General features: G+C 41.1%; 4 protein-coding genes across 5 annotated transcripts; 1 reads left to right on the forward strand and 3 right to left on the reverse strand.

Moving 5' to 3' along the window:
- Nucleotides 1-8,766: 8,766 nt before the first annotated feature.
- SLC1A7 (solute carrier family 1 member 7) lies at nucleotides 8,767-68,504 on the reverse strand. Of its 2 annotated transcripts, none has more exons than XM_086462089.1 (11): nucleotides 68,364-68,504; nucleotides 67,223-67,302; nucleotides 48,075-48,290; nucleotides 34,725-34,767; nucleotides 33,533-33,752; nucleotides 29,564-29,663; nucleotides 27,624-27,857; nucleotides 18,065-18,259; nucleotides 14,807-14,941; nucleotides 11,112-11,211; nucleotides 8,767-8,961 (listed from the first exon to the last, which is right to left on the reverse strand). In XM_086462089.1, exons 1-11 carry the CDS (start codon nucleotides 68,502-68,504, stop codon nucleotides 8,767-8,769), a joined length of 1,659 nt encoding a protein of 552 aa, XP_086318215.1. The 2 variants fall into 2 exon arrangements, with proteins under 2 accessions (XP_086318215.1, XP_086318213.1); XM_086462087.1 differs by having other exon boundaries at nucleotides 8,767-9,003.
- A 1,737-nt stretch (nucleotides 68,505-70,241) lies between these two features.
- CPT2 (carnitine palmitoyltransferase 2) lies at nucleotides 70,242-76,498 on the forward strand. Its single transcript, XM_086463018.1, has 5 exons — nucleotides 70,242-70,378; nucleotides 71,290-71,370; nucleotides 71,484-71,590; nucleotides 73,784-75,088; nucleotides 76,040-76,498. The coding sequence occupies exons 1-5, from the start codon at nucleotides 70,242-70,244 to the stop codon at nucleotides 76,369-76,371; spliced, it is 1,962 nt and encodes a 653-aa protein (XP_086319144.1). The 3' UTR covers nucleotides 76,372-76,498.
- A 2,368-nt stretch (nucleotides 76,499-78,866) lies between these two features.
- Nucleotides 78,867-85,883, reverse strand: CZIB (CXXC motif containing zinc binding protein). The gene is made up of 8 exons (XM_086463019.1): nucleotides 85,878-85,883; nucleotides 85,708-85,791; nucleotides 85,023-85,079; nucleotides 84,169-84,250; nucleotides 83,637-83,668; nucleotides 83,130-83,207; nucleotides 79,945-80,010; nucleotides 78,867-79,109 (listed from the first exon to the last, which is right to left on the reverse strand). Exons 1-8 carry the CDS (start codon nucleotides 85,881-85,883, stop codon nucleotides 79,032-79,034), a joined length of 483 nt encoding a protein of 160 aa, XP_086319145.1. The 3' UTR covers nucleotides 78,867-79,031.
- Nucleotides 85,884-87,057: 1,174 nt separating this feature from the next.
- Nucleotides 87,058-88,881, reverse strand: MAGOH (mago homolog, exon junction complex subunit). The gene is made up of 5 exons (XM_086462481.1): nucleotides 88,784-88,881; nucleotides 88,586-88,644; nucleotides 88,290-88,400; nucleotides 87,910-87,992; nucleotides 87,058-87,335 (listed from the first exon to the last, which is right to left on the reverse strand). Exons 1-5 carry the CDS (start codon nucleotides 88,869-88,871, stop codon nucleotides 87,236-87,238), a joined length of 441 nt encoding a protein of 146 aa, XP_086318607.1. The 5' UTR covers nucleotides 88,872-88,881; the 3' UTR covers nucleotides 87,058-87,235.
- Between the last annotated feature and the right edge of the window lie 15,379 nt (nucleotides 88,882-104,260).

The following is a 104,260-nucleotide window of genomic DNA, read 5'->3' on the forward strand; positions in this document are numbered from 1 at the left end:
TGCAACATCTCTGTGGGGCTGCTTCCCCTGAGAGCTGCCAGCCACCCTCCTCGCAGCCGACTCTGGGTCAGGCAGCCATGCTGGCATGAAGATCTGCTGGACCTTCTGAAGAAAAGAATAGCTACTTTGAGGACTTGGAGATTATTTTCCTTAGCTCCTTTCCATAAATAGTACAGGATTTTCCGTTAAAAGGGCAGCTGGGGAAAGGATCCTCCAACTCCTGCAGGTGCTGAGGAGTTGGGCTGGCAGGCCTACTCCTAAGACATCTGTGGTACAACCCGCTCCTCTTCTGCTGCTGCTTTGCAGTAGGGATAGAGGGGACTTTTTCCTGAAAAGGCTGAGGATCTGGAGTAGCAGAAGCTAGGTTTGTGCAGGAGTGAGGCTATGGACCTGCACTGACAAAGTGGATGAGAATGGGAAGTGTCCTTCTCCCTGGGACTCAGCTGCCATTTCTTCTGCTCCTCAGTGGTCCACATGGAGGAGGCAGGAGGGGTCTGATGGAAACTTCACGGTTGTTCTCTTTTGACAGTGGTTCCTGATGGTCAATAAGAGTTTACTTTATGATGCTGTTTTTCACCATGTTGATGGAGCCCACTAACATTTTTACAAATTTTGCTTACAAAAATGTCATGAGAATAAAGATGTTTTACAAATAATATTTTTGATGGGAAGCAATCTCTTTGAAAGCTTCTATGATACAGTCCAATAACCTGTTAGTTGATTTTACTCTATCCTGTAATATTGGTGAGTCTTTCTTCCTGGGTTTGGGGATAGTTGTCTTAAAAACTTAAACATATATAGAGTTTTTTATAATATGAATTTAGCTTGTTTTTTCAAGATATTTCCTTCTCTAATGCAATTAATTTATGGAGGTCATTGTAATTGCTTAATTATGTTGCTAATATAAGAAAAGTGAGTAAATTCCCTAAAGAACTCCATTTCCTTTAGTGAGGAAAATATTGGTGTGCCCTGTAGCTCTGATTCATGCTGCTATTGTAAAGTCAGCCAGCTGTGAGATATATGTGGAGGCAGTGGATGATAAATGTGTTCTAATAATCCAGTATACAAAGTGTTTCCATATGAATTCTTCAGTAGTATCCAAGGACATTAAACAGTCCATCAATAAAGTCCTTCTTTAAACGGTTTTGAACCAGGCAAAGGCTGTTTTAATGCACAGTTGAACAGGCAGGCTATCTCAAGTTTTCCCCATGGTAGTTCCAGAATCTGTTTTTAGCGTATGATTATGATACTGCTGAGAACGTTGCTGCTGATAAAAATTTAAATTGATTTGCAGTATTCTCAGCTCCAGTTGCAGACAAGAAATGAATGAGTCTCATGCTTTGTATTTCTTAGGTTATAATTGTGTGTATGTTGACGGTCATCAAAGAAATTAGCTTTAAAAAATCTTTACTTAGGATATATCTTTTATACAGGATTAAAATTAACTTTGATTACTTATACAGCATTCTAGATCTCTCCCCTTCTTTGTGGTGGACCTCTGTTTTGGGTATGTTTAATTCAGATGCAGCACTGGGGTAAAACTTAAAGCACTTTACCGATGTGCTGAAGACAGTAGAGCTCCTGCACCATGAGGCACACTCATCATCCACAGCTTAAAAGATTTGGCAATGGGAGACTCATTTTGGTTGTTCGTACTCTCTCTATAAAGCAGGTAGGAAGAACCAAAGTGAATCTCCCAATGCCAAACCAGGCAGGAACAACCAAATTGAGTCTCCCGGGTTGTTCCCACCAGCTTTCAGAGAGGGGATGAGCAAAACATCTGCGATGCAGATAATCTCTAATACCTTTTGTGAAATTTGCTCTGGAGAGCTGCAGATTACTTGTGCAGAAAGTACAGTATGGAGCTGTACCTTAGTCCTGTGAACAGCACCAGTGAGAAAACAACTGAGAATGAGCAGTCACAGTGGAAATTCTCTCAGTCAGAAAGCTTTGAGAATTCCTTTATGAACTTTCTGCTAGAGCTAGCTCCAACCACAGTGCTGGACTCCTGTCCATCCTGATTCCTCACTCCCCAGATAGTGGTTAGGAAGAATTTCGTGTCAAAGAAATGCTGCCTTCTATTAAAAAAACAGAGAAGATTGGATGATTTATTCTAGAACAAAGACCATCCATTTACTGATTAAATTATCAATAAAACATAGACTATCCAAATCTCTGTACTTTGAGTTCATTTTTCAAGAAAACTCATGAAATATAAAAGAACTATTTGAAGTATTTAAATGGAAAAGAAGATGGAAGATTAGGGTTGAAAATACTCAGTTTGACTTGGTCCTGTGTAATTTCCACATGTTTTTAATAGCCTAGCAGTAAAACCCAATAAAACCACTAGAAGCAGTGAAATCATGATGAAACATCTCAAGGTCAGTCTTGTTTTTCTTTTGGTTTTGCCATTTAGCCCATACAGTTTTTGTAGGAGATGTAATGTGAGATATCTGTGAACATAAAACACTTCTTGTTTTGCTTCCTCTGCTTTTTCCATCTTATTAAAATACCCTTCTCGGGGGGGTGTAGAGATATTATATCCTTATTAGGAAAGTTCAAAAGCAACAATTAACTACAGTAAGTTTCATGTGGTGGGTCAAATCCTGGCTTTCACTTGGTGTTGTGTGCAGGCACATACAAGCCTACGTTTCATTCCTAAATGAAATGCAGATACCTTTTTGTGATGAAAGATGACTGCTCTTAAAGCAACAGATGCAGAACTCTGTAACTTACAGTAGAAAAAGTCCTATGATGGAACCTGAAAAGCAGAACTGTGACCTACTCTGAGCACATCTGTAATTCCCAGTGGCAGGGTAAGTCTAGGGTTTTGTAATGACTTAACTGAAATTTGTTAAAATTTCCTGAAAGTGAAAACACTTCAGGAACAGTATTTGCTTGTTCTTGTCCTGGACTGAATGCTCTCTACTAGTTGGGGAGGAAGGACAGCATACCCTACTACTGAAAGTCTTTGTGGGAGCACAAATAAGTTTTCATCATATCACAAACAGAAGGAAAAGAGTTGTTCCATTTACTGCATAGTTGGTTCCGACAGTTTTCAGTGAGTGAGAGGTAGCCAAGAATTAGCTGTGAAGGAGTGACAAGTGAGTCACAGATGCTTGTGGATACCTGCAGACCTGTGTTTAGTGGCTGTCCACAAGCAGAAGCTTTGTGAGGAGAAGGGTGGCTTGCTCCATCCCTACATCTCCAGCTGTTGGTACCTTCTCATCTTGGAGCCAGCAAGAAAAGGAGGTTTGATTCTATTGCAGGAGAAGTGATTAAACACTCTTCCTCTACTAGCAATACTCATCATCTTGTCTTCCTGAAGCCTTCTTTATTTGTTCCCCAAAATACCACTCTCTCAGTAACAGACTGCTATGATTTTACTCTGACAGCCTGTGAAATATCTAAAATAACCTGTCACACATATCTGCCAAAACTCTCAGCTATGCCAAATCCATTCCCATATATCATTGTCTAGGCTATGGAGACGCAACCGTTGCTTCTTTATAAATGATGGAATCTGAGGTTTTGTCACTTGAAACAGGAGCCTGGCAATTCCTGTGAATACTGTGAGTAGTGATCCTGTGCTTCCAGACAGAAGTGGCTAATCCAAGGCAATCATATGAGTCCCCTTTAATGTGTTATATAACTGTCTGAGTCTTCAGCTGATTTATCCTTACCATGCAACACCCTGTTGAATAAGAAAAATACTTTTTTTTCTCTGTTTATAGATGGGAAGTAAACCCTGCGTTCCTGTGGTCACTTGACCATAAGGTCACACGAGAAGTCTGAGATAGTGAATAATGAACTGAACTTAGGCAGTGACCACCCTTCCTGCTCTATTGATCTCATCCATTTGGGGTTTTGTGGGAAAAACCCTCTTATAAATTTGAGAAGTATCACTCGATATGCTCAAAAGTAGTTAGTGGGGAATGTAATTTTGAGCATATATTGCCTCCTTGGTTGTATGTGAAATCATAGGCTAAAGTGAGAAATTAATAAATATATTTGATTTGCAGCTCAACCCTTAGTGAATGGATGCATTACATTTGTCTATTCTTTTCCAAATGCAGCAAACTCAGGTATTTTCCAGCCATATTATTGCAAAAATATGTGCTCCCCCACTGCAAGATAGGCAGCAGTAGCATCCCTGTGGAAAAACCTACATTGATTTCTCTCCTCATTGTTTTTAGTCCTCAGCTGGAGGGCTGTGATCTTAGCCAGCTTAATGCCTGGAGGGGAAACCCAGCAATTCCTCATGACTGCTGTGACTAATGAAAGATAGCTGTCTTGGTTTAAAAACACACCTGGTCGTTCAGTGGAGACACAGGCACAGGAGTACTCAGCACTGGGCAAGATAAAAGGCAGCCGGAGTTTTCCAAATTCAATTAATTTCCTAGGTTACACATTTTGCTTTCACACATCAACCACCTTTAGCTAGTAGTTACCTCATTTTTATGGAAAGCACAGAAAGGACTGAGGTAATTTCTAATACTATCCATCTGGCTTGAAGATGAAGCTTTTTGTCTGCTTTGAAAGTATTACAGATCAGTTCGCTGTTGCTGAAATGGGACTAAAATGAATGTTTGTTGTAGAATTGAAAGTGAGAGCTCATCAAATAGGGATGTTACAGAGTTACTGTATTCTCTAAGTGCTTTAGAATTGCTAGTATAGCATGGAGGGAGTCTAAAATTTAATGTTTTGGCTAATTATTTAGATCATCTTATTTGTCTGTTGGGATGCATATTCAGGTGGCACAAATAAGCCTAGCTGCCATGAAGTAATTTAACTGGCATCAATTAAGACTAGCTGAGCCTATGAGTAACTGTCAGTCCCATAAACTTTCTGTATTTGGGTTGGAAGCCAAAAGCTCTTGGGAGTTAGTGGGATGTGTAAGTGCCCTGGTTGTGTTTGTTTCTCCCAGTTTTAGTTCTTGCACAAGGATTTAGTACAGTAATTCAACACTTCAAAACTTCCTTGGCATTGGCAAAATCCTCAAGAACCTGGTTTAAGAGGTCTTTAATGATGCCACAACAATCTGCAAGGGCTTCTTTCCTCTCAGTAGTACCTCTAGAAAAATGCAGTTGCAAATTAACCAGCATAAAACAACTGTCTCTGATAAGTAGGTGTTAATTTGTGTTCTTCCCAAATTATTTCTTCCATAGCTTTATACAATGTACCACCCTTAATTATCTTCTCTCCCTCCTCAACACTCTCCCCTAGTGTGCCTTGAGTATACTTTAATTGGATAAATTCCCTTTCTTTTTAGCAGGGGGAGGCAGCTTCAAAATAAGGTTGAATGTTGCCAGTTAAGAAATAGATTCTTTCCACATATACTTGAAAGTATTCCATGCAAACTGTTGTAACTAGTGATTGATTGATGATTGATTGATTGATTTTTTTTTTTGTAATATAAAAGTTTTCAGATTATAAAGGTCACATGTTTGTTTTTATGCTCTGGAAGTAGAAGAAACATATTTACCAACACAAACCTTGCACTCTAACTTGATAATCAACAGCTTCATTATTTTTGCTGGAACGAAGTGTGATTATAGCTAGAAAATGCGAACAGATCCATGCATGCAAATATGATATGGAACGTACTGTGAGCCTAATTGCACTGTGTGTCAAGCTGCTTGACAACACCATAAGACACAGAAAATAGCTAGCAGGGAAGAAAACTTACTGTAAAAAAGATTTTAACTTCGCTGTTCGTCTCTCCCCAGTTAACAGTGGTGTCTTGTGTTCAGCACAGAATGACAGTCAGATGCTCCAGTCAAGGCCACACTACACTAAGCAATGTATATTTACTGGAACAAAGAACTAAAGTGCTGTAGGCCCATAGTTAGCAGTATTTGATACCACAAATGATAAAGGTCAGGTGAGAAACTGGGCCACTGCCTTCCTCCCAGCTGAATGGGAGGCACGTATTTGTATAACCTCCAAGTTTTAAAGATATGAACAATATAATGTAAAAAAAAAGACAAGCATTTCAAATTTGCAAAGCAAAACTGGAAACTCTTTGAATAAGGTTTGAATGCAAAAGGCTGATATTAGACCAGCCTGTTGATTCCATAAAAATATGCCTTCATACATGAGACTTCCGCATTCCCTACTTGCCAGAATGTAAATGGCAAAATTGTGATTTTCTTTGTTGTGTAGGGGTTGTGCAGCACAACTGGCTGCTGCTTCTGGTCTTTGAAGCTTTATCTCATTTAAAGTTACTCTTGTAGAGGTTGCAGCTTCTTAGCCCTGAAGTTGGCTTAGACCTCTTGAGACATGACTAAGCTGAAGGGTGTCAGACTAAGTAACTTGTCTCAGGCAAGCAGCCAAAAGGATTTGCACTTTGTAGTTAGCCAAAGGCTGTAGGTGGCTGGAGAAGAAGGTGGTGGTAAGGCCAGCAGCACTTTCAGCTTGACAGCCCATGGCACCTTGGCATGGTGTGTGGGCAGGCTCATCCAAAACCACTTAGTTTGAAACTAATCATTCCAAATCTTGGATCTAGTTGGCCTCTTTTTTCGTCATTTTTATCTGTGCAAAGTGATTGTAAAGCGATGGATGACTGGCAGGATTTTACTATCACTTTTACATAGCTGTAATTGACTATGTGAAGTTCAAACTTTATGTTACGGGTTCTTTGCTGGCAAAGTCAGCATGCGGAGATCCTGCCCTCTCCACATGTGCTGCTTCATCCCTGGCTGCTTGTTCTTGTCCCTGTGTCACCCCTTCACTTGTGTTGACACAACTCTCTGTTAGGACTGTGCTAAAAACATATGTGAACTGGTTTGAATTAAAAATACTTCTCATTTGATTCTTCATCTGGCCTCATAAATAATTGGGCCTGTACAGCTGGGAGAGGAGGGGAGGCAGTGCGGGGAGCAATGGACAGCTGGGGAAGGATGAAGGGGACCTTCTGGAGCTGCCAGTGCTACTGAGGTGAAAGTATCAGATGCCGCGTTTGTCAGCTAGTGCTTCTGCCCATTCAGAGAGGCACAGACAAGCCTCAGCTCTCCCAAACCACACATTTCAATGGCACTCTGCAGAGCAGGTCCATTACAGGACTTGTTCAGGAGTAAATTGTTCTGAATAATTTCAGTTCTTCCCTATTCTCTGCGTTCCGCGTTTGTTGTTTTCACGCTAGGATCAAATCAGGAAAATAGTTACCAACCATATGTATTTTCAAGTTAATACATAATTTCTGAGGAATTATAGGCAAGTAAGATATATGTTTGTTCTTTCTGGCTTTACTATTTGATATTTAAACTACCTATACTACAGCTCTCTGAGGCAGCTGATCAGTGCATGACATAAAAGAAATAGTCTGAACAGGAGCCCTCAAAGAAAAGGACAATATGCACATCCCAAGAAAACCATTAATCGTGTGCATGAAGCACTTCTGCTTCTGGTGAGTGCAGAAATTGTCCTTTTTGACTGGGTTATTTTTCTCTACAGATGAGAGGAGCATATTGTAATACCAGACACATGTTATCCGAAACTGATATGCCACAAGTAGCTAAATATAATATGTTAAGTGTATTGGTATGAACTAGTATGTAATCTCTGGATCAAATCCCAACTTTTCAAAAGGTCTCCTTACTTCCACTCTCCATTTTGGCAGAGAAATAAGAAGACACTAATAGTAGAAGTGCACAGACAGCCTGTTTTTAAATGGCAGATTTATTAAAAATGTTCTCTATCACAAACATTGGAAACATACTCGGCAGATTTTATTGTAACTGAAAGATTCAGTAGACAGTGGAAAGGGAGTAACTGTCAATGTAGATCAACCACTGAATTATGAGAAATAACGGGCCGGTTTCCACAGCAAACTCCTCACAGAGCCCCAAAATTACTCAGCATCATTGGGTTCCAGTTTATGTTCAGTCTGCCCTGAGGATGAAGCGTATGGGTTTATACATATTTACAGTAGAACAGCCTACAGATTACAGGAGAGGACATATTAGCACCAGTGCTTATGGATTAGGGTTTACGTTGCCTCTGCCACTGCATGTGCATGGTACTGACTTGACTGAAGAGTTAGGTTAAAAAAAGGTTAATAAATCTGGCACTTGGAAGGCAAACTGCTCTGCAGTGACCTAGGAATTCTTTGTGTTATGTATCACACTTGAATGCCTGTCTCTGAAGGCTGCCCATCAGAATTACCTTAATGTGCTTTCTTGCAAAATTGCATGCTTTGCTTCACATCTGCTTGCAGTGTTATTCAGTAATATATGTAACCCCTTGAGATCAGGAAATCAGTGTGATTTTCTTACAGCTGTTCTAAAACTAAGCACAAACTCTATTATTTAGCGAATATTAGACAAAATTAGTATCTTTAGCAGTTTTGGTGAAACATTTTCACATAGCAAAAAATCTACATAAATACAGTGTTCATAATTACTGAGATTCACAAAAAAAAGGCTTTGGTTAGAAAATCAAAAAGGGTCAAATAAAAAAAACTTTACAAAAAAAAGAAGCCAAAGGAGTGTCAAATGCTATATTGGAGTCAAATGAGTGCAGAATAAAACGGCAGTTGTCCATTAGTTAATTTCTCAGTATTAAAATCTTCCATCTAAAGATGCCCATGTCTCTTGCAAGCTGTGTGCCTTTCCTGACGTTCACAGCTGGTCTCCTAGTTCCAGTACAAGCAGGGTGGTGATAATTCCACATTTTCCTGTTCAAGGCAAAGAGTCCTTCTTCCAGCTGTGAGGTAGAGATTGGGTATCAGGTCACTGCGGTATGAGATACCACTGAGTGTAGCAGTCACACATTTGTTTCTAGTTCATTTATTTCAATAGTGCAGTGGTCTTTACTGTTGGATTTCTTAGTGTGATTCTCCACTGGACTTTCTTCTTGCTCCAGTTGTACAGGTATGTGGTGCTGAAACCCTTTCACTGTTTCTGGTCCACGAGATTCATTCATGGTCTTCACACAGCCATTTCTCTGGTAAGCCACAATCTGATGGACGTTAATAGGCTTAGTTTCACAGATCAATGGCACCTATGTGAAAAGCATTAAGATCTGGAATACTGCCACTGTCTGCTGTATACAACAGGAAAGGAATTTTTACTTTGAAAGCCTGTGGTCTGCTTTACATTCACCAGGAGTAACTAGGGCCTCCACAATGTCCAGGATCTGCTTCTCATATACACTAAAGCATCTTTGTACCATCTGGATAAAGTGAAGGTGTCTCTAAGCATGTAAAATGCCAATTCTGTCACAACTCAAATTAAACTTACACCCACAATAATAACTGTTTGCATCAGTAAAGTGATATAAGTAGGGTAAATAAAGACTAGAATTTCAGGGCTGAGTTCAAAAGATATGGACTCTCAATGACCAGTATGCTGAGTTTTCAGCAGTGCTTGCTCTTGAGTGCAATTACATAGACCAGTAAGTCATTTGTTGTTGCCTTCTAACCCAATGAACTAACACCTGTCTTTTCAGTTTGCACTGTTTCAAAAGAAATAAAGAGCGTTTTATTGACTGATTCATAAGTTAAATATTGAAGTGTCCTTTAAACCAAACCAGAAGTTCTGACGGGGAAAATAAGACATAAATACTGGCAGAGAAAAGGCATGGGCTTGCAGCTGAGAAAATTTGGCCTTTGGGTATGCATTACTAATTCCACAAATTATGCAGCCAAAATGTATGGCAGACTAATGCTATATTTTAATACAATTACTGAGCACGATGCAAAGAAAAATCTCATCACAGATGACTAAATAATCCCTTAGGAGGGATTTTATATTCTTGAAACATTTCTTCTTGAGTTGTGACTGAGTTCTAAATACAGCAATGAAATGTCAGGAGGCCTGTGTTACACAGGAACTCAGACTACGCTTCTGGCTTTGTAACAGATGACATTCCTTACCATTAGGTTGTATGTTTAGTTTTTTTGCAGCTAGCTATATATGCAGCTCATATATTCAGGCCTAATCCTGTCACCAGTAATTACTGCAGGTGCTAAGTACCTCAGAGGACAAGGTCTGTCTTTCACTATAAAACTTGAAAGAGCAGGAATTTCAAAAGCATTTTGCAGGAAGGCATGAGAGTAGGATTTACCAGAAAGGCTGTCCGTAAAATGGGAGAAACAATAATAGAAATAAAACTCAGCTATTAATGCTCCTCTTCTTTGCAGAATACTACAAATGATGCACAGAAATGAAACATGCCTTGTGAAAATCAGTCCTGATGAAGAAACTTTTCTGCATAAACTAGTCTGTCTTTGTGGAAGAAAGGTAGTGAGAGTCTGCCATGAGCTGAAATGGTTGGAGATTAGCACCTCCAAGCATGATGGGCTCGTGGAATTAGGAATCTCCTTTGTCAAGGATTTGAAGGAAGAGCATGAGAAGGAGTTCCTGGTATAAGGAAAGACTGAATGATGCATGCCAAGGAGGAAGGAAAAAGAGCATAGGAGGGGAGGGAGGCAGGGGCAGAATACAGAGGTATGTGTGGAATAAGATATAGAGAAGGAAAAACAAAGATGTAAGGAGGGACTGCTATTAAATGTAGAAGGCATGAAGATGCCTGAGAATGAAGTCTAGAATGGAGCAATATGCTTGTGCTAGTCCAGGAAGGAAATTACTGCAATGGTGGCTTCAGATTATGCTAACACAGAAGCCTGAAACACCCAGGGTAGTTGCTTTTGTTCCGAGCTTATTGATTATGCATGTACACATTCATAGATACCTTTACCTCCCCTTACACACAAATACTCAAGGATGTTTGTCACCCTGCTCTGTTGCTGGTCACATTTTTAGAAGAAGGACAACTTACTGGCCAGTCAGGACTTGGGTACCGAGTGTGGGACTCGCAGTTCCAGCACCTGGACATTTGCAGGACAGTGCAGCTGCTTCTTGTGCTCCTAGCCCCAGTGTGCCAGACACCGCTGGCTGGCAAGCTTTGAACTTGAGTGGCTTTTTGCATGACCTCATGGAAGAGGACCCCTCCACCTCATCTGGCTAAGCAGCACATTGCCCAATTCTGTCCTCTCTCTGAAATACCTTTTATAAACTAGATGAAACAAATGTGGGAGGCTGAGCGTTCGCTGGTTCTTTGCCATAACATGGCACATGCTGGCACACCCTGGCTCATGGCATTTTTACCTCGTCTCCGTCCTTGACAAACTCCTTCCGGCAGATGTGGGCCATGATCCCAGCAGCCAGCGCATCTCCTAGGACGTTGATCATTGTTCTAAACCTGTCTCTGGAAAATGAAACAGTAATGGTAAGCTGTTGGCTCTTTGGGTACATTCCTATGCCTTCATCACTGCGGTAACTATAGCTAAAGGCCAGTTTCGCTGTTTTTATGAGCTAACAAGTTTAGAAATGGTAGTAAAGAGTTTGGCACGGGGCAGCCACTAGTTACTGAGCTGCTCAGTTGGGTTTTCCAGCCTTTTCTGAGCTCAGTGCGCTGTGCTGTCACATCCTTTAGTTTGCAACTGAGCTAACTAGAGCACCTACACCTCCCTGTGCGTGCAAGCTGATTCAGCACTAAAAAGGTTTAACGCAGCAGATCAAGACTGCATTTATGTCTGAGTTTCTACGTTAAAGTCCAGTATTATGGCCTCATTTGGAGGCTGGTGCTGCAAGCATCATAATTCAATAAAACCAGAGGGCAGCCAGTACAACCAGTACCTTATATTAATTATCAAGGTCCCAATCTCAGCAACCAAAGTGCTAGTTAAGAAGATTATTGTATTGGTAGAATGTGTGGAATATGATCAAAATTATTCAGGAGATCGCTAAATAACTACACCCACAAACTAAGCAGGCACTGACCATATTTAAATCGTGTTCATTTCTGAAAAAGCTATGGTTGCTATGGCTACCAGTGGCTCTTAAAGATTCTTGCTTTTCAGTTATCATCTTTTCCATTTGTATGCTTGACAGTACTTTGTATATATACAGTTTCACTATTTTTCATTTATTCATTTATGGGATCATTTCTTCCCTGTTTACATGTTCTACCTCCTATCTAAAAAATAAATCTATTCAAAACCAGACTGTAAATACACAAAAGTAAGTGGTGGTTGTAGACAAGTGGCACACTTGAAACAGCATGGAATCTATTAGTTAAAATTGATGAGATTTCAAATAGATGATATAGCTTTTAAGTGTGAAATATATCACATCTTTTCCAAGAAAAACATGCACATCAGAAAAATGTGTTGTATTAGTAACTTAATTTATAAACGTGGGTTATAAAATGGAGGTTCAGAAAGCTCCAGATGTTTGGCTTATTAAAGTCAGTGACAGTCCAATATCAACACTGCCTGGATTTCTGATCCTGCATCTTAATATAGAAAAGAATTGAAACTCTGTGCTTGTTTTTTTTTCAGATATTTTAGACATGTACTCTGTGCATGCAAGTGTTTATGCAGTTGCTTGCCTAATTAGCATGAAAGTTCCTGCATGAAAGATTATTGCCTACACCAAGATGTGGTTGTTGACTCCAGGGCCCAGTCCTACATGTTTGCTGAATCCATTTTTCTAATTCCTGCTGGTCTGATTTTGGGTTCTGCCTTGAGGAAAATTCCCATAAGAATACATTAAGCAGAGAAAAATACTGTTCCAGCACATATTGATAGATGTTCCTGTTACATGCAGATTTTTTTTTTTCCTTGGTTGGTCGTCAAATTTGGATTCTTGGAAAGATATTCTGAGTTGTTAATTTTGGATTGTGCAAAGAGTCAGCTGTGGTAGAGAAGAAGCTCTATGAGCAGAGCTCAAGAATTTGCCCTCTCTTTTGGGCTCTGATTAGCATCTCTTCTGAAGACAGGATTTTTCTGAGGAAACAGTGCACCACACTGAACCTCTTAAGAAAATGGGTTGCCTGGCATGTTGTTTGACCAGTTCTATTCCATGTTTCTGTGTGTATGGAGTAGTCTGCACTACACATGAGTAGAACCACACCACACACCACTGACATTTCTCCACTAAGAGGCCAACCTGCTGCTGGTGGCATTTCTTTCAGTGCAAACACGTGAGTCAGGTGTTGCAGCGGTATTTTAGCTTTAGCTGATATTATTAAAGATGCAAAACTTCTACCTTGTGTTTAATAAACTGTATTTTATTAGCTGAGAAACATTTTGGTTTTCTTCTTTATGTCTCTAGGCACTAGCTAAAGGTATGAAGTTCACATACATGTTATGGCTACTTAAATGAGTTCTAACCTGTAGTGCATTGTAATGGGCATTTCAGTCTTGTGAGATCATCTAACCAGCCTTCTTTAAGAATTCTTCATACTTCAGTACTTCCAAAACTAATACTGAAAATATTCATCATGTCAACCATGTTGACACTTTGCATCTGCAGGCTCTTGAAACCACCAAGTGCCGAAATATTGAAATATACTTTTTGTATGAAAGGTCATCTGCAAAAGACAGAAAATTTGGTCTGTTCCTTGCTCACTTTTTAATCTCATCTGGAACTATAGCCTGAAAATATTTTTTGTCTGTTGTTTCGAAAAGTTTTGTAAGACAAAACGAAGCATAATTCCCATATATGCTGGAAGACCTACTGGAAAAACAGTGAAATGTAGATGTTGCAAGAGCTGGGTGAAAACTGAGCAATATGGAGGGAAAAGGTTTTTGTAATACAGCTTAAAATACTTTGATTTTGTTGTGCTTCATTAACTACTGAGCTTCAGTGAGCAGCATCAGAAATGTTGCTTTATTAAAATATGAACTGCCATTCCCAAATTTAGATGCCCACAGCAGGTATTATTTATCCTTCACAGAAGAATATTCCTGATATTCCTAAAATAAAATATGTCTTAAAATATGCATACAACATAACACTCATGACTACTATTAATAACAATGATATTCTATTACACCGAGCAGGAAAGCAAATAATTTCTCCTCACAATTCTTCATACAAAAAAATTAGTGGCTTAAAGTTGAATAAAATAGGTTATATAACAGAATGGACTTGTGACACATTTTACCCAAAACCTTGATGTAATGAAACTCCACTGTATTAATGGAGATATATTTTATATAGATTAAATAAAAAATATTTTGGACCGCTTCCTTGTGGATGCATATGCTAGTTATGTAGTTAATTGAAATGCTAATGAGCTAGAGACCAGTATTTCATGATTCACCTTCCTAGACTATTTAAAATTGTTTGATTGATTTATGGACATTTACAAAAAAGTTGAGTTCAAATAAACCATTCCTCATGAATTTTTATGGGTGACATGAATCTCTTTTATTCTGAGTGTGTTAAGTTTTAGCCTCTGCCTCTGCTGTTAAATCCTCAGTGACTAGGGATGCAGCAAAGTAACCTCTCTACAGAATGGCTGCGCTTGCAGAACATGGAGCCACTTCCATTGCCTGACTATCCTTCTAGACAAAAATAATTCTTAAATTTTCCCATGATCTGACTCTAGGTAGTTACTTTGGTCTACTTCTTCATCCTCCCTCACTGTGAATGTGAAGAACGATTGATCACTGTCCTCTTCAGGACAATCTTACCTATATCAGAAACTGCTGTGATGGCCTCTTTCAGCTTGCTCTGGTTTTAGACTAAATGAACTCTGCTTCTTCAGCCTTTCGATGTAGGTCACATTGTCCAAGTCTCAGCTAGACTCTCTCTCATTTGCCTATGTCTTTTTTCAATATAACCCCCACTGCAGTAAAGTATTTAATCTGAGACCACATTAGCACCATTTCAAGCAAAATAATTACTTGCCATGCCTTTTACGTGTGTCTGTAACACTATACCCTTGAAGACCATTTGCCTTTTTAGCAATGTTGCCACACCGGAAACTTCAAAAACTTAATGTTACTTACAGTGCCCAGTCAACAGCAATAATCAACGTGATGTCATCTGTTGGGAGCCCAACCGAGGTCAGAACAATGACCATTGTCACCAGGCCAGCTTGCGGGATACCTGCAGCACCTATGCTGGCAGCTGTTGCTGTGATACTTTAACAAAGAAAGAAAGGAACAAGCTTTACCAGTGATGGGCTGCTCTGCAAGAAACCACACTGTGTTTCTACAGGAGCTTTCCTGAACCATAATCCTTTTTACACGAGCCACTGCACACAAGTGCCAGTGTTTTGTGGACAGAAGCCAGGTCAGAGAGCAAGAACAGGCTGAACTGTCTGCCCACTGCTAAATTCTTACCCTCTACCTTTGCAGCCTTGGCACTGGTGTGGCAGTTCTATCTCTTAATATCACAAGGGCAGAGAAAGGAGGGCAGCCAGGCTGTAGGCTTCTCTGAGTTACGTCAGCTTCCCGTGGGTCATGGCACCACGCAGTGCTGTGTGCCATGAATCTGCCAGCACTCCTTCTTGCTGCTTCACCCTTGGCAGCAGAGCTCCCAGCAGACATCTCTGAGTCATCATCGGCAGTTCCTGTGCCAGGCAAATCCATGGCTGGCTGCAGCTTGGGCCTTTAATGTCAATCCATCACAAAGAGGCTAGGCCAAGGGTAAAGAGGCTGCGCCAAGGGTGCAGTCCTTGCATAGTACATGGCTTTGCATACTTGGATCTAAATATGAAGCACGTGTGAATGAAACTGTACCTCTTGAGTTTCTGGAAAGTATTTTTACTTGACCTTCACACAATTTTTTCAGCCAGGCAAGCAGAAATGAATGGGAGACCAGGGCAAGAGTGGGCCTGGCAGGCTTAACATTTTTTTCATAACACTATTTTTAGAGGAGGGATTCCAGGAGCAAAAGTGACTGGATATATTCATTTCCGCCCATCTGGCCATTTCCAAGAGCAAGGCCATCCAGCAGAAAGACAAAACACTAAAGTTGACAACTGTAAAAGGATGACATAAAGCATATACACTGATAATCCACTGCATTCACCAATCCAGAATTTCAGAGCTTTTGGCAAGCAGTTAATCAATCTCCTATGATGGAAATTGAGGGTAACAGTATTCACCCATATGGAAATTGAGACACAGAGATATCCAGTATCTTGCTCACAGCTGTACAGTGTACCAGTAGAGCAGCACCAGTATTAGAACTAGAGCCCTTTCCTGCAATAAAGAAAATAATTTGCATGTGGGTGTGATGGTGAATGAGCAAGACTTAAAACTACATTTTGAAAAACTTAGCTTGTATAGCATCCTAGTAGCATTGTAATAGGCAGAGTATAGAGAGAAAGGAAGGGACAGAAGCTCAGTAGTTGAGTAAGAGATAAATATAATGAACATTAAAGGTTCTTTAGTTAGTGCTATAAACTGGTTATCTGATTAGGACTGCTTCTGCCTCCTAAGTCAGTTTAGGCCACAAAGTCTCACAGCTTAACTGGGAGTAAAAACAGGAATGTTTGACAAAGATTGTACGGGCAAGCTCATCTGCTGTTCCATTCAATTTTGACCTTAATATAGATGTTTCTTTCTATAATATGCTCTGTTGATGGGAATAGGATCTTTACTGTCTTTTTCTGCTACATCTAGGTTTGCATAATTACATTGATAGAAACTCTCAACCTGGATTTTACAAACTATGAGCAAAGTAGACCAATTACTTTTCTAACATTCTTTTCCCCCTCTGGCAAAAACCCTGGCACTCAAGAATATTTGAATTTTAAATCTCCAGATCCGAAAGTATCAAGACCTGGGGCAGGTTTGGCCCATAGAATACAGTTAGAATTTGGCTTCAGATATTCAAGGTACTGAATCCACGGTGATTTCCTATTTACCCCCTTCTTTTGTAAATGAGTCTTTTTATTTCTTTTCCTTTCTTGGATTTTTCCAATATTCATTTGTATTTTCCTTCTACTGTCTTTAGTTCTCTCTGGTCCCTATGTACTAGCACTTAATAAAGAGATAAAACAGGGTTCTGCTAAGAGAAAGCTAGAACCTACCTTCTTTCCTTTTACTATCACTCTCCTGCTCCTGCTTTTTTCAAATCACTATTCTCTACTTCAATGTGTATATGACATCTGCCCATGCTCTGGGCCATACTTTGGGACCACATGCTAAAAACATCGCCAAATTCAAAATCACCAAAGACTAAATTTTAGCACAGGGTCACTCCAATAATTTTCAGAGAGAGAGAGTGAGCCTGAAGCAAGAGCTCATATGGGCACAATTTATTTCTTCTGCTTCTAGTTTAACCAGATCTTGCCAGAAGCCCATTAGCAAACCTCAGCTGTCATCTGGGGTTAGTTTCAGGACCCTCCTCTTCTTGTCATGAAGGTCTTCAAGTCCAGAAGAAGATGGGCACGGCCCAGCAGTGTAAATGGGGCAGTGATGAGGTCACTGGGTGGGTAGGTAAGCAGATCTCAAATATGTTGCACAAGGCTCTGACTATGAGGAATGTTTTTCTAATCATTTGTTCCCTGCTGGAAACCTGCAGGTTTCAGTCCCTGAGGCATTCTTTGGCAGCCACTGGAGTTATTCTGGCAGTAATCGTTCAGCTGGATCTTCTAGTCTTTTGGATCTATTACAGACCCTTCAAGGACAAAGTATGCAGCTATAGCACTCTGCCCACTGACAGCATGGTTGTTTATGAAGTTTTCTGCTTAAACAAGCAGCAGAGAAGACATTAAAAAAATACCTGTGTGATACAACATCTTCATGAAAACCTGCCCCGATAGTAGCATCTGTCCTCCTTCCCTGTTCCCCTACTCCTCCAAGGCTTGACAACGAGCTTCCTAACACACACCCCGTTACCTAATATAGAACTTCTAGTTTTGCAGTGTTTTAACATAAAGATGCAAACTAGACTTGAAGTTGAAAACAGTCCTGACATTTAAAATTGTGTTTTAAACACCAATAATAATAGTAAAAAGTTCCAAACCTAGTAAATGATCAATGGGTTGACTAAAAGTGAAAATTAAACAGTTATCCTCAAACAGAAACATGTTTCCTGGTGTCCGCATGCTTCTATTGAACAGTACCAGTACCATTTCCTATGTACAGTCCCTGATCTTTGCATTACTTAAAAATAACCATCCTACGAGGAAAGTATCCTTTGATACCAGCAAAGATGAGTTTTGTTCTGAATATTGCTACGTACAAGAATTGTGACAGTGTCAGACTTCACAAGACAAGCAAATCACAGCATGTGGAATTTTAGGTTTATACCTTATAGTAATAATCTGCCCAAAGTCCAGCTCATAGTTGTTTACTTGTGCAATAAAGATGGCCGCCACCGCCTCATAGAGCGCCGTCCCATCCATGTTGATGGTGGCTCCCACAGGCAGCACAAACCTTGCAATCCTCCTGTCCACATGGTTATTCTCCAACAAGCACTTGAAAGTGATAGGCAGTGTGGCTGAGCTGCAAGAGAGCAGAGAAGCACACATGGAATAATTTTTATTTCTGCAGAATAGAACGAATTGAAGCAAACCTTCTCCATGCTAATTTTACACTAACCATCTGAGCACTGCTTCTCATTCCTTGGTCTGCACGTGTGCTCACTTGCCATGTAACTTCCTATTTTGCTTGAGTGAGTTACATGTATAAATGCTAGAATTAGTGCAAATTTTGCTTCCCCAAAATTAAAAATGTCGTCCTCTCTTTCCCTCTTTCTGAAGAAAAGGCAGTGTTATACACTCAAATGCAAGACAGGGGAAACACCCTCTGCAGCTTATTAGTAAAAATCTCTGAAAACTGTTGTGCACTCATGGTCTCTTAAAAAGTTTCCTTCCAGGGCTTCTGAAATAAAAAGCCATTTTGAAACAGCAACAGTAACCACAAACCAAGGAAAGGTAGAAAGCAAGAAAGGCTCTTAACTCACTCTGAGGAAATACTATATAAGTGCACTTAGGGATTGTTCCAGTTCTCACTGTGTATTGACAGTAATCAGATGACCAGTTTAGGCAATGAATTATAATGTCAGTGAGAGCTTACTAGAGATTGGAATGCTGCTTGGGTTAAACCCTAAAACAATCCAGTGGGCAACAGCCCTGACAGAGAAACTACTCCTTCTTTTGCCACAGAATGCATTAATGCGGTAACATCCTACCTCATATATAAGCAATTTCTTACTTCTGCAAGGGGTTAGGCGAAGATCTTAGCAGCAGCATGCCTGAAAATAAAAGCTACAGACCAAGTTCCTGTATTCAGGAATATATAATCCCATTTCCTCTCTGGGACAGATCTGCCCATGTCCCTCATGTGATCATATAACAATTACATAATTGCAGGTCACATAATAACCTGTACATATGTAAATGTGATATAAATATGTATGTCTGTGGAATGGTATGGAATGGAGTGGAATGGTGTACCACTGTTTGACAGGTGTTCATCTTAAAATTAGCTTGGCCCCTTCCAAACTTTAACCCTCAATTTCATACTCTAAAATAAAACCAACTGATTTTTGTTTTCATTAACTGAGACAATTAATTAAATACTATCTGGTCATAAATTTCCTCATTTTCAATAACATGCATGCATTTTTAAATAGTAACACACCCGAGCATGTTTATCTTTATACTTTATCAGCTGTTTTGTAACATTCTGGACTTTACCATATGGCGCCATATTCACTAATATGTCACGAATAATTAAGCTGCATTCAAGTCAGTGAGTGGATATTTTTTATGGCACATCAGTTTGCATGGAAAATAAGTAATACTATTGAAGAAAATATACAAATGGCAAAATATTTTCCTTGTTATGATACTCATTTTAATATACTGCTCAGTATCCAAGACTATTTAAATACATGTAAAATAGCAAACTCCTTCAAAATTATTCCAAAGTTACGTCTTCAAAGGCATAAGTAGTTACAGGAGAAATATTGGTATCATGATACTAAGTCTTCAATGTTCTGTTCTCTTGTGATCTACATGCCCCAAGTGACGAAATATAGGTGCCTTTCCACTAGTTCGGGCAATTCCAATTGCTCAGTTGCTGCGTGTTTTGAGCCTCACATCAGCAATGTGGCTCTGATATCTAAATCTTATAATGACCATTATCAGTTCTTAGTTGAAGATAACACATTTGATCCACAAATTCTCTCTCAGTCATTACAAATGACCTACAAAAGCACAAATGAGATCCGAAAACTCTGAAATCACGGCCCCAAGTTTGCAGGAATCCATTAGCAAAATGTTTCCATGAGTAGGAGTTGTCGTTTTGTATTTGTGCAAGCTGTTGTTTGAGGAAAGTAACAGTGTTTGGAAAGGAAAAGTAGCTTCCTGCAACAGAGACACAAAAGAAAAAAGACAAGTCTGTGCTTTCATCAGGATACCTCTGTTTTCTATAACCTTATAAAGTCTGACTGGTGAGTAATTTGCTACAGACCAGCAGTCACTGCCATGAAAATCTGGACAAAAGTAATTCTCTAAGTATGCAAATAAACTGGAAGGGCATGGAAGCAATAGAAATCTGATTACCTCTGGTAAATGGGGCATACTAAACTTTTTCATTCCTGCAGTCCTAATATTTAATCAATATTTACTTTGAAAAACAAACACAGCAAAGCATAACCCCCCAAACTACACATTAGATGACATTTCTCTCTTGGGCATGCCTACCATTTTTCACACATTCATTTGTGAATGACTGAAATTCTCTGTGTCATGTTTACCATAAAAGGTTCATTCATAAAATAAAAGGGTGAGGCTGGGGCTCACAGATAATGTAGAACTGAAACCCCTGGTGTAGCTGCAACTAGGAGCAGACTGTCACAGCAGCACTTCTAGGTGTTCTTAACTAGAATATCTAACTTCTAGATGTTCTTAACATAGGCACGGCCAGGAAGCAACTACTAAATGTTATTCATTGCCTCCCTTCCCTGCAGCTACTTGTTTTTAAAGACCGTCTTTCCTTGGCCATTTGGCTTTTCTGTAACAAAACTCTGTCTAATTTCTTCATGGGAAAAAGAGGAGAAAATCTAATCTTACAAGTCCTTCCCCCCTTGCCCACACTTTGATGTATCAGAATTTTAAACCTTAATGTCTTCCTGTTCTGAGGGCAGAGAGCTAAGCTATGAAACGTGCAAATTTTCACTGACATCTTCTGATTCGGTTGAGTTGTGACAAAGACTGTGCAAAACAATCCCATAATACCAATGGCACAACCAGCAAAACCTGTATGTATTTCCACTGTTGTAAATGGAATGTACAACACTGGTTTTGCCAGAATTCAACTTTTAAACTTGTGCATTATCTCAGAGTCAGATGTTTCTTTAATTTTAATTTTGTGCTGTTAGAAGTAAGATTTCTAGGGCACATAACTAGGCGTTGGTTTTGCAGTTTATTAAATACTATAATAAAAAAGAAAATGGGCAGAATGTGAGTGCAACAATGATGAAGAACATTGCACAATATATTGAAAGGAAGCAAATTTCCAGGTCACAAATTCTTGTACCTTCCTAGCCCAGGCAGCTGCTACATACAGTCTCACTCAAATTTATGACACCACATCTTAGAGCTAGTAGACTGACTGTCCTAACTATTCCCATTGAAAGGCTTTCCATAACTCACTGCTCAGATAGGAAATTTAATTTATGATCTAGATGTACTCTTTTCAGTTTACACTAAATTTGCTTTTACGTGCTTTATGCATCTCTCTTCGCACAAATCAGTCCAACTGCTACAACATGTATTGTTAGAAATCAGTTTTGTCCCCTCTCAGCCTGGATTGACCCAAACAGACTTTTATCTTACAAGATTGCTACATTACATCCCTGATTACCCTTTCAGCACCAGTTTCAATCTGAATGAACTTCTCCTGAATACAGGTGACAAAAGTTATGTAGACTATCCTAGGAGAGGTTGTCTTGTTCAACGACGGTTCATTTTTACTCATAACGTATCATCTGGCACATAGCAGAAAATAAGTGTCTTATATAAGGCTTTGGCGGTCGGTGACTTACAGATGGCAATTAAAAAAAAATTCCTACTGTTATTTTTGAGTTATATTAATATATAATTTCAATGGCTGAAGAAAACCCATTTTCAAATAAATACTTCATTTTGTCTTTCCAGTTAAATTAAGTGAAGTTTGTTTTCTTGAAAGCTACTTTAGTGTTAAACGGTGGAGCAGTAACATGAAAGCCTGACATGTAACATTTATTAGGAGGAAAAAATACTCTAAAGTAGTGATCTTAATCTGTTAAGTCTTTTAAAAACAGTCCTAAAGCTATCAGCTAAGAGGAGAGATATCTTCTGCCAGCACTAACTCTAACAATTAAAAATACATTTTTAAATTCTTATCTCAATTTTGGGATAAAATGTTGCAGCTGCAGACGCTGAGTATAAGCTAATGCTGGATCAGGCCAAGCTCTTACTAGTGTGAGCCACAAAGACAGCTAGTCACTGTGGAAGAACAGCTGTTCAGCCTGCTCTGTTTATCTTATCATTCAAATGCATTTTGATATTTGCTCCAACAAATCAACAAACTGATCTCATCTCCCTCTTGCTAAATCTGCCTTTAATTTACACTGTGCAATAGCCAAGATCTTAGTGTTTCATAAGCAGCAAAACCCTTGAAAAAGTCGTGTTTTATTGTTTGTCTTCAGAGAAGATGAAAATTGCTTCTTTTGATAGGATGTACCACTGAGAAGATGCTACTTTAATTCATTAATGATATGGAAAGATGACCTAGAAAAATAAAATTCCCTCTTGCCACCGGAATGAGAAAACCTAAAATCAAGAGGAATTTTGCCTGTAGGCCAAATACTGCCTTTTCAGTACAGTTAGAGGCGGCAAGATGGGGGCGATATGGGGGGGAAGAAAGCAGCAAGTCAGAAGTCCACAGCTATGTGGACTGAACACCACAGAGCAGAGCAAGGTGGGCAATGACAAAAAGTGCTGTACACACCTCACTGATGCAGTAAGGAGGAGCTCCATACATTCCTATGGATGCCTCTTGCCAAAGGCAGCCCGTCCTGGGGCCAAGGGTTTGGCTTCAGGGGCTGGCTGGCCAGGTGACTGGTGCAGGGATTTAGTGCTAGTCATAGGGATTGAGTTCATCGTGTCCTAAGTGATGGAAAAAAGGAATATGAGATCCTTTCTTCTCTGTCCCTGTCCCCCATTAATGTCTGTGCAAACGAAAATATTGCTATGATTGGGATTTCTGGAGAAATATAAGGGGACTGAGAATGGGGTGCAGAATCTTTTGCTCAAGAGAATTGTGTTGAAATAATGTTCAGATCCAATAAAATCATTGCCATGAGACAACTGTTTAGTGGCTTTCAGGTTCCCTTGTGTTACATTCTTGGGTTTTGGACATGGTATTGTTTTTGATTCTTGTAGTTTGACTTTTAGCTTAAAAAGAAAGCTTTTCACAGGTGCAGGCTAGCTGGAATGAATATCAGGACACTGATCTGTGGTTTTCTTTCTATCTTTAGAGGTAGACATGAACTGACACAGAAACATCTCCAAGAAACACATCAGCATGCTTAAAACCAACTCTTTGTTCTTCTCTAAGATGATCTGAGAATCCAATACCCACATTATGAGTGTTATATAATGCCCCTGTGGCAAGTATTGTTTAACCAAACACAGATGTGTTGACTGTCAGGAGAAGCAGCTCCCCTGTCCAGCTGCAATTATTTGTGCATGTTCTTTTGGCAACAGCTCAGTTATGTGCAGTATCCCTTCCTTTCAGTATAAAAAAGGTGAAAAGTTCAGCTATCTCTAGACAAGGCACTGCTATTTGAGCAGAAAAACATTAAAAACATGTTGGGCCTGTGTTGGATTTGCAAGATATACACACTGTTAAGAAGGGGCAAATAGAGCTAAATCCATCAAACATGTCCAAACCCCAAATCCTTAAGTTCAGAGCCTTTCCTCAGGACTCACCTTAACTTTGGTGGTACATTAGCTTCTGATAATAAAGATATTAAATCTAGTAGCAAGTCCTGCTGGTGGTTCTTGACCGGCTGAGCTACCAGCTGATGCCAGAACTCTGTTCCCAAACCACACCCTCTCTGGGCCTATAAATGTGTAATTGTTCCTTGCACAGTGGAAGGGGACAGAGCACGGTCTCAAAGTACTCAATATCCCCAGGAGAGGGGCTCTCTCCTGGAGTCGGAGCCCAGGAGAGGCAAAGTCAGCACAAGTTTAAGGGAAAGCTGAATTCCCCCTGTATTCCCCACTACGCGCACTCTCACATCAGCTTGGGGTAAGGAAATGGGCTAGAGAAAACCTCAAGTAAGGATTGGTTTACCTTAAAGAGACTGAGCAGAGAGAGACACCTCTCTCTTCATCAGCTCTGTAGGTTAAGATTTCTGCTTTATAGCTATGCCTGATACCTGCCTAGCTCTCTTTACCACACTGGCTTTTGGGGCTGCTTTCTAGAAGCCAAACTCTCCCAATGAGAAGCTCAGTTCCAAGGCAACCTATGTAGTTGAAAGTTACCTAAAAGTTAAGCTTTGCAATGACGATCACTGTGATGTGCAGGTCTTTCAAAAGAGCTAGCTCACATTTGCTAGACAGTATGCATGTTCTCTCCTTATGCTTCTACAAGTAATCTACAAAAGATAGCTGATGTAAAAATTCTTGAACCAACCAATGTTGGACATTCTTCTAGTAGTAATATAACTTAGGCACTCATGTAGAACAGGGAATCAAACTCCTGCAACCCATTGTAGATCTGGTTGTGTATTTTGGTGATAACATATCATGTCTGACTTTTTGTTTTATTACTAAGACTGAAGACACTGGCATTGGAACATTTCTAACCTTGAAATATACCACAAGCAACCTGGACCTGATATATCATGAACCGTGAAGAGGGCACTTCATGGTTGTAAAATGGCTTGATACTCCCAGAGCTAGAGACAGAGTAAGGAGCTGAGATCCAATGAAGAAACAATGAAGTGCCTTGATAGGAATGGGAGATCACTATTTAAAAAAGCACAAGCCCTGAAAGTTTCCAGACCAGTCAAGGACTAGTAAATTGGTTAAAAAATCAAAATGCAATGCTGATGCAAAATAAGAAAAATCAAGAAAAGTAATCTGGTTTTGAAAGTGGTGGAATAGGTGCTGATCTTTTAAGTCTTGATTAAACCTCTGTTGATAAAGGGATCTATACTGGTGAAAAAGTTGGTTATTTTTGTTGATTATTAACAGAAAAGAGAGAGAAGGACAAAATATTCTATAGATGCTAAAGGTGAAATAAGGAAAGAAATATTATATATATATTTTTTTTTTTTTTCCTAAAAAGAGAAAAACTGATTAGATTTTTCTAGAAAGAGAGAATGAATGGAACAGCACAGACTAAAAAAACCTGAGTTGTCAGCAATAGAGTTCTTCAGAAACAGAATTCTTAGAGGAGCAGGGCAGATAGTCAAGTGTGTCAAATGTGAACCAAATGAGTCTTTCCAACACTAACATCCTTGAGTGCAAAATTAGCATCTTACTTGAATCTGGAGTTGTGAAGACATCGCAAGCTACAAACTTTTCATGTTCTAATATAAAAGCTTGCCTTAATTATTTAAGTCTAATTAGAGTTTCAAACACCACCCAGTACATAACTTTTTCTTGGTTTTGTATTTCACAGTATGTTGCTCTTTATAGGTCATTTTGGAGCAAACTGTTATATATGAAAACACCTTGTAAAATGAAACATAGTGGAAAGACAATACCTTCCAACTGCACTGAAATAATCATTCCTTCCTCTCCTCTGTTTTAATTCCTATACATTCCTTCTGCTCTGCTTACTCCTGCCCTAACCACTGCATGTGTATCCATGAGAGGAACAGCCATCTGCATTTGGCCTTCCTGTCCCAAATTACCTTGTCAGACCTTGCTAGAACTATAACGAGCCTAATCAGGCCAATGGGCTGGGGATAAAAGTTTTAGGCTCTTTGCCCAAGTCTGGCACGGGTCTAGTACAACTTAAGTTCTGTCTTTTTCATTGTCCCTTCAGTAAAACAGAGATTATTTCTCTTTTACCATCAACAGTAATTACCGCATTGCAAAATAATGTTTTGTACCAAAAATAAGTTTTGCAGAAGGTTATAGTAACGATGAATGACATCAACTAATTTGAGTTCAGAGAAGTTACATTGTTAGTTATTTATTTAGATAATTCACAAAAGAGTTCCAGATTTCTGCAAAACTCACATCACTGTTTATGAGTGATGATGCCCTATGCAAAGCCATATGTGCTCATTACATAATGGCCCTTATTAGACTATTTAAATAACTTAATTTTTTTAAATCAATATTTGGTTTGACTGCTTTCCCAGAAGTTTTTATCTATATGTCTTTCCTGCCTTTTCCTCCTGTAATCCCACCAATCACAAATGCACTTTATTTCTAAATGGGTCACTCCATTGTAGGACAGGTTATGTGCATTCTTCCTCAAGGCACTTGGAAAGTTAAGGAGAAAAGTAAGATTAGAGGCACAAGGGATAAGAAGCTGGTACAACGCTATTGCCTGAAAGGGTATATTAGTCGTCAGAGCTCAACTTATTATAGAAATTATTATAAAATGGAAGATGGAATCAGTATTTAAGTGTAACTAGATGAAGTACTCCTCACTCATTATCATTAATTAGAATAAATATTTTGGGGTTAACAAAACCTTTTTAATTTTTCATTATATTTCTTCATAAATAGATGTTCCCAATTTATAATTGATTTTGTACTAAATAATAATTTGAAGTCTACATTAGGTAGATGAAGGCAGCTGTTTGTCACTAGCTGTTATCATTTCAAAATCTGGATAAGATTTGGTATTTTCCAGTCTCTCTGTAAAAGAACAATAGTAACTTTAAAAATCTAAAAGCAAAAATGAGATAAAAGAAAGCCCTTTTCCTTTACAGCTGACAGGAGAAATAATAAATATGTAAGATGTGCTAAAAAGACCTATTTACCTGGCACTTTCTGCTTGTACTGTGGCTTTTATTACTGCATAAAAAGTGGTAGGTATAGCTGCTCTTATTACTTCAGAGTAACAAGCCTCCACCCACAGGTGCCATGAAACTGTACTTTCATGTCAGCTACACGGAAATGTTATTTTATTGGTTGTTCTTGTCTCCACTCCATGCAAGTCAATTCCAGCCCTTTCAAGCACTTCTCACGGACCAATTTAGCCGTATTGGGAGTCATTTTCATAACCACTTTACAAGCTGTTTCCCATTTTCACTGTACCTTTGTTCAGCTATAGTTAAAACTCATTGTCCATCCTCCATAAAAGGGTTGCAAAAATTATTATTCCTTGAGCAGAACAGCTAAATATTTTCCCAGTGCTGGACAACGGCTTGCAACCACAGTCTTTTCTTAATGTACCAAGAAACAAAGACTAAGATGAGTAGAAAGGGTAAAATGTTTCCATATGACTGAACTAGGTGGTTTTCTGCTAATACCAAAAATGAAGTCTGGACTAACTGTGTGTCCCTTATATATATTAAATTTGTAGAAGCACAGCGTTTGTTTTTATGGAAAAATACCCTTATTCCTTTCTAGCCCTCTAAGAAAAAACATTTTTGTCCAATATTTTTTTAAAACTGAGAGAAAACAATGTGAAAAACATTACTGTCAAATGGCTCCCACACAGAACTTCCAAATGTTAAGAGACGCATCTTTTACAAATATACCAGTGAATTTGACACAGGCCGTTGTTTAGATATAAATATATCTGCTCCAGTACAGCTGTAGTATGCTTTTCCCAAGAGAAAGCTGGAGTAAGGATCTAGCAAGTATTTTGTTGCATCTGTCTAGAAACTGTATAATACCTGGAGGACGTGGCTAGAGCAATGAGCAAGGCTTGAAGAATCCCTCTGATGAAGACAATGGGATTCTTCTTGGTGATAAAGAAGTACATCATTGGCAGAATAAACAGCCCATGCACCACAAGGCCGCAAACCACCGTAATGGCATAGAAACCCAGTTTCTTCCCAATGGCTGAAGGGTCATCCATTTCTAAGATTTTACCAGCAATTAGGAAGACAATTCCGAATGGAAAATACCTGAGCAAAAAGAAAGACAGTCATTATTAGGAGAGAGCTCACATCCATCAAACAGTATGAGATGGGAAAGCCTTGTACTTCCAGTAGCAGTGCAGTAACAGCAGCCTGTCTGGGAGCAGCACAGCTTGGTTCCGTTGTTTTATCTGTCTAAGCCCCTCTCTCACATACTTGAGGAGTGTGCCCAAAGCACTGGGCTAAAAATCTTTGATGTGGGATAGTCCTCAGCACAGCTGAGATTATGGTGCTGGTCAAGAATGACTTCACAATGTTTTGGTTCAGAAGGCAGCTCTGCCTTTTTAGCTCAAGGCAGGTCATTTACCGGGAGAGGGAGAATGAATCCTAAGCTCTGCTCGTGTGTTTGTGCTCCTGCAACTGTTCATGGATTTTAGTTGGAAGCTGTTAAGTAAATATTTATGTTGCCTTTGGAAGACACAGGAGAAACACCAACATGTATTACACATGCTCTTGGACTGCCTGGGAGTTTGATTTGGGGCAGATAGATAGGCAGAATAATAGTTTCTGAACCCCTTCTGGACTGGATGTGGGATAGGTGCTTTATCAAAACTGTTATGCTTCTGTTCATGGCTAGACACAAAGCCATGGGTGCCGAAAGAGTTTAAGATTTAAAAAAAAATAAAAAACCTGCAGGCATCCAGCCATCTTCTGCTTGCAGTTGTGCCATCTTCAGAGACTTGCCTCTTCCTCCTCGTTCTTCCAGGAATTACTACCTGCTTGGATCCATCTAACCAAGTGATCATTCCCTGACCCAGCTCAGTCAGATTGGACCAGGTAGATGGAAACAAAGGCTGAGTTCTGGCAGTGGGGATTCCCCCCACAGGCTAAGCCACATTGGGGGACCTTCTGAAGTGTGGAGAAGATGCTAAGCTGATAGTTTTTGTTGTTGGCAGTCACCTACTGTTCCTTTGATCTTTGAGCCATGTGGGTTGCCAGCTCTAGCTGTCTCTCAGTGTAATTTAGGATTGCTCTGAAGGCTTTTCCTAAGTTACATAGCTGTTGAGGGCTATTCTGCTGACCGGAGACATCCCAAGTGCCAGGTGGTCTGGGTATATTATCTCCACTGTGCTGTTCAGTGCAGAGACAGCCAAGGTAGCAGCAACCCCGCTAATGACAGTACGGTCATGTCAGCACAAGAGCCCAGCCCTCTCCTGAGCAAGCTGAATCACAGAATCACAATGTTAGGGGTTGGAAGGGACCTCGAAAGATCATCCAGTCCAACCCCCCTGCCAGAGCAGGACCACCTAGAGTAGATCACGCAGGAACGCATCCAGGCGAGTTTTGAATGGAGCCAGACTGGTATTTCAAGTGCAGCAATGCTGTAAGGGATGAAAGTACCAGCTTGAACATCTCATCGTGTTTCTTCCTTGTGTAGGCTGGATGTATTACAATCCCTTTTGGCATGCTCAAGGATTGGCAGTGCCCCTAGTGCATACAGCACCCACCCGCCCAGCCATACCGTATTTTGTTACTTGAGAGTAATATATAGGCTGCCTCTGCCAAAATAACAGTACAAGCCAGGGACAGGATGTATCTTCCTTCAAATACTGAGGTGCTGCAAAGCTAAGGATTGTTCACCCTCATTTATATCCCTGGAAATAAGTTTATGAGATTTCTGTGCATCCTCTTCTGTTGAAATTTTCCTACTCCTTTAAAAAAATATTTATTTTCTTAATAAAACAGTTACTTACCAAACAGCAACTGCCACTATCTTCATGACAGATTCATTTAAACACTGGCAAAAGCTGACCAAAGGAACGCCACTGTTCCCCATTCTTCCCAACATTATACCTGCAAACAAAGACATTTAGGTTTAATTTCTCAGGTGCCTTCATGCAAAGCCCCAGTGCTTTCCCTCTGTGCTGTAATTACAAGTAAACTAAGTGGGAGATGATTGGATGAATATAGATCTTTGTGCTGTATAAAGAGACATGGTATCTGAAAGCCTCACACAAACAGGAGCGCATCGGGGAGCCAGGCCACAGCCTTGTGCTTTGGCTCCGTACAGGGTGCTCTCCCCTAGCTGGTGGTTTTTAATTTGCAGTTCCCTGAAGTTTCCCTGTGGGGGTACTTTTGTACTGCAGATTTAGCCTCCTTGGTAACACGCCTGTTTCATTAACCATCTTTCATAGAGCCCTGAGAAGGATTTACCTGCTCTGTGGGATACATGGAAGACAAACTGAAAAACATTTTTTTAGTGGAGGAAACTGTCCCTGCCTGCAGTCTGCCTTACTGCTGTGCACTGCATACAGCTGGGCAGCATCCATGGGACACTACCGGGGCAAAAATGGTATTTGAGGTTTATTCTGGTAATGAGGAGTTAGTAGGGGGATCTCCATCTTATTTTTAGTAGTTATCTGTCTACACAATAACAACAAACCCTCAAAATCAGTCAGGCTTTGCAAACTGGGGGGAGATAAGGAAATGCAAATTCATGTGAAGAAAAGCTAAATTAGTCTGTATAGACTAATCAGCAAAGAAGAAAGCAAAGGAAACCCATTCTGAGCATCCAGCGCTCAGAAAGGAAAAGAATACAGCTCTGGGATGTGTCATCTAACCATATATTCTCCAGTGTTAGTTTCCAATAATGCATATAAATAGACATAATTTTCTTATTTTATTAATTTTCTGCCATCATTCCCTGAAAGGATTATAAGTGATCGAGTTAATTGCTCAAGGAAGTACTTCAAAAGCTAGCTGCATCAAGTGACACTGCCTTTGAAGGGAGGTTAATGAAGAAACATGGGGCTAGGAGTGGGGTGCGTGCTGCCACTTGCTCTGGATATGCAGTGTCCTTGCTTTGAGCAGGAGCCCAGGCTCTGTCCCTCGTAGCCCACATCTGCGCTTGCGAGGCAGGTCTTAGCAGCACCACTTCCAGGGCAATCCCCTCCTGAGGCAGGGAGGGAGGCTCTCAGCTGTTTTATCCAGGGATTTCACAATAACAGTGCATTCAAGATGTGGGTTTCTAAGCCTCTTAATATTCATCTGAGCTATAACTTTTAGGTCAGAAAACAACACTTTTATTAAGCATGTTGCTCAACTTTGGTAATAGGACATTAAATATAGTTCAGCTCTTCTAGCCTGGTCAGTGGTAGTTTTACAAGAGTCTTGGCTTCTAATTCTGTATCATGCCAAAAAGAAGAAATGATTCTACAGGAATAACTGAAATTTGCTCTTGAAAACACTGTCTTACCTAAGCATGTGGCTGTTGGTGGGGACAGACAGGAGCAGGCAGGACTGGGGCCTTATGTCTGCAGCCCTGATATACCCTGATATTCCATTTCAGTGCAAACAGTTTCCTTGTAATGAATAAATAATGTGTGCTCCTCCAAGGAAAAAAAATCAGATGTCTCAACAGTTAACCACTATCATAATCTCAAACAGAAATTCCCGCACACTGTGTGAGAAGAGGTAGTATAGCTAGTCACAGCTGATCCCAGCACCAAGATTTTTCATGTATCTTAACCTCACACTCTGCCTATCAAATGTTGCCCATTTTAATGCATGCCTGGTAAAGAAGTCCAGTCATTCATACACAGGATTTATTCCTGGACTGAGATTACTAAGTAATTCACCTCCTGCTTCAGGAAGAGCAAGTTAGCTCAAGTCTAAATTCTTGTCCCTTTATGCTGTTCTTATGCTGTTCAAGGACCTTAAAGAAGCTGTAATAAGAACTCATACCGACCCTAATGCTGGTTTTCTATGCCAAAGTGGTGTAAAAGGACCTTTGTGCAAATAAGACTCAGCCAAAGTGAGCGAAACTGTTACAAAGCACCAAGGCTTGTATACATTTTTTTTTTTTGCAATAAATACAACCTTTGGAAGGATGCTTTTCTTTCATAGAGATTGAAGCCACATGTCTTCTGTTTCATTGCTTCCATTTTGGTGGGGGCGCAGAAAGCTGAAGACAGCGATAAATGCTTGGCTGCATCCTTTGTTTGAAATAACAGTCTGAAATAGTCACTGGTAGATGACAGGTTTTGAGGGTTTAGTGTCTTAGGTTTGTACATGGCTGATACAGTCACAGGTGACCCAGCAGCTGGGACTGCGGTGTACGGGGCAGTACAGGCAGTACATTTTCTGTATGTCAGCCAGGAAGAAACCAGCTCTCAGCGTCCATCTCTTGAACCCCAGGCCAGCCAGACACAGGGGCACGGTAAAAGTAATACATTCAGTTTGGGGAAGACAATGAATGATCTTCTGTGATCAGAAGTATAAAATTGCCCTTGATCCTAATAAATCACATGTAATCATTCATTCATTCATATCCAATACTTTTTGACTGGAATAGTGTTTGCTGTGCCATTGTATTTTGGGAATTGACTATAAAATACTACAAACTGGGGGACAGCCAGTTTCCAGCAGTGTTGCATATGAAATACCACCCACTGGAGAAACTGCAAGAGAAAGACAAATCTGCTGATTCCAGACTTGATTTTTGACCCCTTGTGCTGGTATGAACCATAATATAATAAATACAGTAAAAGATGTTTTATGGAACTACCTCTGCTGAACAGATCAACTTCCAATAATAAATTTAGATAAGGAAAATTTGATCAGCATTTTCTTGTAAAAGTCATTGGAACTTCATGATTAACTAGGGCACGTTTGTTTAAATTCCCTCTTCCAAATCCACAAACAGAATATAACACACATGGCACCAATGAGTTCCTTCCTCCAGCAAGCAAAAATGAATAGATTAGCCAGACAGAAGCTCTTAGAGTCCACTGTGATATGCTACTAGATGGTATATAAGTATCAGCATTGCATGATGGCAAAAATACAATCAAAAAGTTTCAATCAAAGAGAAGATTCATAGATTTAAAACTGAGGAAGCAATATACCTTTATAGCTCACTTATTTGAGATATCATGGAGGCTCATTATCTGAGCTAGGTTCTTACATAGATAAGCGACAGTTATATTCTACAATAATAACGTGGTAAAATGTGACTAAGAATGGGTAAAAACAACAGACAGGGCAGGTTCCAGGGCTAAAGTAATTTTCTGTCTAGTAGGGGGAACTTTAGCCAAGGAGTTGGTCTGGGAGCAGGTTTTTCTTGGACTGCCAGTTGCAGGGGTGAAACATCCGGCCACGAGAGCTGGGGGTGTCTCAGCCTGGTTACCCCTGAACCAAGAGCAGTGTGGGAAGTTCTTTGTTCCTGTAACACAACACCTGGAGCTCCAGGCATTAGAAGTGGCCTTTGGAAAGAAAGTCTGCTACAGACTTGTTTATTCCAGAATTTCTTGAAACTTTCTCTGGGACTTCTGCTAGTGGCCAGAGAGTGAAACAGAATATTGGCAGAGTGGCCATGGGTCTGACCTAATATACTAATTCCTACCTCCTCTGAGAACACTGTATTAGTGTTTCTTACAGTGAGCAAAAAATGGTTCAAAGTAATCCAGAAAAAATTTAAACAAAAAGAATGCAACCGCATGCACAGAAAACAGAACTGCATGGAACAAAATTCATCAAGGATGTTGAAGACTTATCTTTGAGAGGTTGGGAGACACTTCTGTAACAGTCTTGCATTTTTTCACATGAAGTTTAGATAGAAGCAGTTACAAAAGATGAATCAAGAAACCAAACAACTCCACCCCTATATTTTTCTCTTAAATGTATACTTGGATTATTACAAACCAAACATGTCTGAAACCTACCCATTGTGGCAGAGAATATCACAATCCCTAGCACATTCATGCCGTCACTAGCGCCTGGTTCTGATTTGTAAATCACTTCAGGGGGAGGAGTGATATCCAAGGCAAAATTCTGGACATTGGATCCATTCTCATCCTGGACTCCATATATTATAATGCGACGAGTGGTGCTTTCAGATGATGCTTTGTTAGATTTAATGATGGGAATACTCCTCGTGCGATACTGAAAGAAAACAAAATAGTTTTTATTATAATATCCCAGCAGGAATTAATAGTTTAATAAGACCTCCTAAGTGCTCTGTTTCAGCAAGGCTGCATGTTAAAGGTATAAGCATGAAAAGAAGAACGACAGCTCCTGTCCCTATGCTGCTAAAATCTGTAATATCAGTTGAATTTTTGGAAAAGCATAACAAAAATCAGAATTTCCTATAGAATCATAGAACAGTTTGGGTTGGAAGGGACCTTTAAAGGTCATCTAGTCCAACCCCCAAATATATATAATCAGACCCTTGTGCAGCAAACACACCGTCTCCTGATAGAGCTACATTCCTGTAAGGCCCAATTGGGAGTGACTCGCTAGAGGTTCTGAGCATCCTTCTTTTTGCCTCACCAGAGGTAAGGTTCCAATGAAATATTCCCCCAGGTGAAATAAATTAAGGCATGCTTCTTGCGAACTTAGAACTTTTAGATGCGGTTTTCTGGCCAGATTTCAATCTAAGTAATTAGATTCTTCCCAAATACATTATTTTGTTGCTTTAATTGGACACGGTATTCTATTCTTTCTTCGCATGGTGTTGCTGTGTGCTTTTGAAGAGATTCCACCTACTCCGTGGCTGCAGTCCCATGTTAAAAGAAACTATGCTCCAGGCATACTGGCATAAATTGTTCTCGTTCCCTACATCACCTTTCTCAAGGTCCTCAAATATCTGACTTCAGGTGGAGGTGGAGTTGACATAGGTGTGCATGTCTACTCTCTAGTCACACTATGCATTTTATGCTGATTTGTTTTGCCTTCAGATACCAAGGCTGCTGAGGCTAATGGAAAGGGACTCATAAATTCCTAAATGCTGAAGGTACTAACAGTATCTGAAGTAATACACAATGTCTGTATCTGGATTCTGTTTTACAAAAATACATGTTTTATGTGATGCTGGCTCATCTCTTTATCAGTGGTAAAAGGAATATAGCCACTTACCTGCTTGAATGTGGCCTCAACAAGATTGGCTGGAAACATGTTCCTAAAAATGAACAAATAGAAGAATAATTTCTATAGAACTGAAAACAGCTTCTGTTTACTGTGTATTGGGTCTCCCATGATAAATAAGTTATTTACCCTCCTAGAGAGCAAGGGCTGGATGGGTGCAGAAGACTTCCACTCTCTCCCATTCATGCCATACAGCTGTGCCTGACTGAGAGAGTTTGGTCAGGCTCAACAAAGACAGTTCCTCAGAATTAAACTTTTGGGATTTGCTTCTAAATATCTGGACTGAGAGCCAGGAGCTCTAGTTTCAGTTACTGGTTCTGCCACAGTCTCCATGTTGTAACTGGGGGAACACGATTGCTGTCATTCGCTTCCCCATCTGCTAATGGGGGAGAAGATTATTCCTTCATTCCATATTTTATCTTCCCTACTTAGATAATGAGCTGTTCAAGATGGAGTCAGTGTTCAGGGATGTATACCTGAGACCCCTGGGTGCTGTAATCTACTTTGGGACTTCCAAGTACTCCTGTGAGATGACTCATAAACCTCTTGATACACGTCCGTCACTAAAATGACAAGCGATGCAGACTTTACAGTGGTTTGTTCCAGAACAGTTTGCTTTTCAAAAAGAGGACCTCATTCCTGATTAAAAGAATTAATATTAGAGCTGCACAGCCTCTGACAAATTTTATTTTAATAGATTTCTGAGGATTCAGAACAAAGAGACTGAAGTGAGACCAACAGCTTCCTCTTTGCTCATGGCTGAGCTATGGAAGAAGGCAATGACCATATAGTGTGAGATTTGCAGCGAGACTGACAGATTTTTAATTCCAAAAATGACTCTTATTGTCATCTTCTCTGACTTTCTGCATACCTCAGTCTGTAACATTTCACCCAGTAATATCTGGAGCTAATTTATGACTTCTGTTTGAGCTTGATTACTACTTTGCAGAAAGACATTCAATCTTAATTTGAAATGGAGAGTACACCCTCTACAGGCTTCAAAAAGGAATCATAGCATAGTTGGGTAAAAAAGCTAAAAAGTCATATATTTCCATGTAGCATTTGGGAATCAAGATTTGTGTGATGATGATTCTAACAGGATCATTTTCAGAACTGACTTATTTTGAGCACAAAGCTTCTGAATTCAGAAGCAGAAGACAGTGGAAGCCTATGACCCATGTGTTCATATATAGAAATTCATGCAAGGAGAAACTCCTGAATTTTCTAACCAAAAGACTTTTTATTCAAAGTCCAGCTCAGTCTCCAAGAGAGGACAACACCTAAGTATATGTGAAAAGCCCATTCTCATTCCAAAGAGAATTGCTATATATATGAACAGTTAAATGCATACTGAACTGAGACATTTTCCAGACCTGCTTTCCTCTTTGCAGCAGCAGCATATGCCTGCTGCTAACACAGTCGCAGCAAGAGCATGCTGTACAGCACTGTCTTAGAAAGAACAATTTTATTGTTATTTTAAGCAATCATAATGCGACATTATGGTCGCACTTAAAATTATGAGGTAAAATCTGTTTCAGTAGCATCAGGCACTGAGAGCCATTACTATGAAGAGACAATTAATTATCCTTTTCAGGGTAAAGCAGAGGGAGAAGAATTTTAATTAAAGGGTAGTAGTAAAATCTAATGAATGAAACAGAAGATTGAAAATGAGAGGGTTTTGTTGGTCTGCTGTGTGAGAACAGACAAGCCACATAAAGGCACCATTCATCATTTTGGTAAGGCTGTTGCTTTAGGGCAAACCAGTGTTACACAGACAAGTCACTATCAGGCAAGATACGAGGTCGATGTGCAGCACTTCAGTTACTCTTCTTTGACTGTTCTGGCCTTTCCTTGCCTCAGCACAGGCAAGATATTTAGTTTACCTAACCCTCTGCTACCTGGCACTCCTGTGGGATAACAGGGAACACTAGCTGTGCTGTACACTGCAATACCTCCTTCCATTTTACCAGGCCTGCCTGAGAGCCCCAGGTATGATGATGGCTGTGTGCTACGGGGATGTGATAGCAGAGGACAGCAGCTTCGGCCATATAAAATCATAGAATCATAGAATGGTTTGGGTTGGAAAGACCTTTAAAGCTCATCTAGTCCATCTTTCCATATAAGAAAATTATCATGTTAGCAAGGTTTAGTTAAATTAGTGCAGCCCCTTTGTACACAGTTTCATTTAATAGGAATGACTTAGCTTAAGACACTGTGTAGTGATGTGGCTAGTGATGAACACTCACTGCACCATTGTAAGCAGTGCTGTATGTCTGAGTGCTGCCATCAACAAAGCTTTCGCCCTGGTAACAACCGTGCAAAGCATCAGGTTATCTTGGAAAATTGTCCATAAAGCTGATGATTCTACGGTTCAAATGTCAAATCTGTAGCCAAAGCAAGACACAGACCACAGTCAGCTGTGCACCGCTTTCCTATTAGATGCAGACACAACCTTCTACCTGAGTCCCGGGGGCTTAGCTGACACAGGGGACTAACTGAAGAACAGCTGGATGGAGCTGGACGTGGGAAGATGGAGAGGATGTTTACAGGAGGGGGAAGCACGGGAGAGAAAAGATGGTTACTGCCTTATTAAGCCTCATAAGGGAATTCTGCTTCCAGATTGTTAAAGGCTTCGTTAATATTAAATCATCTTTGTTTCATGATTTGAGATATCAGATGAAAGGTGCTACAGGACTGCACAGTGTTAGTGTGATGACTGTGCTCTGACCTGCTGTGCAAACGTGAAATATTCTGAAAGCAGAGATCCACACTGAGGATTCCTGTGTCGCTCTGAATACAAATGTCACATATGAGCTGTAGCTTTACAAAGAAATATGAATTTAATTGCTGATGATTTCCAGTTTCTCCCTTAGTTTTATAGTCCTAATCAGTAGAATTAAGAACAATTAAGACTGCTCGAGAAAGGATATATCATATGGTTAGTAGCTGGATTAAATGTTAGACAAATTGGTGGAGGATTAAAGCATTTTGTTTCTTTATCATTCTTTATCCTGCAGGAATTACAACTACACACTTAATACTGGATGCTGGAATTCTCCCAATATTTTTTAATATATTGTGCACTGTGATCCAGTCTTTGAGACTAGCCTTACTAAAGTTACACAATTTATCTAGTGAAGGGCTGACCTGAATGTGTTTGCCAGAGCCTTGGCTTATTTTAAGCTGGTTTACTTGGATTGAAAAAATCCAGTATTAGCCAAAATTTAGTTTTGTTAATGAAAAATATTAAAGAGAGCAATTGGTGGATAAGAACTCTAATGGACTGAAAACAAATAATGAGAAGAAACTGTCACCTAGAGCTGGGAGATGACTGGGCTTGTTTGTTGGTTCAGTCACGTCTCTTAAGAAACACTTGAGAAATTCTTGCTTTAGGGGTGTGTTTTGCTGCACGTTGGTATTTCCACCATAAGCTGGATGTTTGGCAGGGATCTCCTGGGATGTTTCAGAACAAAAGACTAAAGTGAGACTGGTACAGAAGGATTTGACTTTTTACCATGGAACTGGGATGAGGTGGGCTGGTGGGTCTCTGGCTCACCAAACCTGAGCACTGAGGAATGCTAGCTGAGATGGGAGCTTCAGTCTAGCACAAAATCCAGACACTTGCATTTGCTCAAACATATTACAAAATTACTGGTGAGGTGTTGCAGTCTGTTCATCTCTGCCCAGCTATCTTCCAGGCATCCAGCCTGCAATCAGATTGGCCCCTGCAGATCTCTACCAGCTTTATTGAAGTTCTGGACAAGATAAAGATCTACCCACATGGATCTGGTATCAGGATCACAAAGTGAGGCTGTCTCTCTGCTAAGAATAGGCACAGCGTTTATCACTCACTTATATTGAATAAAAGACAATGCCAGTAATTACGAAGTAATAACTCAAGCTGAGGTACTCATTGCTGTCACCACCTATAAATGCTGTTGTGTTTGTCCAATTAAGAAAGCTAGCCAGATAAAATACTTCTAAATTTCCAGCATGACTTTCATATTGCTTACAAGATACAGGACACAACAGTGCGGAAAACTTTCAGGTGACCTGGGATTCATTTCTCTAGTACAAGCGACGTTGTCTTTAACATCCGTTGCACAATTCAGCATTCCTAGCAGAAATAATTTCACATAACATTAGGGAATGAAATACAGTGAATAACAGTGAGTGAGGCTGGTGTGGAACATAGATAAATTTAGGTCTCAGACAAGGATATGATTATAAAACAGAAACTGAGACATAGGGTTTCTGGTTACATAATAAAAAATTAAGTTAAATATTGTCTGCCCTGAGGAAGAACATTTCTCAGAGCATTTTCTGCTTCAGGAATTGTCAGACAGAGCATGAGCACTCAACACAGGCTAAAAAAGTGAATGTGCATGAAACTTCAATATCAGCTCAGTGAACCTTCTACAGACCGTAAGCTATTAAGCCACAGCTGGCGCAGCATGCCTGGCCTGCTTTTGCTGTGATAGCAGCATATATGCACAAGTGACCTACTAAACACCTTCTCTGACTACATTCTGCTGTGATGCACAGGCTGGTTCATTCTACTAGCAAATTTTTGAGTCCTTCCCTAATTCTGTATGGAATAAGAGGATTCAGATGTAAGGATGCAGCGAGTTAGAAAAGTGTATGTATGACTGAGGCAACGTGTGTTCTGCAATTTGGTAGCCATGGAATTTGAAGAAAATCCTGAAGACTTGTAAGTATAGACAGCACCTGGTCTAAGAGGCAGCTCTGAGGGTGCAGCTTCCCATCACACATAAGACTATTTAGCACTTTACCACTACCAAAAGTGGGAGGTCCTCTTTCTTCTCCATTGTCTCCCAGCAATTAACCTGCCAGTTAACACTATTAGTTCATTTTTGTTCTCCTAGATTTGTGCTGCTTTAGGAAGCTGAATTGTATTAGGAATCCATTTTTCAGCTCAGGCTGTGCCTTGGCACTTCCCCAGGACGTGGGACCCTCTTGCTCTCTTCAGAAGGTTGCTGACTCTGACAACTACAGTAGTGATAAATATCAGCACTGTTAAACTGTTTTACTGCTCATGCTGTTAGCTGAATTGACCACAGAACATTAGCCTACAGCTACTGGGATAGCCAGTTTGATGACTCCTGGGTAACTTCTATTAGAAATAACAGGCCAAATTCTGGTTGCAGTTATACTATTGAATATCTGAAATACTCATTCTGAGTCCTGACTACAACATCTGTAACTCAAAGCATTCAGCTTTTGCAGATCTTTCTAATAAGAAATTAGGCCAGCTGCTCTAGCGCAAGAGCAGCCACAGGTATGGCAGATGTTGTCTCCTTGACTTAGAACACCCATTCTCTCTGGGGCTCTCTGTGATCTGCAGCAGCAATCTGGTTTTGCTCGCAGACTTTCATATTGTCAGTACCTAATCCCTTCCACACCAGACAGTCTTTGGCTGCAGTCTCCCACGCTGTGGAATTAAAGCCACCAGACTGGGTTTTCGCTACACATGCATCCTCGTAATATTTTATTGGCCTATATTTGCACTGGGCATAAAACAGCTGTAGACGCTCTGCTCTCAGATTTGAACTAGTATAGCTGAGCTTGCAAGAACATTGTTTTTAGACTGGGTATTTGACAGTATTCTAGTACTTCAGTGTTTGAGGTCTTTCTTACCATGTCACTCTATACAGCAAGGGCACAGAGACAGTAAAAATGGAGTCTAAGCAGCTTGACATGACAACTGTAAAGTTTCCAGGTTTTACAGCTGTGCACAAGAATGAACAGCCCTGTGGTTCCTATTTACTATAGGCTGAGGTCCTTCTCAGTGACATTATCTTAATCTCAAACCTTTTGTTTGCTTTGGCTGTCCTCTGCATGATTTCATCATTAGCTGTGCAGACTCCTGACTACTGTAGCTGTACCACATGAGCCACAAATCCTGTCCTTAGTCATATGAGTATACATCTGAAATATTTTCCTGCTGGTGTCAGTGGGCTCCATCAGGGTTTGCACTCCTGAAATCAAAGGACAAAATTTAATTCAGCAAGACTGAACAAATGACCTATCTCAGGGCCTATGGGAATATGCATCTTGCACATCAGTAATTACTTCCAGTGCCTCATCTAATTTCTCAGTATCAATCTTACTACCTCCTGCTAAAAGGACCAAAGAAGGCTTTTGCAGAATTAATGAGGCATTTAAATCCTTATTACTGTGATAAAAGACACTAATAGAATGCAAAAATCGCGAATTTGGTTTAAGGCATTTTGTCTTGCTTGTCTTTATTGCAGATCAGAGCAGAACTCGTATTGTGGAATCATTTTGCCAAGTTGTAATGGGTCTGCATGGCAAGGTTTTGGTAGCGGGGGGGCGGGTTACAGGGGTGGCTTCTGTACGAAGCTGCTAGAAGTTTCCCGTATGTCAGATGTAGCCAATGCCAGCCGGCTTTAAGACGGACCCGCCGCTGGCCAAGGCCGAGCCAATCAGCGACAGCGTTTTTCGCCTCTGTGATAACGTATTTAAGAGAGTGAAAAAAGTTGTTTCGCAGCAGTAATTGCAGTGAGTGAGAGGAGTGAGAACATGTGAGAGAAACATCCTGCAGACACCAAGGTCAGTGCAGAAGGAGGGGGAGGAGATGCTCCAGGCACTGGAGCAGCGATTCCCCTGCAGCCTGTGGTGAAGACCATGGTGAGGCAGGCTGTCCCCCTGCAGCCCATTGGCGGTGGAGCAGATGACTGCCTACATCCCGTGGAGGGCCTCCACGCCGGAGTAGGTGGATACCTGAAGGAAGCTGTGACCCCATGGGAAGCCTGCACCGGAGCAGGCTCCTGGCAGGACCTGTGGCCTGTGGAGAGCGAGAAGCCCACGCTGGAGCAGGTTTGCTGCCGGAGACCCTGTGAGGGGGGCTCACATTGGAGCAGTTGGTTCCTGAAGGACTGCACACCATGAAGGAGACCCACGCTGGAGCAGTTCATGAAGGACTGAACCCGTGGGAAGACTCACGCTGGAGAAGTCATGGAGGACTTTCTCCCATGAGGGGGACCCCACATTGGAGCAGGGGAAACGTGTGAGGAATCCTCCCCCTGAGGAGGAAGAAGTGGCAGAAAACAACAGAGTGATGAACTGACCCCAACCCCCATTCCCTGTTTTCCTCCCTGTGCGGCTCAGGGGGAGGAGCGAGGAAAATCGGGATCAAAGTTATGCCCGGGAAAGGAGGGAGGGGTGGGGGGAAGGTGTTTTAAGATTTGGTTTTATTTCTCATTACTCCTCTCTGAGTTAATTGGCAATAAATTACATTTTTCCTTTAATGGAGTCTGTTTTGCCTGTGACGGTAAATGCTGAGTGATCTCCGTGTCCTTATCTCAACCCCACAAGCCTGTTGTTATTTTTTTTCCTCTCCTCTCTCCTGTCCAGTTAAGGAGGGGGAGTGATAGAATGGCTTTGGTGGGCACCTGGCATTTTGGCCAGGGTCAACCCACCACACAAGTATATGGACTTTCTATCTGTCCTGAGAGTGACAGTGTTGCATGACCTTTCAGTTCCAGTAAGGGTTCTGGAGGGTGAACCTCCTTACCCTGCTTCTTCTGAAAGAAAAGGTCCTGACACAGCCCTAACAGGGCTACGGCTTTCTGAGAAAATCAGTCTCTGGAGTGGAAGGACAAGTACATCACATCTTTAGGAATCTTGAAAAGGCTGAATCATATCAAAGGTAACATGACAGGCCCAACGCATTTCCAGCAAGGCAAAGTTATTTCATTAAAAAGTGTACATTTACATCGGAAGATGTCCAGGCCAATTGTCAGGAGGATGGATGATTTATTCCCCTTTAGGGTTGAAGCTTTCCTAATGCAGTTTTAACTCCTGGCCCCCATGCACCTCCACCTCTGTGACTAAGGTGTCCTGACCAGAGAGCAGAAACTGCTGCATAGTCCATCTCCCTAGCATTGTTTTCATCATGCAATTATCTTTTTTCCATGTTGGTGCCAAAGAGGAACCACACATTTAGGGGCTTCAGAGTCTTTTGTAAATACTTGAGGTTCGGCCTCCTGTGCAGCTTGAACTGCTTAAAAATTAACCAAAAGCGAACATTTGGTCACACAGAGTGCAGAACAGCACTGGCACCAGCCTGGTTTTGTGAGATAAAAGAAAACTGGCAATCTGAAATTAGTAAAAAATGGTAGTTTGGCGTAGGGGACAGGTAAATATTTCTATCATAGTACACAATGGCTTTTGGCAAAAGATACATGAACGTAGGGCAAAGTTATTAAAAAAAATTCTTTCACAGTTTAAACCCTGGATCATTTAATATACTCTTAAATATCTTATTGCATGTATATACAATTCAGTCTTCAGCTGTAAACTTTTTAAAGAGAGATTTCTGGTTCTGCACAGCCTCGACTTTTTCCAAACTACAGCAGATACTTGATTTCTCCTGCCCTATTTTCAAGAAACACAATTTCTATAAACTAGAATATAGCCCTTAGCTTGAAAAGAGGGAAAGGAAATTATTTTGAAGAGTGCTCAGGATTCTCACAAAAACATAAATCCTCTACAGTATTTATATCCTCTTCTAACTATTAATGGTATAAAAAAACTCCTCCTCTCTTGGTTAAGCCAGATTGAGTTTCCTGGTACCTGTTATTAAATTGGATGCAATCCTGAATATTCAGTGGTAAAATGCTCTAACTTATCCTTCCAGTAAACTTCAGAAATGTACAAATCTGCGTGTTATGGGTTAAGACAGGATTTGATCCTGACTGTATTCATTGAATTGTTTTATTTCAAGCTTTTGAACTGAATAAGCTTGTGATGTCATGTTGTTTGGTTAGACTTGAGAAAAACTATAATTCTGTGTGAACCCTGCATTTGCTAGTGCCCAGGCTTGCACAAACAGTCAGCCTTGTATAACACAGGAGGGTGAATCCCCAGTTTGGCTAGGATTTGTTTCCCCATGTGAATGTTTATGGTGTTTGCTTGTTTGTTTTTATCTCATCAGCCAAATTTTTTTTTCCTTGGTGACAAATGCAAGTAGCATGATTTAAGTTGCAGCAGGATTTACCCTTCTAAATCAAAAGTATTTTGATAACAGCAACAGAATGTGATGGAAATATTAACTGCTAATGTAAACAGTATGGTCCTAAGTCATACACCTTGTTTTACAAAAGTTCGTCCCCACATTACAGGCATTTTCTATTCTGCTTGTCCGGTGAATATATGTTGCAGAATGAAACAAACATAATATTTTGAATTGAACACTATTCCTGTAAGTAGGTCCCTTTTTGCCCTTTTGAATAAAACACTCAAAGTCTGAATTATTTTAAAACATTGATATCTTGCCTTTCTTAATTTCTTAGCTCACAAAAGGCTATTAAAAGTTCACTTTTATTTTTGGGGACATAGTGCAGAGTTAATTTCAATAATTCACACAGGAAAAATAAGGTAAAGATGTGTGTTGATTCATTGCTATTACTTCTATTGAGATGCCCCAAAAGCCACATTCCTGGAACAAGACCCCTACTAGGTCTCATACAGGCTGGGAATATTTCCTCTGGCACCACAGATTTTTCCAAACAATCCTCACTGAAGTAATATCTTTTCCATACGTCTTGGTTCTCTATCTGTAAGGAAGGAAAATGGTCCTTGCCTGCCTCACAGAAGTATTGAATATAATGAGAATAAATCCACTGAATTTCACAAAGCACCGAGTGCGTTAAAGAGAACAAGATGATCCTCACCCTGAGGATCTGTAGTTTTAAATATGGAAGAAAATACACCTTGAGACTTACAGTGCTTGCACCCGAAATGTTGAATATAATTAAAGCAGATTTGTACATCTGTCTCAATGTAGCAATAAAGAGGCAGCTAAACAGAGAAGCATCATCAGAACAGCATCTCTGGTGCAGCTTCAGAATCACAGCTGCCTTCTGAATTACTTGTCCTTAGTGCAGATCCTGGCACACTGCCGACAGAGAGGTGAAAGTTATGCAAAGGGAGATTCCTGCACAGGTACAAAGGTGAACTACCTAGAAGATTTATTTGGTTTAAAGTTGGATCAGATTAAAGCGAAAACTCAGACATCTAAGGCCAAAGCAGCACTAAAGATTTTAGGTAAAAGAAGTGAAAACACTTCTATTATGCTGCATTCAGTGGCCTCTTTGTCCAGACTGAATCTAGAAGGAAATCATAGGAGCAGGTTCACATCCACAGATCTTGTCCCAAATCTCTCGGGGTTCGCTTTAGAAAGGAAATCTTTCAAGTACTGCTGTTTAGCATGGCAAAAAATGGTTGACTTGTGGATACAATTTTTGAGGCATAAAATTCAGCATGTTGTTGAGATTATGTATTTCCTGATTGATGTGAGCTTTAGAGCCATTTCAGAATTACACAGTACAGTGTCACCGTTATGTCCTAATCAAGACATACACACCGGCAATTCTATTGCTGTTTTTTTTTACATAACAGACAAATACACAGGGGAAGCACCATATGCAAAATAATGCAGAATAATAATGTGATTAGTGATTAATTTGCAGGTGTTTAGGAAGACATGAGGCTCTGTGGCAGTTTTTGGCTTCATTTATTGCTAAGTCAGTACATTCTTTAATTTCTGATTAAAACCACTTCTAAAAGCAAAACCTTCATCCAAAAATTCAAGAAATTCACTTTCTAGCAACATCCTCCCTGTCAAGAATTCCAGACTCCACAATGTCATATATAACATCATAAGAAATAATAATGTATTTAATCATTTCAAAGCAGCTTCAAATCTGAAATCAGTGCAGGTGAATACATGTATCAACATGCCAAGATACATACTTTTAAAATAAACCCCACAATTATGTCATATATATCATCGCTCCACTTGTACATTTAACATTCCTCATTTGCAGAATACCAGATGTTTCCTGTGTAAACTTCTGTGCACATATGCAATTGATAAATTGAGAGGAAATTAATGAATTGAGGAGATAAGCCAATCTGGGCTGAAAAAGATGGTCTCCAGCTGTGAATGGAAGTGATTTATCATTGAGCTAAAGGATCAGCTTTTCTATCTCAAACCAGCAGATACATCATTACATTTAATCCAGACTTCCGCATAGATATTTAGGAGTTTTGCGACTGACTTCAGCAGAGCCAGGATTTCACCCATAATGTTTGGCTAGGCTGAAAGCCCATTCCCCACAGTTGTGTTATTCTTACTTATTTATTTAGTAAATGTGGTTATTTCTGCAGTGGAGGAATAAAAACCATCACAGCTGTGACTGCTGCTTAGCACAGCAAAAGGAGAGCGAGCTTTATTCTTTCTTTTTAAGCTTCAGTAATGAGAGTGTCTTGTTGGCCTGTCATTGTTGACACCTGCCCAAACCAGTGAAGACTTTAAGGTTTCACACGTGCCTGGTTAGAAAATGAATACTTGAAATATGCATGCAAACTACTATAATTTGATCAAGTAAATGTCTGTAGGAAGTGAAATTATAGATTATATTGGCAAATGTTTAGATCAAGACATAGTATTTTACCTACAATGAGGCTCAGCAGAATAAAGTGTTCTCAAACCTCACCGCTAAACCTGTGGTGTACAGGGACTAGCCAGACAGAGCTAAGATTGTAACTCAGATCTCAGGTTCCAGTCATACAGGCATTCGGCTGTTTTATGCAGAAATAATACCATAGAACTGAATTTAGATTTTGCATGCCCAAATTACATTTCGTTTGACTCATCTCCATGACCTAGCTTACTTGGGGTCTCAAAGAGCAACTGGGCTGGGGTGAGTAAGGGGATGGAAACCTATGGTGAGAGAGACCCTTTCCAGAGACAGCTGTAAGGTCAGCTTGGACGTAACATTGCACCATATGTCTCACTATGCCTTTACTTGACTAAGACCACTGCCTTAGAGTCAGCTCAGCATGCCAGAAAGGGTTTCCAGACATTGCCACTATGAAGGTAATCATTAAGATTACAGTTTTCTTAAGTTCACTTTTACTTCTTATGCTACCCTGTAGTACTAAGGGATTCAAAGTTCCAGTAACTTACTCAGTTCCTTCCTCTTGGTGTAGGAATTACAGTCTGTTATGCAGCAGAATAATGTGACTTAACGTTATGTCACAAACACAAACACACACATGTGAATTCCACCGCGCATATATCACGGCAAAGTCACTGAGGAGACAGAGATGCCAGAAGCAGGCATCTTCCCATTGCAGATGAAGATGGTGGGTTTGTGGAAAGCTACAAAACAGTGTGCTCTCAGCTGCTGCTCCATAACTAATATGTAATCTGGCCCAGTCTCAGTAAGACATTGAAACAATAGAGAAACATGCGGGTTTCAGATGGCCTGGCTAAGTGAAACTTGGAGGAGAAAGAAAGATTTTTATGAGCTTTTCATCCCAGTTCCTTCTGATTTGAGGTGCCAGTAACTCTAATTAAAGTACTTTGTGTGCTGACACCCTGTCAGGGTGAGGCATTTGGCTTTTTGAAAGACAAACTGTGCAACATTTTTAATTTTAATAAGTCAAGCTCCAAAGAGAACTCTTTGTGGTTGAGATACACACGTGGTCCAAAAGCCCGTGTCCAATATAGTATGAGATCACTAACTTGAGGAACTACCAACCAAAGGCAAAACCTGGTCTTTCTGCATGAGCAAAACAAATCTGAGGCACATACCATGTTCTGTCAGGAAACTAATCCCATTAGCACCTGAAACTTTGAGACAACAAGGGATATTCAGGCAAAGCTATCAAAACACCATCAGTGCTCTAACGCCAGTCTAAAAGAACAACTCTCCCTTCTGCCAAACAAAGTAAAACAAACAAGAAAAACCCAAAGCAGAACAAATAATATGAAAAAAAATAAGCAATAAGAAGATCACAACAGTGGTCTTTCTAATAGTGCCCTTTATCCAAGAGTTGCTATGAACAGTTGTAACACCACTTTTAAGAATTCTTTCCTGAAAAATGTGGATTTCAGCCCTTATATTTAAGGTTTTGCATATTACAACTGTCTGCCCTTATTTAAAATTAACGTTACATTTTAATACTCTCTTGACCTTAATAACAGATTTGATGGTGAGGTCCACAGGCTGCATGTGATTCTGTAGGGGTAAAAAAAACCTACTCCAATGTTGTTAGTACTTCTGATATACTTGGTGGCCATTCATTTAAATTTTACTAGAAACAGCCAGTATAAACGTCTGGTAACTTGAAAGCCATCTTCTGAAATTTACTTTTTCTCGATTTAAACAAAATGTTCATCCCATGTTCATGCCTAGATTCAGAACTTATCCTCAGGCCACAGTTCCTCATGCAGTTATGCACAAAATGTTACCTTCAGAAAGCAGAAATAATTAATGTAGTTACCGGATTAAGTCAAGCAGTGCATCTGCAGAGCTCATGATGGGCTTTCCGCCTTCTTCAGTGCTCTCCTTCTGAGCTGCTCCACCAGGGTGGATAATGGAGACCATAATTATTCCCACAATCACGGCCACAAATGTTGTCCACAGGTAGTAAGTGACAGTTATGATACCTAATCGACTGGAAGTCTTGGCATCCAGGGCTGCAAGTCCAGACATTAAGCTGTGGAAAGAAAACACAACATATATGGTATCTTTTGCAGAACATTAATGCAGCTGAAAAACTAATTTCCTAATCATTCCAGTTTGCCTGCTTCTCATAGGATTGCCACAGTAAAGAATAAAAGGCACGTACTTGTCATAGGGGACTCACATTTGAAGTGAATGGAAGGCCCTATTTGCAGACCGGACCCACTTCTTAGGGAAGCCTGTTGCCTCCCTGGGGCCAGGGTCAAGGAAATAAAAAGAAAACTTCCTACCCTGGTTCATCCCTCGAATTACTACCTGTTATTAATTTTTCAAGCAGGTAGTGATGAACTTAAATCAAGAAGTCCACAGACAATGAAGAGAGACTTCAGGGCCCTGGGTCAGCTGGTTAGGGAGTCGGGAGCGCAAGTAGTGTTCTCCTCTATCCTACCAATTGCAGTGAGTGATGAGGGTTTTGACAGGAAGATCGATCAGATGTATTCTTGGCTTCAAGCCTGGTGTCACTGGCAGAACTTTGGGTTCTTTGACCATGGCTTAGTCTATAAGACACCTGGCCTGCTAGCAACAGATGGGGTTAACTTGTCTCGAAGGGGTAAAAGGATCCTGGGACAAGAATTAGCAGGGCTTATAGGAAGAGCTTTAAACTAGCTTCCAAGGGGGATGGGGATGAAACCAGGCTTGTCAGAGAGGAGCCCGGATGTGGCATGTCGGTGCTCGTGGGTCGGTGCACTGATGTGTTCTTTCAGTCTGACATCTCAGTTGAGGTAGGAGATAGTGATCCATGCAGAAGCAAAATCACTAGGCTTGTTGATAAATTAGCAACCGTGTAAGTGGCTGAGAACGGTCAGGTAGGAATTAGGGCTTCTCCTCCCAAAAGGGTTTCAGGATCATAAGCTCAGCTGAAGTGCATCTATACTAATGCACGCAGCATGGGCAATAAACAGGAGGAGTTGGGGACCATTCTGCAGCAAGAAAAAGATGATATAGCTGCCATCACGGAAACCTGGTGGGATGACTCCCACAATTGGAGCACTGCAATCAATGGCTACCAACTTTTCAGAAGGGATAGGTGAGGAAGAAGAGGTGGCGGGGTGGCCCTCTATATTAGGGAGACATATGAATGCACACAAATTAATGACAGTGATGATAGGGTTGAGTCACTATGGGTAAGAATCAGACGAAAAGGCAAACAAGGCTGATATTGTGGTGGGAATCTGTTACAGACCACTCAACTAGGATGAAGAGGTGGATGGAAAATTTTATAAGCAATTGGGAGAAGTTTCATGATCGCTACCCCTTGTTCTCATGGGGACTTCAATTTTCCAGATATCTGCTTGTAATACAATACAGCAGAGAGAGAACAGTCCCAGAGGTTCCTGGAGTGTGTGGAAGGTAACTTCCTGACACAACTGGTAAGGGAGCCAACCAGGGAAGGTGCCCTCCTGGACCTGCTCCTTGTGAACAGAGAAGATCTTGTGGGGGAAGTAAAGATTGCAGGCTGTCTAGGGCATTAGCAATCATAAAATGATAGAGTTTTCCATCCTTGGGGAAGTAAGGAGGGAGGTCAGTAAAACTGCCATCTTGGAATTCCAGAGGGCAGATTTTGGCCTGTTCAGGAGACTGACTGTCAAAGTCCCTTGGGAGGCAGCCCTGAAGGGTAAAGGTGTCCAGGAAGGCTGGACACACTTCAAGAAGGAAGTCTTAAAGGCGCAGGAGCAGGCTGTCCCTGTGTGCCGAAAAATGAGTCGGCGGGGAAGAAGACCGGCCTGGCTGAACAGGGACTTTTGTCATGGCCTCAGGAGCAAAAGAAGAATTTATGACCTTTGGAACAGGAAGCAGGTCTGTCATGAAGACTGTAAAGAAGTAATGAGGCTATGCAGTGAGAAAATTAGGAGAGCCAAAGCCCAATTAGAACTTAAACTAGCTACAACTGTTAAGGACAATACAAAATGTTTCTATAAATACATTAACAACAAAAGGAGGGCTAGAGAGAATCTTCCTCCTTTACCAGATAGAGGGGGAAACACAATGACAAAGGATGAGGAAAAGGCTGAGGTGCTCAATGCCTTGTCTCAGTCTTCAGTAGTAGAACTAGTTGTTCCCAAGACACCCAGCCCCTTCAGCTGGAAGACAGGGAGATGGGGCAGAACGTGGCCTTCACAATTAAAAAGGAAGTGGTCAGTGACCTACTACACCACTTAGATGCACACAAGTCTATGGGGCCAGATGGGCTACATCCAAGAGTACTGAAAGAGCTGGCGGATGTGCTCATCAAGCCTCTTTCCATCATTTACCAGAAGTCCTGGCTAACTGGGGAGGTCCCAGTAGACTGGAGAATAGCAAATGTGACACCCATCTACAAGAAAGGCCAAAAGGAGGATCTGGGAAACTACAGACCTGTCAGTCTGACCTCGGTCACAGGGAAGGTCATGGAGCAGATCATCTTAAGTGCCATTGCAAGTCATTTACAGAACAATCAGGTGATCAGGCCCAGTCAGCATGGGTTTATGAAAGGCAGGTCCTGCTTAATGAACCTGATCTCCTTCTATGACAAGATGACCTGCCTGATGGATGAAGGAAATGCTGTGGATATTGTTTACCTTGACCTCCATAAAGCCTTCCATACTGTTTTCCACAGAATTCTTGTGAAGAAACTGGCTGCTCATGGCTTGGATGAGCATACGCTCTGCTGGGTAAAACACTAGCTGGACGGCTGTGCCCGGAGAGTGGTGATCAATGGAGTTAAATCCAGCTGGCGGCTGGTCACAAGTGGTGTTCCACAGAGGTCAGTACTAGGGCCACTTCTGTTTAACATATTTATCAATGATCCTGACGAAGGGTTAGCACCCTCAGTAAGTTTGCAGACGACACCAAGTTAGGTGGGAGTGTTGATCTGCTTGAGGGTAGGGAGGCTCTACAGAGGGACTTGGACAGGCTGGGTCAATGGACTGAGGCCAACTGTATGAGCTTCAACAAGGTGAAGTGCCGGGTCCTACACTTGGTCCACAACAACCCCAGCAACGCTACAGGCTTGGGGATGAGTGGCTGGAAAAGTGCCCGGCAGAAAAGGACCTGGGGGTGCTGACTGACAAGCAGCTGAATATGAATCAGCAGTGTGCCCAGGTGGCCAAAAAAGCCAATGGCATCCTGGTTTGTATTAGGAATAGTGTGGCCAGCAGGAATAGGGAGGTGATCGTCCCCTTGTACTTGGCATTGCTGAGGCCACACCTCCAGTACTGTGAGCGGTTTTGGGCACCTCAATACAAGAAAGACATTGAGGTGCTGGAGAGAGTGCAGAGAAGGGCAACAAAGATGGTGAAAGGCCTAGAGAATAAGTCTTAAGAAGAGCAGCTGAGGGAACTGGGGCTATTTAGTCTTAAGAAAAGGAGGCTGAGGGGAGACCTTATTGCTCTCTACAACTATCTGAGAGGATGCTGTAGAGACGTCGGTGCTGGTCTCTTCTCACAGGTAATTAATGATGGAACAAGAGGGAACGGACTCAAGCTGCACCACGGTAGGTTTAGGCTTGACATTAGGAAAAATTTTTTCACTGAAAGGATTGTGAGGCATTGGAATAGGCTGCCCAGGGAGGTGTTTGATTCACCATCCCTTAATGTGTTTAAAGGTCGTTTAGACGTGGTGCTTGGAGATATGGTTTAGGCGTGTACTTGGTAGACCAGCATTGATGGTTGGACTTGATGATCTCAAAGGTCTTTTCCAACCTGAATGAACCTATGATCAGTGTTTTTAGAGGTAACACTAGAGCTGTGGCCTCTGTGTCTAAAGGGATGTTTCCCAACTGCCATGTAAGATCCTGGTTACTTGAAGGACCTTGCAAGCTCAGGTTGCACACATGGGGACTGAATCTTATCAGCTGTTCCCTGAAGTTCTAGGGACAGTTTTACATAACCTACACATGTGATGGCTCAGTTCACAGGAGCAATGGCAATAATCAGTCATAAAAACTTAGGTATGAAACTTTACACATAATTTTACAGAATCATAAAATAATTCAGGTTTGAAGGGACCTCTGAAGGAAATCTGGTCAACCCTCTCACCCCTTCCTGTGTGAGACAGGACCACAAATTTGATATTAAAAACAGGGTCAATTTTGTCATATTTTTTTTCCTAAAAGAATTTTTTTTTCTTTCTAAATCAATACAAAGCACAATATATTTTTGCTTTACCAGGGGGTACATTGAGGAGCGGAGTGTGATTCAGTGTGCCTCCATTCAAAGCGGAGACAGTGTATGGTATGTAGAGGAAACTCCTTCATGGGCAGGTGTGGCTGCACAGTGGGGAGCAAAGAAAGTGCTACAGTCACTTCAGCCTTTTCTTTCCTCTTTAGCTCCCTGCCCAGCACTGCCAGAGGACGACCAGTGTCCATCCTCTTGCTTGTATAGCTTGCTTCTGTCAAACTACACACCTCGCCACCAAGTGCTTTAGCTCCCACTGACCCTCTTTTACAGCCAAGTTAGGCAGGGCACTCTTTAGTCCCTGACTTGCTCCAAGCTGCTCCGACATAAACCCTGATGCTGTTTCCAAGTGACCTGAGGCTGAAATTTGAGTTTCCAGCGACACCAGTGTTGCTTGGGGCTTCAAATTGAGATTTTGCTTTGAATAATTCTCTGTAAACTCTTCAAAGCATACGTCTCAGGAAAACTCTAGGTGAAATAAAATACCCCATTTACTATTTGATGTGCCCCACCATCTAACTTTCTCAGCAAAACAGAACTGTTTATTAGGCCTTTCCTCATAAATAATCATTTACTAAGCTGCACCTCCTTGAATGAGATCTCCTTGACCTCACTCTGCTGAGTGAGGCTGTCTAGAGCCAATGCTAAAGTGCAGCTTAACCTTTATAGTAGATTTAATGAAATCAAATGGGTGGGATTTAGTGCTCAGGTTCCTGCTATCCACTAGATTAATTAAGAAAATGTATTGCTTTTCTGCACTGCCAACCTCTCATCTAGCGTGGGTTTTGTTAACACTATAGGAGCAAGGGGAAACATTGGCTGCACTGTAAGAAGGATCATTTAGAAAATTAGCATCTTGATAACTCTCACTCTTGTAACCATTGTTCTTCCCTCTCTTTTATCATTGTATTTGATAAAAATTCCAACTTTCTGCATGTCTGTAAAGCAATCTCTACACACACAGCACTCATATTAAAAAAATAGTAGCAGCAATGATAGTTCCACGGCATTTCCCTTGGATAAGTCCATATGGAGGAATAAACATTCTAAAACATTTTTTTGGTAAAACAGTTGAGTTAAATACATTTATCTCGAATTAATGTGTTAGTTTTCTGTAAAACAACCTCTGTGTTACTATTAGATTTCTAGGACTGAACTCTTCTTGCAGGCTGAGGCTTCACAGGCCGTTGAGCCAGTTCAACAGTTCGATGATGCCCAAAGGAAATACCTATATTGTACTAGACTTCATCACTGTTCCAGCCCCTGCCCTAACCTTCCCAGAAAAAGAAGGAAAAATGAAAATCAGGTTGATTTTTAACTAGCTGGATGTTTTTCATGGTAATAATTTTCAGAGTTCTTTACAGATACATTATGCAGGGAAACAGGCACCAGTGGTATAAAGGCCTGACCGTTGATCAGCAGATCTGTAACTTGTAGGTAGGACACCATGCAGAGTGATTACTTGGTGAGGGCACAACCGAGGAGACAGACAGTACACTTCTTTTCCTGGTACTGCCCTGAACACTATCAGTGTCATAAAACCACAGTGTTTCTGTTGTCCTTGATGCCACTGCATCGTGTTTGTTCTACAGAACAACGGAGAGATAAACCCTGCACATAGCACTTGAACTATTTTGATTGTTCACCTGAGAAGTATGTCCGGAAGTACTTTGGGACAAAAATCCTAATTAAACATGTCTGGTGGTTCATGTGCCTTTGGGGTGCTACCTCAGCCTCAAGATGTTGGGCCATTAGGATCTAGGAGGATGTTGTGCAGCTAGAATCTGATCATACATTGGCTCTTAGGTGACAAATCCTGAGGGGGCTAATAATGAGATTGCTCTGTCTTGGGGATATTCATTAACAAGATCATCATCTGTAATGAGATTATCCTGTCACCAGATAAAGTCATGCTCAGTTCATGCTGTGATGAGAAAGTCCTCAAAAGTAATTAACTATGGAGGGGTAACTGTGGTGTGACAGAAGCATGAACAAAGCCCTGTGTTCAGACAATGCCCTGTGTTTTTCATGGCCTACAATGCTCAGTTTTAAGAAGGGACCAGTGGAAGCCATTCTCCAAAGGCTGTGGAGTAACCCTGGTCATGTAATTTTAAGCAATTGCTCAGATTACTTTTCAGAAAGAAATGCCTGTAACTAGTATACAACAGTAATCACTCATTAACTATCTTTGATTTGACTTCATATGTTGGATGTCAGAGGGAACAAGACAGAAGACATAAATATTAAGAGACATAGTGATTATCACAATTATTGTATGAAGTAATACACAATTACATCACAGGAGTTCCTCACTGTTGATCTCTAGAGCTCTAACATTCACATAATGTAGCCAAAGAATAACAAGAAAAAGTACTTTTCTTATTTCCTAGGGAATAGGGAAGTCAGGAGGAATAAGCTTCCATATGGTTTAACTTAAGATCACCATATCATGTTCAGGTTTTCCCTTTAAATTTTCATCAGACACTCTTGGCTACATAAAAACTTCCCCAACAGTTTCCCAAGCTTCTTCTAAGACTGAGCAAAGGTGTTCCCATAGCATCTGCTACTAGACTCTCATGAAACACGATGGAATGGAAAACAGTGTTTCTTTAATTCTTGTCAAGCCTCAGAATCTGATTAGGCTTGAAACAAGAGGACAGATATTTGATTCATAGATTGAAATCATTTTACTTGCTATGTAGCTAAGTATCTTCCACACCTATGTTTCATGTGTGGCTTTCATAACATGTTTTAATGATTGCCAAATGGACAAAATAGGAATAAGACAATGACAAACAATCTGCAGCTTTTATGAATAATTACAGTACAACTCATTCATTTAATCAGTCTGGCAAAAAAAAAAATCCACAAAAGTGTAACTTCACGGTCAGGGACTATTTCTTAGTTTCTATAGAAAAAAAAACCATTATGTCAAGGCTTCCAAAATATTTGTTAATGAGTTTTGGATGACATAAATCTTTTAGTGCAAGATTTAATTGAAATCTCTAATTACTATGATTTAAGAGGTTTCCTGCACCTTGCTTTGGAATATCTGGTGCTGGATATAATAACAGACACCATAATAAACTAAGTAGCCCCATGATTTCTTTATCTTCTGCACTGATCATTCCAATTACACGCAAAAATGATTATCTGTGGCTTTTCTTTCTTCTGACTAGAATAGTCTGCTTAATTTTTTTTTAATTCTATCTTGTTTATGTAACAAATCTTGGATGAAATTTGAAGAACAGCCCCCAAAATTGTTGCATCTGCTGTATATCTGTGTAAATTTCTGTCCTATGGTCCTTATATGTCTGTGGCTTTCAAGCCTCTCCAAAGTTGTGTTTTGATAATCTGAAGATCTCTGCACAATGCAAACCTAATGCTCCACAATATTTTCAAGTTTACCATCTTTCTAAGGATTGTATTTCTATTTTTAACAAGTAAAAGATATCTGGCTTTTTTCCTGGGACTTAGGTAATTCTAAATCTACTCTGCTTTTTTTTTCTGGGAAATAAGTTGTTCTGATGCAGCCAAATCTATCTTGTCTCTATCTTGTCTCTTCTGTAAACTATCCAGCCACATTTTTCTTGGAGAAAGAAAGTCAGAAAGCCAGTAAACCAAATAGCAGCATTTTGATCAAAACCTGGATATGGGCAATAATTTAAAAAAGTTTATTTACTTATAGCACTTTTGTGGGACAGATATTTAAGCCAATTATTTCACTAAGACTTCAATTGTTTCAACCGCTGACTGTTAGGGAAAAAAAACCTAGCTAAATTATTTTACCTAGGATGGCTTGATTAAAGTTTGTTTACTTTTTTTGGACAGCCTCCATGTGATTTATGAAAGGTTACAATAAATTATTTCTTTATGGGGTCCTTGTTGAGGGAGAAAGGTGAAGAGTGAAGGCAGGATCAGTGGAAGATGTAGTGAAACCCACATTAAGCTTTTAAGGGGAAACTAGAAAGGAAGAGGAAGACCTCAACAGCTCCAGGAATTATTATTATATGTGACTCATTAAAACTGTAAAGTCTGTTACTAGGTTGCTTAAAATATTGGTAATAGTACAAGCTAATGAAACTATTCAGTAGTAAGTTTCATGTCTGCTTTGAGAGAAATCTGCATAAAACCCTCAAAACTATTACAGCAATTTTGACATAATGAGGAAGGGAATTCTCTCAATATCTTGGAAATCTAATTAGTCCCATGCAAACAAGTACCTAAACCCTTAGGAGCACCTCTAGACTTGTTCTGACTGTCACTGATAAGCATCACAAATTATTTACAAATAAAAATAGAACTTTCTGTCTTCTCTGAAATTCTCTGTTTTTTTCTGTTGCTCTCTGACAAAAGCACAATTTTTGGCCTGTCTGAAGATCAAAACCTATATCCTCAGAAAGCGAAAATACAAGAAGCTGCTGTTAAGACCCCATTCTGCATGTTTATTTTGTCTTCCTCTCCACCAGAAGCCATCTGGATGTTGCTTTGAAATAGATGGATTATGGATAAAGTTATCAGAAGGGATCAGTGTGATTAGAAAGACATTAATCCTGTCAAGAAGTAATGGTCAAGTATTAACCACCAACAGTTGTTCCTAGAATCATGTTTGTTTTCATTCATCCTGTACCCTCCCTCGCATTCTCATTTTGTAATTGCATGCTGTAGAAAAGACCTTCCTAAGCAAGTTCTCCCAGTGATGCTGGGAAGCTCCTCTAACAGCTACATTAGAGATGATTATATTACAGTTGAGCATCATGAAAGTGAAGTGCTGGCTTCACTAATGCTGCTTGATCATGTAGGCAGGCTGTCGCTTACCTTTTTGTCAAGGTCAGTGCCTTCAAGTTTCAACATGGTAATAATCTCCATTTCCGCAGCACTAGCCATTTAATCATCTTAAAATGCTTTACTAATATAACCTAGTATCATACAGGAAGGCAGTATCTCCATTTTACAGACAAGGAAACAGAGAAATTAAGGCACTTTATTTAAAGACAAGCAATTTACAGTCTAGAAAGATATGCCTGGAGTGATCTCTGTATTGCAGTGGACCATTAGACTTTTGCTCATCTGTGCCCAGCTATCTCTGCTTTCATGACAGGCTGAGTCACTTCCATGGAAGTACCATTTATGGAGGAACAGTTTGCAACAAAGAAAATAAGATTCTACAGTAATGAGAGAAAGAGATAAGAAACTTTCTCTGGCTCTTTCTGTAGTTTAATGCTTGATTTTGCTCTTAGTCTCTAGTGTAGTTAAAACTATTTCAGCAGTGAGAAAGAGGGATCAGAATGACTTTTTCTTTCCAGGATATTCTTTTGTTCTTCTGACATGACAGAATACCTACAGAGCAAGACACTGCCATGCCCGCAATAGAGAAGCCTGCTGCTCTTACCACATGCCAGAGTGACACTGGTACTGGTGAGAGTCCCTGTCTCTGCTTCACCCTACACGGTCTGCCCTTACTTACAGCAATATGTTATAGTTTCATTTTTTCATCTCCAGATGTCATACCACACTGCACAGGAAAAAATGCCTCCTGCCCATACCTGAGCAAACAGCTAGTTAGCTCATCTCTTGGTCTGTACCTCTATACATACTACAGAAAATCAAGTGGCATCTTGGCTGGAAGCTGGTGCCACCCATCCACCCTCCAGTCCCATCCACCCACTTCTAAGTGATGCCAGGACCTCTTATGTGGCATGACACCATTTGTCAAAGTAGAGAGGAAGATAAAATCCTGCAATAATGCATGCTTACACCCCGAACTAAGCTAGAACTGGTATGTGTCTGCATTTGTAGAAGGGTGGCCCATTTGTATAGATGAACACTCTTTCCATGTATTTTTGTGTATGACAGCTAGGTTTTCTGTGAATTTTACTCAGGCTCCAATAGTTCTGCAGACTACTGGTGTACTAACAGGCTTCTGCTGATCTGAACACAACTAGTCAACTATCATGATCACTTGCACTCAGTGGAATGATCCCAAATGCCATGTATTATTAAACGTTTCATAGTATTACAATGTGATTTTCAAAGGAGACAAGAAGTCTAGAATCCTCCTGAAGATCCATGGGGCTACTAAGGTTTACCTCCTTCGACAATAATAGGATTTTTTAAGTTTAGATATCTTGATATAAATGAAATAGCGTCTATGCTCAAAAAACTTCAAATACAAACAGTGGTAGCTGTTTTAAAAATAGGACTGTTGTAGCAGTTTCTGTATGGTTAGATTATCAGCCACAAATAGTGGCTCAATGTCACTTTTCAGAGACCCTCAGTATATAGCCATTTTACTGAACACAGTGGAAGCCCAAAGGTGGAAAATCTGGCTCTTGATCTTCAAACAATGAACAATATGTTAGGAGATCTCGCTGTCAGCAATACACTGTTTGCAGTGATTGTGTTTAATTTTACAGCTAGGCTGCTAGAACAGAAACTGAAATCTGCAAAAGAAACCAAACCTACATTTCTAGTACATCACCACATGCAGACTTTTGAGATTGTTTTTTTTTAATAATGCTTTATAAAATAGTAAGAGTTTTAATTTTTACCCAAAATGTTGAGATCTTTTCCTTCTTATCTAGCACTTGTAACTGTTAATGATAAACTGACATATATAGCAAAACTCTGGCCAGGAGTTCACATCATGCATTGTATTTCCCTAGTGTGCAATAGGAAATCTGTTTTTATGGACTAATGTAAACAAGGCAGGACTTTGTACAGCACACAGTGAAGATCAACGTCCAACAGATGTTCCGTCACTTCTTCCTCCCAAACAGCCCAATATGAGAGGCTACTGTGACACATCTACAAATGCTGGAAGGGATGGCCAGCAACCTTTGATCACTGACTGGTAAAGGAGATCTGAGACACTGTAGTATAGCTCAGAGAGAATCCAGGCTAGCTTGTTGACTTTAGCTGTTCTGATTTAAAAAAAAAAACACCAAACAACCAAACAAAAAAAAGTATTTCCTAAATTCAAAGGTCAGGATGCAAACGAAAACAAATTATCTATTAAATACGGATGTGCAGCTTCACATGTGTGGAAAGAGCCAAGAATGTTAATAATACTTGACTTTCTGTTCTGTCAGTTCTTTCAAGTGTTTTTAGATTAAGACAAGGGCAAAAGGATTTGAAACACAAATTTGGATTACAAAGAAATGTCAGATTTATTCAACTGTTTATGGCTCATATATGTTTCTGTCCTAAGGAAGCAGAGGGAGTTCAGCCAGCCCCTCAAGCTTCACATGTCATTACTGTTTCTTTGGTGAGACACTAAGTACTTTAGAGCTCTTAGACGATGACAGAAAAATTCTGTCAGGTCACAAACTGCTCATACCCCATTTGTAATTACTTCAGTGCTTTCCACACCCATTCACTTTGTGGCCATAGATTTCTATTGCACATTGCGAGATCACTGCTGACACTGTGTAAATAATTTGTGCCGAGTTGGTCCAATTTTGTCGTTACAACGTGCATAACTCTGCAACATGCAGCTTTTCACTGAAACAGTTCAGACCTCTAGGTTGCACAAGCAAAAGAAAACACTAGAAAAGAGTATGGGATATGACCATTAGACTCCATACTCCTAAACACAGCTAAGAACATTGATAAAGTTATGGATGATAATGTAGTGAAACTCTGAAGATGTCTGAAGAATGGAGGTGGGATTCTTAATAAGGTTTCCTAAGAAGCTAGAATGGATTTTTCCTCTACAAGCTCAAGCAATCTCAAAGCACCCTTTGGAGAACTTTTGGGGTAATTTGACATCAGTTCTGCATTATCATAGCAATATGGATATTTTAAAGTAGTATAATGGTGTTGAGTTCTTCTTACCCTTGGGTAATCCTTCCCTTTCAGTTTCATGCAAGTACAGTTTTGCTTTTCACTCTGAAAGTAAATATATTTATCCCCTCTAGTCATCTCCTACCTCTAGACTGACTTTCTCCACAATAAAGACTAGATCGCATATTCTAGGAAAGGTCTAACAGCTTGTTCTCACTGGGGTGAAATGTATTTTTATTACTATTTACATTACAGTGATACACAAGACAGGTAGTTCATTTCACACTTTGTTATCATCAGGTACCCTGCAGATTTTCCCATACTAACCCCTCCTCTGCTGGGGAAGATCTGTTCCCGAGTGCCAGTATTTTTCTACTGGCAAAGTAACACAAGTGAAATAAAGGGAAAAGTCCAGAGTCTAATAATGTGAAGAAAAAGGCCCATGTTTCTGAGAGCAACTGAATTCTATAGGAAAATACAGCTGCTTTGGTACATTATAAAACATTGTTCTGAGCAGGCTCCTCAGAGAGCCATAGGCAGCTGCTCCTCAACACCTCTCTAGACAATACAGTACATAAATTTGATTGCACTTGATCATGCCCCAGTTTGGCAGCTCCACAAGCACAAGAACAGAGCGATTGGTATTTAGGAAAGAATGACAAGAGGGAATAGTTTAACTCATACATAGCAGAAAAGACCAAGCCAAAACTGACCAGAAGCTTATGTTATCTTTCCTTTCCCATTCAGTCTTCAGTTAAATTATGTGAATTTGTCAAGACACAATAGAAAGTATCTCTCAGTACCAGGAATGGGTTAGAAGAAATAGTACTGCACATGTTGTCATTCACATAAAACCAGTATTATTGAATGAGTTAATTTTGGCTGTCCTCTTGGTTTAAATGTAATGACAAGTAAGAAAAAACTTAGATTTCACATCCTTTTAAAGATCTGGTTTTTCCTTATGAATAGACATTATATTGACCATACAAGGCACTGATTTATAATCATGGTAGAAGATTTAGATTGCAAATTTCAGTACTGGCCTCTGAGTGTTTAGGTCAAATTTTTCATCCCTAGCAAATGGTAAGCTTAAGTAGTCAACCAGACAAATAATCTCCAGTCTGTGGTCTATTACAAGTTTCAACTACAGCTGACAGCAAGCAAAATGGTGCACGACACAATTTACCCAAGTTAATGGTCTGTCTCACAGCAGGTTTTTAACCAGTCCCCAAACTCCCAAAGAATATACTGTTGCTGTGAAGTTATTTAGGGTATGTCTACACAGACAACTGCAGACAGACATAAACTCACTCTGCCTTCGCTCTGAGCTGCCAAGACTGGTCCGGAAGCCATATAGCCACATTAGTCTCTTGCATATGAGCTTGGGCGCAAAGCCATGCTAATGCGGCTATACGGCTTCCGGCATGGATCTGGCACCGGTCTACCCAGTTGGGCTTGTGGGCTAAGTGAGTTCACATCTGCTTGCACCCAGAGCATCTCCACATCCCCTTGTACAGCTTATACAGTTGTCAACTCTTCAAATGTAATTAATGAGTCCTGAGGGGCAAAATCTGGTGTGGCACAGTACAGCTGAACAACGACCGAATTCCATTAGCACAGAATGAGCAGCATTTTTCATCAGTGGGATGTTAAAACACCAACACGTTCCCCAAAACCAGAGAGCTGTGAAATGCTATGGGGAAAAGGGTACCATAATGGAGTAGTTTCTAATTAAATACTAGGCTGTAACAGCATGAGTAAGAACAACCCACTCAGGAATCCAAGCAGAAGGATAAGGGATTACCAGAATTGACGGCATTATGGACAGGAATCCCCTTAAAGAAAGACAGTTCTATATTTAGCATATCGTATTTAATTCAGCAACAAAACCCCAACAGTAACAAATATTTATTTCTACCTCCAAACGAGCCTTCAAATAAATATAAATTTTTATTAACAAATGCTTGTTTGAATCAGGCACAACTCAGAGGAACAAGCTTTATAATTTTAAAAAATACAGGCCAAACTAGTTATTTAGCTTTGACTATAAAGGGAACAATCTTTCTTTAACAGATTCTGCACATGTAGAAGGATCAAATCTCTGCTACTCATTATTTCTTAAATATCTAGAAAATGGTCAGTGGTAAATAAATACAAAATGTAATAATTATTCTAAGCTTAAACTAAACAAGCTGCTTTTTCTAAAGGGAATACTCATTGGGGTAACAAGCCTGTCATGACAGCTGAACAGTTCGGTTCTGCCCTGACAATTCTTTCCCACAAGCAGTCTCACTGCTTACTGCTAATCATAGTCTTAGAAAACTGGACTCTATATCTATTACTAGATAAAAGCTTAATCATATAAACAAGGAGGGTGTTGAAATAATGGATGCAATTTTCTGTTACATATATAGGTAGACATCTAAGACAAAGAGAACTCAATAGGTTCGGCTGGTGTAAACCCATGTAACTCTGGCTGTAGCCTGCTTTTCTGAAGAAGCAAGGCTTATGCAATCAAACCTTGTGTGTGTGAGAGCCCTTACTAATAACATTTCGATTAATTTTTCTCTCAAATTACACAGAGGGATGGAAGACTCCAAAAGAGGGAATTAAGCTCCTGTAAGGTCTGTGAAACTATATGGCTGAATACAGGAAAGAAATAATCTGTGTGCTTCTAGTATTATCTAAAAAAGAACCAGGGGCTGCAATTCCTGCCTATTCCAACCTGCCTTACAGATCTGCAGCACACACATTTTGCAATTAGTCTTCGAAGACGCAGGAGGTTGGGTGCACATGGTGGTTCTGCCTGCCCAGAACTCTGGAGCGCGCTGGGAGCCAAACCACTGGTACCTCTGCATTTTCAAGAGCAAGGGAGAGCTGAGTTTCCTTTCTGGGGTACACACCACAGTGAAAGCTCTCTGCCTACTGGAAGGAATCCATGCCAAAAAGAAGCATGATAAATGCCTTAGCAGTGGTAAATTTTTCAATCAGAGTTTGCAGCTTCTTTAAAACCTCAGTCACAGCAAGATACAAAGTTGTAACAGATCAGGTTTCAGTAACAGCCTCCCCAAAAAACTCAAGTCAATGCAGTTGCTCTTACTGTAAATCAAGTTTCTGGCCCACTGGAAGTTGACCAGTACAAAACTAGTAACCTGAGATGAAGATGATGGAGCAGGGAACAGGCACAAGGATAAGGATGCTCTGAAAGGAGTTATGGCACAATACCTGCCAGTGTGGCTGTCCCGTGCTTGAGCCAGCACCCTTGCCTTGCACTGCTGACACTGGCAGGATTTGGTCAGAGGGTTTATATTATCTTTAGCAAACGTGAGAAGATATTAACGGGAAACGTGAGGGTTTGTTCCTCTCCCAGTTTTTTGCTTTGTGCAGAGCACAAAGACATTGACATCACATTTGATTATTTCAAGCATTTAAGAAGCTAAAGTGATGCACAGGTATCTCCGCCAATCAACTTGTCCTGAAAGCACTACCTGAGGTGAAGGATACATGTGTGTATATGTAAGTTTATAATTAACCATAGTGAAAGACAGTAGAGATTTTATTATTATGGGTAGGCAGCACTATTAGCAAACGCCTCAGATGAAGGACCTCTTAGTACACAGGTCCTCCCTGTCCGGAGTGACAGAGCACCCGTAACAACTCATAGTTCCTCAGGCTTCTAGAGAGCGCCACCTCCTGGCCACAGGGTGTAACACAGACTGAGCCTCCACACATGCCGGGAAATGCATCAGATGAGGAAGGAAGGACGGTTTAACTTGAGAACCTTGGGCCCGCTCATCAGCAGATGTCTGTCTGAAGACCTGGATCCAGTTTTTTAAATATATCAGAGGACACAGGGCGGGATGCACTGAGATTCACCTCTGTCACTGCCACTCATGCGTGTGCCTGTTTGAAAACCTGAGATGTCCGTTGAAACCTTTTGCATATAAGGGAGAAACGATATTATTTACATTGCAGTTATCAAATGAGGATCAAGGTCTCTGTCCCAAAGAGAATCTGGGAACATCAGATCTCCTGCAGTCAACCTTCCAGTCTCGTTTAGGACATCCCCTCATCCAACTGCACTAAAAGCTCAGGCAGAGTCTAAGTGTGTAACTATGAATTCAGATTTGGCTCCTGTTCTCTCTGAGCTGTTTTAATATTCCCATTCCCAGGTTTAAAAACAGTATTCTCTGTTTATACATACAATAAGCACTGTTCATCTGGTAACTACAGGGTCTAAAATGTGATCTTTTAATGCTCCACTACTGAGTATTCCTAGGACAGACACAAACTGTCAGACTATCTGTTATAACGTTTTTCTTTATGCTGCTAATAGAAGTGGCATCCTTAGCTATGTGGATACCTGTTCTCATCACTGAGAAGAGCAAACTCAACACACGAGACACAGTGGATGCAGGGCTAAATCTCAGGCAGAGCATGGAGGCAATAAATACATACTTATTTTAGAGTCATGATATGATTCTATGAAGCTTGTTTATGTAACCAGATAACAGAAATAATATCAACCCGCATCCTTAATGAAGGTCCATGTCACAACAAAACCAAAAGCTCATGCAGGGCTCAAACTGGCAGGCTAGTGGTTGGTGGCTGCTTTTTCAAGAGTTTTCTGTCTGTGGGAAAACAAAATGGAAGACCACAGGTGATAGCAGACATCAGAAACAGGCACAGGAGCTCTGGGACACAGCACTTCCAGGTGCTGTGACAGAGCTGGGTAAAACAAGGAACTGTATATTGATGAAACAGTCTCCTGTTGTTCGACTGATTTCTTCTGCATTCAAGGAACTTTTAAAATAAACACCATCAGAGATACCTGACTATATCATCAGTTTCTCACTCCTACCGGATACAATCTGCCAAGTTCCTGTTTTAACTCTCTAACCATCAGGTCAGAAGAGGGATAGTACAAATTTTCAGCCATTTCTGTTTAAGGCTGGATTTGTGCTAGTGGCCTATAAGTGCAAGATTTTCTAGTCTTTTATCAGGTTTCTGAGCCACACACTTGCCACCTTTTACTTCTGCTACAACACTTCAAGATAAACTCAACTTGGAGACATGGTATTTTGCACTGAGTGCCACTTCTAACCTTCCTTTCTCACCTTTCCTTTTCATCAGAAGTAATTTTTTTACTTGTTAGTTCAAGGAAAAACTTGCATTAATTTCAACTAGGAGAGTAAGATTTGGAGCTCTTTTTATGGTGCCGTACCCCTAGCTTTTGTAACAAAAACAGAGAGTAATTTAAAAGATAATTTAAATGTCATCACTCCTGCAGGATAGGTTGAGAATATCCCCAATCCACAAAGAAATTTAGTTTAAATGAGCATGCAGATTGCCATAAATACAGAGCACTGCTTTACTGATTTTGTGAAATACTGTGCTGCTTGCAAAAAAACCAAAAAGTACTGTACAAGAATGTAATTACATCTGGAGTATGTTTTGCTTGCAAAAACCTGAAATTTCAGTATGCAATAGCAAGTGATGGTTAAGTTTGTTATAATGGGAGATAGACTCCTACTGTCTTGCAAGGAGAGTTAATTCCTTTGAAGATCTGTATAGTTTCTTCTGTTTCTTCCTCAGAGAATGGAGCCCATCGGTTCTAACAGTGCAGCTCAGAGATTCACTCCTGACTCATCTGTAGGTAACCTAGAGCAATCACACGCTGTGTCAGAGCAGCTCCTCCCTACTGTGCTGTTGCTCCTCCTGACATCTCTAAAAAACACAAGATCTAAAGACCTAGACATTTTGGGGAAGGGCATGTGACTCTGCTCCAATGCATTTCTGTCCTCCTCACTACGTCACTTCCTCATGTGAGATTCTTGTTTTCTTTGGAAAACTCTCCTTCCACCTCTCAAAAAAATCTCTTAAAATGTTTTGTCTTAATGTTCTCTAGCTGCATGGGTCAGAACCAAGTACGAGTCTATGGTCATATGGCAGTTTCAGGCACAAAGACCATGACTCAGCTTCATGCTATGAAAAACCATGAGAAGGTAGATGATTTGAAAATAAAATTAGTGCTGGGTTGTGTTAATTTTCAGCAACTCTCAGCAATCCGAGGTCTAGAAACTTTTTTTTTTCTTAAAGTGGAAGATGAGGTTTTGGTGTATATATAAGGTTCCAGAAAATGAGGTTTTGGTGTATGTATTAGGTTCCTTTTCCTTCAAGGAAAGGCACCAAATACTGCAAGAATTTTTTCTCAGGCCTAGTAAGGTAAAGTTAGCTTTGCTACTCTCCATCTCTCCTTATAAATTCTCTCAGCATCGGGCCCATGAGACAGCTTTTGGCCATCCAACTGGTGGTTGTTTGTGGCTTTAGTCAGTTGGAAGGCAGTCAAACTTAGAGAAAAACCTATCCTATGTTATGCCCACTCATTGCAAAGGCAGCTACCATGCACCACCTGTCAGCACCAGGATCTAGATCATTAATTCTGCTACCAATAAACGGCCACCATTAAAGGTTCTGCCTTTAATGTACTAAGAAACCACTTCCACTTCCAGCTGAAGCCAGGCATATACTATTAGTTCACTGGAGACATGGGGTTTTTTTCAATATTCATCACACTACAGCACATCTCTCAATACTGTAGAGGCCTATAAATTGTGCTTTTTCATCTTATTTGTATAGGGTATTATTTCAATTGTTTAGATTTAAGGTAGGCTTTTTGATAAGGTGGGTTATCTATTCCATATATTTAACTTCTAGTTAGCTTGAAGGAAAAAGTCCTCCCATTTCAAGGAAAGAAGAAAAATTTTAAAAAATAAAATTTGTTTGTAAGCAAATAATACAAATATGAGGTATTGCAGAAACGATCCTATTGATTAAAAATAATCTCCACAGCAGTCAGTAATGCTTCTGGCACTTTTGACATTAGTTCAGTTAAAACTAAAGTAGTGGTGACATGTCTCATTTAGGAAACTTCAAAGTTATTGGAATAATCATTGTCCTCACTTACCTTGAGACAACCAGTGGGAGAATCAGCATTTTCAGCATCCTCATCAGTAACTCACCAGGAAACTGGAAATAACTAATTTCCTAGAAATACATGGAGAGATGCTTATTGTTTTGAGATGAAGACTATCCGTCTTCACGAGTCCTGCTAGAGCTGGGGATCAGATAACATGGGTAAAACCTGCAGCTTTGGTATCCAAAGTGGCAAAGAGAGTAGGCTTTAAAAGATAATTTTAAAATTATTTAGTTACATATCGTGTTTAATTCACCAAACACATTACAGTGCTCGTTGCTTTACAAAGGAAGAGAAAAATGAAATATGCCATCTCTTAGGGACTACCGACAATAGGTTACCCTGAATAATCTCTTTGTTCTGCATTTTGTGTGTTTTCCTAGGTGTGTGTGTGTAGGAAGCTGCTGCTTGGACACAAAAGGTGTTCAGACAGCGGTTAGCGGTAGCAGAACACAGAATTGTTTTGGTTTAGCCACATTTTCTAAGTGCTGTATTTTTTAATTTAGATTTATACTTTGCACTCAAACAATGCATTCAGCAACACATGTCACCCTGTCTACTCTGTCTGACTAACGCAGCAGAAAGAAATTAGTATCTGCAAAGCACTTAGTTGAAGTATGCTGGGGGAGAAATCCCCAAGGGACTTTAACAACATGATCTGCTAATGTTGAGAAATCTCAAATTTAGGAACACAAAATACCATTGGTGTAATATAAACATCCGTACCTCTATACATCCGATGACGAAAAACGTTCCCAGTGTTTTCTTTAGACGTACATGTTCCAAAGCGATGTCAAATCCAATGAATATATTGCACTGCCATTTAGGTGCTGCATTTCATCTAGCTTAAATGCCCACTATTATTATCCATACTTGCAACATTATAATGTGCTTATGCTAGACCTACTCAGTGTCTTAAAGACCAGAGTCCTTTCCAAACATATCGAGAATGTGTGAAAAGACGCAAAGAACAGTGTAGATTAACAACCAGATGAAATTAAACAAATTTAACACACACATATACATGCTTTTTATCTTCAAAGTCCACACTGACGTTCCACAAGTTGCTATGTCTTTTGTTACATAAGTATGGTATTTTCCCGGTAGTGATACGCTGCTGTGCCACACTTACCTGCTGGGAGAGTCGTCTTGTCCTCAGGAAGAATCCAAGAAGACAGCCGATGGTGACCGACAACACCGAGAGAATGAGCAAACCATTTCTTTTACAAACATCCTTGATCCGTGCAAGAATTGCATCAAAAGCCACTGCCATGCTGTCCTCCGTGCCCTTTGGAGAAGAATCAGCATCCCATGGAGAGAGAATTCACTCGCTCCTCTTGTTCGGGTGGACAGATCTAGCTCTGTATAAATCAGATCAAAGCACTTCCAGTTCTGCTTAGCTGACCTGCAAGGTCACCCCTCTGCCAATAGCCACCAAGCAAGCAGCTGGCATTATTGTTCCAAATTAATACCAACAATCCTATTATCAACTACATCATTAAGAGCCTGGAAGAAGATTAGGGAGCTCTGGAAAATTAGAACAGAATGCAGTAGTATTTCTAAAACAAGACAGGTTCAAAACAAAGTGACACTCCTGGGATAAAGACGTTGTTTGACTGTGTTCCTCGGTCTCCCCAGTTGGGGTCTGGACATCCAAACCTAGAAAGGGAATGGTGCAAGTCATGCATTCAAATGGGTAAAAGTAATGTTACTGCAGTCTTTCTAAAGGGCAGAGCAGGTAACGTTTTGAACTGGACTATCACAGCAGGGCAAGCTAGGTGAAACTGAACTTCATTAATTGAAGCAGGCTTGGGTTTTTTGTTTTCATGGCAAAAAAAGGCTGAATGACTAGCAGAAGAGACATGCATCCAAGATAAAATAGCTCTGTGCTCAAACACACAAGGACACCTTCTGGAATTTGACATTTATTATCTTGGAAGCGAAACAATTTCACTTTTCTTCCAACCACTATGTTGATTAGAGTAGGGCCAATTTACTTTCAGAGGATTATCAGACTAAGCCATAGGGATTGCTTTCCTTTCCTTTGCTGTGTCCGCATTCAATCCCAACGCTGATTTTTATGCAAGCGAGGATCTGGTAAAAATACACCACGAGAACTGTTCATCATGCCACGCTTTCTTACTAAAACATTTCTGTAGTTTCTGGGTTATTCTAAGATTATTCAGTGCTTTTATGGAAAATATCCCATACAGCATAACAAAACTGTGTTTACAATATCATATTTTATACTGTAATACAGTACTTGCTGTTACATGCTCACAGATGAGTAAAAAAGCTCATGAGAGATTAAACTGTTCTCTTTGGAGGCAGGATCTGAACACTGTATGGTCAGGAAGACATATGGACAGACACCAAAACATGAAAAAATAATAAAATAAATAATGTGGAGTCTATATGCTGAACATGAGCGCTGCCAAACCAAGAGGATCACAGAAAAATTCATTAATGTGCCTGTAAAAGAGGGCTGAACCGTTGAACCGTCCCACTCCGGACATTTTTTAATATCCAGATACCTTTGCCACCTCGACAGCATGTATCGAATACACTTTCCAAATGAAATAATAATTAAAAAACGCTTCATGAAATCACACCGGCTTCCACGCTAGCTGCTGCTAGAGGAGTTGCGACCCTCGGCTTTGCAGCTGGGACTTCCCACCCCGGAGAGGCCCGTGCAGGGCAGCGCCGCCGCCGCCGCCCGAGCCCCTCCCGGGCAGCAGCGGGCTCGGGGGCGCCTCTCTGGCCCTCGGGGCCTGGCCGCCCCCGCCCGCCCCTTCCCCAGGCGGGTTCCAGGGAGCAAACCCCAATTCCGCCGGTGCGGACACGCTGCGAGGTGCCGAGCTGCCGCCTCCGCCCCGGGGAGGTGGGGGGGGAGCGCAGCCGCTTAGCGGCAATACCGGACAGCCGGCGGGGGCGGCTGCCCTCTCCGGCCCCGGAACGGCAGTGAGGGGAGCGGCGCGGGCGGTGCCTCGCGGCCTCTGACGTGGCCATCATGGCGGGGCGGCGGCAGCAGCTGCTGCTGTGGGGGGCGGCGGCGCGTTGGCGGCGGGGCTACAGCAGCGCGGGCGCTGCCGAGTACCTGCACCGCAGCATCGTGCCCACCATGCACTACCAGAAGAGCCTGCCCAGGTACGGCGGGCCCAGCGGGCCCCTGCCCCGCTCTCCGGTGCGCCCGCCGGGGCCGCCCGGCCCGCGGCCTCCTGAGGCGCCGCCGGGCGGGGACCGGGGCAAGGCCTGGAGTGAGCGTCCTCCGGGGAGTGAGCGCCACTGCCGGCCCCGGGGGGCCGCCGAGGGCAGCCGGCGGGCCGGGCTCCGGGGGGACGCGGGCAAAGGGCGGCGGCGGCGGCTCTGAGGTGTCCGCTGTGAGGAGAGGGGAGAGAACATGTGTGTCGCCCCGTTTCTGTGTAGCCATGCGCAGAGTGTGCTGCTCGCTCTTGTTCTATGGGCTCTTCCTAAATCACAGGGGAGAGGAATGGTTTTATTTTTTAAAGCATAACTATGCCTATAAACCCCCCTATTGAAACATCTCTTCAGGTTGCAAAGTAACCTTTGTTGGTGCAGCAGGAACATTTATATTAAGAGGACCATTTTAATGTTTAGGCTGAGAGGAAAATGACGAAGATACCGATTAGGAAATTTGCAAGAAAGAGGGGATGTTCAACCCCCAGAAGCAAGGGGAAGTCCCGGTGCAGGGATGGCTAAGGAACTAAACCTTCCTGCTCTATAGCTGCTTCTCCTTGCAACGGTTCCTGTCATTGTATGCCCTGTAAGGTACCAAGACCCTTCACTGCAGTACCTTTGTAACAAGACAGTGAAGTTGGTTTTCTGCCTTGTTTTCGAAGAACCTTATGCTGTGATGATGTATGTCCGTCTATTGCTTTTCTTCTCCTTCCACAAGCAACTTTTGAGCCATTTGGATAATACGGGGTATAAGGCAGGATAGGAAAGGGGAGGCAAAGAGAGACTACTGTATAAGAAACGGTGGCTTCATTAGTACCATTGCTCATAAGGTGCATGTCTCTCTGTTCCCCTTCCTTCAGACTGCCGGTTCCCAAGCTAGAAGATACAATTAGGAGATACCTAAATGCCCAGAAGCCACTTTTAAATGATGACCAATTCAGGTATGGACAGATGATATGCATATTGTGATATCATGTGCTGCTTCAAAGCCAGACGTTACATACAGAAAATACGGCTTGTGATGGCATTTTGATTCTTTTATTTATTGCTGTAGGAAGACTGAAGAACTTGCTCATCACTTTGAAAAGGGAATTGGAAGAGAGCTGCATGAGCAACTGGTTGCTCAAGACAATCAGAACAAGCATACTAGTTATATCACAGGTACGTTGGCCTACTGGATATAGAAGGAGTCTGTAGGCCATCATGCTTGATAACGGGTAGCTCATAATGCTACAAATAAAATAGGCTGAAGCTTAAGTTCTACTCCATAAACTTGGAATAACATTCTGTGAATACTGGCTGTGACTGTATTTGAGCAAATTATGAGTCTGTGGTGGAAGGAAGAATGCCTATCATCTAACTTTCATATACTGGAATTCTGGATAGATGGATATTGAAGAAACAGTATTTTTTCATGAGTTACTGTATTTAAATTTGAATTTACAGGTTTTATCTTTTTTCATTGATGTCTGTTTATGTTTAGGTTAATAGAGGAGCTTAACTGATAACTCCTTTAAGGAAACCAAAGCAATCATTTTCAAATAATTTCAAGTTACTTAGCATGAAAACTGAACTCTGGGTGGTGTGTCAGAGAATATGACTAAGCTTTGGAGGCAGAAGCAGTCAGTGCTCTGGACTTAAAACCCGCTAAAACTACAAAATCATATTCTTTTAAAGAGCAAAAGAAAAGGAGAGACAGAAAGAGGAAAAGGAGACTAAAGAAAAACAAATTAAAAGAGGGAGAATATGCATATAAATTTTTTATTATTCTTATTGTTGTTTCCACTGACTTCCAAATACAAGTGTTTGCTTATGAAAGTACTGGATGGATAGTAACAGAGGTGCAAATATTCAAATACCTACGGAAGCAGAAGTTTGCATGTTGCCCAGAGAATGCAATTCTAGCCTTGCTGTCTGTTGAGACTACCTATAAGAGTGTTAGCTACCACAGTTTCACAAAAGCTGCTGTTCAGTTTGTTATCTTTTACTTTTCATTCACTTTGCATATCTGGGGTTTTAACTGGTGGCTTTATGGTGTTTGTCAACAGTAACCAGCATGCTGCTTTTTGTACGTGAACTGTAGGGTGTTTGCATTCCTTTTTGTTTAGTTGTTATTCTTTTTTAGGCCTCGTAAAAGGCCTGTTCCACTTGAAATTGGTTTCTGAAAATATGTATAGTTGCCTCCACCCTGGACTTTGAAGTCCAAGTTTAAATGGCTACGTGGTGATGACGGATGTGGTTTTAAAACTGTAAATGAAGGCTAGTTACTCAGCTGTGAGGACCTGCAATTAAAATTGTAACTTAGGTCCTTGAGTTACCTGTTGCCCTTTTACAGCCCAGATAGAAGGTTCTACTTGGGACTGATACAAGCTTGGAATAATGATTTTTAATACATAAGCTGCCTTGAGATGAAGTTGGTATGCACTGTCTTCCTTGGTCCACATCCAGTGAGCGTGCAGTACCAGCGCTTACTGAGTTTGATGTTGTTAATGATGATGAAATAGAAGCTACTTAAAAAATTCCTTCTTTGCCTCTGCCCATTGGATTTTCTTTTACTCATAGGCAGGTGTAAAGGTATGACTACTTTTTAGAGCTACGGTTGCTTCCCTTGGTTTTGGCAAGCACAAAACCTTTGGGTCACATTCATGCTTCTTGATATGCTGATAGACTGTCTAAAAGATCTGTAGGTGTCAAAGGTAATTCTGCTTTCCAAAGTCTGTTCTGGGCCTGGAAGAATAACTGTGAGGTCCCTTCTAACCTCATCTTTTTGCCAGCTTCAGAGACTGATGGTGATGCATCTGTGTCAAGAGTTTTGCCTTGTGCTGATCACTTTAGTGGCTAGTAAGAGGAAGGAGGTGGAAATGCAAGACAGCAAATGTAGATGGAGGAATGCTGCCAGGAATGAGGGAAACACTGGGTCAGAAATAAAGGTCGTTCTAAAGAGAAGCTTACCCTCAGTGACATAGAGTTGCAGAAGTTAATAGCTTAAGAGTGGGTACAGGCATGTTCCACTCCAAGTGTGAGGTGTGCACCAAAACATAGTGCTGGGGAGCTGCATTGTATGTTACAGGAGTGATGGTTTATCACTGAGGTGTGTAGAAAACTGGCCCTCGATGCTAATAACGTTGACACCCTTGATATGGACTATTCCAAATACAGTATTTTTACAATTAGCCTTGCTTCATAATTGGAGGTTGGGAGAATCTTTGGGGGAATTATTGCATATGTTTGTCTTGCTTGTGTGCACTTCAGGAGGTGTTTATTCGTGATCACCGCTGGAGACAGTGATCCTCTGGTGTGACTCAATAAGCTGCTTTTAAATTCTGACCTGTTTCTCAACTCTCCCATTTTCAGGTCCCTGGTTTGACATGTACCTAAAAGCACGTGAACCTGTTGTTTTGAATTTTAATGCATTTATGTCTTTTAATCCTGATCCAAAATCTGAATATAATGATCAGCTCATACGAGCTACGAACATGACTGTTTCTGCTGTACGTTTTATGAAGACCTTTAGGGCTGGTTATCTTGAACCAGAGGTTTTTCACCTCAATCCAGAAAAAAGTGACACTCAGATCTTTAAAAAAATTATCCGATTTGTGCCGCCTTCACTTTCTTGGTTTGGTGCCTACATGGTCAATGCATACCCTCTAGATATGTCTCAGTACTTCAGGCTTTTTAATTCTACGCGGCTGCCTAAGCTCAACAGAGATGAACTTTATACAGATGAAACGGCAAAACACTTACTAGTACTGAGAAATGGGAATTTTTATGTATTTGATGTTATTGATAGAGATGGAAATATGCTGAAACCTTCAGAAATACAAGCACACTTGAAATACATCCTCAGTGACAACAGTCCAGCCCCGGCCTTCCCTCTTGGCTACCTCTCCGGTGAAAACAGAGATACGTGGGCATTGCTGAGAAATAATCTACTGGATAATGGCAATGAAGAAGCTCTTAAAAAAGTAGACTCTGCTGTGTTTTGTTTAAGTTTAGATGATTTTCCTGTTAAAGACTTTGTGCACGTGTCCCACACTATGTTGCATGGAGATGGTGCTAATCGCTGGTATGACAAATCCTTTAATCTTATCATAACTAAGGATGGTACTGCAGGAGTTAATTTTGAACATTCCTGGGGAGATGGTGTGGCTGTGCTCAGGTTCCAGAATGAGGTTTTTAAAGATAGCACCAAGGCACCGGCCATCAGCCCCCAGTCCCAGCCTGCTTCGGTAGACTCTTCTAGAGCAGTGCGGAAACTTGACTTTAAGCTGAATGATGCCTTAAAAGCAGGCATTACCAAAGCCAAACAGAAATTTGATGCCAATGTAGAAGCATTGTCTCTGAATCTGATTCAGTTCCATGAAGGGGGCAAGGACCTTCTAAAGCAGAAGAAGGTAAGCCCAGATGCTGTGGCTCAGCTTGCCTTCCAGATGGCTTTCCTTCGACAGTACAATCAGACTGTTGCTACATATGAGTCTTGCAGTACTGCAGCTTTCAGACATGGTCGTACAGAAGCCATACGTCCTGCCTCTGTCCATACAAAGAAATGTTCAGAAGCTTTTGTGAGAGAACTGTCCAAACATAGCACAGAAGAGCTTCAGAAGCTGATAGTGGAGTGCTCAAAATACCATGGCCGTTTGACAAAAGAAGCTGCTATGGGTAAGTAGGAATATATCAAACCCTTTTGCTTTTGCACTAAAACGTCTATTAAGGTTGCTGTAAACATTTACTTCGTAACTAAATAATTTAATTTTGATGGAGGTCTAATGTTAATGTAAACCTGACAAAAACAGTAGCAGAAGGCTGCAGTTTAAAATGCGTTCTCTAAGACTTGTTTCTTGGTGGAGGAGAATGCCTCTGTGCTTCCCGCTTCACTGTTAATGTGTTGAGAATTTTTTGTACTTTAGTTTTTGTCCTTACAGCGTCTGGGCTGTTTGAAGATTTGATAAATACTTTGTGCGTGTTGTACTTCCCAAGGCAACCAAGAACTTTTGCTTTATGTCTGAGGAGTTACTGTATTATCCCTGGAGGGAATAGAGGCTTTAACAGCTTCCAAATCAAATTGATTCTTTGGCTGTGCTACTCCTGGTATTTTTCTAAATGTTTTCTTTCGGATTGTCCGTCCCTGAAGCATAACTTGTATTGTTTCAGTAAAATTGACTGTTGAACGTTACCCCATAGAGTCTCAAATTTGCCTTCTTTTGTTGATGCAAGATTACAAGATCCTCCCCTTCTTTGGATTCATAAATTTTAGGAAAGCCTTTCTCTGTTTTAAACAACTTGGATATGTTCAGAGAAGTAGTTAATCAAAGAATGTGATGTATTATTAAAATTGTCTGTTAACATTGCACTTTTGTTTACTATTGTGATTCCTGGCTGAGGCTAGCAGTAAACCAGCAAGCCCTCATTGCCTAGGATATGCACATTAAAAGGGTGGAATGTCTGGGTTCTGAAAAATAATTCCTGCTAATAAGAAACTAAACCCCAGTTCAATAGACCTCCTCTTTTGTGGCTGAAAAACAATGTGATGACAAAATTAAGTAATTTACTCCTCACAAAAGTTAGTCATCTCTCTAATACTTGGTGGTTGTTTTTTTTTTTTTTTAACAGGTCAGGGATTTGACCGACATCTCTTTGGCTTGCGTTATTTAGCCTTATCCAAAGGTATCGCACTGCCAGATTTGTATCAAGACCAAGCCTATGCTCAGCTTAATCACAACATCATTTCTACAAGCACATTGATGAGCCCAGCTGTGCAGTTAGGAGGGTTTGGCCCAGTGGTGTCTGATGGCCTTGGAGTAGGCTATCAGGTACATGACAATTGGATAGGTTGTAATGTTTCCTCTTACCCAACTAGGAATGGTACAGAATTCCTTCAGTGTGTATACAAGTCACTAGAAGATATCTTTAATGTTTTAAAGGGCAAGAAAATTGGTGATTAGAAATAAAAACATTGGAACACTTTACAGTTGCAGTACAAAATGCAGACTGTATCTAATCGGCATACTTACCAGCGTTGGATGTGGCTGAGACTGCCCAGCTTCATTGGCTTTATTTATCTTCATTGAACTTGAATACTGTTAGATTCGCTATGAAATCTGTATCTATTTTAAAGAAATCAAGTACAGGCTTTGAATGCATGTTTCAGGAGATACGGACATTGACAATGTCAAAATTAAGTAAGAGATCCATCTGTTCCAGCAGATCCACATGTTCTTAAAACACATTATTTAAAATAAAAAGCATTGTTACTGAGTTCTTGAACTCAAAACATGTGTTCTATGAGTGTTCAGGCAGACAACAGCACTGTGATACCACTCTTGAACTGTTTGATTTTTTAAAAAATACATGCAATAATTTATAAATATGAAAGCACGGTTACATTTGCACTCTTGCAGTAAGCTTGCTTACTAACTTGTCACACTTACTTTTCTCTTAAACTTGAATTGACATCCGAACCTATTGTGCCTCAACTGCTTGAAGTCTTTCCACTGTAACAGCTTTTTGAGAAACAAAAAATGAAGTGGGAGGCTTTAAGCAACCTGTAATCACCGTGTTGCTAAATTGACTGGAAAAGACTGTATTATAATAAAGCTATCTATTAATAACCACAAAGTTCTTCTATTGCCATATCAAAATTACACAGTATGGGTAGCTCATGTTTCTTGTAATGGTTGAAAAGAGCATTCTGCAGTGTTGGCTTTCCCCTTCCATACATGAAGTCTGTCCAATAATCTGCTTTTGTTTTGCTACGTAAACCTGTGCTCTTGTGCCTTAAAAATGAAAAATCACTGAACTTTATCTTTTGGGATTCTCTCTTTCCAAACTTCCTCTTACTGTGGAAAAGTAACCTAAACCACAATGTTTTCCTGTTTCCTCCTTGTTCTATCAGCTAGAACTTCTGATGTTATTTATTGTAGCAAATGCCAGAGTCTTAATGCCTATAGCTGCATATTCAATGCATTTGGGCTTGTTGCAGAAATTCTAAAGACTCAGGCTTATCAGAACTCTCTGAAAGATTGCAGGAGAGCTTGAGCATAGACATCAGTAAAACTTGGTGATGCTGTGAATGCGAAATGAAACTGATGCAGACAAGGTCCTTGTGTGGTGTTCACGAGTGGGACTCTGCCAGCTACAGGGTGGGTGATAGCAAAAGGGGAAGGGGCCTTTGTCAGTCAAGAAGCCAAAGGTGCTCTGAGTTGCTGGGATTACAGCACAGATGCCCTTTGCATGAGATACCCCTTTTTGCACAACATTTGTTACGGTATGTATAATTTGAACTCCTCTGACTTTTAAACCCTCGAGTTCCACTTTTTTTCTTCTGGGAAGGTGAGTCTTTCTCTGGAGCTGAATGACACAGTAGTCCTTGCTTCTGCAGCTCTCTGTAAAACTAGTGCAGCTCGCATCTTTCAGCACAGCCCCGTGTCCTGCAATATATTAGCAGAACATAAAGGTATGAGCATGTTGGATGGATGTGCCAGATCCAAACTCTGTGGGTTTCAGAGGCTCAGAAACCTACTTACCTTTACTCTTCCTTTGGATATCTCAGCTTCCAGGTTCTCCGAGTGTCTTTCCTCTTTATCACAGTAAGTGTAAGCAATACCCTACCTTCAAGTATGAACTGCAAGTGCTAGGGAGAGGCACAGTTTAAATATGTAAGCCTGAAGGCCTATAAACTATTCCTAGTCAGGGCTGTTCGCCCTGCAGCCTGTAATGTGCTGGCCTAGTTTTCATCTGAAAAGGCTTATTTTAAAACTTAACATGATTGTTCTTGCTCATTTAAACAAAGAAAGGAAGGTGATCATGTGGAGGATGAAGGAAATAATATATCAGGAAACAATAATTGGACCGTAAGTCTTTGAATGAAATCCACGAAAGATTTTTGGGGGTGGTTTTGCTGTTTGGTTTGTTGGGGTTTTTTTAACATGAGAACAGCTGGCAAGATTGTGAGAGCACCTGCCAAGGAGTCTTTCTTCAACTAGAAATGAGTGAGGTTTACTTAATGGCATACTCAGAAAGATAGCTTGATTTTCAGAAGGTTGTAACAGCTGTGTGTGTCAATACCAGTCAAGCTTAGTTAAGTGTTCTCAGTAAACTCACCTCACTATCTTTACTTGAACTGTCAGAAAGCTACTAATGATGTACTTTTTCCCCTAAACAGTTAACACGGTCCCTTTACTAATACTCATAGCCATTTCCTGATGATAGGAGCGGTCAGTGAAAAGACCTTATTTGCTTACGTTAGAGAATCAAATGTGGGTACTTCTTGGTGACAGGCTATTAAAAACTTTAAGGCTGTAAGTTGGATAAGTAGTTACTGTCCATACAGTCCACCACAACCATATATATTCCCCAAAAAGACAACATTAAGAAAACAGCACAGTTCAGTCAAGCGTAGATACTACTTTCAGTTTGTACTGAGGCCATCTCAAAGTGCTCTGTGGAAAACATTTTATTAGGGCATGCTGGGGACAGTAAGTACAACTTGGGTTTCCATTTCTGAAGTACAGCCATGTGAAAAATAACTCCAAGGAAACTGTGTCTCTTATGGTTACAGCTCCTTCATCAATAAGCATGTCAAGATTTATTCAGGGTATGAACTTCAGCATTTTACAAATTTATGGGTAACTTCATAGATTCCAACAGATTCCTTTGTTTTTTCATCATAGTCATTCCAATCCTATAGGAAACAAGATTTCAGTGTTAGTCACAGAGGACAGAATGCAATCATGTCTAAAACACAGACTGGAATTCAAACTGAAACTAAGCCTTACTCAAAACTTGGGTCCTATATTTCTGTGGAAAGCACTGTGCAATCACTAAGCTAAGTTCTGATATCTGAGAGAAGCAAGAGCACTGACTTGAAATTAAATTAGCTTCAGTCTCAGTGTTTTTATTGTAACAATGACTTTTTTTTTTTCATATGCAGTCCACAGCCTGTAGTGGAGAAGACAGCAACTATGGCAGATGAAAGGATTATCTATCATTTACAATACCCTAGTCATGTGGGTAAGCAGACAAGCAGATCCCTGCCAAGTAGGATACCAGGGAACAAATTTGACCTTGAGATTCTTGCTCACGGCCAAGGAAGATTTGTAATGCTGGAGTCATTATCCTGAGCTTTGAAGGACAGTGTCTTTATATTACTTTTTAATATCTCTGTGCACAGGAAAAAGTGCAGGCATCTTTCTAGAAAAATCAGTTCACCACTCTGAATAACCCCAGCCATTTAGTATTCCAAGTGTTTCAAGCTCTCTGGAATTCCTGAGTGACTTAAAAGTTGCATTTCTGCCTTTGTCAGCTGCTAAGCCATCAAATGCGTTCTTCTAAAATGACGCTGTTACTAATGCTGGTTGTTCATAGTTGACTTAGTTTCTCTCTCCAGCTGTGACCTTCCTGTGCCTACTTGAAAGAGCAAAACTAGTCTTGCATGTGCAGGGTCTGTATTTTGCACTAATGACTTAGGGAAAGAAAGCTAGATAATTAGATTTACTAATGAAACCAAGACAACATACCTTTTCTAACAAGTTTATGTCATTGAAAGGTGTGCCAGATTCTGCACCTTCAGCGGCAAACCCTGCCTGCAAACACATTTGCAGTAAGTTTTTAAGAGCAAGTTGTACCAAAAAAATAATAAATATAATCATTGAAACATGCTTAAAGAAAGTAACTCAGCACAAACTTTTACTGTATTTCTTTTAAATTAGGTAGAAAGAATGGTCAAGCTCTTTCCTGGTTAAGGGTCAGTGTAAGGTTGTGACCCTGTTTGTGAGCTGGGAAGATTCAATCTAAGCAACCACAGAGTAAAATGAGGGAACACTGCTCCTCCATTTTTCCTGCCAAAAAGCTGTTTCTGAGTATTCTAGACAGTGTTAAACCTGAATTTCTAAGTTTATGTAGCTACTGATAGTTTAATTTGTGTTCAGAATCCATACAGGCATTAAGTATAAAATGGCTTAATAAACTTACACTGCAAGAAAACAATGGAATGAAAATGTGGGAAAGAATTAACAGTTTTGGCTTAAATGTTGTCAGAATCCAAGACCCTCTAGAGAAGGAGCAGCTTTTATTAGATTTAGGTACAGAAGTGACTAGCAAGCCTTAGGTGGAAGGCGGATCAGCTGCCTGAATTAACAGATCAGTATACCCAAACAATCATTTCAAAGGGGAGAGTTCTTCACTGTTGTTCCTGTTGCTGGTTTTAATGAGTTGAAGGAAAGGACAGCGCTAGGAAGGAAGTAGCATTTCAGTGGGGTATAGCACAAGAACAGGGTGTTCTGTTTTATCTTCTGTAGGAAGGGCTCTCTCATTTTAGGGTTCACAGTTACCAAGCTGTTAATTAAGTTTTATTAGATTTAAAAGTAAATTTAAAAATCTCAGCTATTTCTGTAGCATACAGGAAAGTTTCTTACATCACCATTTCTAACTACAGAATTTTATTAAGAAGTGGCTACAAAGCAAAGGTAGCATCTTCCTGGTTTTCTGCAAGGGATCTCCACTTGCATTTTTGATAAAGAAATCCCCACTAGTGCCAGACAGGTATTTAACCATGTAAGAATGTGTGAAGTAAGGCACGTGATTTTAAAATATTTTGGGATTTGAATGGAAGATTAAGCACCTGGGAGTTAAATAAACCACTGAGTGTGGCAGAGGTAACAACAGAGGAGAGCTATCTGCAAGGCACAAGCAGCCCGTCTCAAGGGAACTGCTGGGGTGGAAAGGAAGATCAGCAACATGGGACAAAACTGCAGAGCTGCAGTATAGAACAAATAGTAGAAAAATAAAAGAAGCCCTGCTTTTGCCACCTGGAGGTATTCACCAGCACTCCAAGGAACAAGAAGCCATGTGACTGGAATTACAAGCTTCTATACCACACTCAGCAGGACTTGCATTCTTACAGCCTAGGCGTCAGAGCAGCGACTCGTTTAATCCCTGCAGCAGGGAGCTGGGGCAGGCAGTGCCTTGTCTGCCCTCTGCTGACGGGCGAAGCACCAACAGCTAAAGCATCAACACACCAAAGAAGCAAAAATGCCTGCTGACTTTACACCACAGTGAATTGTCACACTTTTGTTACCAATGAAACTATTGGTTGTGCCACAAAGCAAAGAAGTTTAAGAAGGTTTAAGAGACGTCTTATAAAGAAACCTCCAATTTTTAGTTGAAGTATTCACTTGAGGGACAAGGACGGGAAAGGAGCTGAACTATCCTCAAGTAAACCCAAAAACTGTATATCAGATTGGCAGTAGATGTATCTGCTTAAGCGCAGTAAACAAGAAAGATAAGTAATTGGGTAAAAAAATTGTCCTTGCCCATTATTAGAACACACAAATACCTAGTGTGAATTTGTTGCTGCTGGTAGATAGGAAAAGAGGGATTATAGCAGAGAATCAAAGGATACTTTCTCCTCTTTCAGAGTCAAATGATTTTTTTTTTTGAGAAAAATTTCTGTAATTTAAATAAGACATGCAAGTATTAAGGCACCATAAATTTACTTCAGGTGTGGTTGTATTATGCCTATCCAAAAATACAAAGAAAATACAGTAATGCTATGGCAAATTCTCTTTGGTGCTAATCAAAAGCCCAACCTAAGGTTGAAGAAGGCAGGCTGGCTTGGATCATGTCAGAGATAAAGCAGTTTATAGAATTGTTTGGAACTGCAGAAGTCCACATATTTACCCATTTAGGCATCACAAAATTCACCGAAATGGCTGCTCAGAGATTCAAGTGTGCTCTCCAACTGAGTGTACAGACCACACTTTGAGAATATTAAATGAAAAGCTTTATTACAGCTGTGAAGTGTTTGTTCTGCAGATTAAAATTGACAGCTAGGATGCAGAGCAATAAACATCTCCTACATTTTGTAGTTTCCTCATAGATTTTTCTTGAAGTGCAAGTTCCTAGGTCTGGCTGCAAAGCTTTGAACAGGAATAAACCAATAACCATTCTGTTCCTCAAAAAGATGGGCTTCACTTCAATAAAACAAATAAATAAATAAATAAATAAAAGATGACCTCCTGCAGCATACTGCAGTGGTGATTTTATTTATACCAAATTCTTTGTAGGATCAGCTTTTTTGGTCTGTTTCTTAGCAGTGTCACAGTCTGAGGGAAGGATAAGGCAGGTTTATATTCGTTAGTCTATTTACACCTAATCCGACTGGAATAATAGGTTAAATATAGTAGGGAGTTAGCTTGCATATAGCATGACCATGCACAAGCAAATGACTCACTGGAGCCTGGCTTGGCCCTGAAGAAATCCTTTAACTCTGAACCTTGAGGTGTGCTTTGCAGCTGTCTTTAACTGCCCTTGATCTTCAGTCTTTGTCTGACCAAGTTTCAAATGGAAAAATGCCAATATTTGTTTCTCTCTGTAACACACCAAGAAGCTAAGTGGTGCTCTCCTGAATGTGGCTGCCTAGTTACGCACTCGTGGAACTCCCCTTTGCAGTAACCTGAGCAATGAAGATCTTTCAACTGAATTCAGATGAGCAGTGCTGAGTTACCTGTAAAGCAATTCAAATACAACTCCCAGCCGTGTTTAATTTTAGATTTTACTGGCACAAAGAATACCAGAGTTGTTAGTGTCAGCTGCTTGTGCATTGGTTTGCGTTTTTTTTTTTTGGAGTCAAATGAAGTAAAAGAATGAGCTATGTAAGAAGAGCTTTTAAAAGCTGAGAAACAAATCACGAATAAGAACTTGCCTGTGGTTGAAAGTCAACCGGTTCCAGACCTCGGCATTCAAACTCCACTATCGTTTTGAATTTCTCGCTGTCTTCAGCCTGTAATTCAGTCAGAATCCGTTAGTTTTCATCTAATAGACAGTGACAAGCATTAGTCTAGAAATGAATTGCCTTAAAGGCAGTATTATCAACTCCGATGTCCCAAGAGACAGCAAAATCCCAGGTCTCATTTAATAGGTGGTAATTAACTAGAATTTCTTAATCTGCCACATGGAAGCCTTAAAAAGGAAAGTAATACGGGCATTATACAATCACCTCTAATTGGAGTGATACAACTTTGTGTTTTTCTTACAAGAGATTATTCTACACTTGAGACTGTGTGCAGGAGTCTACAAGAGACAATTTTCTGTCAGGGAAGAATATCAGCTTTTTGTGTTCTTGAAAGAGGAATGTCATGATAAAGCAAAACCTCAAAATATTATTAATGCTTAATCTTTCACTTGTATATAAAAGAGAAAACAAACTTACATTGTAAGGCTTGATTGTCTGACTTAAAATATCTAAAAAAAAAAAAAAATCAGAAGTGTAAAAGCGAGTGGCATTATGTCTTCAGTTTTATACAGCACAAACCAAGCACCAGCTTCATCTTTGGAAGAAATTTCCTGATACAAAGTGAAAGAAAAAAAGTAACCACGCAGTTCCTGCAGTTTGCCCTCAAAAGGTAGAATTCAATTTTTCTCATTTCTCCCAAGTAGTTTTCAGTACACCATTGCTACCCTAACAATGCAAAAAAAAAAAACTGCGTGCTTTTGTAAAATGACATTATGGGTATGAGTCTTGTTCATGCAGAAACCTGAACTCACCAGGAGGTTTTGCTGTTTCTTTCATGAGTATGATGACAAGTATATACCTGTTGTGAACTCAAGCACCAGTGTATGAGGAAAAAAATCCCTAGTGAATGCTCTTTACAAACAGTGTCAAGTGAAAATGGGGACAAAAAAATAAACTTAGGAGAAAATGTGTAAAATGGATGATGCCTCTTAAATCTCTAAGCACATACCAATAGAGTTCTCCCTGGAGCACAGCTTGCATTTCTGAACCATAGTGGCGCTTCCTCTGCCTCCTTTCAGGGGAGCACTGTCCTAAAAACCATGACAACAGAGACATTTTTAACTGCACTGTAGCTGAGCCACTGGAAACCTCTGCAAAGGTAAAACAGTTTTTACAACAGTGATCTTTAACTTTTTAAAAATATTGCAAGGAGAAGGCTTTTTTTTTTTTTTTAAACTAGAGAGATCTGTAACTCAAAAAGCTCTGATTATCAAAGAATAATTCTGTTCGAGACTTAAAATAGTTAATAATGGACAGTTATGTCTTGTCCATATTGGCATGTTCTATTAATTCCTCAAAATACATTCTTACCATTCAGTAGTATGCAGCAAAAAGGGATGATTATTCCTAAGAACAGAACCTTCTCTTAGCCCTAAGAAATTTTATCCTGCTTTTTCAGTTTCCAAATGCTAATTTAGCATGCTTAACTCATCTTGAATTACCTAAATTTCTCTCAAAAGGTTCCATCAGCATCAGCGAAATATGCTACAGGCACAACCTTTTTCTGATATCACTTCAAAATTTGTTTGCAAATGATATTTTTACAAAAAGGTAGCTTTTCAAAGCGGAGATAAATACTTTGTCACCAACAGTCACCATTCCACTGGCCTATTTCTATTAACAGTCTCCAAATATTTTTTTAATATGGAATATGACAGCACTTCCTGAATGCACGTAGCTGTTAAAATACTATCTCGTCTAAAGTGCAAGTCGTCACATCCCTGATGCTAATATCCCTTTGTGTAAAACGCAGGTTTGTTTTCCCATTTTTGTTCTGATGCAGGTTACAACAAGGAAACATACCATCAATCGCAGATACTGCCATTTTTCAGAAACTTCACCACAGTTCCCACATTTCAGCTGAAAAATAAACATGAATCAGAGAATTTAAAGGTGTCAATAATCAGGGATTAAAAAGCTGCAGGAAATGATGTGAGCCCTCCAGATCCACAGTCCCCACTGTTTCACAGCCAAGAGCAGCCGGTGGCAGGTACCAGTTGCCATCTGTCTCAACAGCCCTATGAGCTGCCTTGACCCGGTGGGTCTGCCCACTGCAGAGGATCTGCTCTTCGGCGCGTTGGATGGAAACGTGTTACAAAGCGGGGTCACAAGATAAAAGACGGGAACAGCGCATCTCGCCCTTCACCTACCTGCCCGTGGACACTGGGTTACCAACCACCTCACCAATGGAGGCACTGCCCGACCCCTGAACTTGAGACATTCCATTACTGCAAACCAATATATAATGTCAAGCATGCATTAAAGCATACACGTCTATATACGTCTGTCACCACATTCGTTGCTCCTGTCGCAGCCTGCTCGCACCGTGTGGAAAAACCTACATCGCTGTTGAAGCTGGGCGATGCCACATTCACCACCACCGCCCTTCCTCGCCGGGCACCCCGCTGGACGGTCTAACGGGCTCTGAACACCGAGAGCGGCGTCTCCCAGCCCCCCAGGACCCCGAGGCCGCCCCGGCCCGCCGCACCTTGAGGTACCAGCGGAAGTCCTCCCCCTCGGCCCGCAGCCGGGTGATGTTCTCCAGCGTGGCGCGCAGCTGCAGCCCGATCCTCTGCAAAGCAAGAGGCAGCGAGAGAGGCCGTCAGCTCAGCGCAGTTCGGCTCCCTTCGCTTCTGCCCGACCGCGGCTCCTACCTACCCCCATGGCCTCGCAGGGCGCGCGGCGGTTCACGGGGCCGCCGCGCTATCGGGGCTCCCCTCACGGCCGACGGCCCCCCTCAGCTCCGTCCCGCCTCTCGCGGGAGCAGCTGCGGGTTTCAAGCCCCTCCTGCGTGTTTTTAGTATTGGGTTTTGTTTGGGTTCCCGCCCCCCCACCCCGCCACCCCGCCACCCCGTCGCGTTTGTGCCCTCAGCCAGGCTGGCGGCCGCCTCCCGTTGCCGGGCTGAACGCCGCGTGAAGTCGAGGCGACCCTCGGCCAAGATGGCGCCCGCCGGCGCGGCCTGTCACCGCCCCGCCGCCCGCCAGAGCGGCCCCGGGCGGGAGGCGCGGCGAGATGGGCCCCGCGGGGCGAGCCGGGGGGCGGAGGAGGTGGGCGGTGGTGGGGAAGCGGGGCAGGCGTGTGGGCAGGGCGCAGGAGGGGGGTGCTGGCGGGAAAGGCAGGGGCTGCTCGGGGGGAGGGTGCCCGTGGCCAGAGGAGGGGAAGCAGGAGGTGCTGGCATAGGGAATGCGGGTTAGCCGTTTGCACCGAAGTCATTTAACCACAATCCTTTTTTTAAATCGCCGTGGCTACTCTTTTAGGGAAAACAAAGATGTGTGAGAGAGAGCAAGGGCTTGGCAGGGCCGTTCTGGGAACACCCTCAGAGCCCAGTGGGGTCTCCTACAGTGCTTTGCAAAAACTACCACTTTGCAGTTCAGCCATCTTCGGTCCTCTTAGGTGTCTTAAATCAATTAATGCACAAAAGCTCTGTTAGTCTATAACTTAATGTGTTCTACATTGCTTTTAATTTCAGTTTTTCTAAAGCTGGACTGGAGCATGAGTGAAGATCCTGGACGGCTCCCTGGTGGCCTGTTTACTTCTCTGAAGGCCAACGGGCAATCACAGCAGCAGGTTGGTACGAAGCGGATGTCTCTGGTTATGTGTAGTCAGTGCTTCAGTTGTTTTGCATATTTGAGCTTGCCAACAGAATATTCAACTCAGGATAGTAACAAAAGTTTATCTTGACAGCTGGCAAAAGTTTCATTTCACAGAGCCAGACTTAATTCCATTTTCCACTGCTGCATAGAGAATTGAAATATGGCTTTGTGACACAAGTGAAGTAACATACCCTGAATGTAGCGTGACAAAGGAAGGGTTAGGAAGCCAGTTTCTCACCAGAACTTATAAATTAAAAATACAGATTTCACCATTTTATTAAGAACGTCACTGACAGTTTGTAAAAAAAAAAAAAAAAAATTCTAACATACATAAAAACTTCAGGCCAGAAACACTGAGGAACTGAAACAGCACCCCCCCGCCCCCCATACAGACACTCAGTACAAACTTCAGTTTATTTCGTTTAAATTGGCTTAATCTTGAAGTGTAGTCCAATAAGACTGAAGACTAGACACTTAAGGTCCTGGACCAGGTAGTAGAACACTCTCAAGCCTTCTGGATCCCTGCAGTGCACAACAGAAGGAAGGAAAAAAGTCAGACTGATGTTCTGAGAAAGCAGTTGATAGAACTAAGCTACTGAAAAAAAAACAACCCCAAACCAAAGCCTACGGGGAGACTTCTCAGAGGTCATCACAGACATTAACAGATTTGTTTCATCCTGCATGGATTGGTAAAACATTCTGCAGTCCAAGTTTGCAAGTTAAGTCTAGATAAAATGTGCATTTCTTTTGTGAAAGTAAGTAGTAACATCACTTTGGATTTACAAAACACAACATCCAGTCCTTTGAGCTTAGGTGCAATACAGAAGTCTTGGATCTCCCAAAGACACTGCTGTGGCCAGGCCACTGACAGCTCAGTTCAGATTCCAAACAGACCTGACGGGGGTTCTGCTCGGGGGTCTGAAAACACAGCGCGTAATGACACAGCCTAAAGCCTTGGGGACATTGCACTGGAACACAGAGCACTTGTGCCCCCAGGAGCCGATCTGTACTTTGAAACAATATAAAGTACAAGTACCCAGTAATCGGCGAGTTCCAACATAAAAACAACAGCAACATAAAAAAGCAGAGTACGTACTTGGATTGATTTACATCAATGAGTGAACCGATTTTTGACGTGGTAAAGGAGATGTGCTCATCACCAATTACTATTTCAAGCTCCTGAAAAATGAAAGAGTATATAGGAAGTCAAACTACTGCTTTATGGTGTTAGTTAGAGAAATACTTCAGTACTGAGATGATGGCTTCTCCATTTTTATTACAAAGGTACCGAACGCCGCAGGTCTGTGAATCATACAAACTCTCACGACTAAATCGCCATTTAGGCACTACTCAGGTTTTAGAACAGTGTTTGGTTCCCTCTCAGCTACAAACGATACTGACTCAAAATTCAGTTATGCTTCTATTGAGCCAGCACAAAAATTAAAGCAGCCGTTAAAAGAGACACTGTACACCAACCTGTCGACCAACTCTGTCAGGAGGAGGCCACAGAGCATCATCTTCTTTTGTGATTTCGCTGTCGTCGATTATTCTCTTCAGCTCCTCCATCACGCTCTTATGCACGTAAGCCTACAAACGACACCCCGACGTGACCGCAGGACCCAGGCGCTCCCCGGCGCTCCACGCGCGCATACCACCACACCAGCGGCACCGGCTCCCGGCCCAGGCCGGCGGAGGCGGCCGCCGCTGGGCCGCACGGGACGAGGGGCGGTGGCGGTGCAGCCCGCGACGGTGGCGGCGGGCACCTCCCTTACCTCCTTTCGGATCATGACGTCGTTCTTGTAGTTGCTGTTGTTGGCGTAGCGCAGCTTCCCTGGCGAAGACAGGACGGACGTTACGGCCCCGCCAGGGCAGCGCCAGGCGGGCACCGCTCGGCGGCGGCTCCCCCCAGGAGCGGAGAGAGCGGCCCCGCCGCGCCCCCCCCCCCATCCCGGTCCCGCCCCGCCCCTCACCGTCGGGCCGGAACTCGAACTCGAGGAACTCGTGGCCGAACTTGCCCTTGTGCCCCACGTAGTAGCGGAGGTAGAAGTCACTCGCCATGGTCCCGCCACCGCCCCGGCATGCACCGCGGCGGCGCAGGCGAAGCGCGTCACGGCGGGCGGGGGCGGGGCGGAGCGAGGTCCCCGCTCCGATTGGCCGGCAGCGCCATCGGCCGCGAGCCGGAGCAGCCGCCCCCTGGCGGGCCGGTGAGCGCGGTGCGGAGCTCCCGCTCCCTCTGCCCGCAGCGGGGCCGGGCCGGGCCTCAGCCACACCCGGCACCGCCGAGGCCCCTGGCGACACAGGAGAGGGGCGCCGCCTCACTGCCCGCCCCGCCCCCCGCGGCCTCCCCAGAGGAGAGGGTTGGGCCCTCGGCCCATGGGGCAGCTGACGCGAAGCTGTTTGCTGGTAGTGATGTTTGACGGAAAAAGGTCGGACCGGTGCTTGGTCATCATCTCCCCTTTCCCCACACCGCAGCCGTGGTGGCGATGGCTTGGGGGCCATCACTGAAACAGGGAATGGACCCAAGTCCGCGCAGGTGCTGATTTGTCAGTCAGGACCACTCGGTTCGGTCGGTGAAGGACACGCTGCGTGCTTTGCCCTAAAACTTGAGGTTTTTTTCCTAGGTGGAAAACGGAAGTTACTCACTTGTTAACAATAAAGGTTTTCTTGCAAAATTAAACAGAGTAGGCATAAAAGAAAGATGAGGTGCAGCTAGCCGGCATGTGGGTCGAGACAATCCCAAGCATGAATACAGGATGGGCGATGAGTGGACAGAGAGCAGCCCTGCTGAGAAGGACTTGAGAGTGCTGGTAGATGAAAAGTTGGATATGAGGCAGCAGTGTGTGATTGCAGACCAGAAAGCCAGCCGCATCCTGGGCTGTATCAAAAGAAGTGTGGCCAGCAGGTCGAGGGAGGTGATTCTGCCCCTCTGCTCCGCTCTGGTAAGACCCCACCTGCAGTGCTGCATCCAGCTCTGGGGCCCCCAGCACAAGAGAGACACGGACCTGCTCGAGCAGGTCCAGAGGAGGCCATGAAGATGATGGAGGGGGCTGGAGCACCTCCCCTGTGAGGAGGCTGAGAGAGTTGGGGTTGTTCAGCCTGGAGAAGAGAAGGCTCCAGGGAGACCTTATAGCAGCCTTCCAGTACTTAAAGAGGGCCTGCAGGAAAGGTGGGGAGGGACTCTTGATCAGGGAGGGTAGTGATAGGATAAGGGGTAACAGTTTCACACTGAAAGAGGGGAGATTTAGGTTAGACATGAGGAAGAAGTTCTTTACTGTGTGGGTGGTGAGACACTGGCACAGGTTGCCCAGAGAAGCTGTGGCTGCCCCCTCCCTGGGAGTGCTCAAGGCCAGGCTGGATGGGGCTTGGAGCAGCCTGGTCTAGTGAGAGGTGTCCCTGCCCACAGCAGGGGGGTTGGAACTAGATGACCTTTAAGGTCCCTTCCAACCCAAACCATTCTGTGATTCTATGATTTACTATTACTGCATTAGAGTTTGCAGCAGTTTGTGCCTCCCTCAGAGGAAGGCAGTAACCCATTTGAGCCATTCCCTGGGCTGGGTTTGGCCCCCCTGCAGCCAGTGCACCCCTGCGCCTCCTTCTCACTGGTATTGGTTTGTTGAGTTATCCTTGTCACTGGCAACCTGAAGTTTGAGAGTAGATGGATGGGTGGAAATATCTACCTTTTTTCTCTTCGGGGAATTGCTGAGAGAAAGGAAGTATCTGGCGACATGCCCTTTGGTGAAATACTCCCTTCTGAGAGAAAATACTTAGAAATGGGGTATCTCTTGTGCTGGCCACTAGGAGGGACACTTTTTATTGAGGACATTGAATGGGGGAAGGACATTTTGTACTGTGTTTTTTTACTGGATTTTACACTGATGAACTAGATTTTGTTTAGGTCATGCTCTGTCACATCCCAGGTGTAGGCAGTTAAACAAGGTCTAAGCAAGATCACTTGGCTTACTTTAGAGTTATAGCAAGGTTAGGTCTGGCAATATTTACTATTATGAACTGACTGGAAATAGCTGAACTGCTTCCAGATCTAAATCTGTCCATGGAAACAACATAGTCTTTGGTATGGTATTGTGTAAATAATCAAATAAACCTTTTGATCTTAGTTAATTCTGCATGGAGGAAAGCCCTAGGTGTCCACATCTGGACATCATTCGTACGTAAAGTGACTAAACCCCCCATTGATAGGTCAGATTCAGCTGCAGTTTGTTTTTCAGGAGCCCTGTATGTTTTATGATCTAGCTTCCTCTTCTGACTTTGTAGGAGCTCTAATCTAGTATTGTCAAAACCAAATAATGTTGGGCTTGATGGCTGATTTCTTATAACATGAATTATTACAGTGAGAGTCAATACAGTATTTTTCTGGAAAAATAGGAATGTTTAAATCCAGGCACTCATAAGTTAGGGTTAGGTAGCTACTTTGGATGTATTTTGGGACTTCATTGGATTAAAATAATGGAGCAAAGAAATGGCATTTTTGTCTTGTTTAGCTCAATTTACTATTTGCCTGGACTGTTCACTGGGCACAAACTAAATAAAGAGCAATTGATTATAGCCAGAGTGAGAGAAGAAAAAAAAAAGATAGGTAGAGGGAGGTGAAATATTTAAGGCTCGCTCTTGAACAGATAATGGACTCCTAGTATCGTTCACTATGTGGTAATAGGTCAAGCTCCTTCTCCTCTGCCTGGTTAGACAGCTTTTCTTGCATTCTTTGCCTAAGGGAATTGGAGGATACTGGGGGACAATGATTAGTGGTCTGGAGAAATCTATTTATGAATAAAGATTAAACACTAAATGTGTACATGTCTATGGGACTTGGTGAAATGGGAGAAATCAGATAAACATGCTCCGAATATTTGTTTGCTTGTTTTTTCTCATGTCAGTAAAAGATGACAGAAAGCTCCAATAAGTCAGCCTACTTTGGATCCCTAATTTAACTTAGCTTTAAGGTTGCAAGATTTATGAATTGTTTGTATTTTTCTGAAAAGCTGCTTAAGCTGTTGAAGTGGTTGTATTTCTGCTTTTTTTTCCCTCTTCCCTAGAAACATTGAACACTTTGGAGAACTGGGTGACAAAATTTTTTTCACAGATTCCAAATAAGTCAGATTCTTCTCTGATATTTTTCATGTCTGTAAGTTGTGAAACTATGCTCTAAACATGCAGAATTTTATGCGACTGCTTTTCTTGTATCTGCAGAGACTTTAATTCTTCCTGATTCCTTTATCAAAGAAACTACCTTCCCTGACTAGATTAAGACAATATAGTCTTTGGAAGTTAATAAATTCATAAAACGTTTCTTTAAAATGTATTTGATAGCATTTAATGTGTTCCATGGTGTGGATCTTGACTTTGCACATAGATCCCTGTTATACCTGTGTTACTTCTGTAGTTGCTGAGAAGAGAATTATGTTCTAGTTTTGAAGAATGTTCATCTCTGCGCCTCTGCATGGTGTGAAAGATAATTAGTATCACAATATAGCTGAGTCAGCAGTCCGTTGTGGCTGTTCGAGACAAACTGACTGTGGGTTTCGATGTTAATACTAAGCTGTGCATCATAATATGCTATGCAGAAAAATCATCCCGTTTTGTGCCTTGAAATTGTGATATGGTTAAGTTTTCTCTACTGCATTAAAAATATAGCTCTGTAAGAAGTAACATCTACTGTTTTGGTGCCAAGTACAATGACCTTATTACTCTGTGAGGTAAGGTTTTCCCTGCTGTGCTATGCCGCTGTTGCCAGCTACTGGCTGAAAGACATTCTTTGCAAATGAATGTCCTTGCTTACAAGACAATACTTGCTGAAGATGACCGAGTAAACAAAAATGCGGTGTATTGACATCTGTATTAGAAGAAAAATATCCTAAGCCTAGCATAGACATAGATGTGTAAATGAATGTCTGAAATGGAGAAAGATCAATGGAAATTAATAGAAAACAGGACTGGAAGGGACTGCCGTAGTTGCCATGCTCATCCCCCTGTCCCCAGACAAGACCAGCTCTCTCTCATGTGAATCTTTTTATGAGTTTTAATTAAGCTTTTTGATTTTGATTGATTTTGATTCTCTGCTTTTTTCTATAATTATTTTTGTGGCAAATGCACATTTATAATGAAATTTACTTTCTCATTTGAAAAGTCAGCCCCCCTACGAATCTGTTTAGTTCTAACCTGTTTGATTTGGCAATGCTGGAAGTTGGTGTGTTAGAACTGCTAGCCTTGAAGAGTAACAGGGGTGTGGTACAGATTAATCCACTTTATTACAGTTTATTTCCACAAATAATTTAAGAAAATAAATATTACATATTTAAATTGTGGGTTTTTTTTTATGGTAGGACTGTGGCTTCAACTTACACAAAATATTATTTGCTCTTATTTAAGAATAGATGTGTGTTAATTCTCAATTAAAATTTTACAGCAGTATTTACAAGGGCTGATGTGGGGAAGTTTGTCTCCAGAGGTTTCTTCTGAGACACAGAATCTGGCACATCTTGACTGAGGTTAGCCTTTGTGAACAGTTCCCCCAAAATGTTGGTATTACATAAGAAAGAGGTATCTTACGTCACTGCAAGTTTCAAGCTCTTCATTTAGAAATTAGCCAAGTGCTGTATTCTATTCATGTTTTTCCATGAAAGCTGATTTTCTTTAAACAAATCTGCCAAAGTGTTTGAAGGTTCCCCAAGTGGCAGGGAGCAAAGGTATTTATTTAACCTTTATCCCATGACGTTGCTATAGGGGTAGGTTATGTCTACAAAAGGGCTGTATGTCTGTGGAAATAATCAAAGGAGTGTTGAGCATTTTACCTTTTTAATGGAATATTCAGGTTCTGGTCTCTGTCACTTGAAAGGACATCTTGGTTGTGTCGAGCTGCTTAAGATGATACTTCAGACCTGGGCTACTGAGCAACTTTCACTTGCTTCCATGTGGCATTGCTTTGTCTTTGCTAAACATTGTGCTATTTTTTATTTTTTTTTTTATTTGAAGTGGTTTACTAAATCCAAGTTTTGAACATGTGACAAAGCCTGTTGGCACACCAGAATGTCACAAACTTTACAGAGGTGGGGGACCTGGGGCAGTGCATATGTAACAGGAACTTTTGAATTTTACCTTTAGAGGCATGCTTATGCTGCTCTGAGTGAACCTCATGTTCTTTGTTACACTTTGACAAGAAACTGAATTGAATTTTATCTCTTTCTAACATTTTAACCTGTGCTTCTGCATACTTTTAAATTGGTTTTGCGTTTCATTTTTCTCATGCTTGTCATCTCCTCTGAACAACTCGTGTTCTTTGCTTCTCCTTAATTCTTTAAAAAAAGGGAAAGTCTAGTCTAGTAGATGACGAGAGCCAAACATAAGGCTTCATTAGCAAAAAGGTAGAGACCTCTGGCACGTCTTGTCTTCTCTCTGAAAACTGCCAGGCCTTACTTGTCCCTTCATGCATCAGATTTTCCAATCTCTACAGCCATTTCAAAACTTAGGTCAAGAAAAATACATTGCTTTCCTTTTACATAGGTAATGGTACCTTCGAGCAGTCTTTGATGCAAAAGTACCATCCATTTCCTCTGCAATCCTTATTTGCAAAACCTTGGTATAATTTTCAGGGATCCCTAGCAAGCAGCAGACAAACCCTCAACTTTCAAGACAGCCCCTGCAGATAGACTTTATGTGCAGGTGATGTGCTGAATTCATTCAGGGTTGCCATGGCAACCTTTTTCTTCTTGATCCAGAAAAAGACTGCTTGATCAGTAAATATACCCTTTCACAGCACCCTGTGACTTTCGTTTAGGGGTCTCATAGCTATTAGAAGCAACAGGTAGGTGGGCCCTGAGATTAGCATTGTCATAGGCCCTCTTGTGCTTCATTGCTCACTAATGCTCTTTATCCTTCGTCTCTGAGTACACCAGTATTTATTCCCTCCACCTTCTCAACTTTTTTTTTGGGCAAAAGACTGTCCTTTCCATACTGCATGGCAGCATATACTTACAGATTCTGGATTTTGAGCACTATTATTTTATAGCTTGGAGATACAATTCTCAGTCCTGCTGGTTTCCTGTCCACTTTCCCTGATCTCAAAGAGTTCTTGGTCATCTTTTCCAAGACACTATTTTGTGGTGCATAACTGCTCTCTTGCCCCTAGGAGCCATCAGATTGGTTCTGTTTCACGTCACTGGCAATTTTTCAGTGATAAAAAAGGAAATAGGAGGATGGAAATCCAAACTGAGATGAAAATGATCATACTGACTGCAATAAACTAATCCCCTTCCAGAAGCAAGGGAGTGTAGATCTCACAATGAACTGATTTGACTCTCTTTCAGAAAACTGTTCTTGGTTTTCGGTCAGTCAGGATTACTGTGACTATAAGTCTAGCCCGTTAAACCATGGGGCTGGTGCATAGGCAGTACCTTATTGACAACGGTTTTAGCAGGTGGTGGATGGCAGCTTAATGAATTAATGTATATATTTTTATGTATTTCCACATATGCAAGTGCATATGCATATGTTTTTTTTCTAATCAAATAAAATATCTTGCCCATAGATGGCTCTTGGGATTAAAAGGATTTGAAATAATAACACATCTCTATTTTCAATGAATAAACCTATTTTGCAGTTATCCCAGTCAGCAACATCCATCTGTTGAACGTTACTTGGGCACTGCCCTCACAAGAGGAAAATTACAGGTAAAATTATATTTAAACTATCATTACATTATTTATGTAATTATCATTAATTAACATTATATATTGATTTCGTGTTGTTTATAAAGAGAATCCAATAAATGATCAAGACCTCATCTTATGGTAATACCACAGAAAAGGATAATTTCAGGCAATATATTTTGTGCTTCTGCTTCTTTGAGAACAGCATACAAAATGGTATCAGTATTAGGTCTAATATTTCACTATTGATAAAACCTATATAATATTCCATAAACATGTCTCACTTTTAATGATCTTCATTGTACAGGCCATGAACTGATACTTGCGGGTTGCAGGATCCTGAGGAGATACAGGGCTGGTTTGGCTGGCCTGTCATATCCCAGCCTTCACTGCTTTTGGCTCTAGGGCTCCTAGCCCAAATATCCACTCCTGTTTCAGCACCAGCCTTTGTGGCTTGCTAGCCTGTGTGGTCTTTGACCCAGCTTTGAGGGAGATGTTACAGATCTCTGATGGTACCTACAGAAGCTCCTGTGTCGAGGTTAGGAAAGGTGTGCATGTTCTCTATGGTGACACGAAACTCTGATTTAGGAGGAACAAAAGAGCTTAAATGCTTGCCCAATCACTTTGCATCCTGCAGTGGAATAAGAAAGGTCAGGCTGTAACTTATGCTCAAAAAGAAGTCTTCAAGAGAATGATTTGCTTTATTTAATAGTAAAGAAAAGGTCAAGTCTTTTGTTCTTTTATTCTCTCATAAATTGATTTTGTAAAGTTGAAGTTGGTTTATCACCGTTTGTGTTCTATGGGTTTGTTATTTCAGTACTGCAGAAAAGGTCATCTTCTTAGTGGGAACCTGATACTCCATGGTCTATTAAAACAGCATGATTTCTGCTGAAGCTGAAGTTGGTTTTTTTCTTGCATTTTTTTTCTCTTTCTTTTTTTGGCCTAACTTCACCTGTCCCAAGTTGATGCAGCACCACTGGGTACTTTGTCATGCAGACTAGTATATCAGGGATGCCTGCATATGATTGCATCTTTGTTTTATTTGGGTCACAGAAACTTGAATGTCTTGGCTGTGCTAGCCATTTAGATTAGTGTAGATTTTTTTCATGTTTTGTTCACTATGCAAGAGCTTGAAGAGATTCCCACTCTAGTACCTTTCCTTAGGGGAGTGAATTGCATTCTCTTTCTCAAAATGAAGAGTCAGCAGAAGACAGTGACTGAGTATTGGCATTCCTATTATTTCACTGACCTCTAACTTCTCAACATGAAGCTGCTGCAAGAACTGAAAGCCTAACAACTCAATCTCTTTTATTTTTTTAACACCCCCTCTGATTTCTAGTAGAGATCTAACTGAGAAAATATGAGGGCATTGCAGGAGTGCATCTCAAAACCCCATGCAGCACTACAGGCTTTGGGATGAGTGGCTGGAAAGCTGCCTGGCAGAAAAGGACCTGGGGGTGCTGGTCGACAGCCGGCTGAACATGAGCCAGCAGTGTGCCCAGGTGGCCAAGAAGGCCAACAGCATCCTGGCTTGTATCAGGAATAGTGTGGCCAGCAGGAGTAGGGAAGTGATGGTGCCCTTCTACTTGGCACTGGTGAGGCTGCACCTTGAGTACTGTGAGCAGTTTTGGGCCCCTCACAACAAGAAAGACACTGAGGTGCTGGAGCGTGTCCAGAGAAGGGCAACGAAGCTGGTGAAGTGTCTGGAGAACAGGTCTCATAAGGAGCAGCTGAGGGAACTGGGGTTGTTCAGCCTGGAGAAGAGGAGGCTGAGGGAGACCTCATCGCTCTCTACAAACACCTGAAAGGAGGTTGTAGCGAGGTGGGGGTCAGTCTCTTCTCCCGAGTAACAAGCGACAGGACAAGAGGAAATGGCCTCAGTTTGCGCCAGGGGAGGTTTAGATTGGACATTAGGAAAAATTTCTTCACTGAAAGGGTTGTCAAGCACTGGAACAGGCTGCCCAGGGAAGTGGTGGAGTCACGGTCCCTGGAGGTATTTAAAAGAGGTGTGGATGTGGTGCTTAGGGACATGGTTTAGTGGCGGACTTGGCAGTGCTGGGTTAACGGTTGGACTTGATCGTCTTAAAGGTCTTTTCCACCCTAAACAATTCTATGATTCTATGAAAGCATCTGGGAGGAAGGAACCAGCTTGGGGCTTGCAGGACTGGTAGTAGTTAAAACCAAAACAAAACCAAAAAAGGTCAGAAATCCCACCCCAAAACCTTGTGATCCTTCCTTCTCCTCCAACCTTCGTATTTTCTCTATATACTCAGAAAATACTGTCTGGAATCACAGAGACACAGTACAAAATAAAACTATATTACCATTATTACTATAATAATGTTCTGTAGGATGACACTTTAGTTCTTATGGAGAAGCTTTTTGATGTAGCATTTATATACTGTAAAAGATTTTTTTTGTTACTGTTTTAGAGGCTTTTGTATTGCTTTTGACCTAGAGGGGTAATACTAGCATCTATAAAGATAATGGAAACAGATAAAGACAGATAATGCCAGTCTTGAGCAATTTACAAACGGAATAAACATTAGATCTGTTTTTCACCAGAAGTGTGGCTTTTTCTGTTTGTAATGCAAAGTGGCTACAATGCCAAGTTCTCTTTAGTTTTAAATGTAGTTCAAAGTACACAAGTTGGTGAAAAAACAGAACAGGCTAGAGGAAACGCATCTGCATACTGGAACTGAAGCTGACAGTGTTTCTGCAGTCCTTTTCCTTTCCCCTTTCCTTTCCCCTTTCCTTTTCCTTTTCCCTTTCTTTTTCCCTTTCCTTTTCCCTTCCCCTTCCCCTTCCCCTTCCCCTTCCCCTTCCCCTTCCCCTTCCCCTTCCCCTTCCCCTTCCCCTTCCCCTTCCCCTTCCCCTTCCCCTTCCCTTTTCCTTTTCCTTTTCCTTTTCCTTTTCCTTTTCCTTTTCCTTTTCCTTTTCCTTTCTTGTCTCTCTCCCCCCCAGTTTATGTATGTTTCCACCTGATTTCTTCACAGGTCCGCAGAGAGGTAAGAATATCTCTCTGTAATCTGCCTTGTGGACCAAGACAGAAAATTAAATCTGTGATAAAGTAATACCAGTGAAATGTCCGGTGCAGGTTAAAATAAAGACTTCCTTTCTTTCATTTAATTTTCTCTGTACCTCGGTAGTTACCTTCTGAGGAGGTAGGAGATGGCATATTTTTGCAGGAGAAAGGAAATGCATACTAGATGTTAGTGCAGCTGGCTCAATACGAAAGTAATTTATAACCCTTATGGTAATCATAATAATATTCTAGGAAGAAGGCTATCAAAGCCTCTGCTGGAGTGGGCCTGCAGCCACGGTCAGCACATTCGACAAACAGAGATCTCTTGTGTGTAGCTGTGGAAGAAACAGATACAGAGCAGCAGTAAGGGGTGCGTGTATATTACATAGCCTTCTGCTTGTAACTCAGTGAATATACGACATCCCCAAGGATCATGCCCGCTAACCTCTGATCCAGGCTGTTTGTTGTAAGAAATTTGATTGTGAGTTCTATTGTAAGATCACTAAAGCGCTTCATGAAAGGGAGAATCATTCGTTTGAAACGTCTTTAAAAGCATGTTTTTCACCAGGCCTTAACAGTATAGGTGGTTTGAATTTTTAATAGAAATGCTTGATTTTAATACTCTGGGGCATTTCACAATGTTTAACTGTCATGAAAGATTCCTTAAAGTGATAAAATGCATTTATACCTATTTTGACTTTATCATGGCCACTTTTATTTCAGGTAAAGTTATGAATCTTCCAAGTGTCTCCTCTGCAGCTACCTCTAACACGTTGGGGTTTTTTATCATTGTTAATATATAGGAAACACTTTTTACTGAGAGTTAATGTAGTCCTTTAAAATGAATTCTTTATTCAAGGTAGATGTTACCCTTGTATACTGGTGAGAATACTGCAGGTAATCACACACTGATATCTTTTATTTTCCTTAGCCTCTGGCATACAAAATTTCTAAGTCTCGTGCCAGAAAAACTAAAAGACATCCTTGTGTGTCCTCTGAATGAAAAAAGTAATACCTAAATGGGTGTTTCAAGGTCTTAGCCTGAACAACTTCTTGATTGTAGAACTATTGACTTGAACGTTTATTTCTTTTCTGTGGTGATTCCTGCTCTAACGTCCTTTTTCATTCACGTAGCGTGGTGCCTCTAGACACTTTTGTAAGCATCCTCTCTCTGAATCTGTCAGAACCAGCATATGGAGCTGATGCCGCTAAACTGGAGTACAAACTAGTGGCTGCAGAGCATGGTTTGGTCATTAGAGTGAAAGGATTCAGTTACAAGATACCCGTAAGTACTAACAGCCCATCGTCCTTAATAGAGCTTAACAAATCATGTGTTGGACATTATTTTCTACATTAGTCAGAAGCCTGAAATGCTTAGGTTTACATTGAAACACATTAATTCATAGTTTTACATGGTTTTAAAGACTACAGAGGGATAATGGTTGATGTGCATTTTTTTTGCTGAGTACTTCAAAAGCTGTAAGGTCAGTGAGCTGAAGACTTATGAGTTAGGATGGAGATTTTGAATGTTTTGATGGAGACATGAATTGTAAAAGCAATGAGTGTGGAGTAAACAAGTCTAAATACAAAGCAATTGGTCTTTGACTCAGGCAGGGTTTTTTTGCATGGAGTAAGAAAGAAAATCAAATGAAAATGTTAAAAATACTGAGGTCTGATGTGATATTTATAATGTGACTCTTCTACTAAGGAAATAGTATTATCTTTACAGCCAGCTCATCGTTGCCCGTTTGTCTGACTTCCGTTTTACTCCAGCAGCCTTTGAGATGATTAAAGAGGAACTAAAAAAGACTTACTTCAATAGTACTCATCAAATCAGAGGTGTTAGCCAAATGAGTGTCAGTGGGGAAAGGCTTAATTTTAGGGTAGTGGTAGAAAAGAAAGGAATCATCTTTGTTCTTCCTGTGTTGTCATAGTAGCGTAAAGTAGTGGCTTGAGGAGTTGCCTGTCTTTTTATCAGAAATTACCATGCGGTTCTTTGCATAGTCTTGTTGAGCGCAGTGAATGCCAGCACAATAATTATATGTGAGCACAATTTTCAAACTGCCAAATATTTTTGCTTTATACTAAGTACTAGTACTAATGATCAGGTGCCAAAGGCTGACATGAATTCACATAGAAAAAGTTATCCACTGTATTTTTTTCTTATAGTTGCTTGCATCTCTTTTGTCAGCAATACCTGTGTGTATGCCCTTGGAGGTTAAAATTCCTTGTTAAAGGATTGTCAGATCTGAGTAAGTGTCAGCTGGGGTCATTCCCCACCCAGAGTTCCAGCCCAGCTGCCCTTTGCTTCTTTCTAATTGCCTTCGGTCTCAGATCACTCACATTTCATGCTCTTTCCTTAGCAGTTCCTCTCATCCTCTCTGGAAGCAAACTTTATTTATACTTTGATTATAATTTAGGCAGTTTTTACTTCCTTTCTTTGAAAAAATTTTGGTAGAGAGGAGGAGGTACCTGAGGCCTGCTGCTGCAGAGGTAGGGGTAAGTAGAGAAAATGGACATTGCATAAGATCAGGCTCAAGCAGCAAAATTTCTGCCTGATTCAGAAAGGATAGCTTACTGAGGTTAGAGCTTCTCTGCAGCCCAAAAGAGCAAGAGGTGCCTTGAATCTTCTTCAGCAGACTGAGGGAAACCATATTGCTAAGCCTCTCAAGTAAAGACAGTAGCTAGTATTGTGTGAATATAATCTGACATCCTATTTGATATTCATTGGATCTGATGACATAAATATTCTAATAGCACTGTGCGTTGATTTTTCTCAAAGGAGAAAATGTTAATCAAAATAATATACAGCTGTAGGCTCCTGATCTGTAGGAGCAGCTGCAGGTTACTCCTCTTTGGCCTTGTTCGTGTTATGAAGGTAGAGTGTGCACTAAAAGGGAAGGTACTAAATCGAAGCTCAGGGTATTTTGTAACCTTCATAGCACTGATAGCTGCTGGCACTACAAGTTATGTTGTCTTCATTGGGATTTTGTCTTGAATTGACTAACTGAAATTAAAGGGCTTCTGTGTACCTGCTAATTAGAAGGCTCTGCTTTGGTATTTGGGATTAAATTGAGCCTTTCGTAGGCTGCTCTATAGGTAGCACAAACAGTGCATAGGTCCCTCGGGAAAGAGGGAGATAACTGCATCAAATAAATAATTTGTGTTTTGGCCAAGACGTGAGTGGGTGTTTGACACTTTGCCGTTTGTGCTCCTTTCAGAAAGCTCCAGTTCGCTCCTCTGGCCCATCCCTGCCCTGTTCAGTTCCAGGTGGTGGATTTGCCAAGTACACATCTGCTCTGTAAGGTGAAAACTCTCAACAAATGTAACACCAACTCTGAAGTGACAGTGTCTTGTCAGGTAAGGCATGAGAGCGTTGCACATAGTTGTTCATATTACCTGTAGTAGTTTGCTGTGCAATCACAGTTTAAAGCGCAATCAATCCAGAACGAGTCTGTGTGGTCACTGTGCAGGGAAAGTGAGCTGAATGACAGTGATTTTGTGCACTTGCTAAAATCCTTGATGAAATGACAGCTTATGTTATTTTGTGTGTCATTATTTTGCATATGTATCTTTTGCTTTCCATATGCCAGCCACTGCAGTCTTGGTTTTGTCACCTTTCTTACCTTTCTGGACAGCCGATGCTTTTTTTCCCCTTCAGCTAATTCAAGGTAGTCTTCCCACCTGTGCAGCGGATCCCAAATGAAACTATTTGTTTCCTGCTTTGGAGGCACAATGGGAAACCAGAAACTGTGGGCTTGTTGTTTTGAATGGTAACTTACTGAGCATTTAATGCAGAAGTCCATCCAGGCTGGATTTGTTTGTTTTAGGCTGGTGTGAGGAGTTTAAGAGAATGTGTTCTTATGGGGTTGCTTGTGGTAAGTTTTGAGCATTTGTAACAAATCTGAAATGGTTGTTGGTGTGTGTGGAGGCTGCCTTTATGCACTGTGCGATGCTTGGTACTCGGAAAAATAACAGTTAGTATTAAGATAAGGTCGGAACTCTGATGCCCTGTACATTTGTTACAGCCTACCAGCACTTTTGTGGTGTAAGTACCTGGGACTATCCTGCCATGATTCTTCAAACAATGCATTGTTTTACTAAAGAATTAATAAATAAACATTTTTATTATAAAATACAAGTGCTTGTGAAGGTTAATCTTCTGCCTTACCCTGTTGCAGAGACATAGATTTACCTGTGTTAATTTCTTCCTAAATCAGTGAGGACGGCGGGAATCTGGGGGGAAGTTCAGTGGGTTTAGTCCATTCCTCCTTGATTTGACCAGGCTTGTCTGCAGGGTCTGAAACAGCGTGGGTACGGTAACCCACCTGCTGCTGTGAGCAGGAGTACATTTTGACTAAGTTCACAGACAGACATGGAAGAGCCTTGTTTCAGTTTCCTGAAAACCAAAGAAACACCAGGGTAAGCTCCCTGCGGGGAGGTTTAGCTCCCGTTCACCTGTTTTTCCCTGAACAATTAGCCTCATCTACCTTGTTGCTATGGGAAACCATAACTGTAGCTAATTCCTGGAACAGTGTAGCTGGAAGTCCAGAGTAACGTAGTACAAACAGATGCAGCAGCTCACTAGGTGCTGCTGTCAGAGGTTCTCAATTAATTTACCTACTGATGGGCCCATCTCTTACCTTAGGTTGTGTATGAATCGGGCTTGAGGTGCAACCCTATCTGTGTATGTTTGTATTAGAGTCTGAATCTAGGCCAGTAATTGTACTTTGAATATCGTACCTTCTCTAATTGAATTGTTTTTGTGCCTTATATATTGAAGTTGTATGAGCTTCTATAAACTGATAACATGACTGAAGAAAAACCCAAAATATTCTGTACAGGGTGGTTGTCCACACAAGTTGTAATGCTTACGACGGGACTGTTCATTTGTAGTTACATCCTGGGGAAAGAGTGATGCTAAGGCAAAGGAACAACCTTAACTGTCCTCTGGGTTGTATGCCAAAGCCCTAGGTTTGTGTCTCGTATTCTGCCAGAGACAAAGTAGGTATTGGTGACCAGAGTCCATACTGATAGTTCTTAATGGGCAGTTCTTAAATCACCACCAAAAGAGGAAAAAAAAAAAAAAAAAAAGGGAAGAAAAGGAGATGTGGTTTGGAGAGTTTGTGCCTCACCACAGACTGGGATGGAGCTCACATCTACTTAACCTCAAAAGGGCAAAAGGATTTGAAGTTTGGCCTTTTCTGCAAAAAGACCAGAAAGACTGTCTAAATGACAGCCTGTCGAGGCATCTCATGCGCTTGAGAGAACGACCTTATTCTCAGAATGAACTTGCTCAGCTAGCTGAACTGTTTAAACTTTCTTGTTCTTACAGTGCTTGTATTTATGGTACAGTGACACAGATCTTGGAAGCTTATGCTTTTCAGTTTTGGAAATGAAAGTAACTTTACACATTTTTTTAAAAATCTCTGCTGTGCATACCTCAGCCATGTTTTGTAATGCTGAGATCACACTCACTGTGAGTGTCTTGTCTTTTTTATTTCTTTTAGTAAATAGATGTTCTTTTTTTCTTCCTCAAGTCTATTGCACTTAAAATTTTGCTGTTCCCTTTTGCTCTGTTAAGATTCTAATACTGATAATGAAAAGGCCTGTGTGAACAACAAAACCTCCTAAAATAGCTATTTTGAAATTATTAATGTTGATTTTTTTAAAAAAACTATTTGTTTAAGGACTGCTGATTTTAGTGCCTGAGAAACTCTGCATGCACCTTTTTGGGTTATGATGCTTCTGTTTTGAAGGCA

The sequence above is a fragment of the Leptosomus discolor genome, chromosome 3 (genome assembly GCF_034619465.1).
Source record: "Leptosomus discolor isolate bLepDis1 chromosome 3, bLepDis1.hap2, whole genome shotgun sequence".
NCBI lineage: Eukaryota > Metazoa > Chordata > Aves > Leptosomiformes > Leptosomidae > Leptosomus > Leptosomus discolor.

Bases quoted from the DNA above. Each gene is read 5' to 3' on its own strand.
- MAGOH (XM_086462481.1), bottom strand. From the start codon at position 88,871: ATGGCGAGTGACTTCTACCTCCGCTACTACGTGGGGCACAAGGGCAAG. The intron at 87,993-88,289 runs GTTGGTGTACAG...TTCATTTTTCAG, and splicing joins CTGACAGAGTTGGTCGACAG to GAGCTTGAAATAGTAATTGG. The intron at 87,336-87,909 runs GTACGTACTCTG...TGTGCACTGCAG, and splicing joins ATTGATGTAAATCAATCCAA to GGATCCAGAAGGCTTGAGAG.
- SLC1A7 (XM_086462087.1), bottom strand. From the start codon at position 68,504: ATGGCAGTGGCTTTTGATGCAATTCTTGCACGGATCAAGGATGTTTGT. The intron at 67,303-68,363 runs GTAAGTGTGGCA...ATGTATTTCTAG, and splicing joins CAAGACGACTCTCCCAGCAG to GAAATTAGTTATTTCCAGTT. The intron at 34,768-48,074 runs GTAACTACATTA...GTTCATTTTTAG, and splicing joins GCACTGCTTGACTTAATCCG to GAACATGTTTCCAGCCAATC.
- CPT2 (XM_086463018.1), top strand. From the start codon at position 70,242: ATGGCGGGGCGGCGGCAGCAGCTGCTGCTGTGGGGGGCGGCGGCGCGT. The intron at 71,371-71,483 runs GTATGGACAGAT...TTATTGCTGTAG, and splicing joins TTAAATGATGACCAATTCAG to GAAGACTGAAGAACTTGCTC. The intron at 75,089-76,039 runs GTAAGTAGGAAT...TTTTTTTAACAG, and splicing joins GACAAAAGAAGCTGCTATGG to GTCAGGGATTTGACCGACAT.
- CZIB (XM_086463019.1), bottom strand. The intron at 84,251-85,022 runs GTATGTTTCCTT...CATGGTTTTTAG, and splicing joins GGCAGTATCTGCGATTGATG to GACAGTGCTCCCCTGAAAGG. The intron at 79,110-79,944 runs GTATGTTGTCTT...TGTTTCCTATAG, and splicing joins ACATAAACTTGTTAGAAAAG to GATTGGAATGACTATGATGA.